The sequence below is a fragment of the Dendropsophus ebraccatus genome, chromosome 1 (genome assembly GCF_027789765.1).
Source record: "Dendropsophus ebraccatus isolate aDenEbr1 chromosome 1, aDenEbr1.pat, whole genome shotgun sequence".
NCBI classification, from domain to species: Eukaryota; Metazoa; Chordata; class Amphibia; order Anura; family Hylidae; genus Dendropsophus; species Dendropsophus ebraccatus.
In genome coordinates, this window is record NC_091454.1 from 5253648 (window position 1) to 5382838 (window position 129191).

At 47.2% G+C, this 129191-nt stretch overlaps 5 protein-coding genes across 22 annotated transcripts; 2 read left to right on the forward strand and 3 right to left on the reverse strand.

Annotated features, from left to right (window-relative positions):
- Positions 1-25987: 25987 nt before the first annotated feature.
- On the reverse strand, positions 25988-30234 carry LOC138787322 (tubulin alpha-8 chain). Of its 3 annotated transcripts, none has more exons than XM_069964587.1 (5): positions 30133-30234; positions 28449-28674; positions 27982-28130; positions 27148-27828; positions 25988-26332 (listed from the first exon to the last, which is right to left on the reverse strand). In XM_069964587.1, exons 1-5 carry the CDS (start codon positions 30133-30135, stop codon positions 26042-26044), a joined length of 1350 nt encoding a protein of 449 aa, XP_069820688.1. In that variant the 5' UTR covers positions 30136-30234; the 3' UTR covers positions 25988-26041. The 3 variants fall into 3 exon arrangements, with proteins under 3 accessions (XP_069820688.1, XP_069820678.1, XP_069820668.1); XM_069964577.1 differs by lacking the exon at positions 30133-30234 and adding an exon at positions 29582-29803; XM_069964567.1 differs by lacking the exon at positions 30133-30234 and adding an exon at positions 28802-29342.
- A 67-nt stretch (positions 30235-30301) lies between these two features.
- PEX26 (peroxisomal biogenesis factor 26) lies at positions 30302-70269 on the reverse strand. 11 transcript variants are annotated; one of them, XM_069964707.1, is made up of 6 exons: positions 62982-63165; positions 51128-51351; positions 43653-43793; positions 34523-34833; positions 31814-31960; positions 30302-30517 (listed from the first exon to the last, which is right to left on the reverse strand). In XM_069964707.1, exons 2-6 carry the CDS (start codon positions 51334-51336, stop codon positions 30435-30437), a joined length of 891 nt encoding a protein of 296 aa, XP_069820808.1. In that variant the 5' UTR covers positions 51337-51351; positions 62982-63165; the 3' UTR covers positions 30302-30434. The 11 variants fall into 11 exon arrangements, 10 of the variants coding, with proteins under 10 accessions (XP_069820808.1, XP_069820801.1, XP_069820817.1 ...); XM_069964700.1 differs by lacking the exon at positions 62982-63165 and adding an exon at positions 51618-51706; XM_069964716.1 differs by lacking the exon at positions 62982-63165 and adding an exon at positions 51587-51605.
- GPR19 (G protein-coupled receptor 19) lies at positions 62866-84103 on the forward strand. Of its 6 annotated transcripts, none has more exons than XM_069964614.1 (3): positions 62866-62937; positions 71362-71391; positions 81899-84103. In XM_069964614.1, the coding sequence occupies exons 1-3, from the start codon at positions 62917-62919 to the stop codon at positions 83165-83167; spliced, it is 1320 nt and encodes a 439-aa protein (XP_069820715.1). In that variant the 5' UTR covers positions 62866-62916; the 3' UTR covers positions 83168-84103. The 6 variants fall into 6 exon arrangements, with proteins under 6 accessions (XP_069820715.1, XP_069820707.1, XP_069820698.1 ...); XM_069964606.1 differs by lacking the exon at positions 62866-62937 and adding an exon at positions 69437-69490; XM_069964597.1 differs by lacking the exon at positions 62866-62937 and adding an exon at positions 69457-69894.
- Positions 84104-105003: 20900 nt separating this feature from the next.
- On the reverse strand, positions 105004-109664 carry CREBL2 (cAMP responsive element binding protein like 2). The gene is made up of 4 exons (XM_069951413.1): positions 109424-109664; positions 108930-109127; positions 107729-107876; positions 105004-105883 (listed from the first exon to the last, which is right to left on the reverse strand). The coding sequence occupies exons 1-3, from the start codon at positions 109436-109438 to the stop codon at positions 107733-107735; spliced, it is 357 nt and encodes a 118-aa protein (XP_069807514.1). The 5' UTR covers positions 109439-109664; the 3' UTR covers positions 105004-105883; positions 107729-107732.
- Positions 109665-112352: 2688 nt separating this feature from the next.
- DUSP16 (dual specificity phosphatase 16) lies at positions 112353-127141 on the forward strand. The gene is made up of 7 exons (XM_069964725.1): positions 112353-112468; positions 121683-122117; positions 123516-123657; positions 123768-123931; positions 124062-124221; positions 124328-124451; positions 125253-127141. Exons 2-7 carry the CDS (start codon positions 121887-121889, stop codon positions 126340-126342), a joined length of 1911 nt encoding a protein of 636 aa, XP_069820826.1. The 5' UTR covers positions 112353-112468; positions 121683-121886; the 3' UTR covers positions 126343-127141.
- The last annotated feature ends 2050 nt before the right edge of the window (positions 127142-129191 follow it).

The following is a 129191-nucleotide window of genomic DNA, read 5'->3' on the forward strand; positions in this document are numbered from 1 at the left end:
TGAATCCCATAGACACCTGTGGAGAGATCTCACAATGGCCGTTTGGAGAAGACGCCCTTCAAATCTCAGGGACCGCAAGCGATTTGCCAAAGAAGAATGGTCTAAAATTCCAGCCGAGCCTTGTAAGAAACTCAATGATGGTTACCGGAAGCCGTTGTCGCAGTTATTTTGTCTAAAGGTTGTGCTACCAAGCATTAGGCTGAGGGGGCCAATACTTTTGTCTGGCCCATTTTTGGAGTTTTGTGTAAAATGATCAATGATTTGACTTTTTTTTTCATTCTCTTTTGTGTTTTTTCATTGCAAGCAAAATAAATGAAGATATTATTACCAAAGCATCTGTGATTGCAATCATTTTCTGTAAGAAATTGGGTAATATCTGTCAGAATTGCAGGGGTGCCAATACTTCTGGCCAGCACTGTATATATATATATCACTACAGTATACGGCTATGTTCACACAATGTCAAAAAAAGAGAAAAGGCACCCCCCCCCCCCTTTTTCTATTTAAAAAGAGGTTCATTATTGTCGCAATGTAATTGACAGACGTTGTCTGCGTGGACATCAAAATAATGGTCAGTTCAATTCTTCTCGGACGTCTATTGCAAAAAGCGGACGTTATTTTTTAGTTGGTCACACACAGTTTTTCTTTTTTTACCGTTTTTACTAATAAATTCTATGGACTTTTCAATTAAGGACAAAGGGCGATCAGTCCACCTGACCTAGAATAATGGACTGACAGCCGTCACTGCACTGACCGGCGTCCAAACAGCGAAATGACGGACAGTATTTTAAACAGAGAGGAAAAAATGTTGTGTGAACATAGCCTATGAGAGCGGTGGAGAAGCCGCAGATCTCTGGTTTCTTTTCTTCACATTAATGACAAATTTTTATTCTTTCACAATATTATTCACAACATCCTTAATCAAACATCTGATATACTGCTGTAGGCTATGTTCACACAGCGTATCTTTTCGTAAAAGTACGGCCATTGTTGCCGTTTGTACGAAAAGACACGCTGCATGTTCTTCTATGGGATCCTGGCCAGAGCGTATACACATAGTACATATTGTAGACATGTCACTGGAGACATGTCACTGGAGAAGTGTTCGAGGGGAGGTACATCTCACCCAGGCTACTGCATATGGTGAGATGGTGAATCCAGGTGAGATCAGTCACTCAGCAGTATTATGCTGCTGAGTGGTTCTTGCCATTTTCCGGGCCTGGATTTACTGGAATGGTGGGTAGGTTGGTAGTGGGACCTGCCATTCCCTTCCCCCCGATCCAGTTCGGGTGTTGCAGGCAGGTGTGCCCTGTTGAGCCTGCAACAGGGTAAAAGCTCCACAGAGCTGCAGGGGAAGTCTCTCAGCCAGGAGTGAACAGCCTGCAGGCTGGGTTTGCTGAGAGCAAAGGATACTGCCGCTGCTGGGGGGCTTATTCATACCCAGCGGCTCTGCTTACCAAAGTGCCAGATAGGTGACCGGTTGTGTTAGTTAGCGCCCAGACGGGCCAGACCTTTTTGTTTATTCTGAAAAGCACGTTATTGCTATATTTCTGTTGTGGACTGTTTTTGCTACAAATAAACACCAAAGCTGTTTTTATAAGTCCAAGTTTGCTGCCTGAACTGTGTCCAAACACACCATCCCCCGGGAAGATCCCTACAATATATACATACACATAGTATACTCTCCGTCCGGGATCCCAAGCGGCGCTGCAAAGAACTGAAATGTCAGTTTTCTGCGGCCCCTATTCATTGAATAGCAGCCGTAGAAAACCGTGTCAGTGCACACTGTGGAGCGAGCGGATGCGGACACTTGCTTCTCAGTGTGCTATGGGGAGTTCTGATGCGGGCGCGCGCTGATGCGCCCACATCAGAACTCTACGGCCATAAAGATCTTTGCAGAGACCGGCCACTCCGTGACCCGGCCGGTACAATACGCTGTGTGAACATGGCCCTATACTGCATCATACACACATCTTATATACTATTTCAAAACAGATAATATACGTGCATCCAGCGCCAGGTAGTGGCGCTGGATGCACGTATATTATCTGTTTTGAAATCGTAAAATATTTGGAGAAATAAAGGGACAGCCTCCATACAGCATCCTTTAGCAGCGAGCTACCATTCGCCAAACGGCTAGCGCCGTATCTTAAGTCATATAAATAACATCTTATATACTGCATCATACACACATCTTATATACTGCTATATATTGCATCATACACACATCTTATATACTGCTCTATACTGCATCATACACACACATCTTATATACTGCATCATACACACATCTTATATACTGCATCTTACACACATCTTATATACTGCTCTATACTACATCACACACACATCTTATATACTGCTCTATACTGCATCACACACACATCTTATATACTGCATCATACACACATCTTATATACTGCTCTATACTGCATCATATACACATCTTATATACTGCTCTATACTGCATCACACACACACATCTTATATACTGCTCTATACTGCATCATACACACATCTTATATACTGCTCTATACTGCATCATACACACATCTTATATACTGCTCTATACTGCATCATACACACATCTTATATACTGCTCTATACTGCATCACACACACACATCTTATATACTGCTCTATACTGCATCACACGCATCTTATATACAGCTCTAGGTTAGGTTTACACTCTGTATCTGTGCGGCTGTATTGCGGGCGGTAAATCATCGGCCGGATTTTTCCGGTTCATGCGTACGCTGGAAAGTATAGGATATACGGCTGCACAGTGCACACTATGTATGAGCCTAGGGCCCTATCGTAAACGGACCCGTAAAAAATGAACAAGACCATTGTTTGCGGCTGGACATGCGGCCGAGGATTGACAGGCGGTCCGTACGGAGTACTTCAAAAATAGCCGGCAATGATGCCGAATGCCGATGCCTCTAATAGTTAATATATTAAATTAATAAAACACATTTTCTTTGTAATAAAGTCCCTTTCATTGTTCAATAATTTAATTCTAACGAATCCATCATTGTGCAATTAAATATACTGTTAAAATAAATAGATATATAAATGTATATTTATATATAAATTAATTTTATTTCAACGAAAATGTGTTTTATTCATTAAATATTAATTAGTACAGGAAGCTCCATAAGCCGTTAATTCATATGCCGGCAATAGAGCTTTCTGTACTAATCATCACTTTACTTTAATGAAAACATCAAATGTTTCTTCTAATTATGTTATCACAATAGCATTATTAGAAGAAACATTTAGAATTATATGTGCGCTCAGCTGATTGGCTGATCGGCTCAGCGCACATATATTTAGCGGGTCCGCAGCACAGTGACTTCACTGTGCTGCGGACCAGCGAAGAGGACACATCGAGGTGAGTATAGAGCTCTCCCCACCCCCTCCCCTGCACTGCACCCCTCCCAGCAAGGAAGGGGGGGTCACTTAACCCCTTCCTTGCTGGGATGGGTGCAGTCTGACATCAGTCTGGCCCCCAAGGGGTTAAGGGGGATGCAATACATCCTCCTTTAACCCCTTGGGGGCCAGACTGTAAGCAGCGATCTGTAAAGCGATCACACACCTCTTATATACTGCTCTATACTGCATCATACACACATCTTATATACTGCTCTATACTGCATCATACACACATCTTATATACTGCTCTATACTGCATCATACACACATCATACACACATCATACACACATCTTATATACTGCTCTATACTGCATCATACACACATCTTATATACTGCATCACACACACATCTTATATACTGCTCTATACGACATTATACATACATCTTATAAACTGTGCCGCCATACACTGCTCTATACCCCATATCTACCTCCATGCTACTACTCCATGTCACAATATACTGCTCTATATTACACCATACTCACGTTATAAACCATGCTGCTATATACTGCTGCATATCACCATGTCACTATACACTGCTCCATATCATACCACACACAGATTTATACAACCGTACCATACAGTATATTACTCCATGTAACTATAACCCACAGGAAGATAAAGCTACACAATGGTTTTGGCTGGAACGTGAATCATGTGACTAAATACCACCATATAGCGCTGCAGAGCTGGATTACTACTCATCATATATATTCATACTGCCAGGAAAGAGAGATCAGTCAGCAGTGATAAGAGCGGCTCATACACCGGCGAGTGTCAGCTCCTGTGCCCAGACCCCCCCCCCCCCCCCCACACACACACAGCCATTTCCTCCATATCTTCATCTCTGTGTGATGGAAATAAACCCCAAGACCCCCGGAGGGAAACCAAAGTTTCGTTTTCTCTCATTGACAAAAGCTGCAAAGTAGTAATAATAATCCACAAGAGCCCGAAAGCCGGAGAGAAGCGGGAATAGAAACCTGAGCAGTACATAGTATCATCTATATATCACGTATATGTCATCTCTATACTATATTGTATATGTTATCCTGTGTATAGGAGCAGTACATAGTATCATCTATATATCACGTATATGTCATCTCTATACTATATTGTATATGTTATCCTGTGTATAGGAGCAGTACATAGTATCATCTGTATATCATGTATATGTCATCTCTATACTATATTGTATATGTTATCCTGTGTATAGGAGCAGTACATAGTATCATCTGTATATCATGTATATGTCATCTCTATACTATATTGTATATGTTCTCCTGTGTATAGGAGCAGTACATAGTATCATCTATATATCATGTATATGTCATCTCTATACTATATTGTATATGTTATCCTGTGTATAGGAGCAGTACATAGTATCATCTATATATCATGTATATGTCATCTCTATACTATATTGTATATGTTATCCTGTGTATAGGAGCAGTACATAGTATCATCTATATATCATGTATATGTCATCTCTATACTATATTGTATATGTTATCCTGTGTATAGGAGCAGTACATAGTATCATCTATATATCACGTATAAGTCATCTCTATACTATATTGTATATGTTATCCTGTGTATAGGAGCAGTACATAGTATCATCTATATATCACGTATATGTCATCTCTATACTATATTGTATATGTTATCCTGTGTATAGGAGCAGTACATAGTATCATCTATATATCACGTATATGTCATCTCTATACTATATTGTATATGTTATCCTGTGTATAGGAGCAGTACATAGTATCATCTGTATATCACGTATATGTCATCTCTATACTATATTGTATATGTTATCCTGTGTATAGGAGCAGTACATAGTATCATCTGTATATCATGTATATGTCATCTCTATACTATATTGTATATGTTCTCCTGTGTATAGGAGCAGTACATAGTATCATCTATATATCATGTATATGTCATCTCTATACTATATTGTATATGTTATCCTGTGTATAGGAGCAGTACATAGTATCATCTATATATCATGTATATGTCATCTCTATACTATATTGTATATGTTATCCTGTGTATAGGAGCAGTACATAGTATCATCTATATATCATGTATATGTCATCTCTATACTATATTGTATATGTTATCCTGTGTATAGGAGCAGTACATAGTATCATCTATATATCACGTATAAGTCATCTCTATACTATATTGTATATGTTATCCTGTGTATAGGAGCAGTACATAGTATCATCTATATATCATGTATATGTCATCTCTATACTATATTGTATATGTTATCCTGTGTATAGGAGCAGTACATAGTATCATCTATATATCATGTATATGTCATCTCTATACTATATTGTATATGTTATCCTGTGTATAGGAGCAGTACATAGTATCATCTATATATCATGTATATGTCATCTCTATACTATATTGTATACTAGAAAATGTACCCGGCGCTGCCCGGGTATAAAGTGTCAGTGTCCTGTATACCTGCAGGGTCATATTTACCATTAGGCACCCATGGTCTGAGGCGTAGGGTAGCACCTTGCAGAGGGGCAGTACCCTCCCGTTCAGACTTGCCAGAAAATCTGGTGTCTTTTCGAGGGGGGTATGGCGGTATTGGTCTGGTATAGCCGTGTTATCCAGTCACAGTATGGCGGTATTGGTCAGGTCTGGTATGGCGGTGTTATCCAGTCACAGTATGGCGGTATTGGTCAGGTCTGGTATGGCAGTGTTATCCAGTCACAGTATGGCGGTATTGGTCAGGTCTGGTATGGCAGTGTTATCCAGTCACAGTATGGTGGTATTGGTCAGGTCTGGTGTGGCAGTGTTATCCAGTCACAGTATGGCGGTATTGGTCAGGTATGGTATGGCAGTGTTATCCAGTCACAGTATGGCGGTATTGGTCAGGTCTGGTATGACAGTGTTATCCAGTCACAGTATGGCGGTATTGGTCAGGTATGGTATGGCAGTGTTATCCAGTCACAGTATGGCGGTATTGGTCAGGCCTGGTGTGGTGGTGTTATCCAGTCACAGTATGGCGGTATTGGTCAGGTCTGGTATGGCAGTGTTAATCTGGGTTAGATCAGTGTTGCACACCTCTCGCTGGTTGGTGCTCAATGGGTTATGGTTCTTCAACCATGTATATCCAATTGTAGAAAAATCCACGGCACTCAGTATTATGCAGAAGTGATAGTTTATTTTACAGTGATAGACATAAAGTGTATACTCCGACCAATATAAAGAATTATGCAATGGAGACCATAAATAAAGCAAAGCAAGCTGTCGGCCCTTCCCGGACCTTCCTCAGGCTAATGGATCTCGCACATGTGAGACTGGTATGGGTCACACTCCACCTGACCCATACCAGTCTCACATGTGCGAGATCCATTAGCCTGAGGAAGGTCCGGGAAGGGCCGACAGCTTGCTTTGCTTTATTTATGGTCTCCATTGCATAATTCTTTATATTGGTCGGAGTATACACTTTATGTCTATCACTGTAAAATAAACTATCACTTCTGCATAATACTGAGTGCCGTGGATTTTTCTACAATTGGTATGGCAGTGTTATCCAGTCACAGTATGGCGGTATTGGTCAGGTCTGGTATGGCAGTGTTATCCAGTCACAGTATGGCGGTATTGGTCAGGTCTGGTATAGCAGTTTTTTTCAGTCATAGTATGGTGGTATTGGTCAGGTGTGTTATGACAGTGTTACCCAGTCACAGTATGGTAGTATTGATCAGGTCTGGTGTGGCGGTGTTATCCAGTCACGGTATGGTGGTATTGGTCAGGTCTGGTATGGAGGTGTTACCCAGTCACAGTGTGGCGGTATTGGTCAGACGTGTTATGACAGTGTTATCCAGCACAGTATGGCGGTATTGGTCAGGTCTGGTATGACAGTGTTATCCAGCACAGTATGGCGGTATTGGTCAGGTCTGGTATGGCGGTGTTATCCAGTCACAGTTTGGTATACCTGTCCTGTAGTGCCCTGTATATACATGTACTGTATAGATGTACTGTATAGATGGAGTAGGGGGCCCTGTATATACATGTACTGTATAGATGGAGTAGGGGGTCCTGTATATACATGTACTGTATAGATGGAGTAGGGGGTCCTGTATATACATGTACTGTATAGATGGAGTAGGGGGCCCTGTATATACATGTACTGTATAGATGGAGTAGGGGGCCCTGTATATACATGTTCTGTATAGATGGAGTAGGGGGCCCTGTATATACATGTACTGTATAGATGGAGTAGGGGGTCCTGTATATACATGTACTGTATAGTTGGAGTAGGGGGTCCTGTATATACATGTACTGTATAGATGGAGTAGGGGGCCCTGTATATACATGTACTGTATAGATGGAGTAGGGGGTCCTGTATACATGTACTGTATAGATGGAGTAGGGGGTCCTGTATACATGTACTGTATAGATCAGGGGCGTAGCTAGGAGTCATTGGGCCCCATAGCAAGAAATTGTACAGGCCCCCCTTGGATGCACATACTCACCTGACCAAGCGCATTTCCGTGGTGTTTTGTTCACCCAGATCTCTAGCGCATTAATGATGTTACTCATGCACCAGGGAGCTGGGAGAACAAACGCTGATAGACTGTGCTGGGTCAGGTATGTGCATAGGTTTTGAGGCCTCTTATGGCTGAAAGTGCAATGCAGCCTCCAGCCACAAGAGAGACTGAGAGGGCAGGAAGCCCTGTTAGTGGTGGCAGATATGGGCAGTGTTGGACTGGAGTACACGGGGCCCACCAGAGGAATTACTGCTGATGGACCACCTTCCTTCTGTACAGAGGAATGAAACAAGGTGGTTTGGTGCACTGGGACCGCTGCTATTTACCTCAGTGTACTGGCCAGACCCTTCTAATGAATAGTGAGGCAATGCTCTGCAATGACGTCCCCCCAGTGCTCAGCTATACAGGGTCAGATGAACATTAATAAAAGAGGGCCAACAGGGGCAGATCCGTCTGCTGATCAGTACCCCCACTGTGTACCAAGCCACCTCATATACACAGTCAATATTTCCTGAAAATTGGGACACTGAGAATAAAGGTAAGAAAATGACCTTTCTCGTCAGCATCCCGGCTCCATGGGAAAAGAACAGCAGGTTAGAAAACTAGAGTTTCCCTTAAATATCTCAGTAAAACAGTAAGTGTTTTCCTGTGGCCTCCTGATAGCACTGATGCACATGTCACTGATAGACGTGTAAGGACAGGGGGGTCACTAACATCACAGGCTGCTGAAATACATAAACCACCGCACCATGGTCCCTTATGTACTGACACATTCATACTGCACACATATACACATGTACTGTATACTGCACACACATATACACAACATGTATACTGCACACAGATATACACGATTACTAAACACATATACACATGACATGTATACTGTACACATACACACATATACCTCACACACATATACACATGACATGCCTACTGTATGCACACACACATATACACATGACATGTATACTGTACACATACACACATATACCTCACACACATATACACATGACATGCCTACTGTATGCACACACACACACACACACATATATACAGTACATGCCATTTCCACTGCACACATTTATACATAAAACTGGATAGAACACACTTCTGTATGCATACCTGGATACTGCACACACACATACACAACATAATTACTACACACTTATATAAACATAACTAGATACTACACACATATACACATGACATGCATATGGCTCACATATATACTAACATACTGCACACACATATACACCAAAGATACATACTGTACACACACACACACACACACTTACCTACACAAATCCTGTGCTAGTGTGGACATAGCTGCAGTCCAGGAGAGCAGCAGCTATACACATGTCCAGTACAGCTGGAGGGGGGAGCAGGGGACAGGGCTGACACTTTCCTGCTTCTCCTTTGCCCACAGCCCGGTCTACCCCTCCTGTCTCTGTTTCCTTCACTGCTCGGCAGGGTCGGGCACACATCACATGACCCAGGCTGGAGACAAGCAGAGAGCCGCACAGGCAGGAGAGGAGGGGGAGGAGTCTGCCTGAGGTCACATGTGCCGGAAGGAAAGGGAAAAGCATTGTAGAAGAATTATAGCTGCTCAGCTCTGCAGGGGACCCTGGGTAGTGGGCGGGACTTCTCTCAGCCGAGGTAACACCAGAGGATCCTCCGTGGCTCCGTCCGACACAGGTTAGGAGTGCTAAGAGATGTAGCTACCATGGTGGCTGGCCCGGGCCCCATAGCAACTGCCTACCCTGCCCCCATGGTAGCTACGCCAGTGGTATAGATGGAGTAGGGGGTCTACCAGTTATTAGGGTGCCTTCACACCTACCGTATCGCAGTAGAAAATCCGCTGCGGATCCAACTAAATGAATGAACACAGCATTAAATACGCACTGTCAAATCAGCTGCTCCTCTCACATCCCAGTTTATTTGTAGAGTATGACCACTTACAGGCATGGACCTCCCTTCCCCATGTTCTAGTCTGATTGAGATATATATATATATACTGTGACATAGTCCGGGGGTTGTTGCTGGATGGGAGGTATCTTCCTCTCCGCCTGTCTTGCTCTGAGTAATGCAGAGAGCTGTATACAAGGACTGGACTGGAGTTATTAAGCCATTCCAGGTTTTTAGGCATTTCCCAACATACAAAGCTGAGCTGGGAGTGAGGGCAGAGAGATGTCGTGTGTGTTCATGTCTGGAGTACACCTATGTGATCTGTCTAGGAGGACTGGTTGGACTGTGTTCAGACACATGGACTGTGTACAAGGCAGCTGCTGCTGTAAGGTCTGAACCAACACTTAGAACTTCTGTTACTGCTTTAAAGGCCAAGCTGGAACTGCACTTATGTCTGATGGCAGCATGAAGGTAATGCTGGATTTTTGTTCCATTTGTTTTTGTAGTGTGAATAAACACTAAGATTTGAACTGTGAATTGCCTGTTTTCCTCTGTCTGCTACCGCTACCTAGCTATACCTGAGCAACTCCCCTACATATGGTGGCTTGGAGCGGGCAAACGCAGTGAGGCAGGAGAAAAAACAGAGGTTTTTTTCATATTTTTTTCCTGGCACCATTGCATGTCCTGGATTAAGCCTGCAAAGCTTCAGCCGGCATCTCCAGACAAGATGGAGGAGTTGATTAAACAGCTGTTGAGGGCTAATACCCAGCAGCAAGAGACTAATGCCCAGCTGCAAGAGACTAACAAATTGCTGTTACAACAAATGGTGGCCATTCATGAGTCTCCGCCAGTGGTTTCCCAGCTACAACCTGCCGCCAGAGAGAGAGTCCGCACGGCGCTGAGAAAGGTAACGGCAGAGGATGATGTGGAGGCCTTCCTGGGAGTGTTCGAGAGAACGGCTGAGCGAGAGGGTCTCCAGCCTGACCAGTGGGCTGAAGTGGTTGCCCCATTTCTCACAGGAGATGCACTAAAGGCATACAGTACTTTGACCTCACTCGGGAGGACGCCCAGGACTACCAAAAGCTGAAAGGTGAGATCCTTGCACGCTTGGGGGTCAATATATATGTTCGGGCCCAACGTGTATATCAGTGGGGGTTTGTGAAATACAGAGCAAGGTCTCAAGCCTATGACCTGCTGCACCTGGTAAAGAAATGGCTCCAGCCTGAGACTTTAACTCCAGCCCAAATAGTGGAGAGGGTGGTGGTTGACCGATTTGTGCGCAGTCTGCCGGTCACTATCCAGCGCTGGGTAGGCCAAGGTGACCCAGGCAATTTAGACCAGTTGGTTGGTCTGGTGGAACGTTATGTAGCTACCCAAGACTTGGTGCGAGACTGTTCCCCTGGCCGGAGGTCACCCTGTCCCGTACCCCCACTTGCAGTGGCTGAGAAAAAGCTTCAACCTCCTGCTGGGAGTAGCTCCCCACCAAAGCAACGTTCCCCAAGGTTACATGAGGTCCCCATTATCCGCTGTTGGCGCTGTAATGGTCCGGGACATGTTGCCGCAAGGTGCCCCTTAACCTCTGAGCCTATGGACTGTGGCTATACTCGCCGGACATCCTTCTATGCCCGACCTGCTGTTAGTGTATGTACCGCTAACCTCCCGGACGAGGATAGGGCACCTCCCATGTGCCCAGTGTCTATCGGCAGGTGCAGGGTCAATGCTCTACTGGACTCGGGGAGCCTGGTGACCCTAGTACGGGATACCCTGGCACTTCCATCTCAGTTCACTAAGCGCAAAGTTGGAGTGTTGTGTATTCATGGAGACTTGAAAGACTATCCTACTGCCCAGGTGGTAATAAAAACTCCTGCAGGGGAGAAAGTCCATGAGGTGGCAATAACGTCGAATCTGCCATATGACCTGATAATAGGAAGAGACTTTCCCTTATTCTCTGCATTGTGGCCATCATTTTTGAATGTCTGTCCCCAAGAGTCAGGCAGAGCAGTAGCTGAGGGTCCTAATCCAGATGTTAAGCCAGAACCATGGGCCACTGAGATAGAAGGGCCAGCCGTAGGGGTGACCGCCACTTCGGTGGATGAGATGGAGACAATTCCAGGGGATGTAGAGGACTTGCCACCGGGCCCTGAATTGTCAGATCTGGACATCTCTGGTGACAATTTTGGCACGGTGCAACTCCGGGACCCGACTCTGTCCCGAGCACGGGGGAGAGTCTTAATGGTCGATGGTGAACCACAACAACCAGGAGCTGAGGCTATATTTCCTCGTTTTGTGGTTCACCACAATATGTTATATCGTGTTATTCAACTACGTGGGGAGAATGTTGAACAATTATTAGTGCCCCAGGCATATCGTCACCTGGTACTAAATCTTGCTCACCAACATGTGTTAGGTGGACACCTCTGGGCACAGAAAACCCAGGACCGTATACTGCAGAGGTTTTATTGGCCTGGGGTATTCAAAGAGGTGGAGGAATTTTGTAAGTCTTGTCCGACCTGTCAGATAACTAGTCCCCAGCAGCACTTCCGCAGTCCTCCAGTACCCCTCCCGATTATAGAGGTACCATTCGAGAGGATTGCCATGGACCTCGTTGGTCCAGTTCCAAAGTCTGCTAGGGGTCACCAACACATCTTAGTAGTTATTGACTATGCAACCCGGTACCCGGAGGCGGTGCCGCTGCGCCATACCTCTGCCAAACTCATAGCTAAGGAATTAATGGAGATGTTTTCAAGGGTAGGGTTACCTAGAGAGATACTGACAGACCAGGGGACTCCCTTCATGTCTAAGGTCATGAAGGAAGTCTGCAAGTTGCTTGGCATTAAACAGTTAAGGACGTCTGTTTACCACCCCCAAACGGATGGTCTTGTGGAGAGGTTTAATCAAACTTTGAAAAATATGCTGAAAAGAGCAGTGTCTAAGGATGGGAGGGACTGGGACCTGCTTCTGCCCTATTTAATGTTTGCAGTGCGAGAAGTGCCCCAGGCCTCTACTGGGTTCTCGCCCTTCGAACTTCTTTATGGCAGACACCCCCAAGGCTTGCTCGACGTGGCCAAAGAGGCGTGGGAGCAACAGCCTACTCCATACAAGAGTGTCATTGAGTATGTTACTAAAATGCAGGAGCGGATGGAGACAGTGATGCCCCTTATCAGGGAACATATGGAGGCAGCTCAGCAAGCCCAGAGTCAGGTCTACAATAGAGCAGCTCAGGTCCGGAACTTTAACCCAGGTGATCGGGTTTTGGTTCTCGTACCGACTGTACACAGCAAGTTCCTTGCAAGGTGGCAGGGCCCCTATGAAATTCTGGAGAAAGTAAGCAACGTAAATTACAAGGTACATCAGCCTGGTCGGCAGAAACCGCAGCAGGTCTACCATGTCAATTTACTGAAGCCATGGAAGAATAGAGAGACTTGTGTTGGCTTTCCACAGACGGTATGTTTAGGGGAAGGGAAGCTAGCTCCTCCGACGGTTTCAGAAGCAGCTGCCAGAGTACGTGTTGCTGACAGCCTTTCACCGGAACAGGCTCAGGAAGCCAAGGAGTTCATTAGTCGGAACACTGACGTGTTCTCGGACCTCCCTGGGCGTACCTCCGTAATCCAACATGACATTGTCACCGAGCCTGGGGTGAAAATCTGGCTAAAGCCGTACCGGGTACCTGAGGCTCGGCACCAAGCCATCGCAGAGGAGGTACAGTTGATGCTGCAGCTGGACGTGATTGAAGAATCTTAGAGTGAGTGGGCCAGCCCGATAGTATTAATACCCAAAACGGATGGAACTTTACGTTTTTGCAATGATTTTCGGAAGCTAAACGAGGTCTCTAAATTTGACGCCTATCCTATACCCCGGGTGGAGGAGTTAATTGAGCATTTAGGACAGGTCAGGTACTTTTCCACCTTGGACCTCACCAAAGGGTACTGGCAAGTGCCCTTGACGGAGGCTGCCAAGGAGAAAACGGCCTTTGTCACACATGAGGGGCTATATCAGTATAAGGTATTACCTTTTGGTCTTCATGGTGCTCCGGCCACATTCCAGCGTTTAATGGATATTGTTCTTCGTCCACATCGTCAGTATGCCTCGGCGTACCTTGACGATATTGTCATTTTCAGTACTGACTGGGAGAGTCATCTAGTGAAGGTACAGGCCGTACTAGACTCACTCCGTAGGGCGGGACTAATTGCTAACCCAAAGAAATGTGCCATAGGGTTAGAGGAGGCCCGATACTTAGGCTATGTCATTGGGCGCGGAGTCATCAAACCCCAGATGAATAAGGTAGAGGCGATACAGGGTTGGCCAAGGCCTGTCACTACCCGGCAAGTAAAATCGTTCCTGGGTTTGGTGGGATAATATATGAGGTTTATTCCCCATTTCGCTACTTTGGCAGCTCCATTGACAGGGCTCTTGAAGGGACATAAGTCAGTGATGGTACGCTGGAATGACCAAGCGGAAAAGGCTTTTTCAGCTTTGAAGTCTGCTTTGTGAGGGTCACCAGTCCTGGTGACACCTGACTTCAAAAGGGAGTTTGTAGTACAGACCGATGTCTCTGAAGTGGGCCTCGGGGCTGTACTGTCTCAGGAGGTTAACGGGGAAGAACATCCCTTTGGATGAGGGAATGCCTAGCCATCAAGTGGGCACTGGGGTCTCTCAGTTATTACCTGTTGGGGAGGAATTTTCGTCTAGTGACTGACCATTCACCTCTCAAGTGGATGAGCCAGGCGAAGGAGAGGAACGCTCTGGTCACCAGATGGTTCTTGTCGCTACAGAACTTCAAGTTCACAGTAGAACACAGAGCAGGCCGACTACAAGGGAATGCAGATGCCCTGTCCCGAGTGCATTGTTTGGCAAGTGTTCACCCCCTCAAGGTTGAACAAAGGGGGGGGGGGGGTATGTGACACAGTCATGGGGGTTGTTGCTGGATGGGAGGTATTTTCCTCTCAGCTTGTCTTGCTCTGAGTAATGCAGAGAGCGAGGTTCAAGGACTGGACTGGAGTTATTAAGCCATTCCAGGTTTTTAGGCATTTCCCAACATAGAAAGCTGAGCTGGGAGTGAGAGCAGAGAGATGTGGTGTGTGCTCAAGTCTGGAGTACACCTATGCGGTCTGTCTAGGAGGACTGGTTGGACTGTGTTCAGACACATGGACTGTGTACAAGGCAGCTGCTGCTGTAAGGTCTGAACCAACACTTAGAACTTCTGTTACTGCTTTAACCCCTTAAGGACAGAGCCAATTTAGATTTTTGCGTTTTCGTTTCTTCCTCCTTGTGCATAAAAGGCCATAGCAGTTGCATTTTTCCACCTAGAAACCCACATGAGCCCTTATTTTTTGCGTCACTAATTGTACTTTGCAATGACAGGCTGAATTTTTGCATAAAGTACTGAGAGGAATGAGTTAATCCATCCAAAGTTTGAAAGAAAAATAAATCCTTTTCCATCCAAAGTTTGAAAGAAACAATAAGACTTTTTCTCATGGAACTTTCACTGAACTTGTTCAAGGATATACAGCTGGTTTCGAGATTATGGAACTCTCCTATGTGACTGAACCTGTTCCCAGCAGAAAATAAATGTTATTCTATAATTCTCATAAGCAGATAACAAATGTTTTTTAGCATCCTTATGTATGTATCAACATCCTTATGTAAACAATTTATCTGTCAAAATATATCCGTAGTTATTAGTTTTTTGAAGTTGATGACGTATATAGTGTATGACTTTGCATTTTACATTCATATCCATTGGTTTTTTTCTGTATAAACAAAGGTGGGTTCTCAGAGATAGTTGGACCATTTCTTACCTTGGAAAACTTCTGATATGACACTAGAAAGAATGTTTTGTCTCAAGAACTATTTCCCTCAGAGACATGTTTATCAGTGTTTAAGGACATTCTCAGAGGAAAGTTGCCTGTCTGTTACAGTGGGAATAATGTGAAAGTATTATTGCACAGAATGTGTTATTCTAACCTTTTTGAATAATAATAATGGATACTAATATAGATGCTATTGCGCATGACTGAATATCTAAATCACTAGAACCGCCTCATCTATGTCTTATTAGCATTTGTTACCACCCTATATTTTATCTGTCTATAAAATGTGATCACCATAATAAAAACTGGGGCCATATACACCAGACTTGTTTGCAAGATACGTTGTCTGTGTCCTCATTCTAAGTGCATGGTGTGGGAGAGGGGATCCGGACCCATTCTCCAACTCAATTAGGGAACAGCCAACAACAGTAGGCCTTCTTTGGGAAGGCACCTCGACATTATTGGCGCCCTTTGAACAGGGACACGCCCATTACATCGGGAGATCGGATGACCTGCACTGCTGTACCAGGAGAGAGAGGGGTGAACAAGGAGACCACAAAACCTGGCCAGGTAAGAGTAAAAATTTGTTTGCTCTTTTCTGTGCTCTCCTCCTTCACATCTTTCTTACCTACCTCTGCAGAGTAAGTTATCAAAAGTGAACTCACGATAGGCGTGTTAATTTGAACTTTGTTCTCCTCTTGTTGGCTGTTTTATGTCTGTTTGTCCTAACCTGTGAGGGATAGTATATAGTAGGCGAAGAATTGCTCATTCAGGCTAAAACTGTTACTCAGGGCCCGGCCGTGGTTGTCACACAGATCCTCATAAACACGGAGCGTTGTGCGGTGGGAACAGTGCCAGTGCTAAAACCACCTTGGAATGAGCCTAGTAGCCTAACTATACAAGGACGCTGGACAGTGGTCTGGTTGTTTCCAAGGGAAAGATCTGTAATATGCTAATTACTGTCCTCTGTATACTTGGGGTAACTTGTTTTGCAATCTACATAGCAGCAAGAGTGTATTTCAACATAAGAGAAGGAAGCCCTGAACCGTGGAATATTCTAAGTCCCAGCTTTTGGTAGTGATCCGTGGTCATAAGTGTACAGGACACAAGAAAGGAAATCATCAGTTGATTATTCTGGGTGCCTCCTGTCATAAGTGTACAGGACACAAGAAAGGAAATCATCAGTTGATCATTCTGGGTGCCTCCTGTTATACGATCACGAAGTAATATAAAATGGGACACACAGAATCAAAAGGGGTTTCTGCAACCCACATAGTGACCTGCCGATATGGCAAAGAACAAGCAAAAAGGGCAAAAGCAATGTTGAAATATTTTAACATCCAACACGATGCTGTTTTTAACCCCAATACTTGGACTAAAGTCCAAGAAACAAGGGGAGGATTAATAATTGATAATGGATGGGAAATGACAGTTACCCATATGAAAGATCTATCTCAACAGGCAAAAGACCAACAATGGATGTATGACTGGACAGAGGGAACCTGGGATATAACCCAGAGGGGAGATAACAAAAAGGGACTGAGCCTTACTTCAGCTCCAAATCCCCCCCCCCTTCTTACACAAAAACAGTAAACGGACCCCCGGGATGGGTATGTTTCAACTGTGGTCAACAAAACCCAGACTGGGAAGACACTTGCCTGGCACGTGGGGCACACAAGCCTCATCCTGATGCTTTGCACCCTGTGATTGAGAGAAGGATATTTATTAAGGAACCAATAGATCCTAATAATCCTGATGCTCCACGAGATTACCAACTAAGGACATTTGATGAATATAAACCCTGGCAACCTGGGGATCAAATGTCCCTGTTGCAGAATGCACCAAATCCTGGAATAGCTCCTGTTAGTTTCTGGAGGTACCTAAATCAAATTCAAGGTACATATAGAGCCGCCTGGATAGATATGATGGATCTCTGTAGAATGAAAATGAGCCCGGTTCAATTTTCCCAACTCCAGGCACATATTGGCAATCGTGTACCTCATGACATAAGGTCAATGGCATCAGGAGAACAGTTTATGCCACATTTAAATGTTTTTTGCCAAATGCAACAGAGACAAAAGGGATCCGCAGGACCAGTAATGCAAGGTCCTCAGGAATCAGTGACTGATTATTCTTTCAGACTAAACCAGTCATATCAAGATGAGGGATTGGATCTACAAGATGCAGCAGTCAGAAGATTGCTAACAAGAGCTTTCATAGATGGTTTAAGACACCCAATTGCAGATAAACTGAAATTATGTTGCCCAGAGTGGAGACAGGCAGATAATGTGGATGATATGGTTACAAAAGCATGTGGAATCCAATTGGATTTGCAAGAAGGAAAACAAAAAAGAGTAGTGGTAGCTGCGGCCAATGAACAGCAACCTGGCCAGAAACCACGGAGAGGTCCCACTTGCTACTATTGTGGTAAGATAGGACATATGATCAAGGAATGCAGGAAAAGAAAACGGGATAATAAAGAAGAAGAAAAGGAGGAGTCAGAGCCAAAGAGACAACAATGACTATATGTGGCAGAGGATAAATACACTAGAGGACCATTTGTCAAAATACCCATACAAGTCTCTGGAGTTCAAACCCAAGCTCTAGTAGATTCAGGAGCCTCAAGATCAATGATACCCTCTGATAAGTTGTCTCCCAATGATATATCAGATGATGCAGTGAGTGTAGCTGGCTTTGATGGTCACCTACAACAAATTTCTCTTACCCACCCACTAAAAACAAAAATAGGTCCACATATATTGGTATCCAGATTTCTTGTGGGTGGATCTGGGACAATGGCACTTTTGGGTGCTGATCTTCTGTCCCGCCTGCAGGGGAACATACAATATATGGAAGATGGGAATGTTATGTTGAAAATTCCCTCAGACCTACAACCTGAGGCACTGTGTCAAATACTCAGCCTTGAAGAGTAGAATGACAGCATTCCTGCTACTTCACAGTCTGCACCCCTTGATTCCTTACCTCCCATTTTATGGGCTAAGGATAAAATTGACGTAGGAGACATGCCAGTAGCACCAGTAAAAGTAAAATGGAAAGAAAATATCACACTGCCTCAACTTCAACAGTACCCTCTTAACTCTGCTCAAGAAAAGTCATTATCTGAGCAAATAGAACCATTGTTGCAAAGGGGGGTACTGATTAAATTAAAATCTGCAGCCAATACTCCATTATTCCCTGTTAAAAAGAAGACCATCAAGGGACAACCAACTGTTTACCGAATGGTTCATGATCTAAGAGCCATAAATGCAATACTGGAACCCCTCACTCCAGTAGTCCCAAATCCCCATACGCTGCTCAATCAAATACCATCTGGAACACAGTACTATACTGTCATTGACTTGGTCAATGCCTACTGGTCAGTGCCATTGCACCCTGATTGCTATCACCTGTTCACATTCACACATAAGGGTGTCCAATATGCGTGGACGAGATTGCCACAGGGAATGGTTCACTCACCAACTTTGTACTCTGCAGCAATGGCATCTGTCCTAGAAGCCTTTCAGCTGCCACCAGAGACAGTGCTCTTACAGTATGTTGATGACTTACTTCTTTGCTGTCCGACAAAAGAAGTTTGTGAAAAAACAAGCATGGAATTACTGAATTTCCTTGTTACAATACACTGCAAAGTGTCCAGAGACAAATTACAATTTGTCCAGGAGAAGGTCATTTTTCTGGGACATTGTCTATCAGCTGGCCAGAAACATCTGAGTCCAAGTCGTATACAAACTGTACAGCAAGCTAAACCTCCAACCAATGTGAAGAAGCTTTGTGCTTTTCTGGGACTCGTATCTTACTGTAGACAGTGGATACCAAATGCTGCAAAACTAATGCAACCATTGTATGATTGCACAAAAGAAATTCCTTTCAAATTTCCAGCAGAAGCGGCAGCTGCATTTCAAACTCTCAAGCAAGAATTGTTGAGAGCCCCTGCCTTGAGTTTGCCAAATTACGAGTATCCTTTCTTTCTCTTTATTAGAGAAATAGATGGGTATGCTTTGGGAGTCCTTACTCAGAAACATGATGGCAAACATAGACCTCTGGGGTACTATTCAGTCAAATTGGACTCAGTGGTCAAAGCAGCTCCCACTTGCCTAAGGACTGTTATATCAGTACAAATCATGGTGGATAAAGCATCAGATGTATCTCTAGATTATCCTACCACCATTCTCACTACTCATGACGTCTATGCCATACTAACACAGGTCCAAACTAAGCATCTGTCAATGGCTAGACAAGTCCGTATGCAATGTGCACTTCTCCTTCCTCCTAATTTCATCTTTCAAAAACTCACAAGTCTAAATCTGGCTGAACTTCTCATATTCACAGATTTGGACAGGGGGGAAAAGGACAGTGACAATGGTGAAGAAACACTTGAAATCATGGAACACGACTGTGCTGAACTAATAGAAGCAGAGTCACAACCTATTCACAATATTTCAAGAATCCCATTGCCAAATCCTGTGCATGAATTTTTCATTGATGGCAGCAGGTTTGCTGATGAGCATGGCAAATTCCATACTGGATATGCTGTGGTAACCCTGCATGAGACAGTGATCTGTGGCCCTTTGCCGCCAGGCTGTTCTGCCCAGGTTGCAGAATTAACAGCACTGAAAAAGGCCATAGAACAAGCAGGAGATGATGCCACCAATATCTACACTGATTCAGCATACGCACATGGCGTAATCCATGACTCAGGCCACATTTGGGCAGTGAGAGGGTTTTTAACTGCAGCAGGGAACCCTATTAAGCATGGGACTCTGATTAAAGAACTCATAGAGATAGCTGCAAAAACCAGAGATCTTGCAGTGATAAAAGTGGCTGCTCACACACGAGCAGATACCAAGGAGGCCAGAGGGAATGATTTGGCCGACAAAACTGCAAAGAAAGCAGCTCTCCTTCCACTAGAACCTGATGAAGAAGTGGATACTGTGAGTGATCAAACAGAATTACAAAAAGTCATTCAGTCTATGACGGAGGAAGAGCTTGACGAATGCACAAAAAAAGGGGTGTTGGTGGATGGAATATGGCATATTGAAGGGTTACCAGTTTTGCCAAAAGCCTGGTTTCCAACCCTTTACTCAACCTTACATCTACCTAGCCATGTCAGTGCAAATGTGATGTTGCAACAAAGCAGAAAATTCTGGTATGCACCAGGATTCAGGCATTATGTGAATGAACGCCTAAGGGTATGTCACATTTGCCAGGCCAATAACCCTGGACAGACAGTAAAAGTCCCACAAAAACATTTACCAAGGGCTTATTATCCCTTTCAGAGACTGCAAATTGACTACATCCAGATGCCAAAGTCTGGTCCACATGAGTATGTACTTGTCTGTGTGGATCTCTTTTCTGGATGGCCGGAGGCATATCCGGTAAAGTCAGCCAATGCCAGAAATACAGCAGCTAAGATTGCTATGGAACTGGTTCCAAGATTTGGCTTACCAGAAGTCATTGAATCGGATCGAGGAACGCACTTTACTGGTCAAGTGTTCCAAAATGTGTGTCAAGCTTTGGGTATAGACTCAGCACTACACACCCCCTACAGGCCACAGGCCTCAGGAAAGGTGGAAAGGCTGAATGGTACCCTTAAGCTGAAAATACAAAAAACAATGCAAGAGACACATAAACCATGGCCACAGTGCTTACCAATTGCTTTGTATTCAGTGAGAACAGCCCCTCAGGGCAAGACTAAACTCTCTCCATATGAAATATTGTTTGGGCGGGCACCACAGTTGAGGTGTTATCTACCACAGCAGTTGGAAATGAATTGCGATAACCTATCTGCATATGTTATCAGTTTGCAAAAGCAACTAAATAATAACCATTCTCGAGTTTTCTCTTCCCTTCCAGACCCTGAGGCTGATACTGGAAGCCATAAATTACAACCTGGTGATCTTGTCTATGTAAAGAAGCATACTCGAAAAAGTCTTGAGCCCAGATTTGATGGTCCATTCCAAGTGCTTTTGACAACACCTACATCTGTCAAGTTGGAAGGAAAGGAGACATGGATCCATGCCAGCCATTGCAAACTTGCATCATGATTTTGATCCTAACTGGGTTGAGTATATCCTTGTTAAAAAAATCTGAGTCTCGAGAAAACATGTTACTAACACATCACAAATTACTTAACATGGAACTAAATGTATCTGACTGTTGGATATGTACCCACTCCCCAGTAACCGCATCTTCTCTTGCTTATCTAGCTATTCCTGTCCCATTTGAAGAATTTCTTGATGTTGATTCCTGCTGGGACCAATTAGCTAATAATGATACACAGTACAGTAGTCAGTGGAATGTCAGTGTCACAATTCCAATAGTAGGGTGGATATCTTTTCCATGGTGGGCAGGGGAAGTGAGGTCTCAAACCAAAGGTTACCAATATTCAATAGGACAGATGCTAGTAAAGGGACATCAGATGTATGGAAACCATCCCTACTAGAGAGAAAGATCATAGATTCTAAATGGGAATGGTCATATTTATTCAAAGGTGGTAATGAGACAACCTGTCAGAATGAACAACATAATTTATGGTGTAATGATTCATCGGCATACAGTCCAAACGATCCTACATGTGGAAACCCAGATGCTGGATATTGTAGCCCTTTGGGACAAGAACCTGAATGGTGTGCAATAAAGAGTGTAAGCAAGTTGATTGATCTTGCCCATCATCTAGTTTTACAGCATTCTCACCTATGGGACCTCCCAGGAGGAGTGTATTGGGTCTGTGGAAGGAACGCCTACAAATGGCTCCCTGTGGGGATAAATGGTACCTGTACAGTGGTAAGATTGACACCTGCTACCTTTATAGTACAGACTGACGACCTCCCAATAGGTAAGATCCCTAGACATACACTGACAAAAAGGGCCAAGGACAATAAACCGCGACACAATGGAAGACCTCATCTAGTACAGATGTCAATGGCCAACAAATTTTTTAGTACTTTATTTCTGTATCTTATGGTGATGCAAACTTGGGACAAATTAGTTGAAGCCACAGACTATTTAGATGATCAGATATTTGACATACTGGATATACTTAACACCTCAGTAGCAGTGCAGAGGCAACTTATGGTAGTTACTAACCAGCACACTGTGGTGCTTGATTTTCTGACTGCTGCTCAAGGGGGGATGTGTCAGGTAGTTGGCCCTACATGTTGTCATTATGTAAATGATCAGGGAATAGTGCAAATCACAGCAGGACTGGATAAAATTGCACAATTAAGGAAAAAACATGATGAGATGATTCTGTCAGACCAGGATAAATGGTGGTCAGGGGCATTAGCTAGCTTAAATCCTGCAAATTGGTTCAATGGTATGGGAGGATGGTTCATGGGAATACTACAAACAGTTTTTCAGATCATGTTGTTTCTTTTATTGGTCTATTGTGTAATCAAAGGATTATGCTGTTGTTGTCAGAAAGTTACAAAGACTAAATCTTATACTCTATAAGTAATGATGTTTGTTTCTTTTCCTTCTAGATTGGCGTTATGATGAGGAAATTTCTTGGAGGAGGATATGCCCATGTGGCTCTAGGTGATGGTGTTGGACCCAGAAGCATCCGCACCCTGACAACCCTCGCCGGTCAGAGAGTGTTTAGGGTGCATACTGGGATTTAATCCTGTCCAGGACCCAGATTTCTTCATCATCGCCAAAAAGGGGGGACACTGAGAGGAATGAGTTAATCCATCCAAAGTTTGAAAGAAAAATAAATCCTTTTCCATCCAAAGTTTGAAAGAAACAATAAGACTTTTTCTCATGGAACTTTCACTGAACTTGTTCAAGGATATACAGCTGGTCTCGAGATTATGGAACTCTCCTATGTGACTGAACCTGTTCCCAGCAGAAAATAAATGTTATTCTATAATTCTCATAAGCAGATAACAAATGTTTTTTAGCATCCTTATGTATGTATCAACATCCTTATGTAAACAATTTATCTGTCAAAATATATCCGTAGTTATTAGTTTTTTGAAGTTGATGACGTATATAGTGTATGACTTTGCATTTTACATTCATATCCATTGGTTTTTTTCTGTATAAACAAAGGTGGGTTCTCAGAGATAGTTGGACCATTTCTTACCTTGGAAAACTTCTGATATGACACTAGAAAGAATGTTTTGTCTCAAGAACTATTTCCCTCAGAGACATGTTTATCAGTGTTTAAGGACATTCTCAGAGGAAAGTTGCCTGTCTGTTACAGTGGGAATAATGTGAAAGTATTATTGCACAGAATGTGTTATTCTAACCTTTTTGAATAATAATAATGGATACTAATATAGATGCTATTGCGCATGACTGAATATCTAAATCACTAGAACCGCCTCATCTATGTCTTATTAGCATTTGTTACCACCCTATATTTTATCTGTCTATAAAATGTGATCACCATAATAAAAACTGGGGCCATATACACCAGACTTGTTTGCAAGATACGTTGTCTGTGTCCTCATTCTAAGTGCATGGTGTGGGAGAGGGGATCCGGACCCATTCTCCAACTCAATTAGGGAACAGCCAACAACAGTAGGCCTTCTTTGGGAAGGCACCTCGACAGTACACTGCGAAACCAGAAAAAAATTCAAAGTGTGGTGAAATTGAAAAAAAAAAACCCAACGCATTTTGTTTATTTGGGGGAAATGTGTTTTTACGCCATTCGCCCTGGGGTAAAACTGACTTGTTATGCACGTTCCTCAAGTCGTTACGATTAAAACGATATGTAACATGGATAACTTATATTGTATCGGATGGCCTGTAAAAAATTCAAACCATTGTCAACAAATATACGCCACTTAAAACCGCTCCATTTCCAGGCTTATAGCGCTTATATCCTTTGGTCTATGGGGCTGTGTCAGGTGTCATTCTTTGCGCCATGATGTGTTCTTTCTATCGGTACCTTGATTGCGCATATACGACTTTTTGATCGCTTTTTATTACAATTTTTCTGGATTTGATGCGACCAAAAATGCACAATTTTGCACTTTGGGATTTTTTTGCGCTGACACAGTTTACCGTACGAGATCAGGAATGTGACTAATTAATAGTTCGGGCGATTACGCACGCGGCGATAGCAAACATGTTTGTTTGTTTATTTATTTACTTTTATTTATAACCTGGGAAAAGGGGGGGTGGTTCAGACTTTTATTAGGGGAGGGGGCTTTTTATTCACAACAACACTTTTCTTATTTTTTTTACACATATACTAGAAGCCCCCCTAGGGTTAGGGTTATTCCCCCTGGGGTTAGGTTTATTCCCCCTGGGGTTAGGGTTATTCCCCCTGGGGGACTTCTAGTATATACACTTTGATCTCTCATTGAGATCTCTGCAGCATAGATATGCTGCAGAGATCCATGAGATCGGCACTCGTTTGCTTTCGGCTGCTGCAGCCGGAAACAAACGAGTGCCAACCCGGGGACGGCGCCATCTTGGAGCGGTCCCCGGCCGGCTTCAGAAACGGAGATCGCTTCTCCGGGATAACATCCCGGGGGAGCGATCTCCGCCACTAGACACCAGGGAGATGCTGGATCCGGTAATCGGATGCAGCTGTCATGTTTGACAGCTGCATCTGATTACTGTATTAGCGGGCACGGCGATCTGACCGTGCCCGCTAATACCTACGGTCCCGGGCTACACGCGGCACCCGGGACCGCCGCGGTTCAGAGCGGGGTCGCCGCGCGGCCCCGCTCTGAACGCCCTTACCGGCAATAGGGCGTACCTATACGCCCTTTGTCGTTAAGGGGTTAAAGGCCAAGCTGGAACTGCACTTATGTGTGACGGCAGCATGAAGGTAATGCTGGATTTTTGTTCCATTTGTTTTTGTAGTGTGAATAAAGATTTGAACTGTGAATTGCCTGTTTTCCTCTGTCTGCTACCGCTACCTAGCTATACCTGAGCAACTCCCCTACAATATATATATGAGTCCCGGGAGTCCCTGGGATATAACACACTATTACAGTCAGCCAGTTGTCTCTATACCATTACTCTATTCCTTCTCGGCCTGTATGTCTGACGTCACTGTCTCTGTAGCCTTCAGGGGATTACTCTCATGATTCCTGAAGCTCTGGTTACACAATGCTTTGTATCCCTCTCAGTGTAACTGCTAGAGTTAGTGGAGGATATTATATGTTATTAACCCTATGAATATCATGAGGCTGTATTCTGTCTTCAGGCTGGTAATTTGCCAGTGTCACCTGATGCCCTAGGATCCGGATCACTTTGCTCTAGCACCGGTACAGTTGGCAGGGAGACGGCTCCATCCTTCCCTCACACAATACAAACAATAACTTGCTCAATGACAATTCAGCCCGTTCTGAGAGTTTGCATAGATTTATTGGGTCTTCTAAATTCAGTCATTACTCTTCTCCCTCGTTCTCCTCCACGAAGGAATCCAATCCGACCTCCTCGTAATCCTTCTCTAGGGCGGCGAGGTCTTCTCGAGCCTCTGCAAACTCTCCCTCCTCCATGCCCTCCCCGACGTACCAGTGCACGAACGCTCGCTTAGCGTACATCAGGTCGAACTTGTGGTCCAGCCGGGCCCAGGCTTCAGCAATGGCAGTGGTGTTACTGAGCATGCAGACCGCCCGCTGCACCTTGGCCAGACTACCGCCGGGAACCACGGTGGGTGGCTGGTAGTTAATGCCAACCTTGGGGAAAAAGTACAGAGAATAATTATATACAGCATCTTCTCTACATAATGTTAGTGCATGCTCTGGTGCATGAAAGAGGAACCTGCCGCCCCCTTCACCTGTTACAAAACTAGCCTCCTTTACGTACTACTTACCAAAGCTTTAGCTTCCTCTACCTACTACTTACCAAAACTTTAGCCTGGTCTACCTACTACTTACCAAAGTTTTAGCCTCCTCTACCTGCTACTTACCAAAACATTAGCTTCCTCTACCTACTACTTACCAAAGCTTTAGCCTTCTCTACCTACTACTTATGCTGCGTTTACACAGACAGATTTATCTGACAGATTTTTGAAGCCAAAGCCAGGAATGGCTTTGAAAAGAGGAGAAATCTCAGTCTTTCCTTTATGACCTGTTCTCTGTCTATAGTCTGTTCCTGGCTTTGGCTTCAAAGATCTGTCAGATAAATCTCTTTGTGTAAAGATACCATTACCAAAGCTTTACCCTTCTCTACCTACTGCTTACCAAAGCTTTAGCCTCCTCTACCTACTACTTACCAAAGCTTTAGCCTCCTCTACCTACTACTTACCAAATCTTTAGCCTCCTCTACCTGCTACTTACCAAAGCTTTAGCATCCTCTACTTACTGCTGAACAAAGATATAGCATCCCCTAGCTACTACCTACTGCAGGTTCCTCTTCCCTGCTCCAGTCACATCCACAGCTGCATTCAGAAGTCATCTTGATGTTACCCATAGTGGACAGAATTTTGAGTGCAGCTCTGGATGTGACTGTCGAACACCACAATGTATTCATATGCATATAAGCATCTCACCTTGAATCCTGTAGGACACCAATCCACAAACTGGATGGCTCTCTTGGTTTTGATGTTGGCGATGGCCACGTTGACGTCTTTGGGCACCACATCCCCCCGATAAAGCATGCAGCAGGCCATGTACTTCCCATGGCGGGGGTCACACTTCACCATCTGGTTGGAGGGGTCAAAGCAGGCGGTGGTAATGTCAGCAACAGACAACTGTTCATGGTACGCCTTCTCCACTGAGATGATGGGTGCGTAGGTGACCAGAGGGAAATGGATACGAGGGTAGGGGACCAGATTGGTCTGGAACTCTGTCAGGTCCACGTTGAGTGCGCCCTCGAATCTCAGAGACGCGGTGATGGATGACACAATCTGGGCGATAAGCCGGTTGAGGTCGATGTAGGTGGGGCGCTCAATGTCTAGGTTACGTCTGCAGATGTCATAGATGGCCTCATTGTCCACCATAAAGGCGCAGTCCGAGTGCTCCAGGGTGGTGTGGGTGGTCAGGATGGAGTTGTACGGCTCCACCACCGCTGTGGAGATCTGAGGAGCCGGGTAGATGGAAAACTCCAGCTTGGACTTCTTGCCGTAGTCGACAGAGAGGCGCTCCATGAGGAGGGAGGTGAAGCCGGAGCCCGTGCCGCCTCCAAAGCTGTGGAAGATGAGGAAACCCTGGAGGCCGGAACAGGCGTCACTCTGCGAGACAAGAGGACATGGCGGTAATATATGACAGAGGTCAGAGTATATAACAGAGGTGAGAGTATATAACAGTGATATAGGAGAGTATATAACCAGTCATACAGATATACAAGAGAAACTGGCGGTATATAACAGTGCTGCCACACTCACCAGCTTCCGGATGCGGTCCAGCACCAGGTCGATGCTCTCCTTGCCGATGGTGTAGTGGCCCCGGGCATAGTTGTTTGCTGCGTCCTCCTTGCCTGTAATCAGCTGCTCCGGGTGGAAGAGGTGGCGGTACGGCCCAGCCCGGATCTCATCTGCAGAGGAAATAAAGGGTTAACTTCTAACCTGTCCTCACTACACATCACTGTCGCCTGGGGGGACAGGTCCCATCTGAAATACTCTGTGCTGCTTTTTAACCTTGAACTTTCTGTCCTGTAATTATCAGTCTATGACCTCACAAAAGACCAGAATATTACTCCCCTAACATCCTCTGTGCTGCTGGGACCCTACTACTTCCCTATGTAACTCTCATCCAGTGACCTCTCCTATAAAACCTGCATTCCCCTCTCCTGACATCCTCTGTGCTGCTGTGGGGACCCTTCCCCTATGGATATCAGCACACAGTCACTCACCTACTACAGAGGGCTCCAGATCCACTATGACGGCTCGGGGGACGTGCTTGCCGTTGCCGGTTTCGTTGAAGAAGGTGGTGAAGGAGTCATCGTAGGAGCTGGGGTTGGTCTTGTCGTCCAGAAGGGTGCCATCAGGCTTGATATTGTGCTCCAGGCAGAAGAGCTCCCAGCATGCATTGCCGATCTGCACCCCGGCCTGTCCTATGTGCACTGAGATACACTCCCTCTGTAGGGGACAAACACACACAATGTCACATACCCAACAATAGGGAAATCCAAGATGGCCGCCTGCAGGAAAATGACATCTATGGCCCCTGAAATACTCTGTGCTGCTGCTTGTATATAACCCGTACAGATTTGGTTCTGATCCCCCACATGGTGCGCAGAGGCCTCGGTGTCCGCTCCCTCCCGGCAGTCTCCTCTCCCCTCTGGAGTTTAGTTTCAGGACTGAGGGCTATAAACAGCCACCAATGAGCAGAGGGGCAGAGCATGACCACGACAGCCCCCACCCCGCTTACAGGGGGGCACATATGTTACATAGCTGACTGCGAGGGCTGGCTGATATGTATAGACTGATGGGCATGATGGGAATTGTAGTTTTACACTGGCTTAAAGGGTTAGAGACACAAGGTCTCTTTCTTTCCAAAAACAGTGCCACATCTGTCTTCAGGTTCTTTGCGGTATTACAGCATGACTCCATTTCCTTCCTAAGAACACCACACACAACATGAAGACAGGAGCGGCGCTGTTTCTGGAAGAAAGCCGATAGTTTTTCTAATCCTGCATAACTCCTTTAAGCCAGAATCCCCCAAACAAACTACAACTCCCATCATGCACAAGCAAAACTGTAAACACCGGCTTCAAGGGGCTATCCAGGATTAGGAGGGGGGGGTCCAAAAACAACGCCGCACCTGTCTTTAGGATGTTCATGGCATTACAGCTTAGCTCCCTTGCACTAAGCTGCAGTACCACACATGGACTGAGGACAGGGATGGCGCTGTTTGTGGAACAAAGCGGCCATGTTTTTCTAATCCTGAAGAACCCCATTAACCCATTGGTTGCCAGGGCCGCCTCCCAGGTGTCAGCCTGCTGGATCCTCTGTGTGTTTGTATATAGAAATAGGATAATTATACCCTGTGCGGCGGAGGGACCGGCTGCCAGGAGACCATGTGACCCGCCTGGAACAAGCTGCTATTTCTAGAACAAGAGGCTGTTAACCCCTCGGAGCCTGCACCCTGTGCTGAGATATACGGTTGGTGATGTGGCACTACAAGTCTCAGCCATCCTCCTATAGACACCGGTACATGATGCAGAATTGCGGCCGGTTTAGACACCAAGGGGGAGATTTATCAAACATGGTGTAAAGTGAAACTGGCTCAGTTGCCCCTAGCAACCAATCAGATTCCACCTCTCATTTTCCAGAGTCTGTGAGGAATGAGAGGTGGAATCTGATTGGTTGCTAAGGGCGACTGAGCCAGTCTCACTTTACACCATGTTTGATAAGTCTCCCCCCAAATCTGCACAGTGTGAACAGAGGGATGATGGGATCCTGTATCTAAGCCAGGGAACCTGCAAACTGCAACTCCCATTGTGGCTGGAGGGCCTAAGCTTCCCTGTCACTGATCTGTTACCCATAGCAACCAGTCAGTGTGGAGGCTGCTCTGTGATTGGTGGCAGGACTCACCATTGTCTGCGATGTCTGCACCGATGCTGCTGCCGTCCTCTGGGTCTTCTTCGCTATGAGCAGTGCTGGCCGTAGAATGTGACATCACACTGGACGGAATCCTGTGACATCATGATGACATCACCTGGCCCCGCCCACCACCACCACTCCCCACATTGCACACAACAACTCCATTAGATTGTGTTTATTACAAAAATAATCAATCACTATAAATTATTATTATTATTTACAGGGCAACATCCGGGTCACATTATACACAACGTCCACAGAGGGTCACCAGGGAGGGTGCAGACTGAGCGCGCTCAGTGGCTCCTGAAGAAACCGGCGACTATCCGACGGATCAGCAGCAGCAGGCGCCACAATGGACCCTGAGAGGCCGGAGAAGCTGGAAGACAAGAGACAAGGGATAAGAACTACGGCCGTCTGTCACCTCCTCAGTCCCATCACTCACACACAGGAGTTCCCCTAGAATCCCAGCAAGGATCAGCGCCTCCTACAGGCTGTACATGGCAGGGACTTTCCTGTATCACAGTAATGGGGTCACCTGACCTCTGTCCTGTAATCCAGTCCATGATCAGCGCCCCCTATAGGCTGTATATATAGATACACTTGTGTCTCTGCACCACATGTCACCTGACCACTGTCCTGTAATCCCGTCCATGATCAGCGCCCCCTATAGGCTGTATATATAGATACACTTGTGTCTCAGCACCGCATGTCACCTGACCTCTGTCCTGTAATCCAGTCCATGATCAGCGCCCCCTCTCTGTCCTGTAATACCGTCCATGATCAGCGCCCCCTATAGGCTGTATATATAGATACACTTGTGTCTCAGCACCGCATGTCACCTGACCTCTGTCCTGTAATCCAGTCCATTATTAGCGCCCCCTATAGGCTGTATATATAGATACACTTGTGTCTCTGCACCGCATGTCACCTGACCTCTGTCCTGTAATTCCGTCCATGATCAGCGCCCCCTATAGGCTGTATATATATATAGATACACTTGTGTCTCTGCACCGCATGTCACCTGACCACTGTCCTGTAATCCCGTCCATGATCAGCGCCCCCTCTCTGTCCTGTAATCCTGTCCATGATCAGCGCCCCCTATAGGCTGTATATATAGATACACTTGTGTCTCAGCACCGCATGTCACCTGACCTCTGTCCTGTAATCCAGTCCATGATCAGCGCCCCCTCTCTGTCCTGTAATCCCATCCATGATCAGCGCCCCCTATAGGCTGTATATATAGATACACTTGTGTCTCAGCACCGCATGTCACCTGACCTCTGTCCTGTAATCCAGTCCATTATTAGCGCCCCCTATAGGCTGTATATATAGATACACTTGTGTCTCTGCACCGCATGTCACCTGACCTCTGTCCTGTAATTCCGTCCATGATCAGCGCCCCCTATAGGCTGTATATATATAGATACACTTGTGTCTCTGCACCGCATGTCACCTGACCACTGTCCTGTAATCCCGTCCATGATCAGCGCCCCCTCTTTGTCCTGTAATCCCGTCCATGATCAGCGCCCCCTATAGGCTGTATATATAGATACACTTGTGTCTCAGCACCGCATGTCACCTGACCTCTGTCCTGTAATCCCGTCCATGATCAGCGCCCCCTCTCTGTCCTGTAATCCTGTATCTGGCATCTCCTGATGTCCTGATCTCTTACCTGGGTCCAGACGCAGCAAGATGACAGACAGGAGCAGGAGGGTGAGCATCGCCGGGCGGACGGGGATCCTGCGCGTCCACGTCACCGCCATATTAAGGACCCCGTATATCAGCCGGGCCGCTTGTAGACATCTCGCCTGTACATTACCTGCAGTGTATACAGAAAACACTAGAGATCTGGAATCCGACAACCAATAATGAGTCTAGACATACCGCCAAACCCAGCACATCCCCGAATCATGGCTGTAGATTGTGCTGCGACGTTTTATCCTATAGGAGTGACCGTTCTGTAATCATAGAGCGAGCGACATATGTAGTCACCTCCTCCAAGGGGGTAAGATGGAGAAACAAGCCAACTGGAGAGTATATGAGATGGTGAGAGGGGGATAGTGAGGAGCTGGTGGGGGGATAGTGAGGAGAATGAAGTGCAGGAGGATAGTGAGGAGCTGGTGGGGGGATAGTGAGGAGAATGAAGTGCAGGAGGATAGTGAGGAGCTGGGGGGGGGATAGTGAGGAGAATGAAGTGCAGGAGGATAGTGAGGAGCTGGGGGGGGGGGAAATGTGAGGAGCAGGCAGTGCAGGAGATGGTGGGAGGGGGATAGTGAGGAGCAGGCAGTGCAGGAGATGGTGGGAGGGGGATAGTGAGGAGCAGGCAGTGCAGGAGATGGTGGGAGGGGGATAGTGAGGAGCTGGGGGTGCAGGAGATGCTGGGAGGGGGATAGTGAGGAGCTGGGGGTGCAGGAGATGGTGGGAGGGGGATAGTGAGGAGCTGGCGGTGCAGGAGATGCTGGGAGGGGGATAGTGAGGAGCTGGCGGTGCAGGAGATGCTGGGAGGGGGATAGTGAGGAGCTGGTGGTGCAGGAGATGCTGGGAGGGGGATAGTGAGGAGCAGGCGGTGCAGGAGATGCTGGGAGGGGATAGTGAGGAGCTGGCGGTGCAGGAGATGCTGGGAGGGGATAGTGAGGAGCAGGCGGTGCAGGAGATGCTGGGAGGGGATAGTGAGGAGCAGGCAGTGCAGGAGATGCTGGGAGGGGGATAGTGAGGAGCTGGCAGTGCAGGAGATGCTGGGAGGGGATAGTGAGGAGCAGGCGGTGCAGGAGATGCTGGGAGGGGGATAGTGAGGAGCTGGCGGTGCAGGAGATGCTGGGAGGGGGATAGTGAGGAGCAGGCGGTGCAGGAGATGCTGGGAGGGGGATAGTGAGGAGCTGGCAGTGCAGGAGATGGTGGGAGGGAGATAGTGAGGAGCAGGCGGTGCAGGAGATGCTGGGAGGGGATAGTGAGAAGCTGGTGGTACAGCCATCCCCTCCATCCCCAGGGGTCAGGCCCCATGAAGGTTTAGGGCCGGTAGTGACACTGTTGACCAGCTTGCTGCGGGCACGGCCACCATGACAGTGTGCTCACACCTCGGGGTCCGCAGGCTTCTTTATGCATTTTGTGCAGACTAAATTTTTGGACTGAAAACTAGAGAAAAAGTAGCTGCTGCACCTCACACCTATGGCTGACACTAATGCCTCTCGGCTATATTTAATAACCAACGCCAGGATGTTGGTATATAATGTGATCAAACCATATTGCCTCATGTACCACGTGCAGGTCCCCGGTACATGAGTCCCTACACTAACTCCACACTGTGTCGGTCAGCGACCGCCAACCCTGCAAAGGAAGCGACAACAGGGGAGGGGGGCCCCAGAATAGCCCTGCAACCCCCCCAACACACAGGACCAAACCTACTGGGCCCCCCCCCACACCCCACTGGCGGATCAGGCGGCCACCAAGCAACACTCACCATTGCACTAGCAGGTAGAATGGGAGAAAGAGGAGGTACGTACCATACGTGCACAGGTGTTTCCTGCTAATTGGGGTCACATGGGTCTTACAAGGGAGGATTGTAAGACCCATGTGACCCCAATTACCAGGAAGCACCTGTGAACACATGGTAAGTACCTACCCTTTCTCCCATTCTACCTCCAGTGCAGTGGTGAGTAGTAACACCTTGTTCACACTGATGTTGCTTGGCAGCTGCCTTCTCCGCAGGCGGGGTGTGGGGGGGGCCCAGTGGGGTTCAAGGGCTATTTTTGGGCCCCCCCTCGCCTGTTGTCACTTGCTTTGCGGGGTTATCGGTCGCTGACCGACACAGTGTCGAGTTAGTGTAGGGACTCGTGTACCAGGGGAACTGCACGTGGTACATGAGGCAATATGGTTTCATCAAATTATATACCAACATCCTGGGCATTAGTATCAGCCATAGTTGTGAGGTGCAGCCATTTCTTTTTATCTAGGTTTGTAAATTATTGAACTGTGTTTGTCTTTAGGTTCCTGGGAGGGGAGGACCAGCGTCTTGGGGAGAAGATCACTGAGGCGGATCCTATGCCCACTACTATTACAGAGCGAAAGAAGTTTAGGGACTTTCAGGCGCTCTCGGGAGGGGTGAGGTGTTGTTTGCTCTTGCGGCTTGGTGTGATCTCTGGTGACACGCTGTATCTGGGGCAGCCGGTCCTGCGTTGTGCCAGAATCCACAGGGCGGCTCAGCCCCAAATACTTGCAAGTTCTTTCTTCTTCCCAGTGTTATGATTACCCGGAGTCTCGCTCCAGGTGTCTCCAGGGATCGGGAACACACGGGAAGAGGAACAACGCTTACAGGACTAAATAAATCAATGGCCGATTCAGGAGAAGACCTGCCTGACTGAGTGTGTTCACTACAGGACCGTACCTGATGGAGTGACGGGCGGCCCCTGGCTCTGTCGCTCTCTCTCGGCCTTCACCTCCTCTTCCTCCAGCCGCCTCCTCTCCTCTCTCACAGCCATCAGGGCCGCTTCTTGTTGCTGTTTTGTGAACACTTGGGGATCCTGAGCTAACTCCTCTGCCTCTGAGAAGAGACCGAGCGGGAGCAGGATACTCATGAGGTGCAGCTCCGCCACTCTCCTATACTGCAGTAATGGGCGACCGACATGTCCCCTCAGCCAATCCCTGCTCAGCTCCAGCATCACATGGGGCTGCTTCACCCGGCTATACAGAAGGAGGCTGCAGGGACAGAAGAGGGTGACCCTGTCATATACATTACCCATACTGAGTTACATCCTGTATTATACTCCAGAGCTGCACTCACTATTCTGCTGGTGGGGTCACTGTGTACATACATTACTGATCCTGAGTTACATCCTGTGCTATACTCCAGAGCTGCACTCACTATTCTGCTGGTGGGGTCACTGTGTACATACATTACTGATCCTGAGTTACATCCTGTATTTCTTTTATTAAAATTTTAAACATAACAATAAATAAATACAGAAATAACACACCATATACCATATCTGACCAGAACAAGACAATAAATAGAAAAATGAAACCATAACATAAAGCACCGGTCCATCCCCGCACTTATTCTTCCACACATACAACCCATATACCTATATACAATATATACACCCATATACCTATATACAATATATACACAATATAAACTATTTAGCTAAACATATTAATAAACTATATACACTACTATATACAAACCTATATATACACTACTATATACTATACACCTATAAACACACCTATATACACCACTATATATACACCTATATAACTAACTAATTGTGAACCCCCTGGCCCAGTTGCATTGTGCACAACCTAATATACCACCGACATAACTCTACTCAACCCAACACCAACTAAACAAGTCATCACTACACAAATAAACTAAAACTAAACAAGACACAATGCAAAATAATAACCTACAACTAAACAATACATATGATATTTTTACATTTTTTTTATTTTTTTATTTTTATTTTTTTTTTTGGCCCTGAACTGGTCCCGCATCCCATGCCCCCAGTACATGATCACGGACGTCCATGAACCAGCCCAGGATTTTATATATATATGTAAAAGTCCCAACAAGGTCCCACAGAAGCCCCCTCCCCCCTTTTACCCACCACCCAACCTATCACTAAACCCGAACCCCAGGTGCAAACAAAACATATATAATATATACAGTATATACAATTTATACAAACATACAAAGATAATCACAAAGACAATCACAATACACAAACTTTTGAAAAAAAATATATAACATACTAAACCCAACAATAATGAGACTTCTCAGCCCCACACACAGCCCGAAAGCCCAAGTTCAGCGCCTGCAAGCCCTATACTCCAGTATCTCTACAGCACAAAACAAAAGACTAATGTGCCAGCATCAGCCCACCACCAGGAGAGGAGACGCAGGCTAAGGAACCTTATAGGCAAAGCCCCTCCAAAGACAAGAGGCCCTACCAGCCCCCAGCCTCTCGTACTCCAGAGAGCGCACCTTCACCAGGTCACCGAGTGTGCCCCTAACCACCTCATCCACAGGGAGGATTTTACGCTGCGTCGACACTAAACACCGTGCACTCCACGTGTGGTACCTGACCACTATGCTGACTAGGAATAAAGTGCTCCGGTCCCAGCCACCAAGGTTTCTGAATGCTCCATAGGCCCATTCCGCATAGGAGAGGCGGACCAACCTGGGCCACCCGATGGAAGCGCCCACCCTGTTGTAAACCTCTGTATTAAAGGGACAATGAAGCAGAAAATGCTCCATGCTTTCCAGCATGCCTCCACACTCCTCCCGGGGACATCCCCGATCCTCAGAGCTCCTGCACTTCAGATTGTCCCTCACATACAGTTTCCCATGGAAGCAGCGCCAAGCCAAGTCCCAAAACTTCAAGGGGATCCTGATGGAATTCAATAGGCCCAACCCAACCTCCAGATCCCGACTTGGGCAATCCTTGAGCGCCAGCGGTTTTTGGAAATGGGACGACAGGACCCTATTGTCAAGGAATTTCCTCGACAGAGTCCTAATCTCCCACATCCCCAAACCCCACCGACGAATGACCTTCAGAACCAGGGTAGCATAAGCCGGAAGATGCCCGTGTGGTGTGCGGAGATCCTTCACTTGCCCTCCTGTCTCCCATTCCTGGAAGAAAGGCTGAAACCATCCCCTACAGGAGAATACCCACGGAGGAGCCCTCTCTTTCCAGAGGTTTGCAATGTTGGTCTTAAGAAAGGTATTCACCAGGAACACCACGGGGTTGACCATACACAACCCCCCTTGTCTCCTCGTACGGTAAGTAACCTCCCTCTTGACTAGGTTCAGTCTATTCCCCCATAACAGTTGGAAGAACACACTGTAGACCCGAGTCCAGAGAGGTTCTGGCAAAATGCAAACACTGCCCAGATATATCAGCAAAGGGAGCAGGAAAGTTTTGATCAGGTTAACCCTTTCCCTGAGGGTCAAAGACCAACCCTTCCACTGATCCACCCTCTGAGCGGCGATCTTAAGCCTGCTGTCCCAGTTTTGTTTGGGGTAATCCCCTTGGCCGAATTCGATGCCGAGAACTTTTGCAAACTCCTGGGGCTCTGGAAGGGTGTCCGGGAGATCAAATCCAGGATCTCCACCTCCCAGCTAGAGACTCTCACACTTATCCTGGTTGATCTTGGACCCAGATGCCTCTGAGTAGCGCTCCACCTCTGACATCACACACTGCACCTCCTCTTGCGAGGAGACGAATATGGTGACATCATCGGCGTACGCTACCACCCTCAGAGTGGAATCCGGCACCGCAGGGTCCATTCTCACCCCTGCCAACGGTCCACAATCAATCCTCCTAAGGAAAGGATCAATTGCAAACACGTACAACAGTGGGCTCAAAGGGCAACCCTGACGGACACCAGACCCAACCTCAAAAGAGCGGCCAATCCAACCATTCACAAGCGGGAAACTCTCTGCCCCTGTATACAAGGTCTTAAGCCAATCAACAAAAACCCCCGGCAGGCCATATCTCAGAAGGACAGACCAGAGGTACTCGTGGTTAACCCGATCAAACGCTTTTGCCTGATCCAAGGACAGCAAGTACCCCTTCCAATGACCCGCCCTACCCTGCTCCACAGCCTCCCGGACACCGAGCACAGCACTAAAGGTACTGCGGCCTGGAACAGAGCAATGCTGGGCCCTCGAAAGGAGCTGGGGTGCAAACTTCACCAGCCGATTAAACAGCACTTTTGCCAGAATCTTTCTGTCCGCATTGAGAAGCGCTATGGGACGCCAATTCTCAATGCGGGACGGGTCTTTACCCTTTGACAAGATGATCAAGGCTGACCTCCTCATTGACCTCGGCAGAGTGCCCGAGGAGAGACACTCATTGAATACCTCAGTCAAGAGGGGAACCAAAGTGTCCTTAAAGGTCTTATAGAACTCAGATGTTAAGCCATCTGGACCGGGTGACTTCTTGAGGGCAAGACCATCAATAGCCACCCTGACTTCCTCTTCTTGGATCATCTCTGTCAAAACGTCAAGAGAGGGGTCTACCCCTGGTTCAGGGACGGTTTCAGTCAAGAAAGCTGAGGCCTTATCCCGATCTAGATCTTTCCTCCCCAAGAGGTGCGAGTAAAAGGATCTGACGACCTCCAGGATCCCCGATCTGGACCTTTTCAGGGATCCTGTACTATCAATCAGTCCTGAGACGATTTTACTATTCACTGACATCTTGCAGTTTCTGTAAGGGTCGGGCGAGCGGTACTTCCCGTAATCCCTCTCAAAAACCAAAGATGCGTGTCTATCGTACTGGCACCTCATTAGCAAGGCTTTCACTCTGGAGATATCATCACGACTACCTCCAGTCGAGACAAGACGTTCAAGTTTCTTCCTCAGGCCCTGGTACAGGCGATACCTGTCCAGACTCCTGAGGCTCGAGAGCTGGCGGAAGAATCCCGCAACCCTTTTTTTGAACATCTCCCACCACTCTGACTTACTGCTACAAAGGCCCAGCAATGGTACCTGGCTCTGAAGAAAATCCTCAAAGGACTGTCTTATTTCCGCTTCTTCCAAGAGAGACGAATTGAGCTTCCAGTAGCCTCTACCCATCCGGGGGGTCTCTGTAACATTCAGAGAAAACAAAATTAAACAGTGGTCGGAGAACTCCACCTCAACAACGGACACCGCTGAAGAGACGGCTTCCTCCTTTAAATAAAACCTGTCTATCCTGGACCTACAACTACCCCTATGATAGGTGAATCCCGCGTGGCCTGGTGTATGCCGTATGTGGACATCCACCAGGCGAGCCTCACTAGCTATACTATTCAGGGCGACGCCATCATAAGTCAGCTTGTCTCTGGAACCTCCCCTATCCTGGGGCCTCGTGACAGCATTGAAGTCCCCTCCAAAGACCACCTGCCGACTTGTAAAAAGATAGGGCTTGATCCTCATAAAGAGACACTTCCGATCCCACTTGGACTGTGGACCATAGATGTTAATAAGGCGAAGTTCTTGTCCCTTCATGAGGACATCTAGAATCAGGCACCTCCCCATTTCTAACTCAATAACCCGTCGGCATTCTACCGGTGCGGCAAAAAGGACCGCCACCCCGCTATACGGCTCGGCCGCAAGAGACCAGTAGGAGGGCCCATTCCTCCATTCCCTTCTGGCTTTAAATATAGATGACATGTCTGTTAGCCTGGTCTCCTGCAAAAAGAAAATATCAGCATTAATGTGGGCAAAATAATCATAGGCCGCAAATCTAGCCGTATCGGACTTAATGCTGGCTACATTAATGGAAGCCAGCGTCAACGGAGAGGGTGCCGCCATCATGGGTGATTGAGTTAGACAGCTTTCTTTTTCCCACTATCCTTTCCATCCTGCCCGCCACCTTCCTCATCTGACGATGGTTTACCTCTCTTTAGTGAAACGGATGTATCCATATCCCCTTTATTTACATTTTCCTCGTCCCCCGACTCTGGGCAGATCCTCCCCCCAAAGGAAATACGTTCCCCAGGGAGAGAGGATTCGACGTCCCCTGCAGGCCCCTCCGTCACCGCGACAACCAGAACCTCACCCTGCGCCTCCTGCACCTCTGAGGAGGAAACATCTTCGAGGGTTTGGAACCGGTTTGAGAGACCAATCAGAGGGAGGATGGTTGTACCTTCCTTTGGCATCTGGGGGGTGGGAGAAGATCTTACATCTCCCCTTTTCTTATTCTTTTTAGTACCCCGCTTGTGCTCCACCCATCTCCCACTATCCTCATCCGCGCTCTCACCATGGGAGGACAGTGGAGAGATGGCACCTTCTTCTTTCCGAATCCTCCAAATCTCCTCATCCAGATCACTGTCCCTCAGAGCCTCAGCAGTAAGATTGGCCTCAGGGATGAGATCAGAGGTCACCACAGTTGCGCAAGGCTCCTGAGACTCCCCCATCTCCCTCTCCCTTTGGCGCTTATCCCGACGCCTCAGTTGGGCTGGCGTCTTTTGCTTACTTTTCTTCCCTGGCTCTTTTACTCCTTCACCTCCGCCAGCTGCCCCCCCAGTAGATTCCTCCTCACGACCTTTCTCCACCGGGGTAACAACTGCATTGGCAAAGGAACGAGGGCAGCGACTGAATGGGTGACCTAAGTCACCACACAGGTGACACCTAATCTCCACACAGGATGCAGCGAGATGGCCTATTTCCCCACACAATGAGCACTTCATCACTGTGCACCTAGCACTGAAATGTGTGGGGTCACCGCACCTGTGACAGAGCTTAGGCTGACCCTGGTAGAAGACCTGGATTCGATCCCTTCCTAGGAAGGTGGCAGATGGTATGTGGGTAACGGTGTTTCCTGAATATCTAAGTTTGACCATAAAGGTCCAAGCCCCTGACCAGATGCCATATTCGTCCCTGTTCTTTTTTGGGACTTCCACCACCTCTCCATACCGGCCAAGCCACGTCATGATGTCAATACAAGAGAGTGATTCATTACGGGTTAAAACGGTCACTCTCTTGATGTTATTTTGGCGAGACACCGCCTGAATTGCAAAGTCTCGCCAGCCGGGCTCATCCTTTACCAGCTCGTAGTTCGACCAAAAAAGCTCAAGCCCCTCCGGCCGAACAAAGCTGATATCGAATTCAGGGGTACCAAAGGGATGTATCAAGGCAAAGATGTCGGCTGCCTTGAAGCTCATCCTCAGCAGGAGCTCAACAACTTTAGATCTTGGGGGACATGTATCACTGCCTCTCCACCTCAGACGGACCACATTCCTTCGGACACCACCCGGCCCGGCTGTTGGGAGAGACCACACAGTTTCCCTACCCCTTTCCTCTCGGAAGGCTGCAAGGCCATGCCTTTCTATCAAGAAAGACAGATCAACCTCCCTACCCGCTACATTGATTGTTCTCTCCCCTCTCTTTAAGGCCTGCAGGACACGTCGATGCAAGTCACCATCCCCAGGGCCCGAGGACGAGGAAAGCACCCCACTTCCCCCAGCGGCAACATTTGCATAGCTGCGTACCGCTGCTGCAGCCGCTGGGGGTGCAACTGGACCAGGCCCTATGCTCCCACCACTAATCTGTGCCCCTTCACCACCCTCCTCCACATAATCCATACCCACACCAATACCACCTGTCACACTGCCCCGACCACCCTCCAAAGCCCCAGACAGATTCCTCCCCACATTCACTCCTGCTTTCCCCCCCACATTAATTCCCCCATTCACACTGGGTGGACCGGTGTGTTCTGGGACAGAAAGAGATTTTGTACCATCAGCGTCATTGGGTACCAGGACAGGAGCCACCTCCACAGGACAGGCCACTGGTCCCTTTAGAAAGGACCGAACAGCCTGCCTGGACTGTTTAGAGGCAGCCCCTGCCCTATTTCTGCTGGTACCCTCTGCCTCATCAGTACTAGACTCCTCCGCACGATCTGGTCCAGCAGCACCAATACAAAATAAAGGCTTAAGTCCAGTCTTTCTTTTGGGAGGTGAAGACATCTTAGCCCCGGCAGCATCCCGACGACGACACCGCTGCCCCAAAGGAACAGCAGCGCCAAGAGCCACCGGAGCTCCCGCAGCTGACACCGGCACACACCCGCTCCCCCCTCCCGTCAGGGAGCGAGCTGATGCACCAGTGCCTTTAACGTTACTGCCCACCGCTGGGCCACCTCTCCTGCCACTGCCCGCCACTGGGCCAATATCACTGTCCGACCTTACGGCCGGTTCCTCACCTGCTCCACCTCTGCTACTGCAAACAGAGATGGAGCTTACCGCCATACTAGACTCCATACTCTCCCCATTCTCCTGCACTGAGTCCACAACAGAACTCAGGCCGGGCTGAGATATGGGGTTCACACAGTGAGCTGACCCTGAGGCCAGTCCGGGGGGCACAGGGAGGGGGGAATATACAAATGTTACCTGCTCCTGAAGCTTGGTGGTCTTTACCTTGGTCTTTCTCCCAGGCGCCTCCTCTGGTAACTCATCTCCGAATACGAAGTCCTGGAGGCGCCCTGGTGACTCCAGGAGCTGGATCTGGGCCATCAGCGCCCCTCCCTGGTAACTGGTGTTGCTTTCATCCCCCGAACAGCGGCTAGATGACAATGCTGCTTGCCCTGCAGGGAGCCCACTGTATGGGGTCTGTTGTTGCGGACCCCCGGGTGGATTCGGCTCAACATCACGTACCTCCGCAGCGTCTCCTTCCTCCTCCACCCGGCTCTCTGGCTGGAGCCCTCTCAGCCCTCTCTGCCTTTCTCTCTCCGTTTGAGCAAAACGATCGTCGTTCTGAAGTTTCTCTTTAAACGGCCCACTGTTCTCCAAAATAAAAGTTCTCTTTTTCACTATTTTTTTGATGTCAGCTTTCAGAGATTTAATTTTCGCTGATAACTCAGCCTTTTGCTGCTTAGCAGCAGTGTCCATCAATGCTTTTACAGCACATACCTCCTCCTGGAGCTTGTACAGCTGGTTCCTGGCTTCCTCATACCCACAGAGGCTTGCAGCAATCCGTAGGCCATAGGTCTGCCCCGTCTCTTGGGACCGCTGCACCCCCCAATCTTCCTCCACACCTTCATGGGCAGACAGCCTTGCTCCAGGAGGAGTGTCACTGCACAGATTTTCCTGGCTGGTTTCCACAGTTGTTCCAGAACTTCTGGCACTTGTAGTTCCACAACTTGCTGTAGCCTTGCGGCTACCCTTTGTTACCTCAGGTTCAGGGGTGGCTGGAGAAGCATCGCTGCACCTCCTAGTAGAACGCCTCAGCCCTTGGACCTCTGATGGTATTCCCTCTGTTGGTCGCTGGATTCCTCTGCCCCCCACGGACCTGGTTCGGGGGGCAGGAGTTGGGACTCTCCTTGGCTCGCTCATGCCTGAAAACCTGCTCCCTCCCTGGGGAGGAGAGAGCAGGCCCAGGGGCAGATCTTCCTTGCCTGGAGCTCAGGAGCAGCAGACTTGCACAGCCTCACACAGCAGGACCACACCCAAAACTAATTGGAGCTGCAATCACCACTCCAGAGCTGCACTCACTATTCTGCTGGTGGGGTCACTGTGTACATACATTACATTACTGATCCTGAGTTACATCCTGTATTATACCCCAGAGCTGCACTCACTATTCTGCTGGTGGGGTCACTGTGTACATACATTACATTACTGATCCTGAGTTACATCCTGTATTATACTCCAGAGCTGCACTCACTATTCTGCTGGTGGGGTCACTGTGTACATACATTACATTACTGATCCTGAGTTACATCCTGTATTATACCCCAGAGCTGCACTCACTATTCTGCTGGTGGGGTCACTGTGTACATACATTACATTACTGATCCTGAGTTACATCCTGTATTATACTCCAGAGCTGCACTCACTATTCTGCTGGTGGGGTCACTGTGTACATACATTACTGATCCTGAGTTACATCCTGTATTATACTCCAGAGCTGCACTCACTATTCTGCTGGTGGGGTCACTGTGTACACACATTACTGTTCTTACTACATACATTGATCTACATTCCCTCATACATGCAGTATAATAACTCAGCAGTACATCTATGGTTATTACCACATCTCCATGACATTGGGCGGCACCTCCTGAGGGCTCTGATAATACTGGAGCAGCCAGGGCAGCACCTCCCGCCATCGCTCCATTTCTGCCAGGGCCTGGATGGCTATGATTGTGAGGGATGCCTTTACCTGGTCAGTCCTAGGGGCAAAGAGGATGGAGAATATAATAATAATATGTATTTGCATAGCGCCAAAAGATTCTGCAGCGCATATATATATATATATATATATATATACACACACACACAGGTTATATGTATCTTACATTCTACAACAAATTGATTAAAAATAAAAATAATAGGGTGTGACATGAGAGGCAACAAGTGCTTTATTTGCCGATGGTCCAGTCATTGTACATAGAGTCGCAAAGTGCCTATAGCTGGTTGGGCAAGCCGGTAAAAAACCATTGTCTGAGTGCAGGTAGATGGCACTGAAGAGGTTATAACTACTATAATACTGCTCCTATATACAGGAATATAACTACTATAATACTGCTCCCAATATACAGGAATATAACTACAATAATACTGCTCCTATATACAGGAATATAACTACTATAATCCTGCTCTTATATACAGGAATATAACTACTATAATACTGCCCCTATATACAGGAATATAACTACTATAATACTGCTCCTATATACAGGAATATAACTACTATAATACTGCTCCTATATACAGGAATATAACTACTATAATACTGCTCCTATATACAGGAATATAACTACAATAATACTGCTCCTATATACAGGAATATAACTACTATAATACCGCCCCCTATATACAGGGATATACTACTATAATACTGCTCCTATATACAGGAATATAACTACTATAATACTGCTCCTATATACAGGGATATACTACTATAATACTGCTCCTATATACAGGAATATAACTGCTATAATACTGCCCCCTATATACAGGAATATAACTACTATAATACTGCTCCCTATATACAGGAATATAACTGCTATAATTCTGCCCCCTATATACAGGAATATAACTACTATAATACTGCTCTGATATACAGGAATATAACTACTATAATACTGCTCCCTATATACAGGAATATACTACTATAATACTGTCCCCTATATACAGGGATATAACTACTAAAATACTGCTCCCTATATACAGGAATATAACTACTATAATACTGCTCCTATATACAGGAATATAACTACTATAATACCGCCCCCTATATACAGGAATATAACTACTATAATACCGCCCCCTATATACAGGGATATAACTACTATAATACTGCTCCTATATACAGGGATATAACTACTATAATACCGCTCCTATATACAGGAATATAACTACTATAATACCGCCCCCTATATACAGGGATATACTACTATAATACTGCTCCCTATATACAGGGATATAACTACTATAATACTGCTCCTATATACAGGAATATACTACTATAATACTGCTCCTATATACAGGAATATACTACTATAATACTGCTCCTATATACAGGGATATAACTACTATAATACTGCTCCTATATACAGGAATATACTATTATAATACTGCTCCTATATACAGGGATATAACTACTATAATACTGCTCCTATATACAGGGATATAACTACTATAATACTGCTCCCTATATACAGGGATATAACTACTATAATACTGCTCCTATATACAGGGATATAACTACTATAATACTGCTCCTATATACAGGAATATACTACTATAATACTGCTCCCTATATACAGGGATATACTACTATAATACTGCTCCTATATACAGGAATATACTACTATAATACTGCTCCTATATACAGGGATATAACTACTATAATACTGCTCCTATATACAGGAATATACTACTATAATACTGCTCCTATATACAGGGATATAACTACTATAATACTGCTCCTATATACAGGAATATACTACTATAATACTGCTCCTATATACAGGAATATACTACTATAATACTGCTCCTATATACAGGAATATAACTACTATAATACTGCTCCTATATACAGGAATATAACTACTATAATACTGCTCCCTATATACAGGGATATAACTACTATAATACTGCTCCTATATACAGGAATATACTACTATAATACTGCCCCCTATATACAGGAATATACTACTATAATACTGCTCCTATATACAGTAATATACTACTATAATACTGCTCCTATATACAGGAATATAACTACTATAATACTGCTCCTATATACAGGAATATACTACTATAATACTGCCCCTATATACAGTAATATAACTACTATAATACTGCTCCTATATACAGGAATATAACTACTATAATACTGCTCCTATATACAGGAATATACTACTATAATACCGCCCCCTATATACAGGAATATAACTACTATAATACTGCTCCTATATACAGGAATATACTACTATAATACTGCTCCTATATACAGGGATATAACTACTATAATACTGCTCCTATATACAGGAATATAACTACTATAATACTGCTCCTATATACAGGAATATACTACTATAATACTGCTCCCTATATACAGTAATATAACTACTATAATACTGCCCCTATATACAGTAATATAACTACTATAATACTGCTCCTATATACAGGGATATAACTACTATAATACTGCTCCTATATACAGGAATATAACTACTATAACAGGGCTCCAGATGGCGACCAAAATGGTCGCCAATGCGACTGATATCTTGCAAATAGCGCCCAGATTTATTAATCTGGGCGCCATTTGCGACTGGCCCCGGCGGCGGCTGTCTCTTTAAGGACTTCCGCACGCTGCACCGAAGCACGTGGCGCCTCTGCGGCTGTCCGTCCAATGAATGACGGACGTGCTGGATGACGTGTGCGGGGACACGCTTCTCCAGTGACGTCATCCCGCACATCCTTCATTCATTGGACGGACGGCCGCAGAGGCGCCACACTCCTCCAGCGCCTCTCTCCCGCCTCTGCTCACCCGGCGGTTCTTCAAGTGCACCCCAGCGGCACCAAGATTGTGGATAGTGGGTGAGTACAACCGGAGGGACGGCAGGGGTGGCGGCCGGCCACTAATCTGTGTGGGGGGACCGCGGCCTGGGCGGCTGATTGGTAGTGTCTGTTGTGATGGCGGCCAGGTGCGGTAGTCAGTGCGGGGGGGGTGTATGTATAGACTGCACAGTACCACTTCCCTCAGTGTGTGTGTGTATATACACTGCACAGTACCACTTCCCTCAGTGTGTGCGTATATACACTGCACAGTACCACTTCCCTCAGTGTGTGTGTGTATATACACTGCACAGTACCACTTCCCTCAGTGTCTGTATGTATAGACTGCACAGTACCACTTCCCTCAGTGTCTGTATGTATAGACTGCACAGTACCACTTCCCTCAGTGTCTGTATGTATAGACTGCACAGTACCACTTCCCTCAGTGTCTGTATGTATATACACTGCACAGTACCACTTCCCTCAGTGTCTGTATGTATATACACTGCACAGTACCACTTCCCTCAGTGTCTGTATGTATATACACTGCACAGTACCACTTCCCTCAGTGTCTGTATGTATATACACTGCACAGTACCACTTCCCTCAGTGTCTGTATGTATATACACTGCACAGTACCACTTCCCTCAGTGTCTGTATGTATATACACTGCACAGTACCACTTCCCTCAGTGTCTGTATGTATATACACTGCACAGTACCACTTCCCTCAGTGTCTGTATGTATACACTGCACAGTACCACTTCCCTCAGTGTCTGTATGTATACACTGCACAGTACCACTTCCCTCAGTGTCTGTATGTATACACTGCACAGTACCACTTCCCTCAGTGTCTGTATGTATATACACTGCACAGTACCACTTCCCTCAGTGTCTGTATGTATATACACTGCACAGTACCACTTCCCTCAGTGTCTGTATGTATATACACTGCACAGTACCACTTCCCTCAGTGTCTGTATGTATATACACTGCACAGTACCACTTCCCTCAGTGTCTGTATGTATACACTGCACAGTACTACTTCCCTCAGTGTCTGTATGTATACACTGCACAGTACCACTTCCCTCAGTGTCTGTATGTATACACTGCACAGTACTACTTCCCTCAGTGTCTGTATGTATACACTGCACAGTACCACTTCCCTCAGTGTCTGTATGTATACACTGCACAGTACCACTTCCCTCAGTGTCTGTATGTATATACACTGCACAGTACCACTTCCCTCAGTGTCTGTATGTATATACACTGCACAGTACCACTTCCCTCAGTGTCTGTATGTATATACACTGCACAGTACCACTTCCCTCAGTGTGTGTGTGTATATACACTGCACAGTACCACTTACCTCAGTGTGTGTGTGTATTTACACTGCACAGTACCACTTCCCTCAGTGTCTGTATGTATATACACTGCACAGTACCACTTCCCTCAGTGTGTGTGTGTATATACACTGCACAGTACCACTTCCCTCAGTGTGTGTGTGTATATACACTGCACAGTACCACTTCCCTCAGTGTCTATATGTATATACACTGCACAGTACCACTTCCCTCAGTGTGTGTATGTATACACTGCACAGTACCACTTCCCTCAGTGTCTGTATGTATACACTGCACAGTACCACTTCCCTCAGTGTCTGTATGTATATACACTGCACAGTACCACTTCCCTCAGTGTCTGTATGTATATACACTGCACAGTACCACTTCCCTCAGTGTCTGTATATATATACACTGCACAGTACCACTTCCCTCAGTGTCTGTATGTATATACACTGCACAGTACCACTTCCCTCAGTGTCTGTATGTATATACACTGACTCAAAACCTGACTTGTAGACCACCACACACATTCTAGTGGACTGTATATTGTTGTCAAGTTGCAAGCTTTTAAGTTCAAGTTCAGCAGAGTAAGCCTCATTAAAAGGCTAGCCAAGTGAAGCTGAAGTACTGAGTCAGACTGGATATGGTTGTCAAGTTGCAAGTTTCCATGTTGAACGTTTTCAAACTTAGGCCCCGTTCCCACTGAGGAAAGGTAGCGGAATTCCGCGACGGAATTGTCCGCCGCGGAATGCCGTTAGCCTCCCGCTCATAATGGGAGTCTATGGGAGGCGCGCGCTCCTGCTCTATACGAGCTGAAGAATGAACATGTTCATTCTTCAGCGCGGACAGGGCAGGAGCGCGCGCCTCCCATAGACTCCCATTATGAGCGGGAGGCTAACGGCATTCCGCGGCGGACAATTCTGTCGCGGAATTCCGCTACCTTTCCTCAGTGGGAACGGGGCCTAAGAAAAGAAAGAATCTAAAGGAGGAGGCTGCTGCCGCGGCCTCTGCACACAGTAAGTCCCATTTAACATAACATTAATTTTACATGTTTTAAAATGTTGGCGACCAAATATTCTATTTGGCGCCTAAATTTTTCAGGTTAGGAGCCAATGGCTCCTAGGTAAATTTTTTAGTCTGGAGCCCTGTATAATACTGCTCCTATATACAGGAATATAACTACTATAATACTGCCCCTATATACAGGAATATAACTACTATAACAGGGCTCCTATATACAGGAATATAACTACTATAATACTGCTCCTATATACAGGGATATAACTACTATAATACTGCCCCCTATATACAGGGATATAACTACTATAATACTGCTCCTATATACAGGGATATAGCTACTATAATACTGCTCCTATATACAGGAATATAACTACTATAATACTGCTCCTATACACAGGAATATAACTACTATAATACTGCTCCTATACACAGGAATATAACTACTATAATACTGCTCCTATATACAGGAATATAACTACTATAATACTGCTCCTATATACAGGAATATAACTACTATAATACTGTTCCTATATACAGGAATATACTACTATAATACTGCTCCTATATACAGGAATATAACTACTATAATACTGCTCCTATATACAGGGATGTAACTACTATAATACTGCTCCTATATACAGGAATATAACTACTATAATACTGCTCCTATATACAGGGATATAGCTACTATAATACTGCTCCTATATACAGGGATGTAACTACTATAATACTGCTCCCTATATACAGGAATATAACTACTATAATACTGCTCCTATATACAGGGATATAACTACTATAATACTGCTCCTATATACAGGAATATAACTACTATAATACTGCTCCTATATACAGGGATATAGCTACTATAATACTGCTCCTATATACAGGGATGTAACTACTATAATACTGCTCCTATATACAGGGATATAACTACTATAATACTGCTCCTATATACAGGAATATAACTACTATAATACTGCCCCCTATATACAGGAATATAACTACTATAATACTGCTCCTATATACAGGAATATAACTACTATAATACTGCTCCTATATACAGGAATATACTACTATAATACTGCTCCTATATACAGGAATATAACTACTATAATACTGCTCCTATATACAGGAATATAACTACTATAATACTGCCCCTATATACAGGGATATAACTACTATAATACTGCCCCTATATACAAGAATATAACTACTATAATACTGCTCCTATATACAGGAATATAACTACTATAATACTGCTCCTATATACAGGGATATAGCTACTATAATACTGCTCCTATATACAGGGATGTAACTACTATAATACTGCTCCCTATATACAGGAATATAACTACTATAATACTGCTCCTATATACAGGGATATAACTACTATAATACTGCTCCTATATACAGGAATATAACTACTATAATACTGCTCCTATATACAGGGATATAGCTACTATAATACTGCTCCTATATACAGGGATGTAACTACTATAATACTGCTCCTATATACAGGGATATAACTACTATAATACTGCTCCTATATACAGGAATATAACTACTATAATACTGCCCCTATATACAGGGATATAACTACTATAATACTGCCCCTATATACAGGGATATAACTACTATAATACTGCCCCTATATACAAGAATATAACTACTATAATACTGCTCCTATATACAGGAATATAACTACTATAATACTGCTCCTATATACAGGGATGTAACTACTATAATACTGCTCCTATATACAGGAATATAACTACTATAATACTGCTCCTATATACAGGGATATAACTACTATAATACTGCTCCTATATACAGGAATATAACTACTATAATACTGCTCCTATATACAGGGATATAACTACTATAATACTGCTCCTATATACAGGGATATAACTACTATAATACTGCTCCTATATACAGGGATATAACTACTATAATACTGCTCCTATATACAGGGATATACTACTATAATACTGCTCCTATATACATGGATATAACTACTATAATACTGCTCCTATATACAGGAATATAACTACTATAATACTGCCCCCTATATACAGGGATATAACTACTATAATACCGCCCCCTATATACAGGAATATAACTGCTATATACTTTGCCCCCTGTGGCTCGGCACTGATAATCTGCAGTCCTCTCTCGCACAGCTCCAGGGCGGCAGTGAAGTTCCTCTCCAGCACCAGTACGTCGGTCGCGGCCTCCAGTAAGGACAGTGCTGGCGGTGTAGCGGTCAGTGACAGATGCGACCAGTCCCACATGGCGCTCAGGGAACAGCTGGACACGTTCTCAGTCACGGCCATGGTCATGTGATCAGATGGGACCTATCAGAGCAGAACAATATGTGATATAAAGCAGATATAATATCACCCAGCATGTATGGTATATAACACAGGGGACCATAGTGTAACCAGCTGCATGAGCACAGGGGGACCATAGTCTCCAGCCGGCACCCCCTGCCTGATCATAGATGTATATGCAGTAACTGTCCTTTATGACTACACATGGCTCCCAGATTGCACGTGTGTCCCGGTCACATGACTCCCGGCCGTACAGTACCGTCTACACACAGCGTCAACAACTCACATACCGCAGGTGAAGGAACCCGAAAATCGTGACTGACTGAAAGCGTCCAATCAAGAAGCACCGCCCACCAGTTACTTTATAAGCCAATCGCCGTAAAGCTTTCCGTTTGGTCCGGCGGTAGAACAAGACGCAGATGATGTGATTGGTTGGCTGGCGGCACGTGGGCGGGCCCTATGCAGGGCTATGATTGGCTGTGTGATCTGGAGCCAAGACCATACGCCGAGATTTAAAGGAACAGCAACCTATTATTATCAGTCATTGTACATATGAGACTCCTCATCGCTGTGACGGTGTCTTCTGCTAGACAGGGAGTAGTGGTTACCTGAAGGGACACACGGTGGCAGACCACCAGTAGAGGGTCACGTGATCTCCAGCCATTTGTACGCACATGTGACCCCTCCATTATACACACTGTCCCCCCCCCCCCATCCCCAGGCGGCCCCTCCATTACTCCTCCTGTTTCCTCCCCCCAATCTCCAGACACAGGTGGCCCCTCCATTACACCTCCTGTCTCTGCCCCCCCCCCCATCTCCAGGCGGCCCCTCCATTACACCTCCTGTCTCTGCCCCCCCATCTCCAGACACAGGCGGCCCCTCCATTACACCTCCTGTCTCTGCCCCCCCCCCCATCACCAGACACAGGCGGCCCCTCCATTACACCTCCTGTCTCTGCCCCCCCCCCCCCCCCATCACCAGACACAGGCGGCCCCTCCATTACACCTCCTGTCTCTGCCCCCCCATCACCAGACACAGGCGGCCCCTCCATTACACCTCCTGTCTCTGCCCCCCCCCATCACCAGACACAGGCGGCCCCTCCATTACACCTCCTGTCTCTGCCCCCCCCCCCATCACCAGACACAGGCGGCCCCTCCATTACACCTCCTGTCTCTGCCCCCCCCCCCCATCACCAGACACAGGCGGCCCCTCCATTACACCTCCTGTCTCTGCCCCCCCCCCCCCATCACCAGACACAGGCGGCCCCTCCATTACACCTCCTGTCTCTGCCCCCCCCCCCCACCTCCAGGCGGCCCCTCCATTACACCTCCTGTCTCTGCCCCCCCCCCCCATCTCCAGGCGGCCCCTCCATTACACCTCCTGTCTCTGCCCCCCCCATCCCCATCCCCAGGTGGCCCCTCCATTACACCTCCTGTCTCTGCCCCCCCCATCCCCAGACACAGGCAGCCCCTCCATTACACCTCCTGTCTCTGCTCCCCCATCTCCAGACACAGGCGGCCCCTACATTACTCCTACTGTCTCTGCCCCCCCCCCCATCTCCAGACACAGGCGGCCCCTCCATTACTCCTACTGTCTCTGCCCCCCCCCCCCATCTCCAGACACAGGCGGCCCCTCCATTACACCTCCTGTCTCTGCTCCCCCATCTCCAGACACAGGCGGCCCCTCCATTACTCCTACTGTCTCTGCCCCCCCCCCCATCTCCAGACACAGGCGGACCCTCCATTACACCTCCTGTCTCTGCGGCCCCCCCATCTCCATCCCCAGGCGGCCCCTCCATTACACCTCCTGTCTCTGCCCTCCCCCCCATCTCCATCCCCAGGCGGCCCCTCCATTACACCTCCTGTCTCTGCCCCCTCATCTCCAGACGCAGGCGGCCCCTCCATTACACCTCCTGTCTCTGCCCCCCCCCATCCCCAGACACAGGCGGCCCCTCCATTACACCTCCTGTCTCTCCCCCTCATCTCCAGACACAGGCGGCCCCTCCATTACACCTCCTGTCTCTGCCCCCCCCCCCATCTCCAGACACAGGCGGCCCCTCCGTTACACCTCCTGTCTCTGCCCCCCCCATCACCAGACATAGGTGGCCCCTCCATTACACCTCCTGTTTCTGCCCCCCCCCCCCATCACCAGACACAGGCGGCCCCTCCATTACACCTCCTGTCTCTGTCCCCTCATCTCCAGACACAGGCGGCCCCTCCATTACACCTCCTGTCTCTGCTCCCCCATCTCCAGACACAGGCGGCCCCTCCATTACTCCTCCTGTCTCTGCCCCCCCCCCCCCCCATCTCCAGACACAGGCGGCCCCTCCATTACACCTCCTGTCTCTGCGGCCCCCCCATCTCCATCCACAGGCGGCCCCTCCATTACACCTCCTGTCTCTGCCCCCCCATCTCTAGACGCAGGCGGCCCCTCCATTACACCTCCTGTCTCTGCCCCCCAATCTCCAGACACAGGCGGCCCCTCCATTACACCTCCTGTCTCTGCCCCCCCAATCTCCAGACGCAGGCGGCCCCTCCACTACACATCCTGTCTCTGCCCCCCCCCCATCTCCAGACACAGGCGGCCCCTCCATTACACCTCCTGTCTCTGCCCCTCCATCATCAGACACAGGAGGCCCCTCCATTACACCTCCTGTCTCTCCCCCTCATCTCCAGACACAGGCGGCCCCTCCATTACACCTCCTGTCTCTGCCCCCCCCCATCACCAGACACAGGAGGCCCCTCCATTACTCCTCCTGTCTCTGCCCCCCCCCATCTCCAGACACAGGCGGCCCCTCCATTACACCTCCTGTCTCTACCCCCCATCCCCAGACACAGGCGGCCCCTCCATTACACCTCCTGTCTCTGCCCCCCCATCACCAGACACAGGCGGCCCCTCCATTACACCTCCTGTCTCTGCCCCCCCCCCATCACCAGACACAGGCGGCCCCTCCATTACACCTCCTGTCTCTACCCCCCCCATCCCTAGACACAGGCAGCCCCTCCATTACACCTCCTGTCTCTGCCCCCCCATCCCCAGACATAGGCGGCCCCTCCATTACTCCTCCTGTCTCTGCCCCCCCCATCTCTAGACACAGACGGCCCCTCCATTACACCTCCTGTCTCTGCCCCCCATCACCAGACACAGGCGGCCCCTCCATTACACCTCCTGTCTCTGCCCCCCCATCACCAGACACAGGCGGCCCCTCCATTACACCTCCTGTCTCTGCCCCCCCATCACCAGACACAGACGGCCCCTCCATTACACCTCCTGTCTCTGCCGCCCCATCACCAGACACAGGCGGCCCCTCCATTACACCTCCTGTCTCTGCCCCCCCATCACCAGACACAGGCGGCCCCTCCATTACACCTCCTGTCTCTGCCCCCCCATGCCCAGACATAGGCGGCCCCTCCATTACACCTCCTGTCTCTGCCCCCCCCATCCCCAGACACAGGCAGCCCCTCCATTACACCTCCTGTCTCTGCCCCCCCCATCCCCAGACACAGGCGGCCCCTCCATTACACCTCCTGTCTCTGCCCCCCCATCTCCAGACACAGGCGGCCCCTCCATTACACCTCCTGTCTCTGCCCCCTCATCTCCAGACACAGGCGGCCCCTCCATTACACCTCCTGTCTCTGCCCCCCCCCCCATCTCCAGACACAGGCGGCCCCTCCATTACACCTCCTGTCTCTGCCCCCCCCCATCACCAGACATAGGTGGCCCCTCCATTACACCTCCTGTTTCTGCCCCCCCCCCCCATCACCAGACACAGGCGGCCCCTCCATTACACCTCCTGTCTCTGCCCCCCCCCCCCATCTCCAGACACAGGCGGCCCCTCCATTACACCTCCTGTCTCTGCTCCCCCATCTCCAGACACAGGCAGCCCCTCCATTACACCTCCTGTTTCTGCCCCCCCATCACCAGACACAGGCGGCCCCTCCATTACACCTCCTGTCTCTGCCCCCCCATCACCAGACACAGGCGGCCCCTCCATTACACCTCCTGTCTCTGCCCCCCCATCACCAGACACAGGCGGCCCCTCCATTACACCTCCTTTCTCTGCCTGCACCATCTCCAGACACAGGCGGCCCCTCCATTACACCTCCTTTCTCTGCCTGCACCATCTCCAGACACAGGCGGCCCCTCCATTACACCTCCTGTCTCTGCCCCCCCATCACCAGACACAGGCGGCCCCTCCATTACACCTCCTTTCTCTGCCTGCACCATCTCCAGACACAGGCGGCCCCCCCATTACACCTCCTGTCTCTGCCCGCACCATCTCCAAACACAGGCGGCCCCTCCATTACTCCTCCTGTTTCCTCCCCCCAATCTCCAGACACAGGGACCCCTCCATTACTCCTCCTGTCTCTGCCCCCCAATCTCCAGACACAGATGGACCCTCCATTACACCTCCTGTTTCTGCCCCCCCCCCCCCATCACCAGACACAGGCGGCCCCTCCATTACACCTCCTGTCTCTGTCCCCTCATCTCCAGACACAGGCGGCCCCTCCATTACACTTCCTGTCTCTGCTCCCCAATCTCCAGACACAGGCGGCCCCTCCATTACACCTCCTGTCTCTGCCCCCCCCCCCCATCTCCAGACACAGGCGGCCCCTCCATTACACCTCCTGTCTCTGCTCCCCCATCTCCAGACACAGGCAGCCCCTCCATTACACCTCCTGTCTCTGCCCCCCCATCACCAGACACAGGCGGCCCCTCCATTACACCTCCTGTCTCTGCCCCCCCATCACCAGACACAGGCGGCCCCTCCATTACACCTCCTGTCTCTGCCCCCCCATCACCAGACACAGGCGGCCCCTCCATTACACCTCCTGTCTCTGCCCCCCCATCACCAGACACAGGCGGCCCCTCCATTACACCTCCTGTCTCTGCCCCCCCCATCACCAGACACAGGCGGCCCCTCCATTACACCTCCTGTCTCTGCCCCCCCATCTCCAGACACAGGCGGCCCCTCCATTACACCTCCTGTCTCTGCCCCCCCAATCTCCAGACACAGACGGCCCCTCCATAACACCTCCTGTCTCTGCCCGCACCATCTCCAAACACAGGCGGCCCCTCCATTACTCCTCCTGTTTCCTCCCCCCAATCTCCAGACACAGGGACCCCTCCATTACTCCTCCTGTCTCTGCCCCCCAATCTCCAGACACAGATGGACCCTCCATTACACCTCCTGTCTCTTCCCACACTATCTCCAGATACAGGCTGCCCCTCCATTACACCTCCTGTCTCTGCTCACACCATCTCCAGACACAGGCGGCCCCTCCATTACACCTCCTGTCTCTGCCCCCCCATCTCCAGACACAGGCGGCCCCTCCATTACACCTCCTGTCTCTGCCCCCCCCATCTCCAGACACAGGCGGCCCCTCCATTACACCTCCTGTCTCTGCCCCCCCATCCCCAGGCGGCCCCTCCATAACACCTCCTGTCTCTACCCCCCATCCCCAGGCGGCCCCTCCATTACACCTCCTGTCTCTGCCCCTCCATCATCAGACACAGGCGGCCCCTCCATTACACCTCCTGTCTCTGCCCCTCCATCATCAGACACAGGCGGCCCCTCCATTTCACCTCCTGCCTCTGCCCCCCCATCACCAGACACAGGCGGCCCCTCCATTACACCTCCTGTCTCTGCTCCCCCATCTCCAGACATAGGCGGCCCCTCCATTACACCTCCTGTCTCTGCCCCCCCAGAGACACTTGTAATATACTTACTTTACTAGTAAGTAGTGTATTCTCTCTGACACAGAGTTCTCTGCTGCCACCTCTGTCCATGTCAGGAACTGTCCAGAGCAGGAGAGGTTTTCTATGGGGATTTGCTGCTGCTCTGTACATTTCCTGACATGGACAGAGGTGGTAGCAGAGAGCACTGTGTCACACTGGAGAGAATACACCACTTCCTGCAGGACATACAGCAGCTGGTAAGTACTGGAAGTTTGGAGATTTTTTAATAGACGTAAATTACAAATCTCTGGCACTTTCTGACACCAGTTGATTTGAAAGGTTTTTTTCTGCAGAACTACCCCTTTAAATCCCATGTATGAGGTGTAATCTGTGGGCAGTCAGGACACATCCAGGCCTTATAACAGCGACATTCAGAGCTGTCACATCCCCCCCTCCCCCAGGTCATGGCGGCTCCTCGCCCTGTGCTGACGCTCGCACCCCTGTCTCCCAGTGTGACTAATTTCAGGGTGTGACTGTACATCATAGCTACAATTAATGGCTCCTCCGGGACTACTCACTAAGCGTCCGTGTTGTCACCTATACACAGGTGTGACTGCGAGTGCACCCCTCCCCCATGTCACAGGGGTCCTGGAAGATGAGATACGGGATGCTGTTTGGAGTCCATGTTCTCCTCACCTGGCTGATTAGTTTAGGAATATGGGGTCAGAATGGCTGCTGCTAGCGGCCTGTACGCTGCACAGAGCTGGGGCTGAATGTCCCTGAGAGCGGATGGATGAATCCGGGGCCACATGCATAGCAAAGCAGCAGGGACACCTCTCTATTGCAGCTTGGTTGTCTTCACTCCATACAGCTAAACTGGGGGGTGTAAATACTCTTTAAAGCGGTACTCCTGCAAAGTTTTTTTTTTCTTCTTCTTTCAAATCAATTGATGTCAGAAAGTTACAGATATTTGTAATTTACTTCTATTAAAAAATCTCAAGACTTCCCATACTTATCAGCTGCTATATGTCCTGCAGGAAGTGGCGTATTCTTTCCAGTCTGACACAGTGCTATTTGCTGCCACCTCTGTCCATGTCAGGAACTGTACAGAGCAGCAGCAAATCCCCATAGAAAACCTCTCCTGCTCTGGACAGTTCCTGACATGGACAGAGGTGGCAGCAAAGAGCACTGTGTCAGATGGGAGAGAATACACCACTTCCTGCAGGACATACAGCAGTTGATAAGTACTGGGAGACTGGATTTTTTTTTTCTAATAGAGGTAATTTACAAATCTATATAACATTCTAAAAAGAGTTGATTTGAAAGAAAAAAGTTCCCCTTTAATACAGACTCCTTGCAGAGATGTTGATAGTGAAGCTATGAAGTCCTGAGTGGGGGTCCGCAGGAGGGGTGGTGGTATAATAGTGAGTAATATTACAAGAGGAGGAAAGACGTCATATCATCCAGTGTCACCGGAGTGCCGCCATGTGTTCTCCACATCCGTACAGAGTAACATATAGAGCCGCGTCCATGTAGACGGAGAAAATAAGGGGAGATCATTCCAGAAGGATCATGAAAATAGTATTAAAGGGGCTCGCCTTCAGTACATGGGGTGGGGGCTGGAACCCCACCAATGTCTGGGGATCAGTGGGAGAGGATCCTCACTTTGCATTATACTGGATTGTGTTTGGATCTTTGTGCGCGGAGTTCCCCTTTAAGAAGCGATCTACCTTTTTCCTGGGGGTCTCCTGGTGACAGGACTCCTCCCGGGGGTCTCCGCTCATACAGTAACCATCTCAATCAATACTTAGCAAATAGCAAATTCCATTTAAAGTGAAGAAAAGCGAAACCAACAAGAGAATCATTTCTAAAAACTTTATTCCAAGAGGAAGACAGTGACATGTACAGATGGTAAGAGAGACGGGTCTCCGTATAACTGGGAGCAGAGAACTGTGGGATGAAGAGAAGACAACAATCACAACATGGCGGCAGCAGCACCCCCACACCATTTCCTACTTCAAGGGGAACTCCAATGATTTTTTTTTTTTTTTTCACATCAATTGGTATCAGAAAGTGCCTGAGATTTGTAATTTACTTCTATTCAAAAATCTCTAGTCTTCTAGTACTTATCAGCTGCTGTATGTCCTCCATGAAGTGGTGTATTCTCTCCAGTCTGACATAGTGCTCTCTGCTGCCACCTCTGTCCAGTTCCTGACATGGACAGTGGTGGCAGCAGAGAGCACTGTGTCAGACTGGAGAGAATACACCACTTCCTGCAGGACAACAAAAGCTGATAAGTACTGGAAGACTGGAGATTTTTGAATAGAAGTAAACTACAAATCTATATAACTTTCTGAAACCAGTTGATTATTTTTTTTTCTGGAGTACCCCTTTAAAATCCAAAATGTCCACAAATGTTACGGTTGTTTCTTTGTTGTGTTTATGGGAAGGCTGAGTATGATGCAGCTACCCAGTAATCTCACTACATTACCAGACATATATACCCATGAGGTCATCACCAATCAGGGGTCGAGGTCCATACCTGGTGCGCAGGTTCCCAGAATATTATGGACTCACCCAGTTTTCCCAGAAGTAACATTTGCACTGTACGACTATCCTTGTCTCATCCATAAAAAACCCCAGCGAGAAACATAAGGACCAGCAGAGATGGGGCTATTGTATAATATTACACCATTCACCAGCTATACAACCTACAAGAACATACAGGGACCCTGCAATTTACCAGTCACCGACTTATGTCCTGACACTGACAGTCTACACTACACTGATGGCTGATAACAGGGAGCGATAGCTTGCATTCACCTCAGGCTCCTTTCTGACCATAATGGCTGATAACACAGAGCAATAGCTTGTATTCATCTGCACCACAAATGGAGAAGATCCACGTTTAGTGTCACTTTACCACACAGATACTTGTCCTGCTGCCACCATTGCCCTATAGGGGGCTCCTCACAGCAGAGGTGGTTGGGTTACCTATCACACTCATTTAAAAGAAAGAGAAGATCTTCCACATCAACACAGCCAGAAAGTGTCAGAGATTTGTATTTTACTTTTACATAAAAGTCTTCGGTCTTCCAGTACTTATGAGCTGCTGTATGTCCTGCAGGTAGTGGTGTATTCTCTCCAGTCTGACACAGTGCTCTCTGCTGCCACCTCTGTCCATGTCAGGAACTGACCAGAGCAGGAGATGTTTTCTGTGGGAATTTGCTGCTGCTCTGGACAGTTCCTGTCATGGACAGAGGTGGCAGCAGAGAGCACTGTGTCAGACTGGAGAGAATACACCACTACCTGCAGGACATACAGCAGCTGATAAGTACTGGAAGACTGCAGATTTTATTTTAATAGAAGTAAATTACAAATCTCTGACACTTTCTGGCACCAGCTGATTTGAAAGAATTTTAAGCTGACAATGCAATACAGGAGGGTTAAACATCTATTCTTCAACATATCAGGAGTTTTCTTTCCAAATAAGACTCAGACCTCAGACGTCTAGGTCAGGTGTATGCCCTCTGTGTGTCCTCATGCCTCAATACACTTAACATACCCTACACGGGTGTCCTTTTGGCTTTCATAGCCCAGCATAGTCCACTACACTTTACACACTCACCGTGGTTTACACACTCACTATCACAATAGAGTCAATGGCCGACCTCTGTGTATGTTTGAACAGTCTGGAGACTCCCAGCATATTCCTCCAATGGATAGAAGCAAAAAAAAAAAAAAGATGTGACCACTCCTCGGGTTTGGCGCACACCCCCTGCGGGCACAGTATGGCATCTTCATGTCTTGTAACAGAGGGAACGAGGCCCAAACCTTCTAGAATCGAGACCAGCTTCCTCCAAGGCAAAAGACAGGACCCGGCTGAACTGGAACTGAGTCAGCGGCGTCCCATTCTCATGGATAAAAAAGTTTCTGCCCCCCTCGGGCCTGACCTCCAAGAACTTCCTAATCCTGTTCATAGGACATAAGAACTTGTCGTCTCGCTTTTTAACCTCCACCCATTGGCTCTTGTTGGATCGGACCTTCTGCATCTTGCAGTATACAGAATTTCGCTCTACGATGACGTCTTTGAACGCCAGGCCCGTGCCGTCCTCATCTTTGGTTCTGGCCACCAGCTCCTCCATGTCAAAGGGACCATAAAACGCCAAAGTAAAGGCGGCAGCGAACAGTCGACTCTCATTGTTGTCGAAGCAAACCTTCTTGGTGGCGTAGATCACGGAGGCCAACATCTCGGGGGTCAGGAGCTCACCGGAGTCACCGTTGCTCTCCGTCTCCACGTTGTCCTCCATCTCTTTGTTCCTCCAGCTTGTCAGCATCTGCTGGATTATAAACTGTTTGGTGACATCTTTCTTTTCCATGATCTGCAAGCAGAAGGAGATCCCGGCCAAGGTGCCCACCACTTTGCCTCGGCTGTACCCGTTGGCTATTAAATGTTCGAAGAAATCCACCATAACCTTCTCGGGCCGGCTCCAGCCTCTTTGGCGAGCCGCTTTCTTAAACTGTATCCAGGATTTCCAGGAGGCCAGATACTTCTCCCAGGTTCTAGGTGACAGTATGGAGTTGACCAGATCCTGAGCCGTCTGGTTACTTCCTGGTCTGAAGTCCAATGTTCCCTCATCAGATATGGTGACAAAGTCAGGGAGCGCCCCCATGTCCTCCTCGCATTCCCGGGATGTTCTCAGGTAACTTGAGGTTGAGGCTTCGGAGCACGACATGTTTTGGCAGCCCCCGGACACAGATTAGTACGGCCCAGGTAGTCTTACAGCTTTCCAGATGCAAATACCTGAGGGTAGGAATCCTCCTTGTGTCACTTACTCCGAGGCTTCCCATAAGCTGCCAGGTCCCTGGAGCCGGTCCCTGGAACAGAAGGACAAACAGTTCATTCATTGTCTGTGCTAATCTCTTAATGACGGTGTAAGATTAGACTCCGCAATGGCCGTGCAGATGGTGGCCGTGACGCTACGAAGAAGGTTTATCAGTGACACCTAGAACTGTGTCGGAGACTTCCAGCAGAGCATCGCAACAGTATGATGGACTACAATGTGGGTGACCAGTCACATCCGACCGTCAACATAAAAGACCGGAGAGCGTCTGGGGAATAAATCGGACATGAGGTTTTTGCCAATCACGATAAAAAAAAAGATCCAACCTTAGAGATCACATATTTGGCAATGTTTATTTTATTGCCACAGGCATCACAGGCCCACATGGTCAATTCTGGATGGATAGTCACATGGTACGTGTATACACTGCGTATAAACAGGCAATATCAACCTAAACTATAACTGGTGGCAGAATATAAAGGTCCACATACACCTTACACTTGTGGTGTGGTGGGTTCGGACGTCGGTATAAAGTCTCTCGAGACTCCACCAACAGATGATGGGCGAGATGCTGGTGGAGATCAGGGTCAGGCATAATGGAATTTCACAGCCTGATCCCTTTGTTCTCAAAGAGATAAGCCACCAGAGTTGTCTGTTACCCCTCCCCATCGAGAAAACTGTTCGGGTTGGAGAGGATGGGAGAGATGACCCCCTAGGGAAAATCGTTTGGGTCCAAGGAACTTCAGTCAAACACTGATTGGCAGAATAACACCACACGGTATAAACTATTCCCCCCCCCCCCTTTAAAAAAAAATAAAATAGATAAATAAAAAATAAAATAAATGGATATAATAATGTATACATTGTAATTGCCTGGCAATAAGCAGCACAGCTAAACGAGGAACCGACAAGATTTTCAGGCTTTGAGGAACGAATATTCACCCAGTACAGTCACCTCTCCCAGTACAGTCACCTCTCCCCAGCCTGACGTGGCTGATACCAGACAACAATAGAGGAGAGACCATGGCTATAAATACACTCGATAAGGAGCAGGTGATGTTACGGGATGCTGGCAGCCATATTTCAGGTATATATACCTCCTCCGCTGAGACTCCCGCTGAAGCTACTTACATTATTTGGTGACTTGTTGCATCAGTGTGATGGGAGGTGGCCGTATATCCGGATGACCCCTTTACTGACTCCAGCAGAGCGGGCGTCCACAACCTGAAGCCTTCCTCACAATGCCGGAGTGTTGTTCACGCTGAATCCTCCAGGCACCTGCCGTACCCTGGGGGCCACACGACCAATGATGAAACCATTCAGTACTGAGGACTTAACCCCTGCAGAGCCAACAACTGGATATAGTATATACAGTGCTACACACTAACAGCAGGATATAGTATATACAGTGCGACACACTAACAGCAGGATATAGTATATACAGTGCTACATACTAACAGCAGGATATAGAGTATATAATGCAACACACTAACAGCAGGATATAGTATATACAGTGGGACACACTAACAGCAGGATATATTATATACAGTGCTACACACTAACAGCAGGATATAGTATATACAGTGCGACACACTAACAGCAGGATATATTATATACAGTGCTACACACTAACAGCAGGATATAGTATATACAGTTCTACACACTAACAGCAGGATATAGTATATACAGTGCGACATACTAACAGCAGGATATAGTATATACAGTCCTACACTCTAACTACAGAATATAGTATATACAGTGCTACACACTAACAGCAGGATATTGTATATACAGTGCTACATACTAACAGCAGGATATAGTATATACAGTCCTACACTCTAACTACAGGATATAGTATATACAGTGCTACACACTAACAGCAGGATATTGTATATACAGTGCTACATACTAACAGCAGGATATAGTATACACAGTGCGACAATGTAGAGAGGGATTTCTAGTTACACCGGTATAATCTCCTCTCCATGAATAATAGGGGAGAGGCGGCTGTGACTGTAATGTTGGGTGTGCCCTCACTATAGAGATATAGGAAGCCTAATGTTACTGGGGAAGAGTCAGGTTCAGGATTAGATACATTGTTAGGTACACAACACCTCTCCCCAGGGTAAGGATTAGGTACACATACACTACAGCTCCTCCCAGGGTTAAGATTAGATACATTGTTAGGTACACATGTGGTGTCCCACCACAGGTGTTTCGTGTTTCACACCTGTCGCAAACAGCCCCTTACGCAAAGCTAAGTTGTGATGAAGGTGGTTTATTATTTTGCCACTAGATGTCAGTATTTTCTATGTGAGCTCTTTTCTAAAGGGTTACTGTTTCTTATTTATTATGTACTTTTATTGTCCAATAGAGATATTCTTTTTTCTGACCTATCTTTTCTCTTCTCTTGTGTGCACATGTTCCTTTCCACCACTCACAGGGTCTTTTACATATCCCTGTAGGAAGTAGTCATTTGGTGGGAGGAAGTGTAGCATCAGTTCTACTCAGATTTTACTAGGAAGAGGGCACACAAAGCGGACATCAATGCTGTAGCCAAGCCATGGCCGGCTCTGCCAGGACCCCAGTTCGGGACAGTGTAGTGTGTGAGTTCTTTGAGACACATGTGTATGAAGCAGCCAGAGACACTTAGTTTCTCCAGTCTATCATCTATTTCTACTATGCAGTGCTAGACACTAAAGAGGGAAAAAGTCGGGGATAAACCCAACCCATGCCGAGAACCACTCTACAAAGTGCAGGGCAGTATCCTGATATACAAAGGAACTATTCTGGATAGAACAAAGATACCAGAAGGTCTATGTATTCTATCTAGCAGTGCAGGTGACACCGGGACATCCTCGGACACTTAGCTTCACCCAGGTAACCACAGCTGGGGCTTGTATCACCCTATTAGGACGGGAAACCTGACACTGTAGGGCAGAAGGTGGTCAGACATTAGTCTAAACACAGGTACAAGTAAACTTCTCACTCTCAAGTATTTCTCTTAAGTTCTGGCAGAGCACAGTACTACTTTGGGTTGGGACTCTCTTGACAAACTCCTCTCCTCTTCGCTGCTCCGCTCTACTCTAAACCAGTGCTTCTCAAACTTTTTCGACTGGAGCCTCACCAAACAGATCAAGGCAATGCTTGGGCCTCATCAGACTGACCAAGAGGGCGCCTGGGCCTCACTATCTGTGGTTAAAGTCCATTTAAAAGCAGAAAATAATGCTAGGGCTACCTTTCACCCATCTCCCAAGTTCTATATACTAATAAAGTATGAAATAAATTAATAATGTTGCTAAAATTGAGATTTTTGCCAACAACAAAAGGACTGTGCAGATCACAGTCACTTTGTTAAAACTGGCTCCTCAGCTGGGCCCCACCAACAACTAGAGGGCGCCTCACTGGTGAGGCCCACCTCAGTTTGAGAAGCACTGCTCTAAACTCTCCAAGCACTGCTACAACTGCCTCTACTATATTCAGCACTTTCAAGTATCTCCGCAGCACAGATCAAGTTGAGCACTATTACCTGTACAATGATTATCTATTTACTGCTAATGTGTTCTGTATTCCTCAGAGACTCCACAGTAAAGCTGTTCTATTTATTCACTGGGACTCAGTCATCCTTTCCTCTGCACCAGCACCTATACACACTAGCCGCACACCTTGGGTTATTTTTGCCCTGTCTGTGGGTGGTGGTACCGATTGTCGGGGTGGGTCAATTGCCACCCAGGACTACCATGACAGGAGCCTAAGGGACCCATCACAACCGGCAGGTTACCGACCATTTGGGAAACAGTACAGTCAGCCACAACACAAAGCAGGTCCCAACATCCCACCTGTGTGCTGGACTAGCACTGGCGTCACGACATTACCACCCTTGGCTGAGCTGTACAGCACAACCGACCAAGCATCATAGAAGTGGCGTCACCAGTAACAACACGTCACCGATCGAGTACCACACACACACACTACACCTCTGCCCAGGGAAAGGATTAGGTACACTGTTAGGTACACATACATACGGCTCCTCTATATAAGCCTTGTGTATTTTCTATTCATTTCAATTGGTGTGAATTATGCTACGTTTACACGAAACAATAATTCGCCCGATCGTACGATTAACAATATTGGAGTAACAATTTTTTTTTCATAACGATCAGCGTTAGACGGTACGCTATATCGTACGGAAAAGTCGTTTTGCGATCACTTAAGCCTATCTCACACATTGGTTAAATCGGCGAACGACTGTTCACACGGAACGATCTGCGAATTTTTTGTGAACGATCAACGACGATCTGAGAAGTTGTTGTAAGATCAAAATGAACGATTTCTCGCTCGTCGTTTGATGGATTGCTGCGTTTGCACGTACGATTATCGTTCAAATTCGATCGTTATCGTGCGAATTGGCACGATAATTGTTCCGTGTAAACGCAGCATTAGTCCTCAGCATTAGATTGTTTTGTATAGTGCTACCCTCTGTATTATATGGTTATACCCTGTATATTATATGGAATATCCCTCTGTATTATATGGTTATACCCTGTATATTATATGGAATATCCCTCTGTATTATATGGTTATACCCTGTATATTATATGGTATATCCCTCTGTATTATATGGTTATACCCTGTATATTATATGTTTATATCCCTCTGTATTATATGGTTATATCCTCTATATTATATGGTTATACACTGTATATTATATCCCTGTATATGTTATGGTTATATCCCTCTGTATTATGTGGTTATACCCTCTGTATTATATGGTTATACCCTGTATATTATATGGTTATATCCCTTTGTATAATATGGTTATATCCCTCTGTATTATATGGTTATACCCTGTATATTATATGGTTATATCCCTTTGTATAGTATGGTTATACCCTCTGTATTATATGGTTATATCCTGTATATTATATGGTTATATCCCTTTGTATAATATGGTTATATCCCTCTGTATTATATGGTTATACCCTGTATATTATATGGTTATATCCCTTTGTATAGTATGGTTATATCCCTCTGTATTATATGGTTATACCCTGTATATTATATGGTTATATCCCTCTGTATTATATGGTTATACCCTGTATATTATATGGTATATCCCTCTGTATTATATGGTTATACCCTGTATATTATATGGTATATCCCTCTGTATTATATGGTTATACCCTGTATATTATATGGTTATATCCCTCTGTATTATATGGTTATACCCTGTATATTATATGGTATATCCCTCTGTATTATATGGTTATACCCTGTATATTATATGGTATATCCCTCTGTATTATATGGTTATACCCTGTATATTATATGGTTATATCCCTTTGTATAGTATGGTTATATCCCTCTGTATTATATGGTTATACCCTGTATATTATATGGTTATACCCTGTATATTATATGGTATATCCCTCTGTATTATATGGTTATACCCTGTATATTATATGTTTATATCCCTCTGTATTATATGGTTATATCCTCTATATTATATGGTTATACACTGTATATTATATCCCTGTATATGTTATGGTTATATCCCTCTGTATTATGTGGTTATACCCTCTGTATTATATGGTTATATCCTGTATATTATATGGTTATATCCCTTTGTATAATATGGTTATATCCCTCTGTATTATATGGTTATACCCTGTATATTATATGGTATATCCCTCTGCATTATATGGTTATACCCTGTATATTATATGGTATATCCCTCTGTATTATATGGTTATACACTGTATATTATATGGTTATACCCTGTATATTATATGGTATATCCCTCTGCATTATATGGTTATACCCTGTATATTATATGGTATATCCCTCTGTATTATATGGTTATATCCCTCTGTATTATATGGTTATACGCTGTATATTATATGTTATATCCCTCCGTATTATGTGGTTATACCCTCTGTATTATATGGTTATACCCTGTATATTATATGGTTATATCCCTTTGTATAATATGGTTATATCCCTCTGTATTATATGGTTATACCCTGTATATTATATGGTTATATCCCTCCGTATTATGTGGTTATACCCTCTGTATTATATGGTTATACCCTGTATATTATATGGTTATATCCCTTTGTATAATATGGTTATATCCCTCTGTATTATGTGGTTATATCCTGTATATTATATGGTTATATCCCTTTGTATAATATGGTTATATCCCTCTGTATTATATGGTTATACCCTGTATATTATATGGTATATCCCTCTGTATTATATGGTTATACCCTGTATATTATATGGTATATCCCTCTGTATTATATGGTTATACCCTGTATATTATATGGTATATCCCTCTGCATTATATGGTTATACCCTGTATATTATATGGTATATCCCTCTGTATTATATGGTTATATCCCTCTGTATTATATGGTTATACGCTGTATATTATATGGTTATATCCCTCCGTATTTTGTGGTTATATCCCTGTATAATATATGGCTAATGCACAAACATCAGAGCCCAGGAGACCTCGGTGTCAGCACAGTGCAGGGTTCTCCCGGGAGGAATCAGTGCTGAGTATTATATTACCTATGAGGATCTGATAGGTGGCAGATTACCAGACATCCTGGATTATAAAACATCCAGGGCTGGTATAGAGCCATAGACTCTCCATATGCTTCCTCCTAGAGGTATAGTGCGGCTCAGCAGCAGCCCATAGGCACCATATTCTGTATCCATGATACCTCCATACATAAGCTGCTATCAGTGTTTCACAGTAGTCATGGGGAGGTATACCGAGGGATAAGATATGCAGTATATTCACAGGAATAGCGCCACTCTTGTCCTCGGGTTGTGTGAAGTACTGCAGCTCACTTCCATTGAAGTAAATGGCGCTAAATTAGATGTAATACTGCACATGACCTGAGCACAAGAGCGGCGCTATTCCTAGAATAAACCTGTTTCTTGGACCAAAATACCAACATTGGTCAGGGTGTTTGTCTCCTATTCAATATGACTGAATGCAATGGCACAAAGCCTCAGCTGTGTGAGGAGGTCTGAGGCAGCTCATTTCCACAACTCCCAGCATCACACGCTGGAGAGCAGTTGTATACAGTGACTCCTTTATAATGAAGATGGCGGCTGGGACATGAAATCTCCTCACTATGCGGCTCTGTGCTCATCTTACTGATCAATAAAGAAACATATTGTAAGGATAGTACTTCATGAAAGAGGTGGACCACAAGCACCAGCAATCACTCATCCGTCATCCGCGGTCACCATGTCAGGCACCCTCCTCAGCAACAGCCGGCATCATCTTTCCCGCTTAAAATCCATCAGCGACCAACAGCTATCTCGCAATGGTTTCTGGGATTCGTAGTCTGACGGTCTCTTTCAGTCGTTAGTCAGCACAAGATCCGGACCGCATCTCCCAGAATCCCTCAGCGGCGCACAGGCTTGTGGGATATAAAGTTTCCTTCTCGTGTGAGCGAATGATCAGAGGTGATTGCTGGACTACAACTCCCGGGAGTCATTGCGAGAAACAGCTGGGTGGCGATTTTGGGCGGGAAAGCCGTGGCGGGGATAGTAGTGTAGCGATGGGAGCTGTGAGGGAGATGAGGGCCGATGTTACTGACAGGATTAGTTTGTGCTCGGTAATACATACATCTTGGTAAAGGACTCGCTGGTGTTTGTAGTTCCTCCACACCAATACTGTTTCTTATATAACAAATAGGGGTGGGTTGTTGGTGACTATCACCAAATTTCACCACATTTTTGTTTTCGGTGGATGACGCGGTGATAGTGGACTGGGCTGTCACCATGGTCATTATTCATCTCTGCAGTCAGCCATTATTAGTGTCTTTTTAACCCCTGACCTTCTAAGAGCCTTAACCCTTTATTTCTCTGTGACCAGTGGTATTGCATTAGAGACCCCCTATAGGTCACCATATAATATGCTGTGAAACCCAATAAAACAGTCATTAAATAATCAATGCAGGAGACGTGTGCGCTCAGCGTGTTCTCTCCCGGCTCTTTGTCAAGTGATCAGACTTCTAATGTAAGTCTATGAGCGGGGAGAGGAGTGCGCCCTGGATGTTCTCCTGATCGGTCGTGGTCAGACCCTTTCTGACAGGGTCACATCGTATAATAGAAAGCTAGGGGTGCCATATTAGACCCTGCACTGTAAGCGAGCACCGATGTGCGGGGCTGCACAAATATCGTCCGTGTAGATAATCGCTCTGTGTGACAAGGCCCTACGGCTGTGTTCACACTCTTATTTTATTCTGTATTTTTAAAGGGGGACTTTAGATGACTCTAACCTGCTGACAGCTCCCTACTGGGTGCGGGGTGCTGAGGATGAAGGTGTGTCTCTTACCTCCATCCTCAGTGCTGTTCCGGTCTTGTTAGTTGTGCCCAGTAAGCCATTAGGAGCGCTGGGGATGTGGTTACCGACCCTCCCAGCACTGATCCGGCTGGCACCTTTCATTGATAATTATTAGAGAGGGTGGGCAAATCCCCCCACACATGGTAGGCGGAGCTATGGCCCCTGAGTGGCCCGCCCCCTCTAATGATTATCAATAGAGGAGGCGGGGCAGATCAGTGCTCGAGGGGTGATAGCCATGCCCTCAGTGCTCCTAATGGGCACAACTAAGAGCACAAGAACGGGGTTGAGGATGAAGGAAAGAGATAAAACTTCATCCTCAGCACCCCGTGCCTGCTAGAGAGCTATCAGCAGGTTAGATTCCTCTAAACTGCTAATAGTTCCCCTTTAATTAAAGGGAACCACTCACTCAAAAAATACCTATAATGCTCTGACGTCTTCCGCACACTGATTTGAATATTCTGACCCCCTATAATATTTTTATTTTCTAATCTCCAGATCTGTATGAGGGTTTATCTGTGGTTTTTATTGGGACCAATTTGGAGATAATGGGACCAATAATCAGTAATTCCTGTATTTTTTGCCCCATTAACGCCATTCACTGTAAGGGATCAACACTGATAACTTAGATGTTATGTTTTTTTTATTGTTGCTTTAAAGTTTAGACTTTTATTAAAAAAAAAAAAGCCTGTACAGCCTGTAGTCAATTGGGAGACTAAAAAAAAGTGTAAAAAATAAAATACTATCTATCTAAATATATATATATATATATATATATATATATATATATATATATTTATTATTTATTTATTTATTTATAAAAAAAAAAAAAAAAACTTTATATCACCCAATTCTGCTTTTTTTTTTTTTTTTTAGATAGTATTTTATTTTTGACACTTTTTTTTAGTCTCCCAATTGACTACAGGCTGTATAAGCAGATCTGCCATTTCAGGCATGGAGGCATTCAGGGTTCCTAAAAGGAGATCCAGACCTGATACAATGAGGGTACCATTAAAGTCAGCGGGGTCAGACATACACAGGTGTGAGCCCAGCCTTAGCAGAGATCTCCACTTTTATCAGATGTCTGGTGTATATGGTGTATGCTATAATGGGGAATGAACATCTCTGTCTCTTACTTTACAGCCGTCCACTCACATCCTGACCTCCAAGCAGGTTAGTAACTTTCTACCCAGTGCCCCTGAAAATGACTGTACATGTTATACTTACTGGTGGCCATGTGGGGGCAGTGCTGCACTCTGTATGTCATCCTCTTTGGCTAAAGTACAATAAATGCTTAGGCTAATATGACACTGGTGATGTGTGTGTGAGGTGTATATGTGAGGGGTGTGTGTGTGTATGTGAGCTGTGTGTGTGTGTGCGCATACATCTGACAGATGCTAAATAGTGAGTGAGATGTGTGTATGTGAGATGTGTGTGTGTGTGTGTGTGTGTGTGCATACATCTGACAGATGCTAAATAGTGAGTGAGATGTGTGTGTATGTGAAATGTGTGTGTGTGTGCGTGTGCATACATCTGACAGATGCTGAATAGTGAGTGAGATGTATGTATGTGAGGTGTGTGTGCGTTTGAGAGGTGTTTGTATGTGAGGTGTGTGTGCATGTGAGGAGTGTGTATGTGAGGTGTGTCTGTGTATGTATGTGAGGTGTGTGTGTATGTGAGGTGTGTATGTAAGGTATGTGAGGTGTGTGTGGGTGTATGTGAGGAGTGTATGTAAGGTATGTGTGTGTATGTATGTGAGGTGTGTGTGTATGTAAGGTGTGTGTGTGTGTGTATGTGAGGTGTGTGTGTATGTGAGGTGTGTGTGTATGTATGTGAGGTGTGTGTATTTGAGGTGTGTATGTAAGGTATGTGTGTGTATGTGAGGTGTGTGTGTGAGGTGTGTGTGTGTGTATGTGAGGTGTGTGTGTGTATGTGAGGTGTGTGTGGGTGTATGTGAGGAGTGTATGTAAGGTATGTGTGTGTATGTATGTGAGGTGTGTGTGTGTATGTAAGGTGTGTGTATGTTAGGTGTGTATGTAAGGTGTGTGTGTGTATGTGTGTATGTGAGGTGTGTGTGTATGTATGTGAGGAGTGTGTATGTGAGATGTGTATGTAAGGTATGTGTGTGTATGTGAGGTGTGTATGTGAGGTGTGTGTGGGTGTATGTGAGGAGTGTATGTATGTGAGGTGTGTGTGTATGTAAGGTGTGTGTGTATGTAAGGTATGTGTGTGTGTGTGTGTATGTGAGGTGTCTGTGTATGTATGTGAGGAGTGTGTATGTGAGGTGTGTGTGCATGTGAGGAGTGTGTATGTGAGGAGTGTGTATGTGAGGTGTATGTATGTGAGGTGTATGTATGTGAGGTGTGTGTGTATGTAAGGTGTGTGTGTGTATGTGAGATGTGTGTGTGTGTGTGTGTGCATACATCTGACAGATGCTAAATAGTGAGTGAGATGTGTGTGTATGTGAGATGTGTGTGTGTGTGTGCGTGTGCATACATCTGACAGATGCTGAATAGTGAGTGAGATGTATGTATGTGAGGTGTGTGTGCGTTTGAGAGGTGTTTGTATGTGAGGTGTGTGTGCATGTGAGGAGTGTGTATGTGAGGTGTGTCTGTGTATGTATGTGAGGTGTGTGTGTATGTGAGGTGTGTATGTAAGGTATGTGTGTGTATGTGAGGTGTGTGTGGGTGTATGTGAGGAGTGTATGTAAGGTATGTGTGTTTATGTATGTGAGGTGTGTGTGTATGTAAGGTGTGTGTGTGTGTATGTGAGGTGTGTGTGTATGTATGTGAGGTGTGTGTGTATGCATGTGAGGTGTGTGTATTTGAGGTGTGTATGTAAGGTATGTGTGTGTATGTGAGGTGTGTGTGTGTGTGTGAGGTGTGTGTGTGTGTGTATGTGAGGTGTGTGTGTGTGTGTATGTGAGGTGTGTATGTAAGGTATGTGTGTGTATGTATGTGAGGTGTGTGTGTGTATGTAAGGTGTGTGTATGTGAGGTGTGTATGTAAGGTGTGTGTGTATGTGTGTGTATGTGAGGTGTGTGTGTATGTATGTGAGGAGTGTGTATGTGAGATGTGTATGTAAGGTATGTGTGTGTATGTGAGGTGTGTATGTGAGGTGTGTGTGGGTGTATGTGAGGAGTGTATGTATGTGAGGTGTGTGTGTATGTAAGGTGTGTGTGTGTGTGTATGTAAGGTATGTGTGTGTGTGTATGTGAGGTGTCTGTGTATGTATGTGAGGAGTGTGTATGTGAGGTGTGTGTGCATGTGAGGAGTGTGTATGTGAGGAGTGTGTATGTGAGGTGTGTGTGCATGTGAGGTGTGTGTGCATGTGAGGAGTGTGTATGTGAGGTGTGTATGTAAGGTATGTATATAAGTTGTGTGTGTATGTGAGGTGTGTATGTAAGGTATGTGTGTGTATGTGAGGTGTGTGTGTATGTATGTATGTGAGATGTGTGTGTGTGCGTGTGCATACATCTGACAGATGCTGAATAGTGAGTGAGATGTGTGTATGTGAGGTGTGTGTGTGTGCGTTTGAGAGGTGTTTGTGTGTGTGTGCATGTGAGGTGTGTGTATGTGAGGTGTGTATGTAAGGTATGTGTGTGTATGTATGTGAGGTGTGTGTGTATGTGAGGTGTGTGTATGTAAGGTATGTGTGTGTATGTGAGGTGTGTGTATGTGAGGTGTGTGTGGGTGTATGTGAGAAGTGTATGTAAGGTATGTGTGTGTAGGTATGTGAGGTGTGTGTGTGTATGTGTAGTGTGTATGTAAGGTATGTGTGTGTATGTGAGGTGTGTATGTAAGATATGTGTGTGTATGTGAGGTGTGTGTGTGTATGTATGTGAGAAGTGTGTATTTGAGGTGTGTATGTAAGGTATGTGTGTGTATGTGAGGTGTGGGTGTGTGGATACATTTGACAGATGCTGATGAGTGACCGCCATCATTCATACAAACCATGCACTGTGTGATGATCAGTATTCATTGGTTGTGTGTGCTAATATAAGGGGCTGACATCATCTTTATATGGAAGCCAGGCTACAATATATCTTATCCTTCATAAATAATGGGATCCCGGACAGGAGCACAGACTATGGCCCAGGTGTGGTGTCCCACCACGGGTGTTGCTATTGGTTACACCCCTCACAAAAGTCTGTACTTATTGTAAGTAAGTGGTGATGTAGTAGTGATAAAGTTTCGCCACAAGGTGTCCATATTGTACGTATATGTACTTAGTGGTTGCACAGCTGGGATGGGTTATAGTTTGCTTATATGTAACATGAATCTGTGAACCAATGAGAGTATCTTCTTCTTCTGTTCTATCATCTCTTTCGTTACTTCTTCTCTATGCACTCTTCACCTATTCACAGCACACCTTACAGGGAGCTGTAGATAGGAAATCACGTGGGTAGAGGAAGTGTAGAGCTCTTTTGTATTGGACTTTGTATGGGAAGGACGCAAACTAGAACGCCCCCTACAGTGGTTTCTTTGGGCCCTGGCTTTCTGCCAGGTCCCCAGCCTGCGTATTAGGTCTTTGATCACTAGACTCTGTAGAGCTAGAATGCACCTAACAGTTTTTCTTCAAGTAACCTTACTCAGCACTATGCAGTGGAAAAAGTCAGAGATCATCTCAACCCACGCCGTGGATTAGGAGAGTCACAGTGCAGGACAGTATCCACAAAAGCAGTAAGCTAGGAATTGATCCGGATAGAGCAAAGTTGCTAAAAGCCTATGAACTCTATCTCGCAACGCGGTTGTCAGCAGCAAACCCTCAGCATTCCGCTCATCCCAGGTAACAGGGTCTGGGGCTTGTGTCACCCTGTAGGACGGGTTCCTGGACATTGGTAGGGCAATAGGTGGTTCATTCCAACAAGAGTCGATGCACGGGCACAAGTGTTCTCTCAAGTATTCCTATATTTCTACCTCATTGTCCAACATCCCAGCAGAGCACAGTACTACTTGGGTTGGGACTTTCACAACATCCTCCTCTCTGCTTCTCTGATTCTTCTTTGTATTTCTCAACACGCAACCCAGTCAGCACGACTGTACTCCTCGCTATACTTCTATCACAGATCTGGATCCTGAACTATTAAGTGTTTTATCAAGTGTAACGTACCCTGTCAGGGCACAACTGTATGATCTGCTGCACACAAGTACCTCCAGGGTAAACAGGATTTTATTTATGGTAAAGAGACTCTGTGACTCTTCATCCCGCACCACACACAGTGTACACCATCTCCTCTTTCTGTGGGTGGCAGTACCAATAGTCTGGGTGGGTCGTTACTCCACTCTGGACCACCATGACTATAACCCAAGGGACCCTGTAGCAGCCCGACAGGTCACTGACCACAGGGGAACAAGGTGTAACCGGCCCTCTTAAATAAAAGCAGGTGTGCCCCCATACCTGTGTGCCCAACCGGCACTGGTGTCACGACATAACATCCTAGGGTCCGGCTACATCTCTGCCAACCACAATAGAGCTGGCGTCACACTCCACCACCTAGCAAGTGACCGGCCATGCCACCTCCATACTAACGCGGGGGGGGGGGGGGGGGCTCACCACACAGGTACTACTTATTCAGCTATTGGGCTGGCTGCACACTAGCAAAGTACTGACCCATTTTTGCATCTGTATTGTGACGGCCAATCACAGGCATTTTTACTAGTGAGTGATATATATATATTCTCCGTCACAATCAAGTCTGGCTGCGTCACTGAGGGGGTGAGGGGGATATAGGTGTACTGGGGAGCTCAGGTACCGTCACTGTGTACATACATCACTGATCCTGAGTTACATCCTGTATTATACTCCAGAGCTGCACTCACTATTCTGCTGGTGGGGTTACTGTGTACATACATTACATTACTGATCCTGAGTTACATCCTGTATTATACTCCAGAGCTGCACTCACTATTCTGCTGGTGAGGTCACTGTGTATATACATTACATTACTGATCCTGAGTTACATCCTTTTATATACCCCAGAGCTGCACTCACTATTCTGCTGGTGGGGTCACTGTGTACATACATTACATTACTGATCCTGTATTATACCCCAGAGCTGCACTCACTATTCTGCTGGTGGGGTCACTGTGTACATACATTACATTACTGATTCTGAGTTACATCCTGTATTATACTCCGGAGCTGCACTCACTATTCTGCTGGTGGGGTCACTGTGTACATACATTACTGATTCTGAGTTACATCCTGTATTATACTCCAGAGCTGCACTCACTATTCTGCTGGTGGGGTCACTGTGTACATACATTACTGATTCTGAGTTACATCCTGTATTATACTGCAGAGCTGCACTCACTATTCTGCTGGTGGGGTCACTGTGTACATACATTACTGATTCTGAGTTACATCCTGTATTATACTCCAGAGCTGCACTCACTATTCTGCTGGTGGGGTCACTGTGTACATACATTACTGTTCCTGTATTATACCCCAGAGCTGTAATCCCCCTTCTGCTGGCAGTTAGTGGGATCAGTCATTAGCTCCCATATTAGAGGAGGGGGCAGTGCTCCCTACATCAGGTGACGCCCCCCCCTCCACATGACGTCACGGTTACCGTATTCCTCGGCCGTGGATATAACGCAGTGTGTGTACGGTAGCGGATCGCCCCCTCCTCCCCTCGGTGTGAGCAGACAGGGGGAGGGTCGCAGCTGGGACGTCCCCGGTGCTTTGTTGCGTTGATCGCCGCTTCTCCCGGGGAGAGGAGAGAATGTGGCAGCCGTGATCGGGGCGCAGCCCGGGGGACCCCCACTCTCCCCCCGGCTGGAGGATGCTGAGGGACCGGCCACAGCGGAGACAGCACGGAGGGAGCGCGGCCTCCACAGCTGGAGGAGCCGGGTACGGAGCTGTGCTCTATGTGTATGTATATATGTATATGTACGGAGCTGTACCGGAGGGGGTATATATATATATATATGTCCATCCCCCATAGTGTGTGCAGAGCCCATCCTGCGGCGTGTACGGGGTCTCCTACACATCACAGGACGGGCCTGCTGGACCCCCATCACCTCAGCCAGGAGGATGCAGGGGGCTGTGTGTGATGTACGGGGGGAGGGGGGGCTGTGTGTGATGTACGGGGGGAGGGGGGGCTGTGTGTGATGTACGGGGGGAGGGGGGGCTGTGTGTGATGTATGGGGGGCTGTGTGTGATGTACGGGGGGAGGAGGGGTTGTGTGTGATGTATGGGGGGCTGTGTGTGATATATGGGGGGCTGTGTGTGATATATGGGGGGCTGTGTGTGATATATGGGGGGAGGAGGGGCTGTGTGTGATGTATGGGGGCAGGGGGCTGTGTGTGATGTATGGGGGGCTGTGTGTGATATATGGGGGGCTGTGTGTGATATATGGGGGCAGGGGGGCTGTGTGTGATGTACGGGGGGAGGAGGGGCTGTGTGTGATGTATGGGGGGCTGTGTGTGATATATGGGGGCAGGGGGGCTGTGTGTGATGTACGGGGGGAAGAGGGGCTGTGTGTGATGTATGGGGGGCTGTGTGTGATGTATGGGGGGCTGTGTGTGATGTACGGGGGGGAGGAGGGGCTGTGTGTGATGTATGGGGGGCTGTGTGTGATGTACGGGGGGGAGGAGGGGCTGTGTGTGATGTATGGGGGGCTGTGTGTGATGTACGGGGGGGAGGAGGGGCTGTGTGTGATGTATGGGGGGCTGTGTGTGATATATGGGGGGCTGTGTGTGATGTACGGGGGGAGGAGGGGGGCTGTGTGTGATGTATGGGGGCAAGGGGGCTGTGTGTGATGTACGGGGGGAGGAGGGGCTGTGTGTGATGTATGGGGGCAGGGGGCTGTGTGTGATGTACGGGGGGAGGAGGGGCTGTGTATGATGTATGGGGGGCTGTGTGTGATGTACGGGGGGAGGGGGGGCTGTGTGTGATGTACGGGGGGAGGGGCGGCTGTGTGTGATGTATGGGGGCAGGGGGCTGTGTGTGATGTACGGGGGGAGGGGGGGCTATGTGTGATGTATGGGGGCAGGGGGGCTATGTGTGATGTATGGGGGCAGGGGGCTGTGTGTGATGTACGGGGGGGAGGAGGGGCTGTGTGATATATGGGGGGCTGTGTGTGATGTACGGGGGGAGGAGGGGCTGTGTGTGATGTATGGGGGCAGGGGGCTGTGTGTGATGTATGGGGGGCTGTGTGTGATATATGGGGGGCTGTGTGTGATGTACGGGGGGAGGGGGGGGGCTGTGTGTGATGTATGGGGGGCTGTGTGTGATATATGGGGGGCTGTGTGTGATGTACGGGGGGAGGAGGGGCTGTGTGTGATGTATGGGGGCAGGGGGCTGTGTGTGATGTACGGGGGGAGGGGGGGCTGTGTGTGATGTATGGGGGGCTGTGTGATATATGGGGGGCTGTGTGTGATGTACGGGGGGAGGGGGGGGGGGTGTGTGTGATGTATGGGGGCAGGGGGCTGTGTGTGATGTACGGGGGGAGGGGGCTGTGTGTGATGTATGGGGGCAGGGGGGCTATGTGTGATGTATGGGGGCAGGGGGGCTGTGTGTGATGTATGGGGGCAGGGGGCTGTGTGTGATGTATGGGGGGAGGGGGGGCTGTGTGTGATGTATGGGGGGCTGTGTGTGATGTATGGGGGGAGGGGGGCTGTGTGTGATGTATGGGGGGCTGTGTGTGATGTACGGGGGGAGGGGGGGGCTATGTGTGATGTATGGGGGGCTGTGTGTGATGTATGGGGGGGCTGTGTGTGATGTACGGGGGGTGGGGGGGCTGTGTGTGATGTATGGGGGGAGGGGGGGCTGTGTGTGATGTATGGGGGGCTGTGTGTGATGTATGGGGGGGCTGTGTGTGATGTACGGGGGGTGGGGGGGCTGTGTGTGATGTATGGGGGGAGGGGGGGGCTGTGTGTGATGTATGGGGGGCGGTGTGCGATGTATGGGGGGCGGTGTGCGATGTATGGGGGGCAGGGGGCTGTGTGTGATGTATGGGGGGCGGTGTGTGATGTATGGGGGGCTGTGTGTGATGTATGGGGGGCAGGGGGCTGTGTGTGATGTATGGGGGGCGGTGTGTGATGTATGGGGGGCTGTGTGTGATGTATGGGGGGCAGGGGTCTGTGTGTGATGTATGGGGGGCTGTGTGTGATGTATGGGGGGAAGCGGTCTGTGTGTGATGTAGGGGGGGCAGGGGGCTGTGTGTTATGTATGGGGGGCAGGGGGTGATAATACTGGGGATTATGTGTGATGTTTGGGGGCATGGGGCTGTGTATTGGGTGCAGGAGAGATAATACAGGGAGCTATGTATGAGGGGCAGGGGTGATGGATAATGTATGGGGTTCAGAGGAGATACAGGGGGCTGTAGGCTGTGATAGTATATGGAGTGCAGTGAATAGGGGTGATGTATTATTTAGTGTTGAGCTGATCTGTCAAAATGTTTGAGTTTGGCAACTGTAACGCTCGGCATATAATAATCGGTGGCTGCAGAAACTGCATGCTGCCCTAGGGCTGCCAGAAAAACATGGACACAGCCTACTAGCCTAGTATTATTCACCTGGTGAGGAAGGCCTCGGTTGGTGGCTGGTGGTGGAAAGGGCAGGGCTAGATGAGAGGTTAGGATGAGGCTGGCGGTGGTGGAGAGGATGAGGTCGGTGGTGGTGATGACAGGGCTGGATGAGAGGATGAGTCTGGTGATGAGGCTAGTGGTGGTGCAGAGGATGAGGCTGCTGGTGGTGCAGAGGATGAGGCTGGCGGTGGTGGAGAGGATGAGGCTGGTAATGAAGCCGGCGGTGGTGGAGAGGATGAGGCCGGCGGTGTTGATGACAGGGCTGGGTGAGAGGATGAGGCTGGTGGTGGGTGAGAGGATGAGGCTGGTGGTGGTGGAGAGGATGAGGCTGGTGGTGGTGGAGAGGATGAGGCTGGCGGTGGTGGAGAGGATGAGGCTGGCGGTGGTGGAGAGGATGAGGCTGGCGGTGTTGATGACAGGGCTGGGTGAGAGAATGAGGATGGCGGATGGAGAGGATGAGGCCAGGGACATTATATAGCAGCTATCGGACAGTCTCCAGCCAGGGACATTATATAGCAGCTATCGGACAGTCTCCAGCAGGGACATTATATAGCAGCTATCGGCCAGTCTCCAGCCAGGAACATTATATAGCAGCTATCGGACAGTCTCCAGCCAGGGACATTATATAGCAGCTATCGGACAGTCTCCAGCCAGGGACATTATATAGCAGCTATCGGACAGTCTCCAGCAGGGACATTATATAGCAGCTATCAGACAGTCTCCAGCAGGGACATTATATAGCAGCTATCGGACAGTCTCCAGCAGGGACATTATATAGCAGCTATCGGACAGTCTCCAGCCAGGGACATTATATAGCAGCTATCGGACAGTCTCCAGCCAGGGACATTATATAGCAGCTATCGGACAGTCTCCAGCAGGGACATTATATAGCAGCTATCGGACAGTCTCCAGCCAGGGACATTATATAGCAGCTATCAGACAGTCTCCAGCCAGGGACATTATATAGCAGCTATCGGACAGTCTCCAGCAGGGACATTATATAGCAGCTATCGGACAGTCTCCAGCCAGGGACATTATATAGCAGCTATCGGCCAGTCTCCAGCCAGGGACATTATATAGCAGCTATCGGACAGTCTCCAGCAGGGACATTATATAGCAGCTATCATACAGTCTCCAGCAGGACAGCACACCTCTTTCATATTCTGCGAGTTTGTTACAGTGTGTCAGGTTAACCACCCTCCATCTCTAGGATTCATACATTGGTGGACTAGATGTTGTTTCCATGTCAAGTAGGTCATAAGGTTGTGTTGGCGGCATTGCAGGGGTTAATGTGTCGGTGTAATGCACTGAACACCTCTCCCCTTGCTGCCCCCTCCTCCTCCTCCTCCGTAGGTCTCCAAGGTCTCATAATGGCCATGGCTGTCTGCAGCATTCAGGCTGTGCCATGGTAACTAGGACGTCACAGATGAGACCAGGACGTCTCCTCCCTGGGTGCCCGAACTCCCCCCGCACCACATGGGGCGATGGGTGAAAAGTGGCCGATCAGCTGAATAGGAGACGATTATATTATTGAAGACGAGAAACCAAGTGGCCTCAGACTCTCTTCATATATTATATCTGTAGATTGAGTTCTGTGCCCACAGCTGTGATACTCCTCCACTGTCTCTGTATGCAGCGTAGGTGATAAGTATCTGATGGCTGGGGGTCCCTGACTACAATTATAATGCACCCTTAGCAGTGAGAAGTTCTCAATGTGAGAGTGAGGCAGCAGTGTAGCTCTGATGTTCCCCCTCTGTTTATTATTTTCTTCTTCAGTCATTTCCTTCTCTTCCTCATCATCATCACCTTCGTCTAACACTTTACACCAGTGAATATTGGTCACTGCCCCCATGTGCCCCCTCACCTTCCTCTAAGGCCCTCATTGACGCATTGCATCCATCTTCGTACCCTTTCGCCCTCTTTGTCCCTCTGATCTCCATCTTTGTTCCCTTTTGCCCTCTTTGTCCCTCTGATCTCCATCTTTCTACTCTTTTGCCCTCTTTGTCCCTCTGATCTCCATCTTTCTACCCTTTCGCCCTCTTTGTCCCTCTGATCTCCATCTTTCTACTCTTTCGCCCTCTTTGTCCCTCTGATCTCCATCTTGGTTTAATCTCCTAAAGTCTTTCTACTTCTGAACCTCCTCAGGACCCTACATCTGCGGAGAAGATGGTGTTTGCCCATGGAATGGAAGCCCAGATGCCTCGTCTCATCCTACCCACCGTCCTTTACCCGATGCCCAATAACAGCCTGACCACCTGCCCGATGTCGGCAGGAGAAGTGTGGGTGCCAGGACTATACAAGGACAGTGGCACGGGGCAGAGGAACAGCAGCGCCCCTGTCCAGCTTTTGGCTCCTGGGGAGATTGCCGCAGCCGGTTTGATCTTTGGCTTCATATGGATCCTCTCTGTGTTCGGCAACGCTTTGGTTTGCCTGGTCATTCACCGGAGCCGTCGGACTCAGTCCACAACTAATTACTTTGTGGTGTCCCTGGCTTGTGCAGACTTGCTACTAAGCCTTGGTAGCGCTCCGTTCACACTCCTGCAGATCACTTCTGGCCGATGGGCACTGGGCAGCGCCATGTGTAAGCTGGCACGTTACTTCCACTACCTGACACCCGGAGTCCAGATCTATGTGCTTTTATCCATCTGCCTCGATCGCTTTTACACCATTTTATACCCTCTGAGCTTCAAGGTCTCCAGGGAAAAAGCCAAGAGGATGATTGCGGCATCGTGGCTCTTCGATGCTGCCTTCGTTTCTCCGGCGTTTTTCTTTTACGATGTGGTGGACGGACATTGCAACTTCTTCCCACCTCCGTCCTGGGATGGGGCGGTGTACAGCGTGGCTCATCTCCTGGTGGGCTTCCTTGTGCCCTCGGCCCTCATTCTCCTCTTTTACCAGAAAGTAGTCAAATACATTTGGCGCATTGGCACCGACAGACTGAGCGTCAGACGCACCATGAACATCGTGCCCAGAACCAAAGTCAAAACCATCAAAATGTTCTTGATGTTAAATACGATATTCCTGGTGTCATGGTTACCCTTCTACGTTGTGCAGTTGTGGCATCCGGATGAGAGCGACCAGCGCCAATGTTGTCTTGCTTATCTGGCGGTTTCCTGGCTCTCCTTCGGCTCCTCGGCTGCCAAGCCAACACTGTACTCTGTATACAATGCCAACTTTCGCCGCGGCATGAAGGAGACCTTTTGTATGTCATCCATGAAGTGTTATCGGAGCAATGCTTACACCATCACCACCAGCTCCCGAATGGCAAAAAGGAACTACGTTGGCATATGTGAGATGCCCATCCCAGGCAAAACCGCGGTGAAGGAATCTGTTTACGATTCATTTGACCGAGAAGCTAAGGAGAAAAAACTGGCGTGGCCCATCGATTCCAACCCTCCCAATACGTTTGTGTGATCGGACATTATAGACTTAACCTCTACCAATCAGGACCCCAATACATTGCCCGCAATTCCGGGTTATAGTCCAAAAATAGGGAGCTGTTTGTGGCTCGTCACTCCAGAGACATCACCTGTGGTCATGTCCGCGGCTCTTCTCCCGGAGAGGTCAACTGGGACCTGTCTGCGGCTCTTCTCCCGGAGACATCACCTGGGGTCCTGTCTGTGGCTCTTCCTCTAGAATCAACACCTGGGGCCTGTCCACAGCTCGCCCTTCAGAGACGTCACCCGGGGCCTGTCCGCGGCTCACCCCCCCCAAAGAGGTCTTCAGGGGCCTGTCTGTGGCTCGTCCCTCCAGAGACGTCACCAGGGGCCTGTCTGCGGCTCACCCCCTTAAGACACCATCAGGACCTGTCCGTGGCTCGTCCCCCAAGAGACGTCACCCAGGGCTTGTCTGCGGCTCACCTCCCAAAGATGCCATCAGGACCGGTCCGTGGCTCATTCCCCCCCCCCCCCCCCAGAGACTCCTGGTATATTTTGTACAAAAAGAAAGACGAAGAATAACATTGAAGCAATATTTATTTTGTCAGAAATGTAAAAAAAAAATCTGGGTTTTGGTTGTGTAAATATCTGTGAGTACAGAGCGGAGGAAGCCCCCCCAAACCTCTCCGTCTGTGACCCGCAGGCCCACCACTCTGCGTTACAATGTTGCATCGTAGTCACGTTACATTGCTGTAGTCGCGCTGTTATTGTATCATGTTTTATTTCCGGTGCCATGAAGCCCACTGTTCTTTGTGTAGTATACAGCCGGCCGTCATAGTTGTCATGGTGTCAGTCTGGTTTCCTGACAGTGAGGGGCGCCATCATGGAGTTCCAGATTCTCAGTTACCGTTGTCTTGTCACATCATCACTTTTTTACAAAAGGGCTAAAACATAATAAAACCATCCAAACCGTTCCTCCGATTCCTGTCCTGGTTTGGTCTAAGCTTTGTTTTAGAAGGCATTGGTCTATGGCCGGGATGGGGAAACTTCCACCCTCCACGTGTGGCTGTAGCTTTGGATGTTCAGGCGTGAGGGGAATTATAGTTTTGCCGCAACTGGAGGGCTGAGAGTTCCCAATAAAAAGTGTAGGTGGAAGAACAGACCCCACAGGGCTCCTTCTGACTACTGATCCTTAGAGGGCTCCTCTGGCACTACGGCTCCTTCATCCCCACTGCTGGTATTTTCTAGTAATACTATAATGGGGAAACCACCTTAACCTAAATATTGTGAAAAATCTGGGTTTTGGTTTCTTAAAGGGGTACTTTGGCAAGATATATTTTCCTTTGTAAAATTTGAAAGTCATATGTTAGTAATTTACTTCAATTTAAAAATCTCCAGTCTTCCAGTACTTATCAGCTGCTGTATGTCCTGCAGGAAGTGGTGTATTCTCTCCAGTCTGACACAGTGCTCTCTGCTGCCACCTCTGTCCATGCCAGGAACTGTACAGAGCAGGAGAGGTTTTCTATGGGGATTTGGTGCTGCTCTGGTCAGTTCCTGACATGGACAGAGGTGGCAGCAGAGAGCACTGTGTCAGACTGGAGAGAATACACCCCTTCCTGCAGACATACAGCAGCTGATAAGTACTGGAAGAGTAGCTATTTTTAAATAGAAGTAAATTACAAATCTATATAACTCTCTAGCATCAGCTGAATTAAAAGAAATACATATAGTGGCAGAGTACCCCTTTAAGATCTCCACCTATAATCAAAGAATGGGGTAAATCTAGACCCTGGACAGCTGAGGGTTTGTTATAATGGGACAGTGTTGACCACAGCTTCTAATGCATCGAGTGGTATCAGGCGTATACAACAGCTAGAGGCAAAATGTTTCCCTAGTGCTAAATACCAGTGTCGTGTAATATCCCGCCTAATGGTACCTTGTGACACAACATACCCTAAGTGCAGCAGTGCTGACCCCCTATTGTGCCATGATGTCACCCTCTATGGCTGTATACTCCTGTATACAGACCACTTGCTGATGTCAGGTCGGTAGGAGACAGGAGGGCCGCCCGTGTCTGTAGCGTCTGCTGTGTGGGAGCGGCTCTATGGGAATCTGTAGCACAGGCCTATTTTTACCTTTGGTTGAATCTGAATGGAGACGAGAGAGAGTACACTGCAGCGGAAAATCCCCGACCTCTTATTCATCAGCTGCTCATGGCTATTAGTAAGATCATTGTTACATACAGTGAAACCTCGCCAGAAGCCCCCCTCTCTGAGGAGACCACCGTCCACACCACGTTACCTTCATTTATTGGGACACTATAAAATCACACTGATGTGTGTTATATATATATAGTATATGTGATGCTGACATCACTGAGAATACAGCCTATCCATCACTAGAGATCAGAGACATCACTAAGAATACAGCCTATCCATCACTAGAGATCAGTGACATCACTAAGAATACAGCCTATCTATCACTAGAGATCAGTGACATCACTGAGTATACAGCCTATCCATCACTAGAGATCAGTGACATCACTAAGAATACAGCCTATCCATCATTAGAGATCAGCGGTGTCATCACTGAGAATACAGCCTATCCATCACTAGAAATCAGTTACATCACTAAGAATACAGCCTATCCATCACTAGAGATCAGTGACATCACTGAGAATACAGCCTATCCATCACTAGAGATCAGCAGTGACATCACTGAGAATACAGCCTATCCATCACTAGAGATCAGTGACATCACTGAGAATACAGCCTATCCATCACTAGAGATCAGTGACATCACTGAGAATACAGCCTATCCATCACTAGAGATCAGCGGTGTCATCACTGAGAATACAGCCTATCCATCACTAGAGATCAGTGACATCACTGAGAATACAGCCTATCCATCACTAGAGATCAGTGACATCACTGAAAATACAGCCTATCCATCACTAGAGATCAGTGACATCACTGAGAATACAGCCTATCCATCACTAGAGATCAGTGACATCACTGAGAATACAGCCTATCCATCACTAGAGATCAGCGGCGACATCACTAAGAATACAGCCTATCCATCACTAGAGATCAGTGACATCACTAAGAATACAGCCTATCCATCACTAGAGATCAGTGACATCACTGAGAATACAGCCTATCCATCACTAGAGATCAGTGACATCACTGAGAATACAGCCTATCCATCACTAGAGATCAGTGACATCACTGAGAATACAGCCTATCCATCACTAGAGATCAGTGACATCACTGAGAATACAGCCTATCCATCAATAGAGATCAGCGGCGACATCACTGAGAATACAGCCTATCCATCACTAGAGATCAGTGACATCACTAAGAATACAGCCTATCCATCACTAGAGATCAGTGACATCACTGAGAATACAGCCTATCCATCACTAGAGATCAGTGACATCACTGAGAATACAGCCTATCCATCACTAGAGATCAGCGGTGACATCACTGAGAATACAGCCTATCCATCACTAGAGATCAGCGGTGACATCACTGAGAATACAGCCTATCCATCACTAGAGATCAGCGGTGACATCACTGAGAATACAGCCTATCCATCACTAGAGATCAGTGACATCACTGAGAATACAGCCTATCCATCACTAGAGATCAGCGGTGACATCACTGAGAATACAGCCTATCCATCACTAAAGATCAGCGGTGACATCACTGAGAATACAGCCTATCCATCACTAGAGATCAGTGACATCACTGAGAATACAGCCTATCCATCACTAGAGATCAGTGGTGACATCACTGAGAATACAGCCTATCCATCACTAGAGACCAGCAGTGAGCTTCCCCAGATTCTGCTCTCCTCTATATACAGGGCTCCTCCATGTTATATTATATTCCGGTATCTTGGTGGATATGAGGCTGGTGAGCGGAGAAGATTGTCTCCAGGATACGGCTGTCACATGCGTCTCCTCTATACACACAGCTGCACAGTTGCCTGGAAACAGGACAAATGCCGATCACTGATAATGGCCGAAGTGAAGTCATAAAACACAAAGGTCCTTACAATGTAATCACCACATGTTGTGGAAAATATCCCTGTGTGACATCACCGAAGAGGAGGGACCATTCTCACCTATACCTCCAAACACAGCTACATCACATTCCTAGCCACTCTGGTGATGGATAGGCTGTATTCTCAGTGATGTCACTGATCTCTAGTGATGGATAGGCTGTATTCTCAGTGATGTCACTCATCTCTAGTGATGGATAGGCTGTATTCTCAGTGATGTCACCGCTGATCTCTAGTGATGGATAGGCTGTATTCTCAGTGATGTCACTGATCTCTAGTGATGGATAGGCTGTATTCTCAGTGATGTCACCGCTGATCTCTAGTGATGGATAGGCTGTATTCTCAGTGATGTCACCGCTGATCTCTAGTGATGGATAGGCTGTATTCTCAGTGATGTCACCGCTGATCTCTAGTGATGGATAGGCTGTATTCTCAGTGATGTCACCGCTGATCTCTAGTGATGGATAGGCTGTATTCTCAGTGATGTCACTGATCTCTAGTGATGGATAGGCTGTATTCTCAGTGATGTCACTGATCTCTAGTGATGGATAGGCTGTATTCTCAGTGATGTCACTCATCTCTAGTGATGGATAGGCTGTATTCTCAGTGATGTCACCGCTGATCTCTAGTGATGGATAGGCTGTATTCTCAGTGATGTCACTGATCTCTAGTGATGGATAGGCTGTATTCTCAGTGATGTCACCGCTGATCTCTAGTGATGGATAGGCTGTATTCTCAGTGATGTCACCGCTGATCTCTAGTGATGGATAGGCTGTATTCTCAGTGATGTCACCGCTGATCTCTAGTGATGGATAGGCTGTATTCTCAGTGATGTCACCGCTGATCTCTAGTGATGGATAGGTTGTATTCTCAGTGATGTCACTGATCTCTAGTGATGGATAGGCTGTATTCTCAGTGATGTCACTGATCTCTAGTGATGGATAGGCTGTATTCTCAGTGATGTCACTGATCTCTAGTGATGGATAGGCTGTATTCTCAGTGATGTCACTGATCTCTAGTGATGGATAGGCTGTATTCTCAGTGATGTCACTGCTGATCTCTAGTGATGGATAGGCTGTATTCTCAGTGATGTCACTGATCTCTAGTGATGGATAGGCTGTATTCTCAGTGATGTCACCGCTGATCTCTAGTGATGGATAGGCTGTATTCTCAGTGATGTCACCGCTGATCTCTAGTAATGGATAGGCTGTATTCTCAGTGATGGCACCGCTGATCTCTAGCGATGGATAGGCTGTATTCTCAGTGATGTCAGCGCTGATCTCTAGTGATGGATAGGCTGTATTCTCAGTGATGTCACCGCTGATCTCTAGTGATGGATAGGCTGTATTCTCAGTGATGTCACTGCTGATCTCTGGTGATGGATAGGCTGTATTCTCAGTGATGTCACTGATCTCTAGTGATGGATAGGCTGTATTCTCAGTGATGTCACTGATCTCTAGTGATGGATAGGCTGTATTCTCAGTGATGTCACTGATCTCTAGTGATGGATAGGCTGTATTCTCAGTGATGTCACTGATCTCTAGTGATGGATAGGCTGTATTCTCAGTGATGTCACTGATCTCTAGTGATGGATAGGCTGTATTCTCAGTGATGTCACCGCTGATCTCTAGTGATGGATAGGCTGTATTCTCAGTGATGTCACCGCTGATCTCTAGTAATGGATAGGCTGTATTCTCAGTGATGGCACCGCTGATCTCTAGCGATGGATAGGCTGTATTCTCAGTGATGTCAGCGCTGATCTCTAGTGATGGATAGGCTGTATTCTCAGTGATGTCACCGCTGAACTCTAGTGATGGATAGGCTGTATTCTCAGTGATGTCACTGATCTCTAGTGATGGTTAGGCTGTATTCTCAGTGATGTCACTGATCTCTAGTGATGTATAGGCTGTATTCTCAGTGATGTAACCGCTGATCTCTAGTGATGGATAGGCTGTATTCTCAGTGATGTCACCGCTGATCTCTAGTGATGGATAGGCTGTATTCTCAGTGATGTCACTGATCTCTAGTGATGAATAGGCTGTATTCTCAGTGATGTCACCGCTGATCTCTAGTGATGGATAGGCTGTATTCTCAGTGATGTCACTGCTGATCTCTGGTGATGGATAGGCTGTATTCTCAGTGATGTCACCGCTGATTTCTAGTGATGGATAGGCTGTATTCTCAGTGATGTCACCGCTGATCTCTAGTGATGGATAGGCTGTATTCTCAGTGATGTCACTGATCTCTAGTGATGGATAGGCTGTATTCTCAGTGATGTCAGTGCTGATCTCTAGTGATGGATAGGCTGTATTCTCAGTGATGTCACCGCTGATCTCTAGTGATGGATAAGCTGTATTCTCAGTGATGTCACCGCTGATCTCTAGTGATGGATAGGCTGTATTCTCAGTGATGTCACTCATCTCTAATGATGGATTGGCTGTATTCTCAGTGATGTCACCGCTGATCTCTAGTAATGGATAGGCTGTATTCTCAGTGATGTCACCGCTGATCTCTAGTGATGGATAGGCTGTATTCTCAGTGATGTCACTGCTGATCTCTAGTGATGGATAGGCTGTATTCTCAGTGATGTCACTGATCTCTAGTGATGGATAGGCTGTATTCTCAGTGATGTCACCGCTGATCTCTAGTGATGGATAGGCTGTATTCTCAGTGATGTCACCGCTGATCTCTAGTGATGGACAGGCTGTATTCTCAGTGATGTCACCGCTGATCTCTAGTGATGGACAGGCTGTATTCTTAGTGATGTCACTGATCTCTAGTGATGGATAGGCTGTATTCTCAGTGACGTCACTGATCTCTAGTGATGGATAGGCTGTATTCTCAGTGATGTCACTGCTGATCTCTAGTGATGGATAGGCTGTATTCTCAGTGATGTTACTGATCTCTAGTGATGGATAGGCTGTATTCTCAGTGATGTCACTGATCTCTAGTGATGGATAGGTTGTATTCTCAGTGATGTCACCGCTGATCTCTAGTGATGAATAGGCTGTATTCTCAGTGATGTCACTGATCTCTAGTGATGGATAGGCTGTATTCTCAGTGATGTCACCGCTGATCTCTAGTGATGGATAGGCTGTATTCTCAGTGATATCACCGCTGATCTCTAGTGATGGATAGGCTGTATTCTCAGTGATATCACCGCTGATCTCTAGTGATGGATAGGCTGTATTCTCAGTGATGTTACCGCTGATCTCTAGGGATGGATAGGCTGTATTCTCAGTGATGTCACCGCTGATCTCTAGCGATGGATAGGCTGTATTCTCAGTGATGTCACCGCTGATGTCTAGCGATGGATAGGCTGTATTCTCAGTGATGTCACTGATCTCTAGTGATGGATAGGCTGTATTCTCAGTGATGTCACCGCTGATCTCTAGTGATGGATAGGCTGTATTCTCAGTGATGTCACCGCTGATCTCTAGTGATGGATAGGCTGTATTCTCAGTGATGTCACCGCTGAACTCTAGTGATGGATAGGCTGTATTCTCAGTGATGTCACCGCTGAACTCTAGTGATGGATTGGCTGTATTCTCAGTGATGTCACCGCTGAACTCTAGTGATGGATTGGCTGTATTCTCAGTGATGTCACCGCTGATCTCTAGTAATGGATAGGCTGTATTCTCAGTGATGTCACCGCTGATCTCTAGTGATGGATAGGCTGTATTCTCAGTGATGTCACTGCTGATCTCTAGTGATGGATAGGCTGTATTCTCAGTGATGTCACTGATCTCTAGTGATGGATAGGCTGTATTCTCAGTGATGTCACCGCTGATCTCTAGTGATGGATAGGCTGTATTCTCAGTGATGTCACCGCTGATCTCTAGTGATGGACAGGCTGTATTCTCAGTGATGTCACCGCTGATCTCTAGTGATGGACAGGCTGTATTCTTAGTGATGTCACTGATCTCTAGTGATGGATAGGCTGTATTCTCAGTGACGTCACTGTCGAGGTGCCTTCCCAAAGAAGGCCTACTGTTGTTGGCTGTCTCCTAATTAAGTTGGAGAATGGGTCCGGATCCCCTCTCCCACACCATGCACTTAGAATGAAGACACAGACAACGTATCTTGCAAACAAGTCTGGTGTAAATGGGCCCCAGTTTTATTATGGTCATCACATTTTATAGACAGATAAAATATAGGGTGGTAACAAATGCTAATAAGACATAGATGAGGCGGTGCTAGTGATTTAGATATTCAGTCATGCGCAATGGCATCTATATTAGTATTCATTATTATTATTCAAAAAGGTTAGAACAATACATTCTGTGCAATGATACTTTCACATTATTCCCACTGTAACAGACAGGCAACTTTCCTCTGAGAATGGCCTTGAACACTGATAAACATGTCTCTGAGGGAAATAGTTCTTGAGACAAAACATTCTTTCTAGTGTCATATCAGAAGTTTTCTAAGGTAAGCAATGTTCCAACTATCTCTGAGAACCCACCTTTGTTTATACAGAAAAAAACCAATGGATATGAATGTAAAATGCAAAGTCATACACTATATACGTCATCAACTTCAAAAAACTAATAACTACGGATATATTTTGACAGATAAATTGTTTACATAAGGATGTTGATACATACATAAGGATGCTAAAAAACATTTGTTATCTGCTTATGAGAATTATAGAATAACATTTATTATCTGCTGGGAACAGGTTTATTATCTGCTGGGAACAGGTTCAGTCACATAGGAGAGTTCCATAATCACGAAACCAGCTGTATATCCTTGAACAAGTTCAGTGAAAGTTCCATGAGAAAAAGTCTTATTGTTTCTTTCAAACTTTGGATGGAAAAGGATTTATTTTTCTTTCAAACTTTGGATGGATTAACTCATTCCTCTCAGTGTCCCCCCTTTTTGGCGATGATGAAGAAATCTGGGTCCTGGACAGGATTAAATCCCAGTATGCACCCTAAACACTCTCTGACCGGCGAGGGTTGTCAGGGTGCGGATGCTTCTGGGTCCAACACCATCACCTAGAGCCACATGGGCATATCCTCCTCCAAGAAATTTCCTCATCATAACGCCAATCTAGAAGGAAAAGAAACAAACATCATTACTTATAGAGTATAAGATTTAGTCTTTGTAACTTGCTGACAACAACAGCATAATCCTTTGATTACACAATAGACCAATAAAAGAAACAACATGATCTGAAAAACTGTTTGTAGTATTCCCATGAACCATCCTCCCATACCATTGAACCAATTTGCAGGATTTAAGCTAGCTAATGCCCCTGACCACCATTTATCCTGGTCTGACAGAATCATCTCATCATGTTTTTTCCTTAGTTGTGCAATTTTATCCAGTCCTGCTGTGATTTGCACTATTCCCTGATCATTTACATAATGACAACATGTAGGGCCAACTACCTGACACATCCCCCCTTGAGCAGCAGTCAGAAAATCAAGCACCACAGTGTGCTGGTTAGTAACTACCATAAGTTGCCTCTGTACTGCTACTGAGGTGTTAAGTATATCCAGTATGTCAAATATCTGATCATCTAAATAGTCTGTGGCTCCAACTAATTTGTCCCAAGTTTGCATCACCATAAGATACAGAAATAAAGTACTAAAAAATTTGTTGAGAGTTATAGATGGCGGAACAAACTTACAGCAGATGAGATAGGTAGGTCTGCAATAACCGAAAGAAAATACTAAACAATGGGTGAGTCTGTACAGTATACATAAATATACAGCTTAGTTACAACAAAACAAATAAAAGCTTATTATCAATACCCAAAATAACATATATATATGACAAATACCTCTCCGGATTTTATCAAAATAACCAAACCTTATTGTCTTATCACTGTATATAACAGACGTGACTCTATAACAAGGACTTTAAAAAGTTTCTGAAAAAGGAAAGTTTAGATGTGAGCAAATCTTATCTCATGGCAAAATTAAAATAAAAAGTTGATTGACACATAAATTAAAAACAGCACAACAGGTAAATGCAATAAAATCTCCACAATGTGACCTACTATGTAACCACTAGATTCACTTATAATAACCAGATAGTGAATTCACAATCTTCAGTATGGGATTCTCAAAATTTCCACTTCTTTTTAGTCTTTTTACTTTATTTTGTACCTAGAAAACGTCTTTATGATTAGATCACACAGGACTAATGACTGGTCGCATGGTCACATCTCTTCCTGTACATAATCATATAGTATAATACATACACCAATAATATGAAGTAACTTGGCGCTTATTACCGATATAATATTTGGATCCTACTGAATTGTCTCTTGTTTCACTGAGATCATCACATATTACACATAAAATAACCACCATAGAAATAAAAGCAAAGTGTAAATGATACATCACCTAAGGTTTCAAAGCCTTTTTAGAATAATATATCATATGATCCTTTTTGTAATAGTAGCATTGGTATGGATCCTTTATCCTTAAACCAATCTTTTGACTGACAGGCCTCTTTACAGACACTTGGACTCTTGGCCTCAGTTATATCGCTTCTTTTAAGGCCACTAGTATCACCTCAGACATTGGCTTTGTTGTCTCCCATAGCTTTGGCTGACCTGTAAAGAAGACACCAATACAAACAAGGACATACCTATATAGGCCACCTGTGGCAGGTGGATGACGTCCACTTACATTCCCTGAAACAGGCAGGAAGATGACAGACTATGCAGACAGGCACTTTACCGTGTTACTTACAGTAGGTTATGGCAGGTGTAGACGATACAGCCGTACACAACCCTCTCTGCTATATTTGTTGTCCCCTGGGCCGCCCAATGTGAGGATACTACACCACATTACACATGGCTTCCTTCTGCTGGTTTTGTCAGACAACTTACAGTGGGATACAAGGCAGGCGGCAAACACAGTTACTTACTTACTGTCTGACTGCCATCTTTACCCTGTACCTTCTCTCCATCCGCTGGTCTCACAGCTTGTTGCTGATTGTCTCTGGAAAAGACTTAAAAACAAACAGATCCACATCTCCCCCTCCACCTGTACACTATGTACGGTTACCTCAGGAAGAGACTGGAAACATCTCCCCATTCCCTTGTACGCTTTGTACGCTGTTACCTTGGGAAGAGCACAGAAACCACAGCATCACCAGCTTCATCCATCACCCTTTTTGGCATCAGGGTTTGTCTGCGTGAACGTTGCGTCAGCCACTCTATGGCAGCTTTTTTTCAAGTGCTTTTGGTAAGCCCAGGGACCAAACAAATCTCTAATTTGCCAATTAACCCATAATGGTGGGCTTCATATAGACATCTGCACAGTTACCTTCAACCATCCTACATGTCTTAGTGATTGTCCTCACCTCCAGCTTATGGCAGGAGCGGTTTCTGCAGTGGAACGTCACTCTGCATGGCGGTAACATATATCCTTGCGTCTTGTGTCATCCATCTTGAAAAGTCTGAGATAATCTACAATGAAAACTTTTAAACTTTCATTAATATTTGGGCTTTCAATTACATTTTCATCTTTCACAATTTAAAATATCAAAATTGGCTACTCCATCAAAATGGGCTGCTATATATATTGGGGGGCATAAGGAGTGCAGACTGGAGCCATGGATATGGGTTTGGCTTTACTAGGGATAAAACAATACATATATATTCATGAGCTAGTCTGCCATAACCCTAAAAATAAAGACATTAAAAAAAACAATTAAACATTGTACACTTGTCCCATATTAACCTTCTTTTGATTAAAAAAAGTAAATAAATCAGCTGAGATGAATATTCCTTCAATCCGCTGCTCTTATCAGTAAACAGAACGCTCTGTACCTCACTTCTAACCTTGAGCAGTGAAATCATTAGATACAAGAGTTAAAACTTCTTGGAAGTTTTTTTTTTTTTTTTTTATTTTTTAACATCCTTGAAGTTACAGAAGATATCAGCGCTGTGCTCTTATGCACCAGACTGTAACCATGGACAGTGGCACACATACTTATTAGGATAGATGTGTACACATATATATATATATATATATATATATATATATATATATATATATAAAAACACTTGTTAAATAAAGTTACATAGAAATATATATTACAGTAGTAAGTTACTACTCCTTAGAAATATCATACGTTGGGGACACACACTTAAAGAAAATCTGCTTACAATATACCTTTGTCTAACTTTCTTCTCCATCAGGTAATAATATTCATTAATAAATGTGCAAAACAGTTGTTAGACTCTATCGGAGAATCCTGTGCCCGCCCCCTCAGTGACACTAAGCAGTATGGGCGGAGGACAGAAATGCCAGGAGTTAAAATGGCCACCGGACTAGATAACCGGATATAGGGGTGTTGGCTTAGGGCATGGTTTTGAGACGTCACAATTATATGATATGTGGGAGTGGTTGGCTTTCAGTCGCCATCTTTGAGGGCTGATTACAAAAAAGTGGCGTAGCTAAATAAGCAAATGTTCCACGGTCGGGACAACAGAAAATGATCAACATTTTGTAACACGTAACATACTTCCAAAGCGGAACACCAGCTTAGTAAGACTGGCTGAAATACGACAGTATATAATGTAGGAGCGTACATTACATTACACTAACAGCTCTGATTCTTTTTTTTTTCCTAATGCTGCTTGCATGTGATCTGCAGCCCTCAGAGCTGGTTGATGGCCTTGTACAAAACATAACAAATAACACACATTATGTACTTTGTATGCTGCTTCACTACGCAGCATTAATTAACCTATTCAGCTCTCTCAGTACTGTATCTAGCAATGAGCTGGACTGTTCTCCTTGTCTGAGTACGTGGCTTTGTACTTAGACACTTACATGGCAATGTACACTATTTGAGGTTAGGCTGCCACCTCCACAAAAGGCATTGGTCTTACAATCAGGTCAGGGGCACTTTAAATCAAAGTAACTACTTCAACAGCCGACCAAAGGGAAGATTCCTGCAGAACAAAGGGTCTATACGCCACCATTGGAGGTAGGTTGGCTTTTCGCAGGATCTGGAGTTTGTATACAGATATAAACTGGGTACAATGGTGTAACATAATGATGTGGCTTGGGTCTGCCACACACACTACAATATTCTGTCTTATCTAGATATTGCTGGTCACCGGCACATGACATGTCCACCCATTATCAATTATTAATCCTCCCCTTGTTTCTTGGACTTTAGTCCAAGTATTGGGGTTAAAAACAGCATCGTGTTGGATGTTAAAATATTTCAACATTGCTTTTGCCCTTTTTGCTTGTTCTTTGCCATATCGGCAGGTCACTATGTGGGTTGCAGAAACCCCTTTTGATTCTGTGTGTCCCATTTTATATTACTTCGTGATCGTATAACAGGAGGCACCCAGAATGATCAACTGATGATTTTCTTTCTTGTGTCCTGTACGTATAACAGGAGGCACCCAGAATGATCAACTGATGATTTTCTTTCTTGTGTCCTGTACACTTATGACCACGGATCACTACCAAAAGCTGGGACTTAGAATATTCCACGGTTCAGGGCTTCCTTCTCTTATGTTGAAATACACTCTTGCTGCTATGTAGATTGCAAAACAAGTTACCCCAAGTATACAGAGGACAGTAATAGGCATATCACAGATCTTTCCCTTGAAAACAACCAGACCACTGTCCAGCGTCCTTGTATAGTTAGGCTACTAGGCTCATTCCAAAGTGGTTTTAGCACTGGCACTGTTCCCACCGCACAACGCTCCGTGTCTATGAGGACCTGTGACAACCACGGCCGGGCTCTGGGTAACAGTTTTAGCCTGAATGAGCAATTCTTTGCCTACTATATACTAACCCTCACAGGTTAGGACAAACAGACATAGAACAGCCAACAAGAGGAGAACAAAGTTCAAATTGACACGCCTATCGTGAGTTCACTTTGATAACTTACTCTGCAGAGGTAGGTAAGAAAGATGTGAAGGAGGAGAGCACAGAAAAGAGTAAACAAATTTTTTACTCTTACCTGGCCAGGTTTTGTGGTCTCCTTGTTCACCTCTCTCTCCCCTGGTACAGCAGTGCAGGTCATCCGATCTCCCGATGTAATGGGCGTGTCCCTGTTCAAAGGGCGCCAATAATGTCGAGGTGCCTTCCCAAAGAAGGCCTACTGTTGTTGGCTGTCTCCTAATTAAGTTGGAGAATGGGTCCGGATCCCCTCTCCCACACCATGCACTTAGAATGAAGACACAGACAACGTATCTTGCAAACAAGTCTGGTGTAAATGGGCCCCAGTTTTATTATGGTCATCACATTTTATAGACAGATAAAATATAGGGTGGTAACAAATGCTAATAAGACATAGATGAGGCGGTGCTAGTGATTTAGATATTCAGTCATGCGCAATGGCATCTATATTAGTATTCATTATTATTATTCAAAAAGGTTAGAACAATACATTCTGTGCAATGATACTTTCACATTATTCCCACTGTAACAGACAGGCAACTTTCCTCTGAGAATGTCCTTGAACACTGATAAACATGTCTCTGAGGGAAATAGTTCTTGAGACAAAACATTCTTTCTAGTGTCATATCAGAAGTTTTCTAAGGTAAGCAATGTTCCAACTATCTCTGAGAACCCACCTTTGTTTATACAGAAAAAAACCAATGGATATGAATGTAAAATGCAAAGTCATACACTATATACGTCATCAACTTCAAAAAACTAATAACTACGGATATATTTTGACAGATAAATTGTTTACATAAGGATGTTGATACATACATAAGGATGCTAAAAAACATTTGTTATCTGCTTATGAGAATTATAGAATAACATTTATTATCTGCTGGGAACAGGTTTATTATCTGCTGGGAACAGGTTCAGTCACATAGGAGAGTTCCATAATCACGAAACCAGCTGTATATCCTTGAACAAGTTCAGTGAAAGTTCCATGAGAAAAAGTCTTATTGTTTCTTTCAAACTTTGGATGGAAAAGGATTTATTTTTCTTTCAAACTTTGGATGGATTAACTCATTCCTCTCAGTCACTGATCTCTAGTGATGGATAGGCTGTATTCTCAGTGATGTCACTGCTGATCTCTAGTGATGGATAGGCTGTATTCTCAGTGATGTTACTGATCTCTAGTGATGGATAGGCTGTATTCTCAGTGATGTCACTGATCTCTAGTGATGGATAGGTTGTATTCTCAGTGATGTCACCGCTGATCTCTAGTGATGGATAGGCTGTATTCTCAGTGATTTCACCGCTGATCTATAGTGATGGATAGGCTGTATTCTCAGTGATGTCACCGCTGATCTCTAGTGATGGATAGGCTGTATTCTCAGTGATGTCACCGCTGATCTCTAGTGATGGATAGGCTGTATTCTCAGTGATATCACCGCTGATCTCTAGTGATGGATAGGCTGTATTCTCAGTGATGTTACCGCTGATCTCTAGGGATGGATAGGCTGTATTCTCAGTGATGTCACCGCTGATCTCTAGCGATGGATAGGCTGTATTCTCAGTGATGTCACCGCTGATGTCTAGCGATGGATAGGCTGTATTCTCAGTGATGTCACTGATCTCTAGTGATGGATAGGCTGTATTCTCAGTGATGTCACTGATCTCTAGTGATGGATAGGCTGTATTCTCAGTGATGTCACTGATCTCTAGTGATGGATAGGCTGTATTCTCAGTAATGTCACTGATCTCTAATGATGGATAGGCTGTATTCTCAGTGATGTCACTGCTGATCTCTAGTGATGGATAGGCTGTATTCTCAGTGATGTCACCGCTGATCTCTAGTGATGGATAGGCTGTATTCTCAGTGATGTCACTCATCTCTAGTGATGGATAGGCTGTATTCTCAGTGATGTCACCGCTGATCTCTAGTGATGGATAGGCTGTATTCTCAGTGATGTCACTCATCTCTAGTGATGGATAGGCTGTATTCTCAGTGATGTCACTGATCTCTAATGATGGATAGGCTGTATTCTCAGTGATGTCACTGCTGATCTCTAGTGATGGATAGGCTGTATTCTCAGTGATGTCACTGCTGATCTCTAGTGATGGATAGGCTGTATTCTCAGTGATGTCACTGCTGATCTCTAGTGATGGATAGGCTGTATTCTCAGTGATGTCACTCATCTCTAGTGATGGATAGGCTGTATTCTCAGTGATGACACCGCTGATCTCTAGTGATGGATAGGCTGTATTCTCAGTGATGTCACCGCTGATCTTTAGTGATGGATACGCTGTATTCTCAGTGATGTCACCGCTGATCTCTAGTGATGGATAGGCTGTATTCTCAGTGATGTCACCGCTGATCTCTAGTGATGGATAGGCTGTATTCTCAGTGATGTCACTGATCTCTAGTGATGGATAGGCTGTATTCTCAGTAATGTCACTGATCTCTAATGATGGATAGGCTGTACTTTACTTCTCTGCAGTAGTGAAAGCTGCTCCTCTGTCCGGTACACCTCTCTCTTTCGTATCTATACACGGTCTCTCTCTGCCGTAGTGAGAGCGGCTCTTCTGTCCTGTACACCTCTCTCTCTTTCGTATCTATACACGGTCTCTCTGCAGTAGTGAGAACGGCTCCTCTGTCCTGTACACATCTCTCTCTCGTATCTATACACGGTCTCTCTGCAGTAGTGAGAGCGGCTCTTCTGTCCTGTACACCTCTCTCTCTCGTATCTATATACGGTCTCTCTCTGCAGTAGTGAGAGCTGCTTCTCTGTCCTGTACACCTCTCTCTCTCGTATCTATATACAGTCTCTCTTTGCAATAGTGAGAGCGGCTTCTCTGTCCTGTACACCTCTCTCTCTGTCGTATATCTATACATTGTCTCTTTCTGCAATAGTAAGAGCGGCTCCTCTGTCCTGTACACACCTCTCTCTCTCGTATCTATACACGGTCTCTCTGCAGTAGTGAGAGCGGCTCCTCTGGCCTGTACACCTCTCTCTCTCGTATCTATACACGGTCACTCTCTGCAGTAGTGAGAGCGGCTCCTCTGTCCTGTACACACCTCTCTCGTATCTATACACGGTCTCTCTGCAGTAGTGAGAGCAGCTCTTCTGTCTTGTACACATCTTTCTCGTATCTATACACTGTCTCTCTCTGCAGTAGTAAGAGCAGCTTCTCTGTCCTGTACACCTCTCACTCTCGTATCTATACACGGTCTCTCTCTGCAGTAGTGAGAGCGGCTCCTCTGTCCTGTACACATTTCTCTTATATATACACATTCTCTCTGCATTAGTGAGAGTGGCTCCTCTGTCCTGTACACACCTCTCTCTTGTATCTATATACGGTCTCTCTGCAGTAGTGAGAGCGGCTCTTCTGTCTTGTACACATCTCTCTCGTATCTATACACGGTCTCTCTGCAGTAGTGAGAACGGCTCCTCTGTCCTGTACACATCTCTCTCTCGTATCTATACACGGTCTCTCTGCAGTAGTGAGAGCGGCTCTTCTGTCTTGTACACATCTCTCTCTCGTATCTATACACGGTCTCTCTGCAGTAGTGAGAGCGGCTCTTCTGTCTTGTACACATCTCTCTCGTATCTATACACGGTCTCTCTGCAGTAGTGAGAACGGCTCCTCTGTCCTGTACACATCTCTCTCGTATATATACACGGTCTCTCTGCAGTAGTGAGAGCGGCTCTTCTGTCTTGTACACATCTCTCTCGTATCTATACACAGTCTCTCTGCAGTAGTGAGAACGGCTCCTCTGTCCTGTACACACCTCTCTCTTGTATCTATACACGGTCTCTCTGCAGTAGTGAGAGCGGCTCTTCTGTCTTGTACACATCTCTCTCGTATCTATACACGGTCTCTCTGCAGTAGTGAGAACGGCTCCTCTGTCCTGTACACACCTCTCTCTTGTATCTATACACGGTCTCTCTCTGCAGTAGTGAGAACGGCTCCTCTGTCCTGTAGACACCTCTCTCTCTCGTGTCTATACACGGTCTCTCTCTCTGCAGTAGTGAGAGCAGCACTAGTGAGAGCAGCACTTCTGTCCTGTACACACCTCTCTTGTATCTATACACGGTCTCTCTCTCTGCAGTAGTGAGAGCAGCTCCTCTCTCCGGGGGCTGGTAATTCCTTCCCGTCTGCGTTCTGCCTGACGCTCTGATTTAATTAAATCCACAGTCGGATTATTGATAGTCATTTCTCTCTATATAATTGCCAATTAGTCTGTGTTGTGGGTGCAGCAAACCCGCCAGGGGAAGGGAAGTGTGCACACAGCACTCCCCGGGGGCAGCCTGACACTCCGCTCACTACATACACATATATACATTTATACATACATCATGTGCCAAGGATTCCTCGTGAAGACGCCTTGTAGATGCAAAACCCATCTATGAAATATATCAAAGCTTCTCCAGGATTATAAGTGATAAAATGGTTTATAACATTAAATAATTATAATAAACTTCTCCTCCTCCTCTGCCCTCATTACCTGCACCTGTAACATCTATATTAATCACCTGTCCACACGCTCAGACCTCTCCACCATGGCCAAGACCAAAGAGCTGTCTAAGGACACTAGGGACAGAACTGCAGACCTGCACAAGGCTGGGATGGGCTAACAGGCAGCTTGGTGAGAAGGTAACAACTGTTGGTGAAATTATTAGCGAATGAAAGAAACACAAGATGACTGACAATCTTCCTTGGTCAGGGGCTCCATGCAAGATCTTGCCTCGTGGGGTAAGGATGATGCTGGAAAAGGTCAGAAGTCAGTCCAGAACTACACAGGAGGACCTGGTCACTGACCTGAAGAGAGCTGGGACCGCAGTCTCATAGATTACGGTTAGTAACACACTACACCAGCATGGATTGTAATCCTGCTGGACACACAAGGTCCCCCTGCTCACACCAGCTCATGTCTAGGCCCGTGTGACATCACCAATGACCATCTGGAAGATCCAATATGGGAGAAGAACATGTGGTCAGATGAGGCCAAAATACAACTTCTTGGTATCAACTCCACTCACCAGAGGAAGAAGAAGGATGATCCAACCCCTAGAAAACAGTCCCAGCCATGAAGCGTGAGGGAGGAGGGGCATCATACTTTGGGGGCTTTTCTGCAAATGGGACAGGAGGACTGCAGCGTATAGGAGGGAGGATAGATGAGGCCATGTATCACCTGATACAGCAACCTCCTTTCCTCAGTAAGAGCAGTGAAGATGGAAGGTCGCCAGGTCTTCCAGCTGACAATGACCCAAAACCTACAGCCGGACAACTGAGGAGGAAACCCACAGCCGGGACAACTGGTTATAGACTGTTATAGACTGGACCTGGGGGAGGCTGTGGATGTTGTGTATCTGGACTTTTCAAAGGCATTTGATACTGTGCCGCATGAAAGGTTGGTCTACAAAATGAGGATGCTGGAACTCGGGGAAAACGTATGCAAATTGGTAAGTAACTGGTTGTGTGATAGAAAACAGAGGGTGGTCATTGATGGAACATATTCAGATTGGGTCACAGTTACTAGTGGGGTACCACAGGGGTCAGTGTTGGGTCACAGTTACTAGTGGGGTACCACAGGGGTCAGTGTTGGGTCCACTTCTTTTTAATATTTTTATTAATGATCTTTATGAGGGGCTACAGAGCAGAATCTCCATTTTTGCAGATGATACTACACTGGGTAAAGTAATCACCACAGAGGATGATAATATCATATTACAGAGGGATTTGGAGAAGCTGGAGGCTTGGGCGGTGAAATGGCAAATGAAGTTTAATGTGGATAAATGTAAGGTTATGCACTTGGGCCGTAGAAATAATAAATACAGTTATGTGCTAAATAATAAAACACTGGGTAAAACTACTTCCGAAAAGGACCTGGGGGTATTGGTGGACAGTAAACTCAACTTTAGTGATCAGTGCCAGGCAGCAGCTGCCAAGGCTAATAAAATAATGGGATGCATCAAAAGAGGTATAGATGCTAAAGATGAGAACATAGTTTTGCCTCTTTATAAATCACTGGTCAGACCACACATGGTATATACTGTGTACAGTTTTGGGCACCGGTATATAAGAAGGACACAGCTGAACTAGAGCGGGTGCAGAGGAGGGCAACAAAGGTCATTAAAGGAATGGGTGGGTTACAGTACCAGGACAGGTTATCACGCTTGGGGTTATTTACGCTAGAAAAAAGACGTCTTAGGGGCGATCTGATCACAATGTACAAATATATGAATGGACAGTACAGAGATCTTTGTAGTGATCTTTTTACTCCTAGGTCTGTAACCATGACAAGGGGGCATCCTCTACGTCTAGAGGAAAGAAGATTTCATCATCAGCATCGACGCGGGTTCTTTACTGTACGAGCGGTAAGACTGTGGAACTCTCTGCCACATGATGCTGTCATGGCCGATTCATTAAATAAGTTCAAGGGAGGCCTGGATGATTTTCTTGAACAATATAATATTACAAGTTATGGGCATTAGATTTCCGGTGATACGTTGATCCGGGGATTGTTCTGGTTGCCATTGGATTCGGGGGGGGGGGGGGAGTTTTCTCCCTGTGGTGGGGTGGTTGTCGTCTCCCTAGTGGGGGTTTTTGCCTTCCCTGGATCAACACAGTAGGGTTTCCCTAGGTTGAACCTGATGGACTCTTGTCTTCTTTCAACCTTATTTACTATGTTACTATGTAACCAAGGAGGAGACACACAGCCGGGACAACCAAGGAGGAAACTCACAGCCGGGACAACCAAGGAGGAAACTCACAGCCGGGACAACCAAGGAGGAGACACACAGCCGGGACAACCAAGGAGGAGACACACAGCCGGGACAACCAAGGAGGAGACTCACAGCCGGGACAACCAAGAAGGAGACACACAGCCGGGACAACCAAGGAGGAGACACACAGCCGGGACAACCAAGGAGGAGACACACAGCCGGGACAACCAAGGAGGAGACACACAGCCGGGACAACCAAGGAGGAGACTCACAGCCGGGACAACCAAGGAGACAACTCACAGCCGGGACAACCAAGGAGGAAACTCACAGCCGGGACAACCAAGGAGGAGACCCACAGCCGGGACAACCAAGGAGGAAACTCACAGCCGGGACAACCAAGGAGGAAACCCACAGCCGGGACAACCAAGGAGGAAACCCACAGCCGGGACAACCAAGGAGGAAACACACAGCGTGGACAACCAAGGAGGAGACACACAGCCGAGACAACTAAGAAGGAAACTTACAGCCGGGACAACCGAGGAGGAAACTCACAGCCAGGACAACCGAGGAGGAGACACACAGCCGGGACAACCAAGGAGGAGACACACAGCCGGGACAACTAAGGAGGAGACACACAGCCGGGACAACTAAGGAGGAGACACACAGCCGGGACAACTAAGGAGGAGACACACAGCCGGGACAACTAAGGAGGAAACACACAGCCGGGACAACTAAGGAGGAAACACACAGCCGGGACAACTAAGGAGGAGACCCACAGCCGGGACAACTAAAGAGGAAACACACAGCCGGGACAACTAAGGAGGAGACACACAGCCGGGACAACTAAGGAGGAGACCCACAGCCGGGACAACTAAGGAGGAGACACACAGCCGGGACAACTAAGGAGGAGACACACAGCCGGGACAACTAAGGAGGAGACCCACAGCCGGGACAACTAAGGAGTAGACCCACAGCCGGGACAACTAAGGAGGAAACACACAGCCGGGACAACTAAGGAGGAGACCCACAGCCGGGACAACTAAGGAGGAAACACACAGCCGGGACAACTAAGGAGGAGACCCACAGCCGGGACAACTAAGGAGGAGACCCACAGCCGGGACAACTAAGGAGGGGCTCAAATATATCCCCACCCTCATATTATCAGACTTCTCCTTAAATTACGACCAGAGAGTCCCTTCAAGTTTTTATGATTTTATTGCATAAGATCTGCACAACTTCATCTCTAACGTCCCACTTAGTTGCAACATCCCTTTAAGTAACAAGTCACATTCAGCCATCAGCCTGCAACGCGTGTCGTATGGAATGAAGGGCGGTATGCTACCCTCGGCTCCTGCTCTATATACTACTACCGATTATTACAGATTATCGTGAACCTACCACTAAGGGTTGTGACAACCTCATCCTTCATTGATAAAAAGGCTGATTGTCCGCATTACCAGACAGAAGGGTGTCAAGGTCACCAACACTTGATCTTTATGTTAAAGCAAGTAGCCAGGATCTATCTTGGGTGGAGTTACCCTTTAAGGCAGGAAGTGGAATGTGGATGGGGTTACCCCCCCTGGATGGGACAGATGGGGAGCTGCTTGACTGACACATTCAGAGCACTTGATGGATGTACGTGCATGGCTGTAATGTAGCAGAGCTGTACGGACACATCATGCAGAACAGATGCCGATTCTCCAGGCACTGGTGACAGCAGCCATACCCATCCTATACCCAGAGCGCCTCCTAAAGGGACGTAGGCAGTCCTGCATACAGACACCTGTAGATACACAGAATGACGAGGACACTGCGGCCTCTTAGAGCATTAAAAGCAGAATACAAGTATGTCAACCCTAAAGCCTATGAGGGAAGCGCGCTCTGTCTCTCCTCGGCTACAGGCAGGGAGGCGACGCATAGTCACAAACACAAGAGTGACATGGGGCCAATGTGACTTCCATTTCTGTCTCGTACGACCAGGGGGCCCGGAATAGATTCATGGCTGCCGGATCCCTGATACTCCATGTAGCAGTCTGCGCATGGTCGTGGTCCATCAACAACAACAACGCACCGCTCCTACAAGAGTAACACAAAGTGATGAACTGGAGGATATTCCCGCCATAGACAGCATGCTATATTATACAGGAGGATATCCCCACCATAGACAGCATGCTATATTATATACCAGTATGTACAGGAGGATATTCCCGCCATAGACAGCATGCTATATTATACAGGAGGATATCCCCACCATAGACAGCATGCTATATTATATACCAGTATGTACAGGAGGATATTCCCGCCATAGACAGCATGCTATATTATACAGGAGGATATCCCCACCATAGACAGCATGCTATATTATATACCAGTATGTACAGGAGGATATCCCCGCCATAGACAGCATGCTATATTATATACCAGTATGTACAGGAGGATATCCCCGCCATAGACAGCATGCTATATTATACAGGAGGATATCCCCGCCATAGACAGCATGCTATATTATACAGGAGGATATCCCCGCCATAGACAGCATTCTATATTACAAGGTAGGATATCCCCACCATAGACTGCATGCTATATTATACAGGAGGATATCCCTGCCATAGACAGCATGCTATATTATACAGGAGGATATCCCCGCCATAGACAGCATGCTATATTATATACCACTATGTACAGGAGGATATTCCCGCCATAGACAGCATGCTATATTATACAGGAGGATATCCCCACCATAGACAGCATGATATATTATATACCACTATGTACAGGAGGATATCCCAGCCATAGACAGCATGCTATATTATACGAGAGTATATCCCTACCATAGACAGCATGCTATATTATACAGGAGGATATCCCCGCCATAGACAGCATGCTATATTATACAGGAGGATATCCCCACCATAGACAGCATGCTATATTATACAGGAGGATATCCCCGCTATAGACAGCATGCTATATTATACAGGAGGATATCCCCGCCATAGACAGCATGCTATATTATACAGGAGGATATCCCCACCATAGACAGCATGCTATATTACACGGTAGGATATCCCCACCATAGACAGCATGCTATATTATACAGGAGGATATCCCCGCCATAGACCGCATGCTATATTACACAGGAGGATATCCCTGCCATAGACCACATGCTATATTACACAGGAGGATATCCCCGCCATAGACAGCATGCTATATTATACAGGAGGATATCCCCACAATAGACAGCATGCTATATTATACAGGAGGATATCCCCACCATAGACAGCATGCTATATTACACAGGAGGATATCCCCACCATAGACAGCATGCTATATTACACAGGAGGATATCCCCACCATAGACAGCATGCTATATTATACAGGAGGATATCCTTACCGTAGACAGCTAATTTACATTACTAGCAAAGCGCTTCAGTAAGCTCGATGGTCTGTTCCACTCCACTTTGGGTGCCTGGAAAAGCTGGATCCAGCCCTGGGAAACTTCTCCCAGGAGCGGCATGAAATTCAAAGACAGCCAGGTGACAAGCTGACCGCCAAGCCTAGTAAAGAGCTTCGCTAGTACTGTAAATTCGCTCATCCCTAGTTCCTCTCATTACCAATATGTCTAAAATATGAGACTGAGGGAACTCTACAAACTGGCTCGGTAAACAATGTTCTGCCTACAGCTCTCATACACACCTATGTGTCTCCATAGTAACAGAATCCATGCAGTCTCATCCTGCAATCATTTACTTGCTATTCAATTAGTAGAAAATAGATAGAAAAGAGGAATGATGGATCAGACTACATCAAGTTTGATTGTTGTCTGTTACCATGGAGACACAGATCTGCATAACAGCTGTGGACACATTTTACCCCATAGGATTTGCAGTTTCTTAATTCTAGATGTGAACAGCAGCTACTCACCCCCTCATTTCTCGGGAGGGTCCATCTTTCCGGCTCTTTGCTGTTTGCTGGAGTTTGGAAAAGATTTGGCAAGTTCCTCCCCGGTGAGAAGAGCTCGGATTTCCGATGGAATTTTACCTTGATCCATCGCTTTACACCACTGCTTGTACTAGACAGACCGGGATGAAGAATAGGGATTATTAGGGGGAGACATATAACAACACACTGTAACAGAAGCTCAGATGTCACAGCTAATGGAAGACGCAGTGACCTCTCACACTGTAACAGAAACTCAGCTGTCACAGCTAATGGAGGACGTCCATAGAGGAGGAAGGAAGAACCAGTATATGGGACCCACATTGACCTTACACACTGTAACAGAAGCTCAGCTGTCACAGCTAATGGAGGACGTCCATAGAGGAGGAGACAGTGTATGAGACCCACAATGACACGTCGTACACTGTAACAGAAGCTCAGCTGTCACAGCTAATGGAGGACGTCCATAGAGGAGTAAGGAGGAGGGGACAGTGCATGAGACCCTCAGTGACCTCTCACACTGTAACAGAAGCTCAGCTGTCACAGCTAATGGAGGACGTCCATGCAGGAGTAAGGAGGAGGGGACAGTACATGTCACACTGTACAGCAGCTCCTGCAGAAAACACTGGTCTAGAGATTCTGCCACTAGGTGGCGCCTAATGACTGGTGCACCTGATGGATCCTGCATCTTCCACCTTCGATGCAGGTAATCCTAAAGAGAAGCTAAGCCACCACCTCTGCGCTGCCACTGCCATGTCCGTCCACCCGTCCTGAGCGCAGTGTGCCCCCCAACCTGTAACTAAACTACAACTCCCATCATGCCCGTCACACTAGATCAATGTTCATCTGCTGCATAACTAAAATGCTTATTAGTTCTGCAACATCTGACAAATCTATAAAACTCCCACCATGCCTCCTGTAACCACGTTGCTAAAGATGTAAAATAACTACAACTCCCATCATGCCACCACAGAACCACTGAGAAACTATAGTAATTAAAAATTTTACAACTTTAACAAACTTTGGCAAACTACAATTCTCAGTCGGTCAGGGGATGATGGGAGTTGTAGTTTGGCACCAGCTGGAGCCAGGTTACAGTGACACAGTTTGTGGTTGGGCCTATGGTGCAGGCTATAGTGATACGGTGTAACGGCCCCTCAGCTGTGAGTAGTAGCGGGTTCCTCACCATCTCCAGTTCCTCGCGCAGGGCACAGATGGCGCGCTCCCGGCTGGACACCAGCTCCTCCAGGTACTGGTAGCGGAGCTTCTTGCGGGCTCTGCACTCCCGGGCGCTCTGCCGACTCCGCTCCAGCTTGGCCTTCAGGTCGATCTTGGCCGGCTTCCTCCCCCTCTTTCCGGGTTTCTTCACTTTTCCTCCGCTCAACTGTAAAGTGAAAACACGGATGAGGAAAACCTGACTGCATTACTCCAGAGCTGCACTCATACTTCTGCTGGTGCCTGTTTAGAGCAGACCCTGCTGCAGTGCATGGTGGGAGATGTGGTGATAGATTGCAGTTATTAGGGGGCGTGTCTGTCAGCATCAGCCAATAGCACTGTGAGTGCAGCTCTGGGGGGGGGGGGCAGTCTGGAGCATCCTGTTGTCATGACAACCAGGACCCCCTCTATAGCAGCCGCAGGTATCTATAGATGATGATAAGGAGGAGTGTCTCCAGCTCTTACCTTGTTGTCCTCCATTGTGCTGATGCTCTGGATGAAGTAGAAAAGGACCTAAGGGCGGTTATAGTGATCCAGAGCGAGCACTGCTGGGCCCCTGAGCCGCCCTGTGGCCCCTGACCAGGCCGCTGAGGAAGAGCCCCGTTTGTTTACAGTCGCTCAGCTGACTTCTGCTCTTTAAAACAGGAAACGGCGAGGAGAATTATGGGAAATGTAGTTCTCCAGCCCACCTCTTGCCTTGAACATTGGAGGGGACGGCCTCAATTTCCCATCAATCCAAGCGACACTCGTACGTCATAAGAAATGACGTCAGCAATGTTATGTAAAAGTCCCGAATGGCAACGCGCCAGAAGGGGGCGGGGCGAGCGTTTTTTGTATCCAGACGTGACGTGGGGCCCCGCCTACTGCACCACAGAACGCGATATGTCTGCACTTCCGAGGAAATGCCCTCCGAGGCTCCGCCATTTTATTGTAGACGAACACAGTGAATTGGAGCGGTGGGCTATAACAAAATGTCACCTGTGACTGGAGACTCATTTTTCTGACTGCCTGTTCTCTTAAGGAAAGAGCAAGGAAAATGAACCAAAACTAGTGCAGTTACCCATAGCAACCAATCTGCTTGTTCCTGTCTTTTTCAGTGTGTGAGCTGGAATCGGGTTGCTATAGGCTACTGCACTACTTATGCGCATGGTAAGTAATGGAGGTCTCTCCAGCTGGAGAACTACAAGTAGCAGCATAACTTGGTTCTGTCTTTGTCCTCTGCAGTATCCTGGGACTGTCCACATTATCAGGTCCTAGTGAAGGTGAAGTCTAGATGTAGAGTATTATAGTCTGTGCACCAAGGGAGTCATACTATAGTGTACCAAGCCACTATACAGCACCTATCGACTTCTATGGGAGCAGGCATACAGCATACATAGGCTTGTTCTGGAAGATTCCACATGGGCTTCAGCAGGAAAACACAAGATGGACACAATGAGCAGAGAATAGTGACCAGGGATAGTGTCAGTCCTGTGTCTATACCTTATACTCCTTTTTCTGTACCATGACCCCACCAGCAGAACAGTGAGTGCAGCTCTGGAGTATAATACAGGATCAATAATGTAATGTATGTACACAGTGACCCCACCAGCAGAATAGTGAGCGCAGCTCTGGGGTATAATACAGGATGTAACTCAGGATCAGTAATGTAATGTATGTACACAGTGACCCCACCAGCAGAATAGTGAGTGCAGCTCTGGAGTATAATACAGGATCAATAATGTAATGTATGTACACAGTGGCCTCACCAGCAGAACAGTGAGTGCAGCTCTGGAGTATAATACAGGATCAGTAATGTAATGTATGTACACAGTGACCCCACCAGCAGAATAGTGAGTGCAGCTCTGGAGTATAATACAGGATCAATAATGTAATGTATGTACACAGTGACCCCACCAGCAGAATAGTGAGTGCAGCTCTGGAGTATAATACAGGATGTAACTCAGGATCAGTAATGTATGTACACAGTGACCCCACCAGCAGAATAGTGAGTGCAGCTCTAGAGGATAATACAGGATCAGTAATGTAATGTATGTACACAGTGACCTCCCAGTAGAACAGTGAGTGCAGCTCTGGAGTATAATACAGGATCAATAATGTAATGTATGTACACAGTGACCCCACCAGCAGAATAGTGAGTGCAGCTCTGGAGTATAATACAGGATCAGTAATGTAATGTATGTACACAGTGACCTCCCAGCAGAATAGTGAGTGCAGCTCTGGGGTATAATACAGGATGTAACTCAGGATCAGTAATGTAATGTATGTACACAGTGACCCCACCAGCAGAATAGTGAGTGCAGCTCTGGGGTAGAATACAGGATCAGTAATGTATATACACAGTGACCTCACCAGCAGAATAGTGAGTGCAGCTCTGGAGTATAATACAGGATCAGTAATGTAATGTATGTACACAGTGACCCCACCAGCAGAATAGTGAGTGCAGCTCTGAAGTATAATACAGGATGTAACTCAGGATCAGTAATGTAATGTATGTACACAGTGACTTAACCAGCAGAATAGTGAGTGCAGCTCTGGGGTATAATGCAGGATGTAACTCAGGATCAGTAATGTATATACACAGTGACCCCACCAGCAGAATAGTGAGTGCAGCTCTGGGGTAGAATACAGGATCAGTAATGTATATACACAGTGACCCCACCAGCAGAATAGTGAGTGCAGCTCTGGGGTATAATGCAGGATGTAACTCAGGATCAGTAATGTAATGTATGTACACAGTGACCCCACCAGCAGAATAGTGAGTGCAGCTCTGGGGTAGAATACAGGATCAGTAATGTATATACACAGTGACCTCACCAGCAGAATAGTGAGTGCAGCTCTGGAGTATAATACAGGATCAGTAATGTAATGTATGTACACAGTGACCCCACCAGCAGAATAGTGAGTGCGGCTCTGAAGTATAATACAGGATGTAACTCAGGATCAGTAATGTAATGTATGTACACAGTGACCCCACCAGCAGAACAGTGAGTGCAGCTCTGGGGTATAATGCAGGATGTAACTCAGGATCAGTAATGTATGTACACAGTGACCCCACCAGCAGAATAGTGAGTGCAGCTCTGGGGTATAATACAGGATGTAACTCAGGATCAGTAATGTAATGTATGTACACAGTGACCCCACCAGCAGAATAGTGAGTGCAGCTCTGGGGTATAATACAGGATGTAACTCAGGATCAGTAATGTATATACACAGTGACCCCACCAGCAGAATAGTGAGTGCAGCTCTGGAGTATTCCCATATTACAGCATTGTGTACAGTACAGATCGCCTGCAGCTGCTGGGACTCCCCTGCATGACGTCATATCCCCGCCCATATGGATGACGCATGTGGAGGCAACGCTGTCTCCGCCCCCTGCTCTGATTGGCTGGCGCTTACGTCATGCGGCTCCTCTTCCCGGTGACCTCATCGTAGCCGCTCTCACCCGCTCCGCCCGGAGCCCGGACACTGACCCGACGGTGAGGCCCGGACAGCAGGCCCGGATAATCGGTAAGTGGTGCCGGAGAGGCGCATGACGTCACTACCCTACGTCACTGACACCTGTGACATAGAGACCCCCGGCAGCCATCCTGTCACCACCCGAAGTGTCACCCGGGTCCTGCCCCACATGTCCTGTCTGCCCCTCTCTGCAGGTCCCCGCTGCGCCCCCAGCGGTGGATGAGCTGTACTGCCCCGTACTGGCCGCTGTGTGTCCCCTCAGTGACTGCAGGCTGTGTGTATACAGAGACCACCGCCACCCCCTCCTATATACCACCTCCTCCTATATACCTCACACACCCCTCCTATATACCCCACACACCCCTCCTATATACCCCACACACCCCTCCTATATACCTCACACACCCCTCCTATATACCTCACACACCCCTCCTATATACCCCACACACCCCTCCTATATACCATCCTATATACCTCACACACCCCTCCTATATACCTCACACACCCCTCCTATATACCTCACACACCCCTCCTATATACCTCACACACCCCTCCTATATACCATCCTATATACCCCACACACCCCTCCTATATACCATCCTATATACCCCACACACCCCTCCTATATACCATCCTATATACCTCACACACCCCTCCTATATACCTCACACACCCCTCCTATATACCTCACACACCCCTCCTATATACCATCCTATATACCCCACACACCCCTCCTATATACCATCCTATATACCTCACACACCCCTCCTATATACCTCACACACCCCTCCTATATACCCCACACACCCCTCCTATATACCCCACACACCCCTCCTATATATCATCCTATATACCCCACACACCCCTCCTATATACCATCCTATATACCTCACACACCCCTCCTATATACCCCACACACCCCTCCTATATACCATCCTATATACCTCACACACCCCTCCTATATACCCCACACACCCCTCCTATATACCATCCTATATACCTCACACACCCCTCCTATATACCATCCTATATACCCCACACACCCCTCCTATATACCCCACACACCCCTCCTATATACCCCACACACCCCTCCTATATACCATCCTATATACCTCACACACCCCTCCTATATACCATCCTATATACCCCACACACCCCTCCTATATACCATCCTATATACCCCACACACCCCTCCTATATACCATCCTATATACCTCACACACCCCTCCTATATACCTCACACACCCCTCCTATATACCATCCTATATACCCCACACACCCCTCCTATATACCCCACACACCCCTCCTATATACCATCCTATATACCTCACACACCCCTCCTATATACCCCACACACCCCTCCTATATACCCCACACACCCCTCCTATATACCTCACACACCCCTCCTATATACCTCACACACCCCTCCTATATACCTCACACACCCCTCCTATATACCATCCTATATACCTCACACACCCCTCCTATATACCTCACACACCCCTCCTATATACCATCCTATATACCCCACACACCCCTCCTATATACCTCACACACCCCTCCTATATACCATCCTATATACCCCACACACCCCTCCTATATACCTCACACACCCCTCCTATATACCTCACACACCCCTCCTATATACCCCACACACCCCTCCTATATACCATCCTATATACCCCACACACCCCTCCTATATACCCCACACACCCCTCCTATATACCTCACACACCCCTCCTATATACCATCCTATATATCCCACACACCCCTCCTATATACCATCCTATATACCCCACACACCCCTCCTATATACCCCACACACCCCTCCTATATACCATCCTATATACCCCACACACCCCTCCTATATACCCCACACACCCCTCCTATATACCATCCTATATACCCCACACACCCCTCCTATATACCCCACACACCCCTCCTATATACCTCACACACCCCTCCTATATACCCCACACACCCCTCCTATATACCATCCTATATACCTCACACACCCCTCCTATATACCTCACACACCCCTCCTATATACCTCACACACCCCTCCTATATACCTCACACACCCCTCCTATATACCTCACACACCCCTCCTATATACCTCACACACCCCTCCTATATACCATCCTATATACCTCACACACCCCTGCTATATACCCCACACACCCCTCCTATATACCCCACACACCCCTCCTATATACCCCACACACCCCTCCTATATACCATCCTATATACCCCACACACCCCTCCTATATACCCCACACACCCCTCCTATATACCCCACACACCCCTCCTATATACCATCCTATATACCCACACACCCCTCCTATATACCTCACACACCCCTCCTATATACCATCCTATATACCCCACACACCCCTCCTATATACCTCACACACCCCTCCTATATACCATCCTATATACCCCACACACCCCTCCTATATACCTCACACACCCCTCCTAAATACCTCACACACCCCTCCTATATACCTCACACACCCCTCCTATATACCATCCTATATATCCCACACACCCCTCCTATATACCATCCTATATACCCCACACACCCCTCCTATATACCCCACACACCCCTCCTATATACCATCCTATATACCCCACACACCCCTCCTATATACCCCACACACCCCTCCTATATACCATCCTATATACCTCACACACCCCTCCTATATACCATCCTATATACCCCACACACCCCTCCTATATACCATCCTATATACCCCACATACCCCTCATATACCCCACATACCCCTCATATACCCCACACACCCCTCCTATATACCCCACACACCCCTCCTATATACCTCATACACCCCTCCTATATACCATCCTATATACCCCACACACCCCTCCTATATACCCCACACACCCCTCCTATATACCATCCAATATACCCCACACACCCCCTCCTATATACCCCACACACCCCTCCTATATACCATCCTATATACCCCACACACCCCTCCTATATACCATCCTATATACCCCACACACCCCTCCTATATACCATCCAATATACCCCACACACCCCTCCTATATACCCCACACACCCCTCCTATATACCCCACACACCCCTCCTATATACCCCACACACCCCTCCTATATACCATCCTATATACCCCACACCCCTCCTATATACCATCCTATATACCCCACACACCCCTCCTATATACCCCACACACCCCTCCTATATACCCCACACACCCCTCCTATATACCCCACACACCCCTCCTATATACCCCACACACCCCTCCTATATACCCCACACACCCCTCCTATATACCCCACACACCCCTCCTATATACCCCACACACCCCTCCTATATACCCCACACACCCCTCCTATATACCCCACACACCCCTCCTATATACCCCACACACCCCTCCTATATACCCCACACACCCCTCCTATATACCCCACACACCCCTCCTATATACCCCACACACCCCTCCTATATACCCCACACACCCCTCCTATATACCCCACACACCCCTCCTATATACCCCACACACCCCTCCTATATACCCCACACACCCCTCCTATATACCCCACACACCCCTCCTATATACCCCACACACCCCTCCTATATACCCCACACACCCCTCCTATATACCCCCACACACCCCTCCTATATACCCCACACACCCCTCCTATATACCCCACACACCCCTCCTATATACCCCACACACCCCTCCTATATACCCCACACACCCCTCCTATATACCCCACACACCCCTCCTATATACCCCACACACCCCTCCTATATACCCCACACACCCCTCCTATATACCCCACACACCCCTCCTATATACCCCACACACCCCTCCTATATACCCCACACACCCCTCCTATATACCCCACACACCCCTCCTATATACCCCACACACCCCTCCTATATACCCCACACACCCCTCCTATATACCCCACACACCCCTCCTATATACCCCACACACCCCTCCTATATACCCCACACACCCCTCTTATATACCCCACACACCCCTCTTATATACCCCACACACCCCTCCTTATATACCCCACACACCCCTCTTATATACCCCACACACCCCTCTATATACCCCACACACCCCTCTTATATACCCCACACACCCCTCCTATATACCCCACACACCCCTCCTATATACCCTCCTATATACCCCACACACCCCTCCTATATACCCTCCTATATACCCCACACACCCCTCCTATATACCATCCTATATACCCCACACACCCCTCCTATATACCATCCTATATTCTCCACACACCCCTCCTATATACCTTATCCTATTTACCCCACATACCCCTCCTATATACCATCTTATATACCCCACACACCCCTCCTATATACCTCATCCTATTCACCACACATACCGTAACCCCTCCTATATACCACTATAATTCCTTCTATATACAATCCCCCTTATATACCCCACACCCCCTGTATATACCTCTATAATTCCTTCTATATACCTCACATCTCCCTTCTTATATACCACTTCCATATATACCCCCTCCTATATACCACACATACCTCACACACACTCTCCAATATACCACACATTACCTCCTATATACCACACATACACCCCCTCCTACATACCTCATATACCTCCTCCTATGTGAGCCCCCATATATATCCCACATAACCCCCTTTGCTATATACCTCACTCCCCCTCCCCCTTATATACCCCCATATACCGCACACACAATCTTATATACTCCTCCATATACTGCACATTCCCCCTGCTATATACCTCCATACACCCTCTCCTATTTACCCCCACATGCTGCCTCCTATGTCACTGGCACACCCCTTCCTACCTCCCCCCGCTGTATACCCCCGTCCCCTCCCCAGTGTTTCCCCAGCAGGTGATGTGTTGCTGTACATGGCTGATAACAGAGAGCAGCAGCTGGTCTCTAGGTTTTTACCGTCTATCTGTTTAGGGGACGATTTTTGTTCTGCCTTCTCCATATGCCGTACACTTGTGTGTGAGCTATCGCTTTCTGTTATCAGCCACTTCAGGTTACATTTTCACTTTAGCCAGACAGAGGGGATTGTGGATCCAGATCAGCTGGTTGGCCGGGACGGGTCACCTTATACAGCATGAAGCGGCCAATGAGATTGCAGCGTTTTTTCCCCCAGTGGTTCAGCCATCGTTCCTCATGAGCCGGTCTGGGCGGACACTACTGGTAAATGTGGCGCCTCATGACACCGGTGCGCCAGGAAAGCGAGGCCATGAGGGGTGATCCAGGGTGCATTCTACTGGCTACACCTCTCCTGATATCTCCACCCACTTGTCTCTAGTAACTTTGTAAAATTTGTTACATTGTATCCACCAATGACAATCTGTGATGTGAGCAAAACGGTGTGGACTGAGCGCTGGAACAGCAGAGAGGTGTGCGTGATAATCCTGCAAGCGTCTGATAATCCGGCGCCCTGGGAGAGTCAGATAATCTAGACCCCTAGATCATCTAGTAATCCGGTCCCCTGGCCCCCCTGGAGCGTCTGATGATTCGGTCCCCTGGCCCCCCTGGAGCGTCTAATAATCCGGTCCCCTGGCCCCCCTGGAGCGTCTGATGATCCGGTCCCCTGGCCCCCCTGGAGCATCTAATAATCCGGTCCCCTGGCCCCCCTGGAGCGTCTGATGATCCGGTCCCCTGGCCCCCCTGGAGCGTCTGATGATCCGGTCCCCTGGCCCCCCCTGGAGCGTCTGATAATCCGGTCCCCTGGCCCCCCCTGGAGCGTCTGATAATCCGGTCCCCTGGCCCCCACTGGAGCGTCTGATAATCCGGTCCCCTGGCCCCCCCTGGAGTGTCTGATAATCCGGCCCCCGCTTCCTGGAGTGTCTGATAATCCGGCCCCCGCTTCCTGGAGTGTCTGATAATCCGGCCCCCGCTTCCTGGAGTGTCTGATAATCCGGCCCCCGCTTCCTGGAGTGTCTGATAATCCGGCCCCCGCTTCCTGGAGTGTCTGATAATCCGGCCCCCGCTTCCTGGAGTGTCTGATAATCCGGCCCCCGCTTCCTGGAGTGTCTGATAATCCGGCCCCCGCTTCCTGGAGTGTCTGATAATCCGTCAGATCTGTATTGTGTGACTGATAGTCTAGAAGCTGCGCCCCCCTCGGTCACCCCCCAGATCAGCGGATACATTGTTGTGAATATAGCCGGGAGGGTGAAGGGTTAAGGCCGGGGCCGGTGACATCATGCTGCATTGTGATCACAGCTGCAGAGGAGGGAGAGGGATGATGTCATGTTGGAGCTATGTTATATGAAACAGAGGGAGAGCGGCAGAGCGGACCCCTGGGGGGGCGCACCGTCACACCGCCGAGAGGGTGCAGGATAAGACGCTCCCAGTCTGTAACAATGTAATCATTATCATGTAGGTGACCTCAATGTCACCACAGCGGGGGGATATCTGCCTCCATTCACTGACAGCCAGCAGAGACTTGGATGGGTGCAGCTTGGGTGGAGTGGCCCTTTAAGGACTGGCGCTGTGGTTCTTTGCCCGGTGATTGGCGGCGTGCCTGATCAGCACTGGCCACTTCTCTATCTAGGACAGGGCACCGGTGCCAGGCGTCAGGCACGGGAGCTGCCGCTCTGATGGGTGACGTCCAGGACCTGGCAGCCTCAGCACTGGGCCCGGCTAGAGGGACTTGGCAGAGGTGTCCGCTCTCATTCCTTACCCCGTGTGCCCCCATAGCAGGGTCACCCCATACACAGCGCCCCAGCCTTATTCTGTCAGCAGAATTGTGAATGCAGCTCTGGAGTGTAACATGTGATGTCACATGGCTGCACCCATAGGTGCTGCTCCACCAGGAGATTACAGATCTGCTGTCTTCCTGTTTACAGGGCGCGGTGCCAGGGGTGTGATTACTTCGCCGCTTTCTTCTCGGGTGTGTTCATGATTCATGTGAGAACTCAAAGGTGATTGAGGTCCCGGCTGCGGGGCCACTGCCTGCACTCAGCACCCCCAGTCATCCACAATCCCAGTAACGAATCCTTCAGATCTGACCCCGGGAGAGCTGGATGACTGCAGGGCCCTGTTATGTAGTGTATAATACATGTGACGGTCAGGACTCAGGGAGAGCTGGATGACTGCAGGGCCCTGTTATGTAGTGTATAATAGATGTGCCAGTCAGTGCATCGGGAGAGCCGGGTGCTGTAATAACATGTAGAGTTGGTGGTTCCCCTCCCCAGGTGTGATTGGACGGGGCCCGTCCGCCCCATGTTACATCACCGCTCCCTCTTATCTCTGAATAAACGCTGTGAGGTTATTTTGTTACAAGGCCAAAGATCACATGACTTCATCCTACAGATTACAGCTCCGGACTTTACCCCACAGTCTATGAGGAAGTGAAGAAACGTTACATAACATTCAGCACAGGGACAGGGCGGCCATAGAGATCAGCAGTGTCATCCCTGAGAATACAGCCTATCCATCACTAGAGATCAGCGGTGACATCACTCAGAATACAGCCTATCCATCACTAGAGATCAGCGGTGACATCACTGAGAATACAGCCTATCCATCACTAGAGATCAGCGGTGACATCACTGAGAATACAGCCTATCCATCACTAGAGATCAGCGGTGACATCACTGAGAATACAGCCTATCCATCACTAGAGATCAGCGGTGACATCACTGAGAATACAGCCTATCCATCACTAGAGATCAGCGGTGACATCACTGAGAATACAGCCTATCCATCACTAGAGATCAGCGGTGACATCACTGAGAATACAGCCTATCCATCACTAGAGATCAGTGACATCACTGAGAATACAGCCTATCCATCACTAGAGATCAGTGACATCACTGAGAATACAGCCTATCCATCACTAGAGATCAGCGGTGACATCACTGAGAATACAGCCTATCCATCACTAGAGATCAGTGACATCACTGAGAATACAGCCTATCCATCACTAGAGATCAGTGACATCACTGAGAATACAGCCTATCCATCACTAGAGATCAGTGACATCACTGAGAATACAGCCTATCCATCACTAGAGATCAGTGACATCACTGAGAATACAGCCTATCCATCACTAGAGATCAGTGACATCACTGAGAATACAGCCTATCCATCACTAGAGATCAGCGGTGATATCACTGAGAATACAGCCTATCCATCACTAGAGATCAGTGACATCACTGAGAATACAGCCTATCCATCACTAGAGATCAGCGGTGACATCACTGAGAATACAGCCTATCCATCACTAGAGATCAGTGACATCACTGAGAATACAGCCTATCCATCACTAGAGATCAGCGGTGACATCACTGAGAATACAGCCTATCCATCACTAGAGATCAGTGACATCACTGAGAATACAGCCTATCCATCACTAGAGATCAGTGACATCACTGAGAATACAGCCTATCCATCACTAGAGATCAGCGGTGACATCACTGAGTATACAGCCTATCCATCATTAGAGATCAGCGGTGACATCACTGAGAATACAGCCTATCCATCACTAGAGATCAGCGGTGACATCACTGAGAATACAGCCTATCCATCACTAGAGATCAGCGGTGACATCACTGAGAATACAGCCTATCCATCACTAGAGATCAGTGACATCACTGAGAATACAGCCTATCCATCACTAGAGATCAGTGACATCACTGAGAATACAGCCTATCCATCACTAGAGATCAGCGGTGACATCACTGAGAATACAGCCTATCCATCACTAGAGATCAGTGACATCACTGAGAATACAGCCTATCCATCACTAGAGATCAGCTGTGACATCACTGAGAATACAGCCTATCTATCACTAGAGATCAGTGACATCACTGAGAATACAGCCTATCCATCACTAGAGATCAGTGGTGACATCACTGAGAATACAGCCTATCCATCACTAGAGATCAGTGACATCACTGAGAATACAGCCTATCCATCACTAGAGATCAGTGACATCACTGAGAATACAGCCTATCCATCACTAGAGATCAGCGGTGACATCACTGAGAATACAGCCTATCCATCACTAGAGATCATTGACATCACTGAGAATACAGCCTATCCATCACTAGAGATCAGCAGTGACATCACTGAGAATACAGCCTATCCATCACTAGAGATCAGCAGTGACATCACTGAGAATACAGCCTATCCATCACTAGAGATCAGCTGTGACATCACTGAGAATACAGCCTATCCATCACTGTTCTCTAATAACAATGTTTTTCCCTTTATTTTTCCCTCCCAGATTCCCCGCCACGTTGTGACATCAGACCCGTCTAGTGCAGGTGGCGGCTGAAGGTGATGATGTCATAACTCATCTCCCTGTTCTCTGCTCTGATTGTTGAGCAGGATGCCCTGACGTGATCGCAACGCCATGATGGTCACACATCCCTGAGGAGAACCGTCATCTCACCCCCTCTGTGTGTGACCGGCAGGAGGAGGAGGGGCCATGGCCGCCGGGGGCCTGAGCTGCCAATTACTGACAGTGGACAAACTGGTGGCATGGATGGAGGGCGGCACCGAGAAGCTGCTGCTCATAGACAGCCGGCCCTTCGTGGACTATAACTCCGCCCACATCCTGGACGCCATCAATATCAACTGCTCCAAACTGATGAAGAGACGACTGCAGCAGGACAAGGTGCAGATCACCGAGCTGATCCAGCACTCCGCCAAGCAGAAGGTGAGAGCCCCTGCACAGGACAACTTCCCTCACACTAGGAAGTGGTACTGTGCAGTGTCCATATATACTGAGGATTACACTCAGCATACAGGACAGGAGAAGTGGTACTGTGCAGTGTCCATATATACTGAGGATTACACTCAGCATACAGGACAGGAGAAGTGGTACTGTGCACTGTATGTGTGTGTATATATATATATATATATATATATATATATTATAATATATACTGAGGATTACACTCAGCATACAGGACAGGAGAAGTGGTACTGTGCACTGTGTATATATGCTGAGGATTACACCCAGCATACAGGACAGGAGAAGTGGTACTGTGCAGTGTCCATATATACTGAGGATTACACTCAGCATACAGGACAGGAGAAGTGGTACTGTGCACTGTCCATATATACTGAGGATTACACTCAGCATACAGGACAGGAGAAGTGGTACTGTGCACTGTGTATATATGCTGAGGATTACACCCAGCATACAGGACAGGAGAAGTGGTACTGTGCACTGTATATATACACTGAGGATTACACCCAGCATACAGGACAGGAGAAGTGGTACTGTGCACTGTATATATATATACACTGAGGATTACACTCAGCATACAGGACAGGAGAAGTGGTACTGTGCACTGTGTATATATGCTGAGGATTACACCCAGCATACAGGACAGGAGAAGTGGTACTGTGCACTGTATATATACACTGAGGATTACACCCAGCATACAGGACAGGAGAAGTGGTACTGTGCACTGTATATATATATATATATATATATATATATATATATATATATATATATATATATATATATATATATATACACTGAGGATTACACCCAGCATACAGGACAGAAGTGGTACTGTGCACTATATATATATATATATATATATATATATATATATATATATATATATATATATATACAGAGAATCCACAGCACTCCAGCGTAGTAAAAAGCTCTATGAGCTGTGTTTATTCAGTCAATTCATAGTGCAACACTCCAAACGCAACGTTTCAGTGACTCTCTGTCACCATTTTCAAGCGTGGTGACAGAGAGTCACTGAAACGTTGCATTTGGAGTGTTGCACTATGAATTGACTGAATAAACACAGCTCATAGAGCTTTTTACTACGCTGGAGTGCTGTGGATTCTCTGCATATATATTCACTACGATCTTTGGTCTGGATCAAGATCCGCTGGCACCACCAATACTAGATTAAAGCAGTGCTGCTTCTTCTCTTTTAATATATAATATATATATATATATATATATATATATATATATATATATATATATATATATATTATACATACTGAGGATTACACCCAGCATACGGGACAGAAGTGGTACTGTGCACTGTCCCTGATCCGGCTCTCTTCCCTGCAGGTAGAGCTGGAGTGCGCGGTGCAGCAGGTGGTCGTCTATGATCAGAGCTCGGGGGACGTCTCGTCTCTGCCCAGTGACTGCTTCCTCTCTGTGCTGCTCGGGAAGTTGGAGAAGTTGTTCCGCCATGTTCACCTCCTGTCAGGTAATGTCTGTGCACAGATCAGCATGGAGTCTGATACTGTAACTAACCATTAGGAGAACTACCAGTCTCAGCTGTAACTATAAGGCAGGATCTGGTTTCCTGTTTTGCAGGCGGCTTCTGTGAGTTCTCGTCGTGTTTCCCTGGTCTGTGTGAGGGGAAGGCCTCGGTGGTCCCCACCTGTATCTCCCAGCCGTGCCTCCCCGTGTCCAGCGCCGGCCCCACACGTATCCTGCCGCACCTCTACCTAGGCTGCCAGCGAGACGTGCTGAACAAGGTGAGGGGGGGGGGGGGGGCAGGGGTGGCCACATCGCTCTCGTCTTCATTAGATTGTCGCCTGGTTATATTAATGCTGCGGGAATCTTCCCACAATCCTCTCCTTCATGGTCTCCTCCCCTATCCCGCAGGAGCTGATGCAGCAGAATGAGATTGGTTTTGTCCTGAACGCCAGTAACACCTGCCCCAAACCCGACTTCATCTGCGACTCTCACTTCCTGCGGGTCCCGGTGAACGACAGCTTCTGCGAGAAGATCCTGCCCTGGCTGGACAAGTCTGTGGACTTCATAGGTGAGAGGATGGGGCGGGTAGTGTTTGGCCATCTTGGATCCTCGACGCTGGTTTGTCTGGCTGCAAGGTCTTTGCTTTCTACTGACTAAAACGTGTTATTCCTCAGAAAAAGCCAAAGCCTCGAATGGTCGCGTCCTGGTCCACTGCCTGGCGGGGATCTCACGCTCTGCAACTATCGCCATTGCCTACATCATGAAGAGGATGGACATGACCCTGGACGAAGCTTACAGGTAACAATTCCTTCCCTAATGGCCGCTGAGACAAAAATTAGAGGCTGCCTGAGTGTAGGTGATGCTGCCCCCTGTAGATCGGAGGCTACACAGGTGTGGGTGACGCTGCCCCCTGTTCATTACAGGCTGCCTGGGTCTGGGTGATGCTGCCCCTGCAGATTGGAGGCTGCCTGCATCTGGGTGACGCTGCTCCCTGTAGAATGAAGGCTGCCTGGGTGTGGGTGATTCAGCCCCCTGTACTTTACAGGCTGCCTGGTTTTGGGTGAGGCTGCTTTGGGTATGGGTGAAGCTGCCCCTGTAGATTAGAGGCTGCCTGGGTGTGGGTGACGCTACCCCCTGTAGTTTAGAGGCTGCCTGGGTGTGGGTGACGCTACCCCCTGTAGTTTAGAGGCTGCCTGGGTGTGGGTGACGCTGCCCCCTGTACATTACAGGCTGCCTGGATGTGGGTGACGCTGCCCCTCTAGATTAGAGGCTGCCTGAGTGCAGGTGACGCTACCCCCTGTAGATTAGAGGTTGCTTGGGTGTGGGTGACGCTGTTCCTGTAGATTAGAGGCTGCCTGGGTGTGGGTGACGCTGCCCCTGTAGATTAGAGGCTGCCTGAGTGCGGGTGACGCTACCCCCTGTAGATTAGAGGCTGCCTGGGTGCGGGTGACGCTACCCCCTGTAGATTAGAGGCTGCCTGGGTGCGGGTGACTCTACCCCATAAAAATTGGAGGATGCCTGGGTGCGGGTGATACTGCCCCCTGTAGATAGGTGGCATCTTCCATTATTTCTCACCTCCATCTTCTTTCTCATCCGCAGGTTTGTTAAGGAGAAGAGACCGACCATCTCCCCGAACTTCAACTTCCTGGGTCAACTCCTGGACTTTGAGAAGAAGATCAAGACTCAGAGTGGTCAGCCGGTGGCAGCAGTGTGCAGACTGAAGCTACAGCTGGGGGGCAGTAGTGAGTATGGGGCAAGTATGGCAGAGGTCCCCCCGCCGTCAGCGAGTCCACCGCTCCCACATCCTACCTCATCGGAGCTGCAGAGGACCCAGGAAGAAGAGGCGGCCCCCCTCCTGCAGGGCCTCAATGGTCTCCACGTCTCCCAGAAGCTGGAGGACAGCAATAAGATGAAGCGTTCCTTCTCCCTTGACATTAAGTCTGTGTCTTACTGCAACATGGCGGCCGGAGCCCCAGAGGAGCGCGCCGAATTCTACAAAACGGCCAGCGGTCTGGAGGGAGGAGGCAGCAAGATGTGCCAGTTCTCCCCAGTGGAGGAAGTGTCGGAGCAGACCCCGGAGGCCAGCCCTGACCGTGAACAAGCGGCAGCCACCGCCAGAGTTCCAGAGAAGGCCAGCACCTGTCGACAGGCAGAAAGCAAGGCGCGGCAGCAGCAGATGCTGAACCGTGGCAGCGTCCGCTCCCTGGCGGCCCCGCTTTTTCGCAGCGGAAGCATGGAGGACAACCGCAAAAATAACTTTGTGTTTGGACTGTCCAGCAGCCAACAGCATCTGGCCAAGCCGGCTCTGGGCCTGAAAGACTGGCACTCAGACATCCTGGCGACTCAGGCCTCCTCCCTGACCGGCAGCTGGTACTTCACCCCCGACGCCCCCTCCCATTTCTACTCTGCCTCCGCTTTATACGGAGGGGGCGGCTTCACAGCCTTCAGCTGTGGCCAGCTGCCCGCGGACCCTTGCTGCGCGGTGCGCAGGAGGCAGAAGCCCAGTGCCCGCGGGGACTCTCGGCGCAGCTGGCATGAGGAAAGCCCCTTCGAGAAGCAGTTCAAAAGGCGAAGCTGCCAAATGGAGTTTGGGGATGAACTGGTGGATGGCCGGTCCCGGGAGGAGCTGGGGAAGGTGGGCAGCCAGACCAGCTTCTCGGGCAGTATGGAAATCATTGAGGTGTCCTGAGGCGGGCGTGGCGGGGGGGGGGGGGGGGGGGGCGAGCCGGGCGGTGGTGCCAGTGAGCGGAGCTTTCTGGATTAATATCATTGTTTGTCTTGTATCATTGTTCCCTATGAATCTGAATGTGGGGTGTGCAGGATGTAATACCCCACTCTTCTCCAGCCTCTAGATGGTGCTGCTCAGCAGACTGGCTCTCGCTCTTCTGCCCTTCTACACAGGATGCACAGCTCCCCCCCCCAGCCTGTAGGTGGTGCTGCTCAGCAGACTGGCACTCACTATCCTGCCCCCTGGTGCCCTGGCAGGATTCACTATTATATAGTAAGAGGATGGTCTACCACATTACAATGACTTGAGAAGTTGCCCTCAGCTGCTCAATGGAAAGTTTGTGCCCCCCTGTCAGCAGGGATAGGGCAAACCATAGCCCATCTGAACATACAATTCCCATCATGCCTGGGCAGCCAAACATTTGATGGGCGTTGTAGTTGTGCAGCAGCTGGGGAGTGGCAGGTTCCCCCTTGTTGGTTATGTCTCTATATGCACACCAGCACTGGGATAAGGGCGCCCCCTGGTGTTCATATACAGGATTTGAGTCATGTGATGTCTAAGCTCCTCCCAGGGTGGGAAACATGGCAGCTGTAAATGATGGGAGTTATAGCTAGCGAGGACTGGAGCGTTTCTGTAAGCGTGGTCACATGTAGGTCGTCACCTTCCAGATATCGGATTTCTCCTCCTGTTGTGGATGAGATGGTGTGTAGGTCGTCCTTAGTGCCTTATAGCCCCGCTGTCACCGGTCAACCCCCCCCCCCCCCCCCCCCCCCCCCCCGAGGCATCTGACAGTTCTGTATCCTGGGCCATTCCTCTTCTGTCTGGGTCAGTACTACAACTCCTACCTGGGAGCTGTAGTTTTTCTATATACCTGTCCCATCCACAGCTCCCCCTGCTGCATCATCAGTGTCTGCCCAGAGCAGCTTCTCCTGTGGTGCATTGTGGGAGATGTAGCGTCTATCAACCATTATGTAATAAAATGATGGAGGGTTGTTCTTCTGGTAACAGTGAGAGGAGGAATGAAGAGAGGTAGACAGCAGAATAGTGAGTGCAGCTCAGAAGGATAAGACAGGATGCAACAGCAGAATAGTGAGCGCAGCTCTGGAGAATGAGACCTGATGTAACAGCAGAGTAGTGAGTGCAGCTCTGGAGGATGAGACAGGATGTAACAGCAGAATAGTGAGCGCTGCTCTGAAGGATAAGACATGTAACAGCTGAATAGTGAGTGCAGCTCTGGAGGATAAGACAGGATGTAACAGCAGAATAGTGAGCGCAGCTCTGGAGGATGAGAGGATGTAACAGCAGATTAGTGAGTGCAGCTCTGGAGGATAAGACAGGATGTAACAGCAGAATAGTGAGCGCAGCTCTGGAGGATGAGACATGATGTAAGGGCTCATTCCCACTGAGCAAAAGCAGCTGAATTTCTGCGCTGAATCAGCGCTGAAATTTCAGCCGTTAAAATAGGTGCAGAGCTAATTTCCATTGTGTTGAATGGAAATTCTGCTCTGCAGTTCACATGGTGGAATTTCCGCACTGAACTAATCCGCTTTCCGCCAGAAGAATGAACATGTTCATTCTTCCGCTAGCGGAAGCCTATACAAACCAATGGGGCTCTGATTTTCTGTTTCAGCGCGGAATACAAGCGTAATACAAGCGGAAATTACTCGCTGAATCAGCGCGGAAATGGGGAAAAGGGGGGGGGAGGAGGATTCTAGTATATGTTCTGGTATAGTCTAGTTTACTCACCAAATACTCGCTGAATTTCAGCACTGAATGCATGCGGATTCAGCGCGGATTCCTTGAGTATTCCGCGCTGAATTTGTCAAGAGCTGATTACGAGCTGAACACTTTCCTAGCGGAATACGCAGGGATTCTGCTTACATTCTGCTTCTATTCTGCTCGGAATTCAGCGTCAGTTGATTTCAGGCGGAAATATTTCCTTGCGTAATCCGCTCCTTTTGCTCTGTGTGAACGTAGCCTTACAGCAGAATAGTGAGTGCAGCTCTGGAGGATGAGACATGTAACAGCTGAATAGTGAGTGCAGCTCGAGGATGAGACAGGATGTAACAGCAGAATAGTGAGCGTAGCTCTGGAGGATGAGATGTGATGTAACAGCAGAATAGTGAGTGCAGCTCTGGAGGATGAGACATGATGTAACAGCAGAATAGTGAGCGTAGCTCTGGAGGATGAGATGTGATGTAACAGCAGAATAGTGAGTGCAGCTCTGGAGGATGAGACATGATGTAACAGCAGAATAGTGAGCGTAGCTCTGGAGGATGAGACGTGATGTAACAGCAGAATAGTGAGCGCAGCTCTGGAGGATGAGACATGATGTAACAGCAGAATAGTGAGCGCAGCTCTGAAGGATAAGACATGTAACAGCTGAATAGTGAGTGCAGCTCTGGAGGATAAGAAGTGCTGTAACAGTAGAATAGTGAGTGCATCTCTGGATGTAAATGCAGTACATTTTCTGTACATTGATGCCCATCAGATTGCCATCACCCCCTCTATTAAACTTGAGGGTAAGGCTGATGCCCTCCCCCAACCCCCGGGTGCATCAGTCAGTCAGAATCACACAGTGCCTTCTACCAATCACACGCCTCGTCTTCATTGTCTTCTTTCTTCTCAGAAATCTTCAGGGAGTCTAATATAAAATCTCTTTTCTTGTTCAGCCCATAAAACTGCAAATGTCACAAATCAGCGAGGCGTCCTCCGCAGGGCGCGCATCACTTCTGGGTTTTAAATGTGGGATTTTGAGCCTTAGTTCTGAGACTTTGAACCGAACATTAAAAAATTCAAGTGAATTTCCC

What these genes read in the sequence shown, in the direction of transcription:
- GPR19 (XM_069964597.1), top strand. Translation starts at nt 69,829, where the DNA reads ATGCAGGAGACGTGTGCGCTCAGCGTGTTCTCTCCCGGCTCTTTGTCA. An exon ending in CAAGTGATCAGACTTCTAAT is followed by an intron (nt 69,895 to 71,361) that starts GTAAGTCTATGA and finishes CTTACTTTACAG; the next exon opens with CCGTCCACTCACATCCTGAC. An exon ending in ACATCCTGACCTCCAAGCAG is followed by an intron (nt 71,392 to 81,898) that starts GTTAGTAACTTT and finishes GAACCTCCTCAG; the next exon opens with GACCCTACATCTGCGGAGAA.
- CREBL2 (XM_069951413.1), bottom strand. An exon ending in TGCGCGAGGAACTGGAGATG is followed by an intron (nt 107,877 to 108,929) that starts GTGAGGAACCCG and finishes CGGTCTGTCTAG; the next exon opens with TACAAGCAGTGGTGTAAAGC.
- LOC138787322 (XM_069964567.1), bottom strand. Translation starts at nt 28,978, where the DNA reads ATGTGCCCCCCTGTAAGCGGGGTGGGGGCTGTCGTGGTCATGCTCTGC. An exon ending in TGGACCGCATCCGGAAGCTG is followed by an intron (nt 27,829 to 27,981) that starts GTGAGTGTGGCA and finishes CTTGTCTCGCAG; the next exon opens with AGTGACGCCTGTTCCGGCCT. An exon ending in GGTGTCCTACAGGATTCAAG is followed by an intron (nt 26,333 to 27,147) that starts GTGAGATGCTTA and finishes TTTTTCCCCAAG; the next exon opens with GTTGGCATTAACTACCAGCC.
- DUSP16 (XM_069964725.1), top strand. Translation starts at nt 121,887, where the DNA reads ATGGCCGCCGGGGGCCTGAGCTGCCAATTACTGACAGTGGACAAACTG. An exon ending in AGCACTCCGCCAAGCAGAAG is followed by an intron (nt 122,118 to 123,515) that starts GTGAGAGCCCCT and finishes TCTTCCCTGCAG; the next exon opens with GTAGAGCTGGAGTGCGCGGT. An exon ending in ACCCTGGACGAAGCTTACAG is followed by an intron (nt 124,452 to 125,252) that starts GTAACAATTCCT and finishes TCTCATCCGCAG; the next exon opens with GTTTGTTAAGGAGAAGAGAC.
- PEX26 (XM_069964673.1), bottom strand. Translation starts at nt 61,742, where the DNA reads ATGTCGTGCTCCGAAGCCTCAACCTCAAGTTACCTGAGAACATCCCGG.